Here is a 144179-nt window from a genome sequence, read left to right on the forward strand (position 1 = left end):
CCAACAGGCTAAAAAAGGAATAACAGTGTTAGGAGGGGTGATAGATCCAGATTACCATGGGGAAATTGGATTACCTCTTCACAATGGTGGTAAGCAAGATTATGTCTGGAGTGCAGGAGATCCCTTAGGGCGTCTCTTAGTACTACCATGTCCTGTGATTAAAGTCAATGGGAAACTACAACAGCCTAATCCAAGCAGGATGACAAAGGACGCAGACCCATCAGGAATGAAGGTATGGGTCAATCCTCCAGGAAAAGAGCCAAGACCTGCTGAGGTGCTGGCTGAAGGTGAAGGAAATACAGAATGGGTAGTAGAGGAAGGTAGTTATAAATACCAATTAAGGCCACGTAACCAGTTGCAGAAACGAGGATTATAAAGTAATATGAATGCCCATTGTAAATTTACTAATGCGTTTGCGATTGTACGAGGGATAGTTATATCATGTTAGGCGTATTTACAACCTTGTTATTGTTTCATGTGAACATGAGATATTATTTGTGTCAAGTTGACAAGGGGTGGATTGTAGTGGCTATTCCTGGTTGTCAACTTGACAATATTTGGAATGAACTACAATTCGGAATTGGAAGGCTCACCAGTGACCCTTATCTGGAGGCTTGGAGATCCTTATCTGGATCTTGGTTTGAAGATCTTGAGCCATAGTGGCTATGGATTCCAGAAGATTGAATCTCCGAGTTAAGGAACACACCTTTAATCTGGGCTATGCCTTTCATCTGGGATTAAAGGTGTGGTGGAACACACCTTTAATCTGGGCTACACCTTTTGCTGGAGACAATATAAGGACATTGGAAGAAGGGAGTCTAGCTCTTGCTCTTGCTCCTGCTCCTTCGCCTGCTTGCTGCGTGAGACTGAGTAACTGCTAGATCCTTGGACTTCCATTCACAGCTGTGACTGAACGATTGTTGGGAATTGAGCTGCCGACTGTAAGTCATCAATAAATTCCTTTATTATCTAGAGACTATCCATAAGTTCTGTGACTCTAGAGAACCCTGACTAATACATCACATTAGTAACTTCATATCAGCCCTATATAACCATAAAGTTAAGCCTACTCTACAGATCACATCTCTGTGGTCCCTCCCATCCTAGAATACATTGTTAACATTTCCCACCATCTCCCTGTGTGTTGGTCAGCTTTTCATTGTTATGATACAATACCTGCAGAGGGAAAGGGGAGAAGATTTGTGTGAACCCCTGAGTTCATGGATTTTAGTCGAAGAGGCTGGACCCATTTCCTTTGGGCCTCAGCTAGGCTAAATAATCTGGCAGCAGGAACATGCCTTGTGGAAGCTGTTCACTTCAAAGCAGCCAGGAAGTGGACAGAGAGCCAAACAGAGGCTGCTGACAAGATATAAGGACAGTCCCAGTGGCTCCCTTCCTCCAATCATGTTCTACTTCCCACACTTGCACCCTCTTATCAATATCCACTCGACTGTGACTCCATCAGTGGATCGATTGATTGACTGGATCGGAGCTCTGATGACTGATGACTTGACCTCTCCTGGCCGCAATTCCCCAGATTGCACTGGGTTTCAAGCCTTCAACAATGAGCTTCACACTCAAGCCCTCAACCCTGGATGCTCACTTGTTTGTATTTTTGAGATGAGAAAGTGAAGAAGCCTTGCCTACCTGAAAACAATTTCTTATGCAGGTGGCTGCGAGGAAGTTTGTGTGATAATCATAACTTGAAGGTTGATAAACTTGAATGAGAAGGAAGACACAACTGCTCCTACCTACTGTTGGGGGAGGTTTTACTGCGGATGTGAGGGGGAAAACAGCCAGAGGCGACTGGAAGAATCCAGACTGAATCCATGTTCTTTCGGGAAGCCATCAGAGAAGAGTGAGAGGGGAAGAGCAAGAAAGGAAGAGGAGAGAAAAAGCCGGGCGGTGGTGGCGCACGCCTTTAATCCCAGCACTAGGGAGGCAGAGGCAGGGAGATTTCTGAGTTTGAGGCCAGCCTGGTCTACAAAGTGAGTTCCAGGACAGCCAGGGCTATACAGAGAAACCCTGTCTCGAAAAAACAAAAACAAAAAAAGAGGAGAGAGAGAAGGCAAGGGACTCAAGAATAAGCCAGCCAAGGAGCCAAGAAGAACCAAGAGAGTAGGTGGCTGAAATGGCTGAGATATAAAGGGACGAGGCGCTGGGGGAAGGGAAGCAGAAGCCCAGACACAAAGCTCTTCAGGATGGGCTCCAAAGTGGCCTAGGAATCTATAATTTGTAAAAAGCCTTGAAATTAAAGGCTAAAATAAAAAAAAATTATGTATTTCATGAGATCAACAAAATTTTACTTTGGAAATGATGTGGGTCTAGGAGAGCTTTGAAGGTTAATGTGGTTGGATTGCTTGCATATGGGCGACAGGGAGTAAATGATATTATATATGTGGGTTCATGGGCACGTGGGGTGTGTGCTGAGTGATGGTGGTGGATGGTGAGTGTACGAAACCAATGCAATACTAAAGAAGTATTTATTTATGTAATACACAATATATATTACTTTATGTGTATAGACTATATATGCAATAGTTATTTACAGTACATTCTATAAACTGTATATCATATCAATGTACTTTCTATACATATGCATTTAGAATGTAGATATAATATAGCTACAAACTTACAGTGATTCCTACCTCAGTCCTAATGAGTCGTGGCTCATGCTAGCTTTACAGTATGGTGGTAGCCTTTCACCACATTAAAGAATCTTTGCAACATATAATCTACTTGGAGACAGTAGAGACACACATGGGAACAGCACTACCAAGACCACAATGAGGCAATCATAAGGGAGACAAACGTGCTTGAGGCAAGAAGAGAGCGAAAATGAGCGCTTTGCCTAGACCGAATGTCTATAGCATGCCGCACTATTTTTATGTTTAGGAGCATGGGTTCAGTAACCCACAGTGAATTCATTTTAATCCGATTCTTGAAGCAGGAGATCTGGCAAAGATTTAAATTGGTTCTCATAGTTTCATTTCCCAGGTGTTAGAATCCCCATTGCTCTCATTTACATATGGCATTTCTATATCAAATCAGGGACCGCGCCTAAAGGGGCTTGTTAAGAAATAACTAAGAAGCTTGGGAAATTTAACATACTTCCCAGCCCATAGCTTCCTGTCCTCTGCTCCTTTGTTCCCCATGCACTGGGTGTGACTGAGTCTCCTCACTGGGAGCTGATGTGGCACGCCAAAGCTCTCAGAACAGAACAAGGGAGGCGAAAGCAGCCTTCTAAACACAAAATCACAACCTTTTCTTAAGACGTTGGCTTTGATGGGTGGCTCTGAGTTCTCAGGGGGAAAAAGAGCAAAGGTCCGTAACCTCTTCTTCCACACAGACCGCAGGAGGTGAAGGACCTGCTTTTGACATTTGGTGACCTTCATTTAGTCTACTAAGAGCCTATTGGTTTTGAGGAAGAAAAATGGCTAGATCATTCTCTTGCTCATATACATATGATACATTCGTATGAGTTAAAATATGTTCTGGGTCAACCCCCTCTCAGTACCTCTCTGGTTGTGCTTCCTGCCTACTATTGTCCATCTGCTTCCCATGAGTCCTCTTACTGGCTGCCCTTCGTTGTCTAATCTCACCACAGCAGCCGGCGAGTAGTTTTCAATGCAACTCAGTATAAAGCTACTCAGATAATATCAAGTCGTCCCCCCACCCCCACCCCACTTCACTTCCCTTTACTTGCCCCATTTGTGAGATGGACTGAGAAAAGTACATACTCATTGGGAATATATAAAAGAATTAAGGAATACGCATCAAGTGTTTCATAGGTGTCTGCATACAGTTGGCGACTAATTAATGTGTAGGCTTAGCATTGCTATTATTTTTTGGCAGATGATAGGTTAAGAGTTGCTTTATACTTGTCTCTCCCTTTAATTGCTCATGGTGGTATTACCTGTATTGTTAGGGAGAGTCACCGCTGTTCCCCAACAGAGATGTCCCTGTGACCACTGTATGTTTTTGAGCAATGTAGCAAGTTCCCTTGTGAAGAGCAGCCTCGTCTGCAAATGGTTGCCCATGCTCTTTTCTTTATAGTTTAAGCTGATATGTCTTTGTTTTCTCTTGCTGGAACACCTCAGAGTGACAGCACATTTCTCCCCATTTGGAGTCACCCTCCTTGGATACAATGTGGCTGCTTTAGAAAATAAGTGGATCTCTCTGTAAGGTGTCCCTCAGGAAGTCCTACTGTGGAATCCAAGGTTGCCATGGTTGCCTAAGCACTCTCCAATTTTTGAAATATAACTAATAATTGTTACAAAATATGCTAAATCATTGCACAACAGAAACCTGTATAAATCTAGGCATACATTTGAGACTCTGTGTACATGTGCACTCATGAATATGTATATGTACAGTATGTGTATGTATAATATCTGTATAGTATATGTACATGCACATATATACATTGCATATGTACATGCATATTGCATATACATATACCTGCATCTGCATCTGTATATGTACATATCACATCAAGCAAAAATAACGGAGGAGCCAGGCAGTGGTGGTGCACACCTTTAATCCCAGCACTTGGGAGGCAGAGGCAGTCAGATTTCTGAGTTTGAGGCCAGCCTGGTCTACAGAGTGAGTTCCAGGATAGCCAAGGCTCTACAGAGAAACACTGTCTTGAAAAAACTGAACTAAAACTAAACTAAGCTAAACTAAAAATAGAGGAGGAATAAAAGTGTAAGAATCAGGGTTCTACCAGAGTGGATGACTAAAGTGCATGTCATAGGGTCCATGGACTATCTGAAAGTAGGCTGCAGAGTTGGCTGCAAGATTCCTTGGCTATCAGCATGTGCTCCTAAGTAGATGTAGCAGTCAAGGGATTAAAACAAACCAGCTAGCCAGAAGAAACGTGATTGTTTTAGGTATCATCACTTGAAAGCTTTGTTCTTCAGGTTCTTAAGATGAGGATGTGACACCATGCAGTCAATGTCACCAACACAAACATGCCTACAGCTGATGTGATGGGACGGAATGACCCCTGCATTCCCAGCTGATGGAGCGGAGACCAGCCTGAACTACACACAAGCTCCTGTCTCAAACCAAACCAAACAGAAGCTTCCCACCATCCGTCCTAGCCCTAGTGAGTTTCCTAGACTGTTTCCTCTGATCCTCTGGCAGCTACCACCCAGGGGCACAGAGTGATACAGCACATCTAGTCAAGGAGTGCTCACTGGGCAACAGAGAGACACAAGCCACACGGGCGACACAGGAGATAATGTCAGACTCAATGACACTGGAAACAGAAGGACAACCGTTTTTCTCTTAAAGAAAATCCTCCACAGTGATATTTCTCCACTAAGGGTTTTTATTTTTCCCTTTTTTGGTATGTTTAACATGACAAAGCAGTTTGTAGTAATAGGCTCAGACACTTCTCTTGATACCTAATGGTATACCCATTAATTTGATAGGCACTATATATTTTTTTAAATCAGAGTTTAGTTTAATTAAGACATGTTAGGATGGCTACTATCTAATTTCAACAATGCAACTTCCTACTAAATCGTCAAGCACACAGTAGTTGAAAAGGACACTTAGGGCCACAAGCAATGTAAAGTTGAAGACTGTTTGCTAAAAGTAATTATTGGGCTGGCCAGATGGCTTAGTGGGTAAAGGTGTTTGCCACCAACCCTAAAGATCTGAGTTCGATCCCTGGGACCCACATGGTGGAAGGAGAGAAATGAGTGGTGCAAATTGTCCTCTGATTCACAGAGAAAGAGAGGGAGAGGGAGAGGGGAGGGAGAAGGAGAGGGAGAGAAATAAACTGGCTAGTAGTTATACTATTGGCTAGCTTTGGGTTCAGTTGAGTGATGCTGTTTCAAAGAACAATGTAAAAAAAAAAAAAAATAATAGTATGGAAGACTCCAGACATCAGCCTCAGACTACACACACCTGCATACATACATGTACCCACATAGATGTGAATATGTGTATGTGCATGCACACATATATACATGTGAAAAAGAAAACTAGAAAAAAAAACAAAATAATTATTAATGATCGAATACAAATGTGGTTGAAAAGTTTGAATATATAATTAAATCATTACTCTACAAAGAATAGTTCTTTGGCTGAGAGAACTTGTAATTCTTTCAGATTCGTTGGTTTTGGATTTGAGACAGAGTGTTGCTGTGTAGCCTTGCTGGCCTGGAACTCCTTATGTAAATCAGGCTAATCCTGACGCAAAAGAGATCTGCCTGCCTCTGTTTCTTTAGTGCTAGGATTAAAGGCTTATGATATCAAGCCCTGGAAGACATTACACTCAGAGTAGGAATTAAAACTTTCCTAACTATAGATCATAGTAAGTCTCTGGAGTTCTTTTTTGTGGGGGAGGGATAGACACTTGCTGAACATTTTCTTTTAACGCTTACACTTCTCTCTTCATCCTGTCCTTTGCCCTGGTTCTTCTATGTGCAATCTTCTAGCTACTCAAATTTAGCTTCATATAAATCACTAATTTAGCTGGGCTAGGGCAGGAGTTGGGCTGGGAGTGGGAAGGTGGTACCCGCCTATGATATACTATTGCTCTGGAGTTGAATGCAAGAGGAGCAGGAGTTCAAGGTCAACCTCTGCCACATGGAGACCTTGAGGCAAATCTAGATTATACAAGACACTGTTTCAGAACAAAACATTACTCATTAGAAGACCTCTTGTTTTCCTTTCTTTTTTTCCTTTCCTGCTTTGCATAGGCAAGTTCAGCCTGTAGACTTCACTGTAATCTGACAGTGCACCCCAGAGTTTCCTCATTTATCTTTCCTACCCATTAAGAAAAATTGTGTCAGTATGTCAACATTAGAGTCAGTCACATATGCATGCAAATCCTAGCTCTGCCATGAGATTTATTCTATTTTTACATGTATGTATTTGTGTGTGTGTGTGTGTGTGTGTGTGTGTGTGTGTGTGTATGTGTGTGTATGTAGGTGTGTTGAGAGCTTTTGGTGCTGCTTCTAGGAATTTGGCATTTGTCACTGGGCTCAGACAAGGAAGTAGGCTTAGATAAGAAGATCAGAAACATCGACCATGAGGCTTTGTTTTCTACTTTGCTGAGTCTCTACCTCATGTGATCTCTTCGCTTACTACTTGACTTAATTATTATCTTGTGTGATCTCCGCATTGACTACTTCGCTTGATGACTTTGTCTTTGATCTAAGAACTGACCATGCTTCTTGGATGGACCTGGAATGATATAAAAGCAGGCCGGACAGACATAAAGCAGCCCCAGCCTCAGCACTGGCTGGAGTCATGGGGTCATCTTGTCTAGTTGTTTTTCTTTGTTTTCAGTCCTCACTCCCTCCCTTGAGACCCTGTTGACTGCCTGGACTGCTTGATCACAGGTTCCCATGGAGGCCAGCAGAGGACATCAGGTATATCAGATACCCTGGTGCTGGAATTACAGGTGGCTGTGGGCTACCCAACATGGTCTCTGGCAACTGAACTCAAGTCCATTTTGAGAGCATTCTTCAACACTGAGCTGTTTCTTCAGGTCTACCTGTGAATCTTCTCTTCTATAGGAAGGGAAAACGATACCTATGAACCAGAACAGATATTATTGGGAAAATGGTGGGTATTATTTGGTAGTTTTTAGTTTTATCCCATACTGTTTATGACTGTACAAAGTCTCTAGATAATTATCAATAAATTATTCTAAGAACCTGTTGGGGCAGTAGAGCTTTATTAGCAACTATGGTTAGACTCTGTCCCCTTTAAAACACTTAAGCTCTTTCATCTGACTTGAGGTTTATGTTAGGTAGAATAATGCCACACCCCCAAAGTCTACACCTTAGTCCCTAGAAACTGTGACTATATGTCTCACAAAGTAAATGAAACTTTGTATTAAAATGAACCCAAAAGCTCTGGAGAGATGGCTCTGTGGTTAAGAGCACATACTTCTCTTACAGAGGACCCAAGTTCAGTTCCCAGAACTTAGACTGGGCAGCTTTCAACCACCTGTAATACCAGCTCCAGGGGATCTAATACCCTTCTTCGTCCCACAAGCAACTGTGTTTACATGCACCTATTATATAGACACACATACATACATATAAATAAAAAGAAAAATAAGGGTCATTTATAAAAAAGGATCATTCTGGTGAGCTCAGCATGATGACAATCATCTCTCCAGATGAGGGAGTCAGGAGAAGTGATAATGGATGCAGAATTTGGAGTGCTGTGGTACCAGCTTTCAACACAGAAGCAAGGGATGCTGGAAGCCTCTAGAAGCTGGAAACTGCAAGCAAATAAATTCTTCCCTGCAGCCTCCATGAAGAAGCATAACCCTGTTAAATGTCAGAATTTTAGATGAATGAGTACCATTTGGGCACGTCTAACCTCAAAGCCTATGAAATACTAAATTTGCCTCCTTCGAGGCCACTAGGTTTGGAGTACCTTGCAGCTATAGAAAAGTAATACAGTGCAATAGTATATTTGGAATCTGCAGTACGGGGCTTGCCTCTCAGTATTTTCAGTGAACCAACTACAAAACACATGTGAGATCATGATAGTTCCACTTCCAATTCACATCTAGTTGTCAAATTTAGTCTTCATTTCTATGCAATTTGTAGACAAATGTATACACCAAATCTGGCTTTATATGTTTGAACTAGAACTGGGAATCATGTCTCCCCTATCAGTACAGTTTGCTACATGAAACATCACAGGGAAGGAAAGATATAAAATCCTGTATCATCAAAGAAGAAATACTGACTGATGCACTAGTTTAAAGTGAACATCTCTGTGCTAGCTAATTTTTGTCAACTTGACCTAAATTAGTGTCATCTGTAATGACTTCCTTGACTTTGCACTTGACTTGGTAAGTTTTAGAATGTTGTGAATGCTTCTCCACTATTGTGTAGTCTGACTAGAACTTTCCATGAAAAATGAAGGCGGTATTATCTGTCCCCACAAGTATGAACTCCAAGGTGATAGATGGCTATAGGTGAATTAAATGAAATCCCAAATAATTCAAAAGAATATTCCTAAAAGTACTTAGTATAATTAAGAAGGATATAAATAATCTTGAAAATGAATTATCAGAGACTACAAAGAAGCAACTGAGTAAAAACAGAAGTCAACATAAGGACTTGAAACAGGAATTCAACAAAGAGAAATCTCTACTGAAAAAAAAATCAAATTGAAGTTTGGAAATAAAAATCTCAGTTAATCAAGTAAACTCAGCCGAGGACTCACCACCATGATGGATCAGGTGGAGGTTAGAAGGTCAGGGAAGGGAGAGGAAAGGAGATGAATTAGGATAGTCAACACTGACCAAAAGTAAGATAAAAGAAAGTATGGCCATGTGAAATCTATAATATAGCATTAAAAGACTGAGTCTATAAATCATGGGGATAGAAGGAGGAGAGGAATTTAAGGCCAAACACAGAAACAGTCAGTGAAATTATAGCAGAAGTCCCAAATTTAGCAAGATTATAGTCCAGACTCATGATGCTTTTTGATCATCAGACAAGGCTAGAAAGAAACCTCCCTAGATCATATTATAACGCTAAAAACATTACACTCTAAACCTAGAGGGAAAAAAAAGAGATTGAAAGCTATGAGAGAGAAGCACTCAGTCACAGAGAGACAAAGCCTTCCCAACCAACAGCACATTTCTCAACAGAAACCCTAAAACCTAGGAGTGTATGGTGCAATGTATCCCAAGCATAAAAATACAATGATTGCTTGCCTATATTATTACATCCAGCAACATGGTCTGTCATTCCTGAAGAAAGGAGAACTTTCCACAACAGAAAAAAAACTAAAGGAATTCATGATCAGTATACTACAGAAGATATTGGATGGGAACCCTTAAGATGGAAGAGAGAAATAAACACATCCAGAAGGCTATGGGAAAGACTAGAGTAATCTCAAGGAGTAGGAAGCAAACGAAGAATAGGAAGACATCAAACATGATGACATTAGCAAAATGACAGGAATTAGCACACATCATTCAAAGATAACTTTAAATATTGATGGGCTACATTCCCCAATCAAAAGATTAGCAGATTAGATTAGAAATCAGGACCCATCTATTGGTTGCCTCTAAACATGTACCTCACCATCAAAGACAAATGTAAGCTCTGGGTGAAGGGATCAGAAAAGGCGTTCCAAGGAAATGGAACTAGAAAACATGTAAAGGTTGGAATGCCTAAGAGAATAGACTTCAAACCAAAATTAGGCAGAAGAGGTGAAGGGCACTAGATTCTGAGGCTACTGAGAGTGTACACACGTTGGACGTTTGTGGACCCAGTTTTATAAAAGAAGCAGTACTGCATGTAAAGGCGCAGATTAACCCAATGAACTAACTAATAATGGGTGACTTCCAATACGGCCTTCTTACCAACAGATAATCTTGACAAGAAATAATCAGAGCAACATCCGGGTTAAATGACATCATAGATCAAATGAACCTGACAGGTCACTGTATCCCAACACTACAGAACATACCCCCTTCTCAGCAGTCTGTACACATTCCTCCAAAACACATCACGTAACCGGATGCAGAATGAATCTTAACAAACAGTGAAAAATTGAAATAATTTCTTGTATCCTGTCTCACTGCACTGGAATGAAGGTAGAAATCAATAGCACGAGACAGTACAGAGTAGACACAAGTTCATGGAAATTGAGTAGCACAGCTCTGAAAAGTAAGTGAATACTGAAGAAATAGGGAAGGAAATTAGTTTTTCTAGGACCAAAGATGAAAATACATCATACCAAAGCCTGTTCAGTACAGTGAAGTAGAATTAAGAGATAAGTTCAATTACAAGTGCTCACAAAAAAAAAAAAAAAAAAAAATCAGAGAAAGCCAGGCTTAGGTGTTGGCAATCCGAAGGCTGAGAGGCTCAGGAGATCAAGAATTCAAGGTGTTAGCCTGAATTTCTTGAGGCAAATGATCTACTAAAATTAAATCAAGACGTGATAAATAAATAAGTGGTTCTCCACCTGTGGGTCTTGACTCCTTTAGGGGTGAATGACCCTTTCATAGGGTCTGCCTAAGACCTTTGAAAAACACAGATATTTACATTGTGATTCATAACAGTAGCAAAACTACAATTATGAAGTACCAATGAAAATAATTTTACGGATGATGGTCACCACAACATGAGAAACTGTATTAAGAGCCTCAGGAAGGTTGAGAACTGCTGACTTAAATAAAGCTAGAACAAGGAAGGAAATAGAAAAAAAATAATTTTTTTTTCAAGCTAAGAATTTTCAGGCCCAGATGAATCAACTGCTGGATTATATCAGACATTTAAAGAACCAACACCAATGTTTCTTGAACGAGTCCCTAAAATAAAAAGGGAAGGGGTGCTACTAAATGCTTTTCTATGGAACCAGTGTCACCCCGACATAACAACCTGATCATGAGAGAACAATAAAAAGAAAATTATAAGCCAATCTCCCTGATGACAATAGAGGCAAATATTGTCTCTCTGATACTTGCAAACTGAATTTAAGAACACTCCAAAAAGGTTATTCACCACAATGAAATTGGTTTTATTCCAGAGATACTGGGATGGTTCCACATATGCAAATCAGTAAATGTTATAAATCACACAAATGGATTCATGGATGATATCATATGATCACCTCAGTATATGTAGTCAAGTTTTTTGATAAAATCCACCATCCTTTTGTATAGCAGTTTTGAAGATACTAAGAACACAAAGAACATATCTCAGTGTAAAAAAAAAAAAAGCAATCTGTGACAAGCCTATAGTTAACACTTGGGGAGGACACCTCAAAGCATTTCTTCTGAAATTAGGAACAAGACAAAGGTGTCCACTTACTACATTCTTATTCAATATGGTGCTGGAGGTCTTAGCTGTATCAATAAGACAAAAGAAGGAAACAGATACAAACAGCAAAGGAAGAAGTCGAAGTATCCTCACTAAAAAATGATATGATTTTATACATGATACCGTAAAGACTTCACCAGAAAACAGATTTGATGATCAATTTCAACAAAATAGAATATAAATTTTGAATGTAAAGATTAGCAGCCTTCCTATATATTAGTATCAAGTATAGTGAGAAAAAAAGAAGAAGAAAAACAATCCCCATTCATAACTCCCAACAAAACAAAAACCAAAGTACCTCAGAATTAATGTAACCAATTCTGTAAAAGACTACTATGATGAAAACTTTAAAACACTGAAAAAAGCAGTAGAAGGTGGAAAGATCGTCCAAGCTCATGAACTGGAAAAGTACTATTACAAACATGTCTGTACAAAAAAAAAAAAAAAGTACCTATAGATTCAATGCAATCCACATCAAATTGCCAATGTCATTATTCACAGATAAAAGGTATCTTCAAAAAAGCACAGAAGACCCCAGACAGCCTAAGTGATCTAACCAAAAGAACAATTGCAGTTATCACCATGTCTGATTTCAAACTGTAATACAGAGCCACGGGAGCAAAACTACCATGTTCCTGGCACAAAAACAATCTTGTAGAACGATGGAAGGGAACCTGGTATATACCCCACAGGTATAGCCGCCTAATTTTTTCAAAGATGTCAAAAATACAGATTGGAGGAAAGACATCCTCCTCTTTAACAAATAGTTCAGGGAAAAGTGAATGCCCACATATAGAGGAATGAAACTACATCCTTAGCTCTTATCCTGTGCAGGAAATCAACTTCAGATGGAGCAAAACTTTAAAGTAAGACCTGAAATTTGGAAAATGTTGGAGAAAAAAAAAGTATGAAAACATCTTTAAATATTTGCATATACAAAGACTTTCTTTTTTTTTTTTTAAAGGACAAGTTTTATCCAGATTTAACTTTATGTATTTTATTTATATGAACACACAGTAGCTGTCTTCAGACACACCAGAAGAGGGCATCAGATACTGTTACAGATGGTTGTGAGCCCCCATGTGGTTGCTGGGAATTGAACTCAGGACCTCTGGAAGAGCAGTCAGTGCTCTTACCCACTGAGCCATCTCTCCAGCCCAAGACTTTCTTAATAAGACTCTAGTTACACAATGCCAACAATTGACAGATATGCTGATATAAAATTAAAAGGCTTCTGCACAGAAAGGAAAAAATCAATATAGAGACAACCTATAGAAATGAAGAAAAATCTTTGCTGCTATACCTCTGACAGAGCATTAATACCCAGTGTATGTAAAGAACTGGAAAAAAAAACCCACAAACATCAAAAAAATCATATGACCCAGACAATAAGTGGCCCAATTAAATGAACAGAAATTCTCAACAGATACAGTTCAAATGGCCAATAAACACACAGTCTCACCAGCCAATAGAGAAATGAAAAACAAAACAAGACTGAGATTGCATCTAACCCGAGTCAGAGTGCCAGCCATTCAGAAAACAAATAGTAATGAATGCTTCATGTAAATGACAAAGGAGAATATATGGCTGGTGGGACTATTCCCAAAACGTAGCCACTATGGAAATCTGTGAATCTGTCTCTCTAAAATCCAAAAAACAGAAATACTGTATGACCCAGCTATACCAAGCCTGGCTAGTCTCCTAAAGGAGTATAAGTGAACATAGTCCAGATTTGCACATCAATGTTTTTACAGCGCTATTCAGAATAGCTCAACTCTGCAACCAACCTACACATCCATGAATGGATAAGGGTAATGTGGTATATTCATAATGGAATTATTTTCAGCTATAAAGGAGAAAGAAGTTTCATGATGTTAGCAGGAAAATAGATGCAAAGGGAGACAATTATAAAGTGAGTTAAACTAGTCTCAGGTAGACATTTATGTCTTCTTTATGTCATGTGGATAGATACAATGTATGTGTGACATGAAAGTAGAAGCGAAATTGCCAAGGGGAACAAGGGGATTATGGGGGACTGAAGGTGTTGGCGGTTATTCTAAAGCCATGTTTTTATTATAACCTTGACCATGATTTGTAGAGTACCCTACTCACACCACTGATAAGACTTCCTGTGAAAAACTAATGTACAATCAAAAGACACACAGAAGGAAGTCCTGGACTGAATCTTCTGTTTGTAGCACAAATACTCTACAGCTGGATTCTCTTAAATATTCCCTAACAAGAACTGGTCTTATAAGGGAACTGGCAAAAACCAAATCCAAACAAAGCACCAATTTGCTACCCCATCACTATGTGCTCAGATAGCAATAAGAAATTTACAACACAGAACTCAGTCCATTGCAAAGAGACCAACTTGATTTTTTTAAAGATTTGTTTTCTATTATGTTTGTGTGTGTGTGTGATGTGTATATATGCATGTAGATGCTTGAGGAGCCAAGAGGAGAGTGTTTGATCCCTTGAAGCTGGAGTTGTAGGAGCCCATGAAACACTTGATAAGGTGCCGGGATCCCAACTCGGGGTTTGTGCAAGAGAAGTATATGCTCTTAACTGATAAGGTTTACTCTTCAGCCCCAGCTGATATTTCTTGATCAGCTAGATCATAAGCTAGAACAGAAGACCATCAGAAACATAGGGAATGGGATGTTGGACTTTACTGACTTTCATTATTATAAACAATTGAACAAATATACATGTCATGGTTTGAATATGCTTGGCCCAGGGAGTGGTACTATTTGGGGGTGTGACCTTGTTGGAATAGGTGTGTCATTGTGGGTGTGAGCTTTCTGACGCTCATCCTAGCTGCCTGGAAGTCAGGCTTCCACTAGCAGTCTTCAGATGAAGATGTAGAACTCTCAGCCCCGCCTGTACCACACCTGCCTAGATGTTGCTATGTTCCACCTTGATAATGGACAGAACCTCTGAAATTGTAAGTCAGCCCTAATTAAATGTTGTCCTTAATAAGACTTGTCTTGGTCATGGTATCTGTTCCCAGCACGAATACCCTAACTAAGACAATACACTAATATATATTTGAAAGTAACTGTTCTAGAAAGCAGCAGGTGTTGGCAGTTGGGTTGAAATGTGTTGTCTGTTAGATCAAGTTACTCAAGCTGGCAGAACACACAGGTTTTAAGTCACAGTCCAAAGGGTTAGGCTCATAACTGGCAAGGGTTCAGTAAGAAGCTGGGTTAGATCTGCCTAGTGACAGAATGCAGCTGTACTGGAGCACAAAGCTTTGGCAGGGTGTGATCAGCTCTGCCAATCCATGGAACATAGGCCAGAGTCCAGAGAACATCCGGGGGGGGGGGTGGCGATTAAAGCAAGGCTGAATTCAAAAGTTCCGAGGGCAAAGAATCAGTAGGCAAAGGGAAGCCAATGTATGTTCCTCTTTCCTAACCCCTCCCCTACCTTATGACAGTCCTACAGGAGGCAGGGCCCTCACCGTTGAGCAAAGAGAAATGGAGAAAAAAAATTGTCCAATGGAAATCAGAGTGCTTTAAATAAATGATATACAGATGGGGCTCAGAAAATATCATAAATGTTCAAGTGTGTGTTTGTGAAAACTAAGAGTAGAGCCTAAAGCAAGTTTTTTTTTTTTAAAGGTTTATTTATTATTATATGTAAGTCAGACACTCCAGAAGAGGGAGTCAGATCTCGTTACGGATGGTTGTGAGCCACCATGTGGTTCCTGGGATTTGAACTCTGGACCTTCGGAAGAGCAGTCGGGTGCTCTTACCCACTGAGCCATCTCACCAGCCCCTAAAGCAAGCTTAAATGGTGTTCTACCATTGTTTCCAATGATTTAAGACGATACATCCAACTCTTAGAATTTTACAGTAGGGAATATCTTTGGACTTAATATTTTCAACTTCTAATTACTATTTATGTTGGATTGGAATAGAGATTCCTTGGGGTCTTATGGTATCTAATAACAGCCACTTATTTAGTGCTTACTGTATGCCAGATAATATGGTAAATATATTACAGATATATCGCTGCATTTAATTTTTCTGGTGTATTACTGGTACTACTGGCCCACTTCACATATTAACTAAGGACAAATCTACATAAGTAGGTTGTGCCAAGAAGGAGTGTAGAAGTATGTAACTCTAACTATAGTCACAGAAAGTAGATGGAAGTAAGGGTTCTAAGTACCTTCTTGCATCAATTTTAACTTTTGTTGAACTTATATTTTGTTCAGTCAGATATGAAAACCATACCCTGAGAGAAGTAGGTGAGAGGAAAAAGAAGAATGAAGTAGGAAAGTGTTGGCAGGGGGCAGGGATGAAGAAGCTAACATGGAGAATATTCAAGTATGACAGAGATTAGCTAAACAGAATTAGACAAAGAGGCTGACTTCCTTGTTTACTGTCCAAAGGGCACACGTAGTTCACCCTGCCTTTGGCACCAGCGTAGTCCTCCCTGGCAGAGTGGTTTAGCAGCAGGGCATGATGATTCACTGAGTAGCCTGAAGCAGCCTTAGCCAGTGAAGTATGCTCATGTTAACCTGGAGCTAGAGAAAAAAAAATTCCATAAAAAGGAACCATTCCTACTGTGTGCTGGTTGGGAGTTTAGGATAGGTCACTGTTTTATTTAGGAAAGGAAGCTGCAGCAGTCCACTGTCACACACACAGCAGGCACTGGGCAGATGGATAACTGGCAGAGCTCAAAGTCTACTGTCCTCATGGCTCAGTCCAGAGGCATCAGACAGAGCACAGCCTGATTCTTACTGACTAATGAGACACCCCAGTCTCGCTCACATTTTGGCTCAGGAGCTGTTCCGGACTTCTGAGATGAATGTAGGAGATGTGATTCCGGAATCATAGAAGATTTGGGAGACAGGGGGTGGAATAGAGATAAATTATTAAGAGCATCTAGAGAAGTTAGGACTCATGTATTACCCAGAATTCAACCTATCCTGGAAACCATTAAGGGGGAAAAAAAACCCAAACAAACAGCTTTAGCTAACTCTTCCATTTATCACAAAGCAACATTCTCTGAAGAGACACTCTGCCTTAAAAGCTGCCAAAATTCAGGTCTCCTAATGGAAACAAAAATATTAAATTGCCCAGTAGGAGACTTAGCCACTCTTTTGTCAAGACTTTTTCTTTTACACTTTTGCTGTGTTCCAGATTTTCTATATTGAAGTTCTCTAGAGCACATCCTCTTTTCCTTGAGGTTTTGACACGGTTGTCTAATGTTACCGTTTCTTATTTACAATGTGTCTGTCCTTTAGCTTCTCTTACATTGATAGATGAACTCTTCCAACATGAAATGCATTATTTTGAGGAGTGCTTGGGACTGAATTTTGTCTTTCCAAAATTTACGTGCTCCAACTTTGAATCCTAACATGATGGTATTTGAAGGTGGAGCGTTTGGGAGGTTTTCAAGTTCAGTCCAAGTTAGGGCACGGGGTGGGGGTGGGGGTGCTTCAAGATGGGATTAAGATGAGGATGGGAGGGGCCTCTCTGTCCCTGTATACACATGGTGGTGAGCATATTTGAAGACACAGAACATGAAAATAATCCCAAAGCCTAGACAAAAAGCTTTCTCCAGAACTTTATCTTCCTGACAGTTTGTTGTTGAATTTCCCGCTTCCAAAAATGTGAGGAAATAAATTCATACTTTTTAAACATTCAACCTGTTATATTTTGTTGTGACAGCCTGCCTTAGTCCATTTCTCATTGACTAACAGCACAAAGTTTGAGTCATTTATAAAGAAAAGAGATTTATATGGTGTCTTAGTCAGGGTTACTATTGCTGTGATTAAACACCATAACCAAAGACAACGTTGGGAGGAAAGGATATTTTTCACTCACAGTTTTCTCTAAGAGTTCAGCATTCACAGCAGCAGAGGGCAGGAACTCAGCAGGGCAGGAAGCTGGAGGCAGGAGCTGATGGGGAGGTCATGGAAGGGGTGCTGCTTACTTGCTTGCTCCCCATGACTTGCTCTGCCTGCTTTCTCATAGAACCCAGGACAACCAGCCAGGGACGGTTCCAGCCACAATGGGCTGAGCCTTTTCCCACTGATCACTAATCAATAAAATGCCTTACAGCTGGATCCTATGGAAGCATTTTCTTAATTGAGGCTCCCTTCTCTCTGATCACTCTAGCTTGTGCCAAGTTGACATAAAACTACCCAGTACATTTGGGGGTCACAGTTCTGGAGGCTGGGAAGTCCAAGATCAGGTGTCTGAATGACAGAGGGTGGAGGGGCCAAGGGGTACGGAAAAGACAGCCCAAGGAATAGACTTGCTTTCAAAGTAACTCATGCAGTCCTGTGAGAGGATTCGGTCATGCACAGAGGCATTAAACTACCTTTGAGAGAACTTAGATGCCTCCCACCAGGCTCCACTTCCAATGCTATTACAGAGAGGAATTATAAGTTCCAATCCTTGGCCTTTTGAGAGAGCCATCTAAACCATGGCTCCAATTGAGAAGCCCTAAAACTGGGACTTTATTAAGCATTTCTGAAGATCATTGTTATAAGCTATAATAGAGGCTCGTGTAAGTTTGGTGATTGTTGTATATACATTTTCCACCTACAAAATATTTTAAAGATTTTACTAAGAGGGGTATAAACCAGCATGTTGTCTCTTTCTAGCAACAGTCATGTAACAGCTGGTGTTTTGTGAACCTTGGGGACAGTTGAAGCAATGTTTACTCACCCCAGACAGGCACTAGGACAGACGGAATGTTCTAACGTGTTGAACCGATTAGCTTATTGGACTTATCTTTTAGAGTATGGCTGACAGATTCCTTACAGGTGTGTGGGTAACTGCTCTTCAAACAGCTGCACTTCCAAAAGAGTCATACCCCAGCACAGATGATAATTTCTCCACAACCCCTCTCCCCCCTGCATTCAATTTACCACCCTCGATACATTCTGATGCCTTCTGATAACATGAGAGCATGCATTGCTTGGAGAGAATTACATACAGTTGGAAGGAGTGACTGGCATCTTAGTTGAATGTCTAATGACCTTCCCAACTCCTTTCTCATACGAGGGAACATCAGGGCTAGTTGCTTTAAAATGCTATTCTTTGAGAATTTGGTATGTGTACTTTGGTCATCTTCCTCACTGTTACTTACTCTCTCTTATCCCACCCCTATTCCTTCTCAAAAGTCCATTTTCTACTTCCTGTTCTCCACATGACCCACTGAATTTCTTTTGCAATGAGTGTGGCTGGGAGGGTACTTACTGGAACACGGGCAATTTATGCCCCTCAGTAGCCATTCACTCCAGATAACTCCTCTGTGGCCTCACGAGCCCCTCCTCCATCTGTAATGGAATGACCATAGGCCTGCTTATGGGCAGGTCCTGTACAAATAACGCAGCTGTTCTGGGTTCATTTGTATAATAAGTATGCTGTGTCCAGAACACAGTGCTTCATCTGCCAGGTCTTAAATTATGTATGCTCCTTCTGTGATATTTCCTAAGCCTTGGACATGGTATAGGGAGGTGTGTGTTTGTGTGTGTGTGTGTGTGTGTGTGATAATAGGTGTATTTAGGTCCAAACAGTTAACAATCACTAATCCTCAGCACTTTCTCCAGTTGAGTCTATATTACCCTGTACTTACTGAAAAAGAAGCTTTTCTGACTAAGACTGAAAGTAGCACATCTGTGGGTATAAACATAAATATTTAGAGGGCAGTTTGACACTGTTTCCATTTAGCAAAATAACAGTGGTAGGTAGCTTCCTCCTTAGAGCCTGTGAGGTCATTAGCCAATGGGCTTTGGAGTGGGTTTATAGTATCCTGCATGGATTCCCTCCTGCAGAAAAGGCCTTGAAACTAAAGCCAGTACTTACTACCTTTACAGTCAGGTCCTTACTGCATCAGTAGGCACAGATTGCCTGGGAGGTCAGTATCGGAGTGTGCAGGGTCTCCCACTGAGGATGACTGCTGCTGATTTTCTCTTCCAGCAGCCTGCCTAGCCCTGCCCAGCTCTGTGAAAGGTAACCCAGAAGGCAGGGAGCGTTCTGGTCAATACCAATGCTTCTCTATGTCCTGCATCCAAAGTATGTGATATCCTCAGCAATGTCATCTTTACGGTTCTGGTGGGCAAGCCAAAGCAATGAAAATAGGCTGTGTTGGTTTGTAGGGGGGTCTCTGGAACGTGCCAGATCAACACCCACAGAGAGGAAGCACGGGGACTGGCTCAGTCTTGTGGATTGCTTGCACATCATCACAGCTGCTTTGATGAAGATACTGAGGTCTCTTGTGGAGGGGACGCCATTCTACAATTGCAGAGAAAGTTTGCTACCTGCCTGGAGGTAGCTGCTGTATGTAACTGACATTCTCACGGAACCCTTCCTTTTGGACCTCTTGTTGATTGCAGGTTTCTCTCCCGTTGAAGCCACTAAAATGGGCTGCTCTGCTTCCAGCACTAACTCCCCGTAATGGCTATTCCTGGTAATCAACGTGACTCTTATCTGGAATGAGCTACGATCCGGAATCAGAGCCCTCTCCTGTGATCCAGATCTCGAGGCTGGAAGACACAAGTTTCTGACCTGGATCTTGGCATGGAGATCTCGAGGCTTAGTGGCCATGAAAAGCCTAGGCCCAGACAAGGTAATGCACACCTTTAATCCCAGGAGACTGAGGCAAGGAGATCTCGGGGTTCAAGGTCAGCCTGGGACAAAACAAATCCCAGATCCAGGCCTGGTGGCACACACCTTTAATCTGGCCCACACCTCATGCTGGCCCACACCTTTAATCTGGCCACACCTCACCTCCACTTCCTCATCAGGACGTGGGAAGAAGGAAGATTTGCTCTTCTTTGCCACTTGCATTTACGTGCCAGCACATCTGTTGGAATCTACTTCTGTAGAAGACCAGCTGAAACAGCTAGCCTCGTGGGCCTGAGCAACTTTCCCATTCACAGATGACCACTGTTGGGGAGTTGGACTACAGACTGTTAAGTTATTACAACAAATTCCCTCAATATAGAAAGACATTCCATAAGTTCTGTGACTCTAGAGAACCCTAATGCCCCCTCCCCCCATTGTTACAATGTCTTTTTTTCTCTATTTGACTAATTTGCCTTTCTAAAATTTCATCTCTGTCACAAGGTACACTGAAAAAGAAACATTTGACTTTAGTTTGGCAATACCTCAGGCTTTGCCCTAGGCCAACTAGCAAATCACCATAAGCAGGCTTACAATTACAGGTAAAAATACGTAAATGGAGAAAATGAATATGTTGTCTGTTTTGCTTTGAGAGGTTTTAATAAACATCTTAACTTTATATTTTCCTGCTTATAACGGACCGAGTTCCTTCTTTCTCTTGCTTGAAACTTCAATCCTGAGAGAGGAGGGAAAATGGCCAGCTTTACTCTTCAGTGTATACCATTCTCTTTCCCACCAAACAAAGACTTGGAAGGAAATGGGAGTTTTTCACAAAAGAGAACTTTGACAAATGCAAGGGTTTTTTTTTTGTGTGTGTGTGTGTGTGTGTGTGTGTGTGTGTGTTATAAAAACCCTGTGAGTACTTGAGCACAGAGATGCAGTGCAGGAGTAACAAAAGACGTGAGTGGAGATCACGTGCCCAAAGAATGGCAAGGTCAGCGTGAGTAGGGAAAGCAAACTGCATTTGTTTGCAATACGGCAGTAGACTGGAAAGCATCATGGACTGTCTGTTGCGATGACGCATTACACTCTGAAGAGCTTTGCTGGGATGGCTTTGGTTTGGCTTTTTCTCAGTTGATATAAACTATTCTCATATTGATTTTTTTCTTTCAACTTATTAGAAAAGGCTGATAATTTGATTTCTGGCTAGTTTCAATTCACGAGTTTCCAAATATCAATGAAAAATATTTACTCAAGGGCTAGAAATATAAACATTCTTACCCACATCTAATTAAAATATGTTTAATCCAGATATTTATATTTGTGGCTTAAAAGAGTTGGCATTATTTATTGAAACTTGGGTCTGGCCTGAAGGTGTTTGCCTGTAATTCCAACCACATAGGATGTTCAGGCAGGAGGAGTACAAATTCAATGTCTGCCTTGGCTACAGAGTGAGTGCAGTGCTAGCCTGGCAATTTAGTGACATTGTCTAAAAAAGAAAAAAAAAAAAAGAGGGCTGTTAAGGAAAATGTCTCTTCCTTTTATTAAGTTTAAGTTATTTCCTTTCTTGCGCTGTGTCCTTGGAAGATGAGCTTTTTAGACCAGACTTTGGGATATGTTGTTTGAGGAGGTATGTTATTACCTAAGACTGAGCATGGGTAAATCTTACCTGTCTCACACCACAACAGCCCCTGAACTGTGGACTGAATTTAAGAATCTTGAATGTGCCGGGCGTGGTGGCGCACGCCTTTAAACCCAGCACTCGGGAGACAGAGGCAGGCAGATTTCTGAGTTCGAGGCCAGCCTGGACTACAAAATGAGTTCCAGGACAGCCAGGGCTATACAGAGAAACCTGTTTCAAAAAACCAAAAAAAAAAAAAAAAAAAAAACCAAAAAAAAAAAAAAAAGAATCTTGAATGCTAGGTTAGTATTCTATTATTAAATTTCAAACCAGCCTTTGCTCACTTAAGTCCGACCTGCCATCTACTATCTCAGCCTCCACGATGGATAGCTGGATTTACAAGGCCTGTGCTGCGGCGCCTGGCTTGACCCGGTTTACACAAGGATGATGTTACCCATAAAGCCGTGCTTATGAAGAATATAGTCTTCTACTCATTCGAAGAGGCCTGGGAAGTGGATTCCTAAACCACTGGTTCCAGTTTGAGCTTCACAACTTAATGACTTGAGTCATGTTTAGTGTCCGAACTCCTAGAACTTCACTTGAAAAATTGCAATAGTATCTATGACACAGTATGAGCTCAGCTGATGAGGATCTGAGCTTACACATGTGAATCACAAGCCATTTTTTCTAAGCATCCTGGATCTGTGGTGGGGGTGGGGTGGGGTGGGTGGGGGATAGGGGATGTTTTTGAGCATTCTGGATCCGTGGTAGAGCATTGGGGAAGGGGGTGTTTCTAAGCATCCTGGATCCCTGGTATAGCACTCGGGGAAGGGGATAGGGTAGGGGGTGTCAGAATGAGGCGAAGAACATGTCAACCAGGTCGTGATTTGCTGGCACCTGAAGGGCCGTCCAGACGCTCATCAAGAACGCCTTGGCACCCTGGTTGAACAACGGTGGCCCGAGCGCTCCGTCCTCTCTCTCGACTCTCTGCAGCGTTTCTATAGCTCTCTCAGTCCTCTGCAGGGACTCGCTCTCAGCCTGCCTCCCACGGCCGCAGCCAGGAGCCACCGGGGACCTTACAACCGCTCCCCTCTCGCGGGCTGCTCGTGCGAAGGCGGGATGGGGCGAGACTTCGACTTTCTGGCTCCTCGCAGCCAATGAGCGCGTGGCCTGCTTTCCGGCCGGAGAGCCGACCAATCCGAATCGGCCGGTGTCATCTTCGGCTCCGCTCGGCTCTTTTCGCTGATGCGGGCTGCTTGGGAGCCTCCGCCGCCGGAGAGACTAGACGCTTTCCTTTCTTTTTATTATTATTTTTTTCTCTCCACCCCCTCTTTTCTTCCTTTCTTTTTTTTTTTTTTCCTCCTCTCATGTGTTCACTTCCGGGTCCGGTGCCGCTCCGGATGCTCGAGGCCGAAGGATGTTTGACCTCCGGATAAGCGAGGCGCCGCCGTGCATTCATTCCCGGTTGCCTCGGTGGCCACAGCCGCGGCCCGGACGGCGACTCGGTGCTCAGCGGCGGCAGTAGGAGGCGCCGGCGGCGGCGGTGGTGGCGGCGGCGGCGCGCGGAGCCAGTAGACGCGGGGGCCCCCGTCCTTCCCTCGCTCGCGCCTTCCTTCCCCGGCCTCGTTCATCTTCCGCGGCCGCCGGCGGCGGGGATGTGCCGGCGCTGACGGGCGGACGCGCGCGCCGGGCCGAACCCGCTGCCCGCGGCCGCGCCTTTGAGGTAAATTCCGGTCGGCGGAGGCCCGCGGGCTGGCGGGCGGGCCGAGGGGCGCGGGCGAGGCCGGCAGGGCGGCCCAGGGGCGCGGGGGCTGCGGCCCGGGGAGGGGCCCGGCGGCCGCGCGGCTGCCCGGAGCTCCGGGGCGGCGGGGGAGCAACTTCCCCGAGCCGGGGTGGCGGCGATGTGCCGGTGTGTTTGCCGAGCCTTCCGCCGACTGCGAACTTGGCCGAGCCGTGCGGGAAAGGCGGCGGCGGCCGCGGCGGCGTGCGGGCCGTGGGGCTCGGGGTCGGGCTGGCTGCTGTGTTTACCGGCTCGCGGGGGAGGTGGCAGCACATTGCTTGCGTGCAGGCTGGTGATGGAGATCCTGTGTGCTTCTGGGGTCGGGGGAGTTGGGCCTGTGCCGTCCACGATCACTCCTGCTCGCCCACCTCTTGTTTCAGGGCGGAAAGTTAAAGGGTGAGGGAGAAGTCTGAGTGGCCGCAAGCTACTGTTGCTACAGGCAGGGGATGAGTTTTTACTCTGTTGTGATGAGTACCCAGGCTTAGGTCTGGGCCCCCTTTGAGCATTGTGTTCACCATGCACTTACTACTAGAAGACCGAATGCCTTTACAAAATACATCCACGAAAAGAAACTATTGTTTGTTCCTGCAATTACTTCTTGTGATTATGCTTGACATTTGGTCACAGGTAGAGATACCGAACTATAAAAGCGGAATAAAATTAAAGAAAAATAAAAATACGTTTCTTTTGAATATTGGCTTTCTCTGTAAACACAACGTGGAAGAAAAAAATACAGAGTTGTATAAGGATCATTAAAATTAGACGTGAGACTGGTTTTAGAAAATATATTCTATGGCAAAATCAAATATTTTCCTACATTCTTATTTATTTTCGAGATGTACTTACTGTGTCTTATAATGGTTGCCTAACTTTGCTTCCACTGCGAATCTGACAACATAAACTGTTAATATTTTGTATTTTAGCCTTTTTAGCTGCACAAAGAACGATTATTATTATATTTATGGGCCCTGGGTGTTATCAAGTACACTGTGTGCCTTTCACATACATTCTTAATAGAATATATAGATAGCTTTACTTTAAGTGAGCTTGCATTTTTAGTTATATATGCCTCAGGTAGAAGGAATTCATATAGGGCTTGAGGACAGAAAGTTGTTTTTTCTGTTACTTGTTTGTTAACTTATTGGTTTTGGAATTTTGAGACAAGGTCTGACTACATAGCCTGGGTTGGACTTGAATCCTTTATCCTCCCTCTGCGGTCACTTGAGTTAGTTAGGATAGCTGACTAGTGTTCCACCTCGCTTTTAATATTGACATAGATGAGACTTTTTAAGGTTTTGGAGGATCTTGGGAAATGATAATTGATAACTTATTGTACTCTATGACCGCCTCTCCCTATTTGCCAGCTTAAAAATTAATGAATTATATAATTGTTGACATCTTCATGGTTGAATTTGCAAATGTTTATAATGTGTAACAGAAATCTGAACAGGAGAGTCATTTGTTACCGTTTTCAAAATAAAGGACTGGGACTAGAATCAAGGGCTTAATGAACTCATTGCTCTACCTCTTGATGTTACTAGAAAAAGAGGCAGAATTCTGAAGAGGAATGAGACTATGTAGCCACCTTCAAGGGAGAAGCAGGCATGCACACAAACAATTGCAACACAAGCTTCCTGGAGGTTTTATTAGAGGTGGGTGGAAGTATGGGGTGTAGGGGAAAGATACTAATTTGGAGGGAGTTATGAATGAGCGTGGAGCTGTGACACTGTGTTTGGGCCTTAAATATTTTCATAGGCACAGGGGGCTGGGGACAGTAGTTTTCTAAGTGAAGGGTGTGGGCTGGGCCCTGCCATTCGGCTGGGCCCTGCCATTCGGCTGGGCCATAGATAGAGCACCTGTTGAGCTGGGTGCAAAGCTGTGGAGGAAGAGGAAGCTGTGAGAGTAGGTGGAGAGCCGGCCATGAAGGTTCCCAATGCTTTGTATTTAATGAGTCAGTTTGAGGTGTGAGGGTTCAGATATATCTCTTCTGTGGTGACAAGAGGTGGGCAAATAAAAATGGCATGTTAAAGGAAACATAACTCAATAGTTTAACTGGCTATCATTTATTGCTACTGGGGGGGGGGCATGGATACAATGCAAAGCAGTTTGTACATGGCTTTATAATTTTTCTTTACTTACATTTGATTATGGGTGTGCCTGGCAATCTGGTAATTGGTTGTACATGAAATAAATCAGGATTGTAAAAATGACTCAGGGAGAAATGGGAAGCTCTCCAGTTGGTCCTCTTCCCCCTGACCCTTCCTGTAACCTTTTTTTCCTGCTGGGAACAGAACAGACCTTTACTATGGTATAGTTTTTGGTTCAGTTCCCCGCCCCCCCAGCCCCCCACACAAATAGAACATTCTTTGGTTTAGTTACAAAGGGCACCCCAAAACAGTATATACAGATAAATAAAGGGAGTGAGGAAATATTAAACAACACGACAAAATGCAGGCTATTGCATAATCTGTTACTGTGAATACATTTGAAGGTGAGATTCTCTATGGATAAAGTATAATGTGAAAAAATCTACACAGGAAGAAAATTAACTCTAATAGGAAGATGGTAAGACAAGAGTACCTAGTTATAGGTAAGCACATATGGGCTTTTTAGTCATCTTGAGTATCAGTCGACTGTAAAATAATTTAACCATCAATAAATCACTTTCAAAGTTGTGCTTAGAAAAATAGCACCTTCATACCAGTGAGCGCTTGGGAGACCACGATGGTGTTACAGGGGAGGTTTTTTCTTTCCTTAGAATTTCCCTCTTAATATTAAAAAAAAAAAAGACCTAGATTGTAACCAAATTTGTGTTATCTTGAAACCTCCCCCTAAAAACAAAGCTCACTACAATTTACCTTTATGTCTAGTTTGTGTAAAACCACTCTGAACTCTTCTGGGGGGTTCCAGTTAAATGATGGGACTTCCATTTTGAGAGCCAATCAGTCTTAAGTGATTTTAAGCAAGCTGTTGAAATATATCTTGGGAAGAACAATGTATATTTGAGTCTTTTTCCTGACAATGAAGTCACCAGTATTGGGTTTTTTTTTTTTTTTCCCTTCAACTTTCATATTCCTTTTGTCTTCACTCAAGCACTTGGCACTTAGCAGTATTATTTGATACTGGTAGTGTGTTCCAGTGTTGGCTCTTTAAGAAGCATGTTGGCACGTTCTTTGGACATGGCAGTTTGCGGATGTGTGTCTTTTTCCAGTTGCAAGGAATCTGTAGGCTCAGAAAACAGAGCTCCAGTGACAAGTGTTCCCTTTGTGTTGAACCACAGACAGAGTATTCCTTGGGATCCTGGTTTTGGAATTAACTGTGAACTATTTGTTAATGTGATATGACTTTGAATGGCCTGAGGATTTCTTCGAAAACATGTAATAAGGCCCAGGGTGGTAGCTCAGTGGTAGAGTTCTTGCCTAGAAAATAGTGAAGGAGAGAGGTGTGTGTGGAGACTATTTTTAGATACTCACTGTTAGATGTGTTTTCCTACGCCCTTCTCAAAGTTGAAATTTAGAAACTGTCTGAAGTTCCTTTTTATTATGGGGCCTGGGGTTAGCTCGCACTGATTATGTTCTTAGATTGTAAGTTATTATATTTTTTCCATCCATTTCCTGTTTATCACTTTTGCATTCTTAATGAAATATTAATGTATTTTTAGTAGAAAGAAATATTTTTGTCTGTTTTCTTTACTAATGATATATAACCTAGTTATAATTATGTTTAAAATCTTGTCTCCTTTTATTTTTATAACTTTCTGTGGTTTAAGGCAAAAATCCACATGAGTTAATGTCAATTATTTTCTTTCCTCTGGTAGAGTAAGGTTAGACTTGAAGCTTTTTAGATGCATTTAGCCAATTCTGCATTGCCTGGAAGTATTTCTTTAGCTTACAGCTACATTTGGTGTGCATGCATGTGTGTGCTGGTGTGTGTCATGGGGGAAGAGGAGAGGAGAGGACTGGGGGTTGAGGTTGCTCTGCATTATGCTCCTTGTCAAGATGCAGCAAATGGATGTAAGTGAGGAGGTTTGATGCCAGAGACATCCTCAGTCCACAAAGTGCTGATCCGTATCAGCTGTTAGGGCTGACTGGTGTGTAGAATAACCAGAGACTCTTGGGAAGACTCATTATAGCAGAATGCCTCTTAAGTGACCTCTGCTTAAACCCACTCATGAGCTGAAATGGTACTCTTTCTTTTCCCTGTAGAATTTACAGAGCCCGTGCTGCACGGGGTGGTAGAAAGCTACTCTCTACTTTCCTTTCTTCCAGTTGTCCCTACCAAGAGTCATTTGTGTTTATGCTCCACAAACCATCAGTGACAGTTACACTTGATTTTGTAATTATATATTGCAGTAAAACCTTGTTCAGCAAATTCTGAGGTCAGAAACATGTTTGTATGAGAGCCATTTTGCTGCTTTGGAAAGAAGAGTGTAGCAAAACCAATTACAGTTGAAATACGGGGACAATGAAATGATTTTAATCCTAGACAATAATATAAAGACCCCAGAGTAAGGCTGCTTAAGTGTTGTGGGGTGCCTTTTCACATGGAAGAAACAGAAGCTGGCAATGGCAGGTGATGTACCATGGGTGTGGCTTTTGCAAGAAAAATAATGTGGAACTCTCGCCAGTGAACTCCTGTATGAAGAAAGGAGCTTAGCTCTGCAGTGCAAGATTGCCCTGTAAATGGACCTTGTATTTTAGCTGCACTAAATTATTTAGGGTCTGTGGCGTCTTGTTGTTGTTCTGTAGATTAAAAAAAAAAAAAAAAAAAAAAACAAAAACCAAAACCAAAAAACCAAAAACTCTTTAAAGTGAACTTACAACTGTTGATAAATAAACTAAGAGGGATCTACTAAATCTAATCTCCCAGTTGTGCCTCCCTTGAGACTTACTTAATATTATCTCTTAATGACTGATTGATTTGGTTGGAGTTGATTTCACTCTGTAGTAAAGGTTAACCTGGAATTTACCATGTAGCTCAGGCTGATCTTGAACATTAAATCTGCCTGTCATCTTTCCAAGTGCTAGGATTATAGGCTTGAGCCACTCTGCCAGGCTGCATCTTCTTTTAAAAACAATAGGAACATTCTGGTATTCCTGACCCTACCAGAAGCTCTTTTCCCAGAGTAAGTTGTTTAAATATCTAGCCAAGTGATTGTTAGCCTCAGAGTTTGCACTGTAGCCCTTGAGCAGGCTTTCTGCGCCATTTCCCAGCTCTTATACAGCATTAGCATTGGAGTAGAGCCTTATTTCAGTAGCTCCTCAGGTTAAGTAGGGACTGCTGGGGTGAATTGGTAGGTGAGGCTGTTCTTAGAAAGTAAAAATACCACTCCCTTGATGTGTATCAGGAACACTTGAACATGGCGCAGAGTATGCTGGTCTGATAGCTAAAGATTGCTGTGCTGACCTGCCTAACTTAGCTCCAGCTGGAAAGGAGACCTTGCATTGAAAACATAACAAGGTCCAGGTCGGTAAAGGTGCAGGGATGCTATGCTACTTATGTGGGACCCACACTTGAGAAGGCTGAAGGGCAGTGTACTCCAGTGCAGCAGCTGAATGCAGGGCGGGCGCAAGGCTGCGTCCGGGGCAGCTGTTTGCTTTTCTGTGTGTTTGCTGGCTGTGCTTTCAGATCATCCTCAGACTGCTATCAGATCACAGGGTAGACATGGACTGGCTAGGAAGGAGTGGCGCTTGCTTGTCTGCCTTCCCTCCCAAACCAAATCTTAGCATTGGCCTCACAGCTTATTTTTTCTTCATATTTTCTTAATTAGACTTAGGTGGTGCACCTATTGTGTCCAGTTAGGAGAAGGGAACTATATAGAGTTAGGTTTGGTGTCTAGTCAGGGTATGTCCGTTGTCCTGAGGATACATAGTGGAGAGAGGATATTTTGAAAATCGTATGAGGAGGAGGAATGGGTGAGGTGAACATGAGAGATGTAATCAGTAGTGACCGTTCTGTCTACTTGTTTGAGAATGAGGTAAGAAGTGCATGCGTACATGCATTTTGGACCCCAAATTTTGGTCCAATGGATGAAAGGCTGGAAAGCCTCCTTCCATGCCGCTGTCTTTAAATATGCTCATCGGAAGATTCTCAACACTAAAAATATTGCTAGCTTTTAAATTGACTAACTTTGAGTCATTGAATAGGTTATCTAAGTAGTAAGATTATGTTTTTACATGACACTCTTGAAGCTATTCTAATTTTAAAGAAAAATGCATGAATAACTTCATTTAATTATTTACCAAATTGTTGCCCTCTGGTTCTTGTTCAGGATACTACCTACACCTTTGATCTCAGTGGATTGCTTTGTTCCTCACACCAACTAGGAGAGTAAGCGCCCTGAGGAAGTAAAACATTTGCCAGACAAACTCAGAATTGTAGTCTCAGTAACAGGAGGAAAGGATGGTTTCTCACTTGAACAGGAGAAACGGTGATGTGGTGGGGAGGCCTGGGAACCTGAGTAAATGCTGATGTCATGTACTTGATTAGTAGAACTCTCATATCCAAATTACTAGTATCATACCCCTCTGACTGACAGGTGGGAGGCCATAAAAGTGGCCTCGTCTACAATGCAGATTTGGGCTGTGACTGAACTGTAGATCAATTAGCCAAGCTTTTCTAGGCCAGGTACTGTGTTCTTAGTCTTTGGAGGCATGATTTTTTTTTTTATTGTAACATATTTTTCATTTTCCTGTAAATAGTAGCAGCAAGAAAATCCTGAAGTGCACACGTGTGTGTCGTACATTCACTGAATAATCTCAGGCTTCGCCTGCTCTTGCGCGCACCGGACTCGACCAGCAAGAACGACGCTGCAACAGGATCCTTCTGCACATGTTTATTGGGAGAGCTTGATTGCAGAGGCGAAAAGACTTCGAGCCCAGAACTGGTGCTGCTTTTATAGGCCTAGGAGGGGCGTGTCTCATACCCGGATTGGTTATGCACTAAGCCTCATTTGCATGTTCCTCATCTGATTGGCTACTCTCTCTCAGTACCTCACAGAGCCTCATTATCATATCTCATTTGCATGTCTCACATCCGATTGGCTACTCTCTTAGTACCTTACAGAACCTCATTATCATGCCTGGGCCAGGCAGTGTTTTTGCAAAAAACTTTCCTGCATATGTACACATTGGTTGTTTATCCAATCTTATGCGTGGTGGCTAGCAGTAGTCAGTGCCACTCAGCAACAGCACATGTGGCTTCCCACATCTCCCCCTGTTTGTTTTAATAAAATGAGGCTGGACTAGGCCTGTGCAATTATGCCCATCCGCCGTGGCTCCTGTTTTAGGTCGTTCCTCTAATGTCACAGCCTTACCCGTCATAGGGTAACCCTATCGCCACCGGGCCCCATGTCTTAGGTTGGACTGTGCACGAGGAAAGTTGCCCGTCTCTGGATACCGCAGTGCTGTGTGACAATAACTGCTAAATGACCTAGGGCGAACTCTGCAAAAGAGGCCAGCCAAAAACTGAATTAGTGGTGAAATCATGATCACTCTATCGCTTGCAATGAGGAAACCTCAGTGATGTGCAAGGGCTGATCAATGATCGTTGAGTCTCTCTCATCTCAGTGCCGTGGAGTGCAAGAGTAGAGAACTCAGATGCCAACTAATTCTTGAGCATGGATAACCAAATTTCAGGGGAGGAGCCGTTTTCAATAGCTAAAAGTGCCTGAGTTATAATCACCTTGTCACGTTTTTGTTGGGTTCTGAATTTGCATACCAACCAGAGCATGAACGCCAGTCCACAGCATATGGCAGCACCAAACAAAATCACTCCCACCCATTCCTTAAAGTAAGAAAAAGCAGAGGTAAACCAAGAGGTAAAGTCTCCGAGGGTCACTGGTTCCACTCTGGTCCCATTAAGGTTCAGGATCTGCATCTGCAGTCTCGCCTGCAACCTCTCCAGCTCCTGCGACCAGTTCCCTTTCAGGTAATTTGATAGGTCTGTACTTTTAATAAAAGAATTATTAATATACTTATTGGGAGTAATGCACACATGCGATGTGGATGCCACACAACTCATTTGTATGACATCCATCATCCGTTCCATATTATGTTGTAAGATATCCACTCTCTGATTCACTAACATTAACCCTGAGGCAATATGAGAATCCACCTTTTGCAGGGTAAGCAATGCTTCAGACGATTTTTCTGCTATCTGACTTATGGTGTCAGCAGTATTAATTTGATGGGCCATTGCAGTTCCTGCGGTAACTGCTGATGCCGTGGACACCACAATGGCTGTAACAATGGCAGCTGTGATTCCAAAACCTCTCTTTTGCCGAATAAGACTCGTTATTGGGAACTTCTCTGGATCTGCCTCAACAGGCACAGGGACAAAGATTGGTAGATGAACCACTAAGGCTAAGAATTTGGTTCCATTCCAGCATTGCGTCAAAAAACAAGTAACATTTGTACAATCTAACCATTCTGTATTATTTTGAAATTCAGCCAATATAAAGAAAAATGGAGGATTGACACAAACTTCTACTGGAGAAGTAGTCATATTTTTGATAATTCTATTAGTTGTCACATTATCTAAATGAGTAGAGGTATTGGAAAGAGTGGCAGAAACATTCAATATTTCATGAAAGGTTCCAGTCAGCAATGCAAAGGCTGACAGACTGGTACTAGCACCTGCCTCATTGCTTAAAATCCATTGGTAATATGGCCAAATATTTTCTTTCCCTGTAGCATCTCCTTTATCGTTCATTATAGCAAAATCTAGTGGGGGTGACAAAACAAAACCCTTTGCTATTTCTTTCCGAGGAAAAATTTTTGATTGACAAGGTGAAAAAACTATAGGAAATGCGAGGTCCGGATGACACCAAGGCATGCTGCGTATAGCAGTAGCATTGCCAACAGGCCATCGTGATCTTTTGGGAATGGTCACCTTTCCCTTTATCATAATAGTGGTGATGTTTATAGGTGAAGTTATATTATTTTCAACATCACCTGAGCCTGATTGCGCTCCTTGAGCAACTTGCATTAAAGCATTAAACAACACTCCAGAGCTCACCTTATTTTGGCTAATGGGATCTGCCCAATTAGAGATAATCTTTTTCTTTAAAAATATACAGGGTGTAAAAGGTTTATCCACATTATGCACAAAGCATAGTGTATAATTCAAATGAAAACTAGTACTATTATACACCCGTGGCTCTTGAGGAGTTTGTCGTGCACAAGGCGCATCCAAAAAACATTCCGTTGCAAAAAATAAAGGCAAGGTAGAAGAATTGGAATGTACTGGTAAAGGTACTGGCCATGATCTTACTATGGCCCACAAAGGTATACTTATCCCGGTCTCAATCATCAGGAGCAGGAGAATCATCTTGGGGTTCATCTTGCTCTTTCACGGTCCTTGTCAGTCGTGTCGGGACCCAAAGTGGATTTTCTTCACCCTGTGGAAAAACACAAATAGCTCCCCGGGATCTGATTAAGATAGGATCCGGGCCATACCATTTATTATCAAGGACATTTTTCCATTTGACCATTTCATTGGGTGATTGAGGCCATTGTCCGTGCCTTTCAGCTGGTGATCTTCCAGCATCATCCAATTTTAAAAAATTAAGAGTAAATATTGTAAGGGATAGAGCCATCTTTGGCGTCATAGCCTCTATTCCCCCTTTCTGTTTTTGCAAATATTGTTTCAGAGTGCGATGGGCTCTCTCAATTATGCCTTGGCCCTGTGGATTATAGGGCAATCCAGTAATATGTTTTACTTGCATTTGTTTGCAAAATTGGCTAAATTTAGAAGAAGTATATGCAGGACCATTATCTGTCTTTAACACTAGGGGCTTGCCCCATGCAGCCCAAGCCTCTAAGCAGTGAGATATGACATGAACTGCTTTTTCCCCTGTCAAGGGAGAGGCATGTAGGACACCAGAACTGGTATCGATGGATACATGTACATATTGTAATTTCCCAAAAGATGGGATATGCGTGACGTCCATTTGCCAAACATCTAGGGGTCGCAATCCACGAGGATTAACACCCACGGAAGGTGCATTAACAAATTCTACACATTTACCACACTGTAAGACAATATTTCGGGCTTCTTTTCGTGTGAGCTTAAACTTTTGTCGTAATGTAGAAGCAGGGACATGATAAAGTTGATGAAAATTTTTTGCACTTTCTATAGAACTTTGTAATAGAAAAACCATGTCTCTTGTGGCTGAGTCAGCAATTGCATTTCCCTTAACCATAGGTCCAGGTAATGATGTATGTGCTCTAATATGTTGAATATAAAAGGGATGCTCACGCATCAAAATACAATTTTGTATTTTCATCAAAATTTCAGATACAGGACTGGACTGTTTAAAATTTCCGGCAGTCTCTAATGCTAGAACCGCATTAACTACATAAACAGAATCAGAGATAATATTTATGGACATAGGAAATCTTTTAAAGACTTCTAAAACCACCAAACATTCTACCAATTGAGGGGCTCCTGGTGTAAATTGCAACCTTACAGCCTTTTCATTGATTACATAACTTCCAACTCCTGTTTTGGATCCATCTGTATAAATAACGATGGCTCCCTTTAAAGGGGTATTAGCCGTTACCTTTGGAAATATTACTGGATGTAATAACATAAAATGTAATAACGGATGTTTAGGATAATGATTATCAATTAAACCAGAATAACTGCATCTAAGAATGGCCCATTCATCTATAGTAGCACACAATATTTGCATTTGTGTGACAGCATAAGGGACAATTATGCTATCAGGCATTTTTCCAAAGTGAGTGATTGAAGTTTTTATCCCTTTGTGGGCCATATTTACTACCATGGTGGGATAATGCTCTATAGTCTTATTAGGGGATATATGTGGATGTATCCATACTAAAGGACTATTTTGCCATAACACAGCAGTTGGCAGATTGATGGTGCGTAATATGCATAGGCACAAAGGTTCTTGCTCATTTATACGAGTTAACTGTGCTGTTTGGATCGCCTTTTCCACTTTCCTAAGAACATCAGAAGCCTCAGGTGTTAATTGTCTCAATGAGGTAATATGTGAGTCTCCTTCTAGAATTTGAAATAAAGGTTTTAACTCCGAAGTAGGGGTCCTTAAATAAGGTCTAATCCAATTTATATCTCCTAATAATTTTTGAAAATCATTTAGTGTCTTTAGATGATCTTTTCTAATACTAATCTTTTGTGGGGTGACACATTGTAAAGTAATAGTGGCTCCTAGAAAATGACTAACATTAGACTGCTGCACCTTTTCTGGTGCAATACTCAAACCATTATTTTTTAAAGTTTCATTAAGCAAGCCATAAGCTTGCTGTATACTTTCTTCTTCAGGTCCACAAATTACAATGTCGTCCATATAGTGACAAATTTTTAAGGAGGGGAAACCATCCCTAACCGGTTGTAAAGCTTTTCCTACATATAACTGACATATGGTAGGGCTATTTGCCATTCCTTGGGGTAAAACCCGCCATTGGTACCTTTTATCAGGTTCCATATGATTAATAGAAGGCAAGGTGAATGCAAATCTAGGTTTATCTTTCTTATTTAATGGAATTGAAAAGAAACAATCCTTAATATCTACTACTATAATTCTCCAATCCTTAGGTAGAGCTGAGAATAGGGGGAGTCCTTTTTGTACAGGACCCATAACTTTCATTTGTGCATTAATGGCTCTTAGGTCATGTAACAATCTCCATTTACCTGACTTTTTCTTTACAACAAAAATGGGGGTATTCCAGGGTTATTGAGTGGGTTCCACATGTCCCAGGTCTAATTGTTCTTGTACTAATTCTTTAGCTGCTTTTAACTTCTCAGAGGGTAAAGGCCATTGAGGCACCTACACCATGTCCTCCGTATGCTACGGGATGGGCACAGGCTCTTCAGTGGCCCCTAGAAAAAACCCAGCCCTTTCTTGTCTGCCTTTACAGTGGCTTTAACTGGTGAAATTCTACCTTGCAAAATTTTTCCAAGACCTAGTCCAGGTATATATCCCATTCCTTTCATCATTTCCTTGCTTTTCTGAGAGTAATCATTAGTCAATATAAAGTTCATAGCTGATAACACATCTCTCCCCCACAAGTTTACAGGCAAAGGGAGTACATATGGTTGAAAAAGCCCTGTCCTTCCTTCTTTATCTTTCCATTGTAAGGATTTTGCACTTATAGTTGGGGTAGCCTCATATCCTAATCCTTGTAAGCTATGTGACGATTGATTAACAGGCCAAGAAGCAGGCCACCACTTACTAGATATAATGCTTTTATCTGCTCCTGTATCCATTATACCTTGAAAGGGTTTTCCTTCTATTTGTAAAGATATGTACTTTATTTTCAAACATACTCTTTCTACCCTTTGTACACTGCTTTTGCATATTACCTGTTTTCTTATGTTGTTTAGAATAACTCCAACCTTGGGTTTCCAATTTTAAGCTAACTTTCTGTTACAATCAAAAGGCTGCCTGCCCCTTTAAAAGCTCCATTTGCAATCAGCCTTCAGCAGGGCTTTTTCAGCTGTACTTGACTCCCAGCCACTGTGCAGCTAACTTGTCAATTTTTGCTGTGCAGACTGAGACTGCTTTTTTATTTTTCAACATGAAACACAGAACAACAATCATTCAATCATCCAAGCAAAAACAAACACGAGTTGACAGACATATAGACAATTTGGTGCACCAAAAAACAGAAAATAGAACACAGATATCCTATTTGAAGCTAAGAATATTTCCATAGGAGCCAGAGAGGAAGCAGGACGTCTCCCGTTTTCCGTCTGTCCCTAGGAGGGCTCTGAAATAGCTTATTTTCATTTTTTTTCCTTCTTCTAGGAATTCTGCACAGTGGCTGCTTCTAATAGTTACTCCTCTTTCCCTGAGAGCTATCTTTAAGCCTTTGATGAAGGCTGCCTCTTTAGTCAAAGTCCTCGAGAGGAGGGTAAATTGACTTAATTTTTTGTTCTTCATTTTTTATATTATCCTTTATATCTTTATATTATCCTTTGTATCTTTATATTTTATATTATCCTTTGTATCTTTATATTTTAGCTTCCTTTCTTTTTCTCTTTTTATATTTCTTAAGTTACTTATTTTTCTGCGCGCGTCTTCTTTTTTCTTTCTCTCTGTTTCTGATATGCCTTCCTGGTACTCCTACAAAGTCGCTGCCCTTCCTTAACAGCTGGTCCCACACAAACCCAGCAACAACTACCAGACCCACTGCGTAAGAAAGCATACCTCTCAGAGACTTACCTTAATTTCTTTATACTTACCGGTACCACCGTTCCTCAGCTGAAGAGTTCTGAATCCACGCAGTTGAATCCTTCTCAGCAGTCTGTTTTGCAGGAACCTTTATTAACACCGCTCCCCAGCTGAAGAGTTCTGAATCCACGCCGGATCCTTCTCAGCAGTCTGTTTTACGGGAACCTTTATTAACCGCTCCTTCCCCGCGATGCAGTTCTGAATCCTCCCTGTAGCAGGGGGTCTTCGCTCGTGCCTGAAGATGTTTCTTGTCCCGGGTTTCAGCACCACTTCTTGCGCGCACCGGACTCGACCAGCAAGAACGACGCTGCAACAGGATCCTTCTGCACATGTTTATTGGGAGAGCTTGATTGCAGAGGCGAAAAGACTTCGAGCCCAGAACTGGTGCTGCTTTTATAGGCCTAGGAGGGGCGTGTCTCATACCCGGATTGGTTATGCACTAAGCCTCATTTGCATGTTCCTCATCTGATTGGCTACTCTCAGTACCTCACAGAGCCTCATTATCATATCTCATTTGCATGTCTCACATCCGATTGGCTACTCTCTTAGTACCTTACAGAACCTCATTATCATGCCTGGGCCAGGCAGTGTTTTTGCAAAAAACTTTCCTGCATATGTACACATTGGTTGTTTATCCAATCTTATGCGTGGTGGCTAGCAGTAGTCAGTGCCACTCAGCAACAGCACATGTGGCTTCCCACAGCCTGCTTCAGGGAAAATGCAAAGCAGAAAAGTATATAGTCACATGTTTTCATTTTGAAGAAAGTTAGAGTAGACGTTTCCTACCTTCATTATATGTAAAGGAAAGACATAGAAATGTACAATGTACATAAATACGTTTGTGTTATTCATCTCCCAAGATAATGTGTTAATGAGTTGTTTGACATTATTTAGAATTATTTTTACTTTTCTATTTTTACTATTTTTCTGTATTTGAATTTTCAATTATATCTGTGCGTTACCTCATGAGAAAAAATGTTTTTTTTTTTAAATTTTATTTTATCTATCTCTCTATTTTTTATTTATTTCTGAGTAAAAAGAATAGATTTCTAGTGAGGAATGTTTTCTGCCAGTATAGGTTTTCTTACACTTTGTTGTTTTCATGGTGTAATACCTTGATATAAATGTTAAATGTATTGGTACACACACACACACACACACACACATATATATATATATTTTAATTTCTAAAATTGAATATATTGAGTTTATCTAAAAGTTTTGAGTTGGTTGTGAGAGAGAGAGAGAGAGAGAGAGAGAGAGAGAATTTGTATGTATGTTTTCAGTTGTGTCTGTGTGTGTGAGTTCAACTTCAGGTATCTTCCTCGCTCTTCACCATATTTTTTGAGGTAATCTCTCTCAGTGGACCTGGTGCTTGCTATTTTCCCTAGCCTGACTGGCAAGAAGCCCCTGGGATCTGCCTATCTATGTCATGTTTCCATCACCCTCACCCTGTGCTGGGGTTATAGGCATGTGCTGCTGCCGTGCCCAGCAGTTTCATGACTGCTGAGTGTCTGAGCTCAGGTCTTCAACATTACACAATAAGGACTTTACTCAATGAGCCCTCTCAGACCTCTCAAGTTTTGAGTTAATTTGCCTTTTGGTACAGATGTATTTTGTAGAAGTAATAGGTTTTTCAGTATTTTGAAATGATGGTGTTTTTTTTTTTTATAGCTTTGTTTTTGCAAGAGTACTAGACAGTGTATTAGAATGTGATATATTTAGAGTTAAAATTATGTTCAGAATTTCCTTTGTGAAAAGGGAAGTGAAAATGCTTTTTTTTTCCTTTACACCCAGTTTGTGTCATGTTTATTTTTTTTATGTCTGTGAAGTCCTTACTCTAGCAGTGAATACTGTATTTTCATATGGCAGGCAAGTATGTTTGGTAATGTACTGTGGAAGAGAGGCTATTCACCCTGACCCACTAGTCCCATGTATCACATGTATGTCTTCTGCCTTGCAAACGTGACCATGAGTCGTTATAACGAAATTGTAGTCAGGATCACCTAGCACTGATTTTCAGGTGTAACTGCTAGGAATTAGTTGTTGGGTAGTGACACTTGTTGGTGCAAAGTTTTATAAAGCATTATTTTATATTGATTTTTTGGGATCTGAAAGCAATATTCCTGGAATACTTTATAAATTTTTAAGACATGGAATCTTGTGCTACTAATTTTCATCCAAGCAGATTGTAGATCTTTTTCTGAGTTCTTTTCTAACATGTGAATGTCAAGGTATATTGTGGCTAAAATATCTTTATATAATTAAGATTTTGTAAATGCTTTTTGTTAATAAGATATTAAAATGACACCAATTTAAAAAGTCATTCTTTTGTTTCTGATCTGTTGAAAATTAGTTGATCAAATATAATTGTATTGTATGCTCTGTTAATTATCTTCACACTGTATTTATGAAAGTTAAATTTTTGAAGACTGGAAAATAATTTATGATTATTTGGGATGAGAGAAATCAAATACATGAAAGTAAACTTTATTCTATATGCTTGTTAACAAACTTTGAGCAAAAATTATTCTAATAATCTCCCCTGTGGTAGAAGATAGAAGAAGTGTGTATAAGATTGTCCTTGTAGACTTTGTAAATAGATAAGAAGAGAGACGGGATCCTAGATAAGATTGCCTACCATTGACTCTTAGCTCAAATCCATGGTCACATTTTCTTCGGATGTTAACCAACTAATTTATATTGAAGTGGTGGTTGGTCTAGGCCACTGGTATGTTTTAGATTTCTAAAGGCTATTCCAATTGGCTTCAAGGTAGAAAGTCTAATCTCCTCCTTTCTTGGTATACACCATTTACCATTAAAATACAATGCCTTCATGCTGTCATTTTAATTGGGGATGAGGTATGAAAATGATGGAAGAAATGCATGGGAAAGGCATGGTGGTTCATGAATCTATCTACAGTCCCAGTACTCAGGAGGCCGAGACAGGTTTGTGGCCAGAGTGGTCCACAGAATAGGACCAAAATAAACAAACACACACATATACCCAGCTATACTCTAGGGAACCAGGTTAAGAAAGTGACTTCTCATACTGTTGGGCTGAGCTTCTTTGGTGAGGAGGCCATTTTCATTTCACATTCTTTTTTTTTTTTGTTTTTCAAGACAGAGTTTCTCTGTATAGCCCTGGCTGTCCTGGAACTCACTTTGTAGACCAGGCTGGCCTCAGAAATCCACCTGCCTCTGCCTCCCAAGTGCTGGGAATAAAGGCGTGTGCCACCACGCTCAGCTCTCATTTAACATTCTTAACTTTTGGTAAGCATCAAAGCCAGAGCATTTAAGATATCTTGTAAAGCTTGTTACTGGGAAACTTCTCAAGAAGAAATTACAGTATCAACTAGGGAATAACAAAAACAAAGTCATCTCTGAAGTTACCTTTAAAGAAGGCTTGCTAATTAAAAGCTACTCATTCTATGTTACATTGTTCATATTTACAAAGTCATCATTGAGTTGTTTTTTTTTTTTTTCTTTTGGTTTTTGAGACAGGATATTAGTGCATAATCCAGACTGACCTAAAAAGTTTGAATTTTCTCTCTTATCTGCTAAGTGCAAAAATGACAGGAGTGTCCTCTGGGACAGAAGAGGAGACTTTAGCAGTCATGTAGTAGACTGCACTTCTGACAAGTACCTCAGCTTTTTTTCTCAGTAGAAATAGTTTTATCTCAGTAATGGTATAGTCATAATATATTGTCTATATGGAGTTAGGAAATGTATATGCATTAATACACTATAATAATAATAGGTGTGAATAGGATTTTTATTTTTCTTTTGTAACTGATTACTGCTTGAGGTCCTTTTTTTGTATCTCACTTGCTAATTTTTGACTCCGGAGTAGCCTCAATGCCTACAGCACTTTTGGTCTGACAGAATGGGAGCAAGCCATTTTATAATGAGCTCAATTCAATTCCAACACACACACACACACACACACACACACACACACACACAGAGTGCATAGTGGTAAGATTTTGGCATTATTCTGTAGATTGTAAGGTTTAGATTTCTAAAAACTACCCTGATATTTGAGAATTTGTGGTAGAGAGCTTTAACATTGCATACATAGGCTTTGGAGAACGTGTTATTTGTGAACGTTACAAATGACTTTCAGGGATTATTTTTAGTTCAGCAAAATACCCCAGTACCATAGTAAAGTCAACACGCAGTAGAGTAATGAGCATGGTTTCACAGCACTGGACTGTGCTACTAATACTCTCTCACCTTATAAAATGTTCTAAAATACCAATTTTTTTACTTTTGGCATGGATTGACTTTTAAAAATACAAAATCTTTTCTGAGATGTATTTTTTAACTGTGTTTGTATATGTTGTGTGTGCATGCATGCACTTTGGCGTGCATGTGTGTATTCATGGTATGTGTGCATGTGCTAAGGCATGTGTGTGGAGGTCAGAGGACACTCTGGACTTCTCCTTTCAGATTCTGTGTGGGATCTGGAGATTGAATTTCAGTTGCCATTCCTATGTGACAAGGTCTGTTACATGCTGAGCCCTTTAGCTGGCCCTTTAGCTGGTCTTCCCCCCCCCCCCCCCCGCCCCGGTGTTGGGGCATCCACACAGGGTCTTTCTTGTGCATGCTCAGCAAGCAATCTGCCAGCTGAGATATATCCCTAGTTCCTAAACTCTTTAATGTCTTTGTAGGCTTCGTTATAGATTGGGCAAATGCTGTCTGAGGCATCTGTGCACCATCCTACTCCTTGCTAGGCTGTATACAGACTCCATACCAGCTGTCAAAAGTCTTGAGACTTTCGGAAAACTAAAAAGGGACTGAGGAACTCTGGAAGCTGTGTGGAGTTGGATGGGTTTGCAGAGACTGCTTACCAGGGACATTTGTATATTCCCTGGAGAGTTTCAGTAGATGCTAGTTAATATTTTTTGCTTTCCTTCTTGAAAGTTTATGCACATCAAGAGGATTGTGTTTTAATCTGCAGTAGTTTTTTTTTTTTTTGTTTTGTTTTTTTTTAGCAGTTACTGAAAGTAAAGTGTCTCCCTTCATTACATGTCCACTTTACTCCTGCTTTCTATGTTTTTTTTTCTCTGAGTAGCTCACCCTGCCTGCATCTTGGGCCTGACTGAGGTCCAGGAGTGTAGTGTAGTTAGGGTGCTCATGGGGCTTGGGTGAGTATTCAGGTGCTCTCTTCTGAATCAAGGATGACTTCAAGGCCATTTTACATGATAATTTGGTGTCAGAGCACCTCCAGGCTGCCCTCTTTTGTACTTTTGATTCTGTCCCAGCCCCCCTTAATGACAGAGTCAAGGGTGTGGTTGCAATGTTCTGGTTTAGTTTCCTTGAACTTCCTTAATTTGTTTTTAATACTTCACTGTAAATACCTTTATATCTACTTTGGCCTCTTTCCCTCCCCTTCCTTAATCCTTATCCTCTGTTGGCTTGCCTTTCTCTCCTTTTCTTTGTATTCTCCTTATTCCCCCATAAAAGGTTCCCCACGAAACTTAAAATTATGCCATTCTGTATCAGATTTTTTTTCCTTTTGGCCTGGTATAAAGGTAGCAGAAACAAATTGCATTTAATAACCAAGTCGGGACTTGCTGTAGGGGAGTGACACTGGTCTGGTTGGTGAGGTACAGTGTCCTGTGTCTATGTTCTTGCTCGCTTGTCATCCCGAAGGGTATGGATCAGTGAACACTGCTATCACGTGCTCTCTTAGCTGTGCCACAATCCCAGACACTTGAAGGTACACATCCTAGATTAAGCCAACTCCTTTTCTTAAATGACAAGACCTAGAACTTACGGTGCAGTTCTGTGCACTTGGCCTGAGTTCAGGAAGCACTGTACTTTGGTTGTAGTACATAGTATACTTTATATTACTATCTGGTTAAACATATCATGACAAGGACTGTGCCTTGTTTTCCTACTGGCTTATTTAAACAATAAAAGGTTTTAAATGTTACTTTCTTTTAAATAATTCTAATAAAGCTTACTCTAGAAATAAAAAATGGTTCACCAGGTAAAAGTGCTTGCTGCACAAGCATGAAGACCCGAGTTTGAATCCTCAATACCCACATAAAAAAGCTGGTGTGACTTCATGTGCCTGTAACCGTATCAGTGCTGTGGGAGGAGGCATAGTCAGGAGAGTTCAGGTTCAGAGAAACCTTGCCTTAAGGGAATGATACAGAGAGTGATAGGACCCACTCACCCATGTGAGTGTAGCTGTGTGTGTATGTGCGCACACACATAATTTAAAAAAGGCAAATCTTTCAAATAAACAGATGAAACAACCCATTCATCCAAAGATGCACAGCCACATGTAAGCAAGTGCTTATTCCTTGCCCTCTCTTTGCTTGTATTTTGAGGCACCCTAATGCTCACTAAGCTAACCAGGTATTCTTGAACTGGTAACTTTCTTACTTACCTTCTCACATTGCAGGGATTTATAGGCCCAGATTCTAGACCCAGCTGAAGTTTTTTTTCCTTCTTTTTCCTTTTGGATTGTAGTATTTTGGAGAGTCAAAATTATGGTGTAAATGACCTTTGATCTGTGAGGTCCTATTTCACTTCTTGTGGTGTGTCTTGGAACTCTAAATGTCCTTACAACTTTAAGATCAGCATACTGTCCCTTTATTCAGAAAGAAACTGCCTTATAAATCAATATCACCAAATTTTAATGATATTTTCATTGATCTTTTAAATAGTTTTTAATCGGAAGAAATACTGGATAGCAAGACTTGTGCCTTTGAGGACGTCAGACTAACAGATTGTAGCATCTCAATACTAAATGAAAGCAGAGAGCACTGTTCCCTATGCTGCCTTAGCATTGGCAGCGAAATGCAGAGGTTCAGTTGGACTCAGTTTCAGATGTTTTGCTTCCATTGGAAAGATTTGAACATTCTTATGATATTACCGATCATTCCTCAGCCTTGTTTGGTATCATTATAATCGCCAGGAGTTACATATTGCTGATGCTTAGTTCCCATTCCTTATTCATTTATAGATGAAATTGTGAGTGTGTGTGTGTGTGTGTGTGTGTGAGTGTGTGTGTGGTGCTTGCACACCAGAGATTGATGTCTTTGTTAATTGCTCTCACTCTTTGTTTTTTTTTGAGATAGTACCTCTCATTGAACCTGGGGCTCAGGATTTGGCTAGCACAGACGACCAGCAAGCCCTGGGGGATCTTCCTGTCTCTTCCTCCCTAGTGCTGGGGTTACAGGTGCATGGATAATTCCTGGTGAGAGGTCAGAGAGTAATGGGGCTTACATTTGGCATAGCAAGCACTTTACCCCCGAGCCCTCTCCAGCCCTGGAATACATTGTTTTCTTTGTTTAAAGCCAACATTTCTCTCACTGTGTTGCCCAGGCTGGTCTCCAATCTAAAATCCTCCTGCCTTAGTCTGGGGTTACAGATGCCTGCTGCAGTGTTTAGCTTTTTATTTGTGTGCTGGAGGTATGAACTCAATCCTCCCTGTTTGTGTGCCTGACCCATCTGCCTAGCATGAGCTGTAGTACTCTCAGTGAGAAAATTGTCATCAATTAGAGGGGAGTTTTACTATTTGTGGATTAAATATTTGCAAAATTTCCTGCTTTTGCTAACATTTATTTGTAACCTCAAAATTAATACTCCTGTGCTGTTCCAGAGAGCCAGAGACAGGAGCATACAAAACAATAGAGAAAAGTTAGCTTTAGTGAGTGTGTGTTCCCAGGTGAGATTCCATAAAGTGACTCAGTCTATTGCCTTTCCTTTTTCCTTTCATGATTTTGTTTAAAATGACCCAGACCTACTGCTAACGTGCTCAGTGATGCTCCTAGGGATACGAGAACTGGGGTTGTGGAGAAAGTACATCTAGGTGAGTTTAGTTGAGGTTCATGTATAATACTGTGAAGTGTTTTAAAATAAGCCTGCATATTGATTGGTTGATTAAGCTTTTGTGACAAAAAAAAGTCTGGGCAGGACCCTAAGTGTATTTTTCCTTGGAGAGGTGGTTTAGAGTTCTATTATTCTGTATTGTACTGACTTGATAAAATGTAACTATCATGATCAGATGTTTTTGACTTTATAGTTTTTAATGACTAGAAGGTGGGCCGTGCAAGTATAGAGCGTATTCACCCCAACCCTTTTCATGTCCAAAAACCTCAATTTGTGCTGCCCATATATATTTTTATGGGTTGCGGCTATCTGCTGGAGTGTGGTCCACCTACCAGCTGCCACACCCTTAAGAAAACACACTCTCCTTACCCTAGCAGCATAGTAGCTCCTCCTTAGAAGTGGAGTTATGCTAATATGCTGACTGCCTTGATCTTACGGTGTCACTCAGACAACCACAGCTGCTGTAAGTGCATAGTGCAGTGGTCTCAGTCATGTTCCAAAGACACTTTCACTCTAACCTCCTCAACCTCTGCTTACAATCACGCTCCCCAGTCTTTCTTCCTTGATGGTCCCGATGCCTCTGGGGCTTGAGCAGGAGTGTGAGACACATTTCTCATTTGTGGCTCAATACTCTACTGACACTTATTCTTTATACTGGGATCAGTTGTGAGCTTTGTGTCGACTGCACAAAGAAACCTCTCTGAGGTTTGACATATGGGCAGAAAGATGAATTCAGGAGCCAGTTTGATATGTGTCTGTTAGCAGGATAATAGCAATAAATTCACCACAGGAGCCTGTGAGCACTGCAGCCAGGGGTTCATAGCCAGATTTATGGTACCAGGCATGCGTTCTCTCTTCTGGAGCAGGCCTTAAGACTAATCAGAAAGCAACTGGTTACTCCCATAACATTGTTGCTGCTGTTGCATCCCTGGACATACCTTGCCAGCCTAGTTGTAATTCAGAGGGTTCTGTGGTTGAAGAGGTTTATTCGAGTGTTTGCCATGTCAGTTCTAGAACTGGAGAATTAACTGATGGAGTGACAAAATATTCTTGCTCCATTTCCAAACTATAATCAGCCAGTGATTCTGACAGCTTCTAGCTCATTGGCTGGCCTAGAAAGGTCATTCTTAGGTATGAGTCTGACCTGCAGTTTTCTGTATGTACATATAATAAATGATTAGGAGACTGGATATTTTACAGTTCTTTTAACTGTTCAGAAATGTGGACTTCAGTAAGGTGTGTTAATAAGGAGTATTCGTATTCACATATTCCTTTATGGAGAGATGGCTCAGTCATTGAGTTAGGAGCACTTGTTGCTTTTTCAGAGAACCCACATTTGCTTCCCAGGACCTATGTTAGGCAGTTCACAAGCTGCCTGTAACTCCAGTTCCAGGAAATCTAACACCCTCTTCAGGCTTCTGCAGACATATGCACATATGCGACATACACATATAAACATCCATGTGAATAAATATAAAAAACAAATTCATCCATGACACTGTGACACACACACATCCTAGTCTATTGTTCTGTTTCCTCTTAGTGTTCTGAAAACCCAAAGTTGGGTGCTTTTATAGAGAAAAGTCGGTGCTAATTAAACGGCAAAATTGGCAAAGTGCCCGCTGTGCAACCATAAGAACATGAGTTCATAGTCCTCAAATCCTTGGAAAAGAGCCGACTGTGCTTGTTGCATGCATCCCTAACTAGTCCTGGAACAGCAGAGGCTGCTGCATTTCTGGAACTTGCTGGCCAGCTGGTCTAGTCAGTCACACTAGTTTCAAAGAGAGAACCTATCTCAAAAAGATAAGGTGGAAATCAATTGAGGAAGACGGCGGCAACCTCTGCCTCCCACACACAACAGATGCATAAATATGCTCATCCCAACACTTTGTGTACACATTTATACTTTATTCCTACCCCCAATAAAAGAAGTTGATTAGGTCATAGTTCTAGAGATTCAAGGGCATGCTGATGACATTGGCTTGGTTCTGGCAAGAAATTCATTTTGAGTGTCCTTATGGTTGTAGATGGAGAAGTCACGTGGTGAGACAGGAAACCAGAGGGCAGGAGAAACTCTTCTATAATTTTGAGAACTAAATCACTTCAAGGGTTCTTCCCAGTGGCCTAATGATTTTCTTCTAGGACTTCTTAAAAATCAGATTTTTTTTTTAATATCACACTGGGCACCCAATTTTCAACATGTGATCCTTTGGGGATATATTTGAACCATATGCATCATGGCATCTATTTACTTAAGAATCGTCAGACCTGGTTGACTAGAAAATTCATTTAATTAGAAATTTTCTTCTGTTCATGAATTTAATAAAGTTTCTCATTTAAAAATTGCCTTAATTGTACCTGATTATAATATACTATGATTTGGTATTCCTGTTATTATGTAGTAGCTTTAACTCTAGAAATATTTTGACCATAACCTATAAAAATATATTTTATTCTTAGAATCAGTATTTTACACACACACACACACACACACACACACACACACACACATACACACACACCATTCATTTATGGAACTGAAGGTCTCATTAAGCAGTTTATTTATTTATTTTATTTTTTTGACCAGGCATGGTGGCACAAGCCTTTAATCCCAGATTTTGGGATGAAGAGACTAGTAGGTAAGTTTGAGGCTAGCATGGTCTACACAGTGAGTTCCTGGATAGTCAGGCCTATGTAGACAAAACAAAACAAACAAACAAACAACAAAGAACAGTATGATTTTTTTCCCCTATTTCATATGTGGACTCGGCTGTCTTCTCTGTTGGACAGTGTTATCTTACATAGCTGCTGTTTAACAGGAACCATTAAGTTAGTTTCATGAGGGACTAGAGGGGCCTGATCCAGTTTAGAGAATATAAAAATTAGTTAGTAATCTCTTTTTCTTTTATATTTCTTCCTTCCGTCTCTCCTCCTCTTCTTCCTCTTCTTCCTGCCCTCCTCCCCCTCCCCTCTTCCCTCCTTCTCCTTTTGTTTGTTTCGTTTGTTTTGTTTGTTTTCCCTTCTTTGAGGTGATAAGTTTGGAAGGGTAGAAGTTCCTGGGGTTTCTTCACAGACCGAACAGGGACATCATTGAAATCAAGTTTCAGAAATATTAAGTAATTTTAGATGATGGGTTCTAAATCTTTTGAGACAAAATGTTTTTTTTTGTGGTATGTAATTAAAGAAATTGATGTCCATATTTTTGACATTATGGTTAATGATTTAGCTTTAAAAATAAGTGCTTGTTTTTCCTTAGACAACTGTTGTTGGAGTAATGCCAGCAACCAGTAACTGGGACACTTGGTGCTAACAAAAGCATGTGATGTAGTGGCTAGCCATCACATCGCAAATGTCTCCACTCATTTCAATTTCAGACAGGCTTGAAGACACATTCTAATACATTTTTTTGGTAGAGGTTGAATAAAACATTTAATACCGCAAATGAGCCTTTTTGTAGAAAATACATAGTTTTAATTTTCTATTTTTTTGAGAATTTCATACATGAATACTTTGTATCAGTTCCACTCTTCTCTTACATGTCCTCTTTATTCCCTTTCAAATTCAAGGGCTCTTATTTATTATTGTTATAGTCATACAAACATAAACACACACATACACACACGCACGTTCACACATGTTCACACACAAAACCTACTGTTGTAATAAAACAAATAATAAGCAAATATATTTTTATTTCCTGTAACAAACCTGTTGGGAAATACTTGTGTCACAAATAAGATTTGAATATACATACAATTTGATATTAACTTTATATGCTATAATTTTGTACTTATAAAGAATTGTATTTGTAGAGATGTGTGAAATAATTCCTTTTCTCACTACAACAGTATTTTGAGAGTTTAGTATAATAATAAATTATTTTTAAAATCTAAAGTTGATTGGTGTTGTGGTTGGCATATGAAGCAGAACACAACTGCATGGACAACGTGCTCAGACGTCTCTGTTTTATCTAGTGTGTTCCTAAAGAGATCAGCCCTCGTGGAAGGTCTTAAATTATTAAACCATGATGATTGTTTTGAAGATTTATCAATGATTGTCAGATTAGAGTATACTAGTCCCTGTCTGTCTAGTCAGACCTTGCCAATCACTGTATCAGAATTGAAGATGTTTATGAGAATAAGGCAATTGATTATTCATATTTGCTCCTCCTCAGAGACAATTTTAAAAAGCATCCTCTTGGCCTATTCCCTGTCTTTTAACATATATCTTTTAGCCTCTTATATACTTATAGATGTCTATGTTTATTATTTCTACTTAGTAGGATGATTAAAATTAGTTAAGGAGAAAGCTATAAAAATTGCAACATCCTCAAGCATTATAAATATTCTGTGCTATGAAAAATTGTGAAGGTATATCTCTGTGATTCCCCTAGTAGTTACCATGCCTACTCTTTCAGATCTCCTCGTTACTTGTCTTTCTTGTGTCCTTTGACGTGACTGTTCCTCTGAACATATTGCTCACCCTTGATTGCATCTGCATGCACAGTGCTACAGTACCACAGTTCTTTTCTTAGCTGGTTTCTTTTTAAGCAACTGGAATGTAATTAGACACACTGAATCACATCTCGTCATATTTGTGCTTTTTGTTTGACTACTAGAAAGTACAGAAATAAATTCATTTTGTGTGGGTGCTGGACTGAATAGTATGTAACATTCTTTGTCATTTTCTTAAATATTTTTAGGACCTTTATTGTGTGTCTGTTGAGATGTTCTAGACCTTTTAAAAACATAGGTAGATTTTTAAACCACAGATGTTACTTAGTGTTCAGCATAGATTGTTTCGAGGTTTATTTATTTATTTTCAGGTGCTAAGTCTGGCCACAGGGCCTTGGCTTGTGCTCAGCAAGGACTGTGTGAAAGACCTACTTTCCCATTGAAAGTATACCCGTTAGTTCTTCTTTACTTGTTAAAGATCACATCAGCTTTTGAAAGCCATGGATTCTTTTGTCAGAAAAATGCTGGAAGGAGGGGTTGTGCATTTCAGATTAAGAAGTCTTCAGCTCTTTCCACTCTCAGATCTTATGCTGTCTTTGAATTATCCACTAAGAGTATGAGGTTTCAGTAGTCTATTCTGGCTTCCTACTACTCTGTAGACTTTACTTCATCCTCATCGATTTCTTTCCCTGATACTTTAAATAGTAACTTTATCGCTGTTTCTTCTCCTGGTAAACTTTTACCTTACCCTTTCACTTAAGACTATGCAAGAAACAGAAATTCTAATTCTTATCCATATGCCTTTTCCGCCCCTTTTTTCTTTGTTTTTGTTTTTTCCAGACAGGGTTTCTCTGTGTAGCCCTGGCTGTCCTGGAACTCACTCTGTAGACCAGGCTGGCCTCGAACTCAGAGATCCGCCTGCCTTTGCCTTCCAAGTGCTGGGATGAAAGGCGTGCGCCACCACTGCCCGGCTCCTGTGCTTTCTTTTATTTGTGTCTTATTAATAACCAAACTTCTAGTAATTTTGTCATAACTTTAACACTGTTAGGGTCCATACATTATTTTATTTTATTTTATTTTATTTTATTTTATTGTGAAATTAATTCTGAAGGTTGAAAGTCCGTGACCTTGGCTTGTGTTCTTTAAGATTAACTTTGTACCTATGTAGTTTACTAGGTTTACCTTTCTTTCCCCTAGTAAGCATTTCTTTGATGCTTCCCTCCCCTCCCCTCCCTTCCTCTCCCCTCCCCTCCCCTCCCCTGCCCCCTTCCTCCTCATTTCCCTCTCTGCCCTCTTTCCCTGCAGCTTTCTTCCCTCCCTCCCTTTGTTGTTCTTCTCCTTCCCCTTCCTCCTTTCTTTTTCTCTCTCTCTTCCTTTCTTTCTTCCTTCCTTTTCCTTTTTTCTTTTCTCTTTCTTTTCTTTTCTTTTCTTTTCTTTTCTTTTCTTTTCTTTTCTTTTCTTTTCTTTTCTTTTCTTTTCTTCCTTCCTTCCCCCGTCTCTCTCTCTCTCTCTCTCTCTCTCTCTCTCTCCCTTTTGTTTCTCGCAGTTTGTAATCTGGATTGTTTCTCAACCTATGGGTCTTGACCTCTTTTCTTTTGGTAAACTTCTATCCAAAAAGTATTTACGCCGGGCGTGGTGGCGCACGCCTTTAATCCCAGCACTTGGGAGGCAGAGGCAGGCGGATTTCTGAGTTCGAGGCCAGCCTGGTCTACAGAGCGAGTTCCAGGACAGCCAGGGATACACAGAGAAACCCTGTCTCAAAAATACAAAAAAAAAAAAAAAAAAAAAAAAAAAAAAACCAACCAACCAAACAAACAAACAAAAAACAAAAAGTATTTACACTAAAATCCATAATAGTAGCAAAAGTACAGTTCTAAAGTATCAATGAAAATAATTTTATGTTTGGGGGTCACCACACCATAAGGGACTGTAGTAAAGGGTCATAGCATTAGGAAGGCTGAGAACAGTCTGGGCTTAAACTCAGGTTAAACTCAAGGGTAACTCCTATGTCTCAGTTTCCTGAGTACTGAAGTTATAGTTGTGAGACATCCCATCCAGTGTTTATTTCTTTTTCTTTGTTCTCTCTGCCCTTCCTATTTGTAGCCATTGTTAGCTGGAGGCTGGAGACATTGGACTTTGTTACTGTTGCTTTTGTATTTGCTTTTTATTCTTTTGAAAAAAAACTGTAGGTTTGCTTTAAATAGTAGGAATGTTCCCTCCTTTGTTTTTTGAAATTTTATTTATGCTAGTATCACTTTGATTCTCTATGTATTACTATATCTTCTAGAGGCTCCAAAGGAGAAAATTGTTTTTAATTTTGTTGATTTTAAAGTTCTTTTTTGTTGATAAATAACTTACTAACCAGGAGTTTGCCCGCCTCCTTTGGTAGGGAGAGCATTTTTTCATGTTAGATTTCCTTAGATATCTGGTGATCCTTGATGGTCAGTTTATATTTGTGAAAGAGAGGATTAGGGTATATATTTAGGTTTTTCTTATAAAGCTCTTAAAGAGTTCTGTATACAAATAAAACTTATCAACTAGAAGTATTATAAAAGCTTCATCTATCTATCTATCTATCTATCTATCTATCTATCTATCTATAAATCTATCTATCATAACCGACCTATCTCTGAGCATGATGTTGAAAGTTCAGAGATCATAAAAAGTTACACAGAAGAAACCGTGTTATCAAATCCCAGAAGAAGCCTAGAACAGGGAAGATGGAGCAGGATGGAGGACCCAGAACAAGGCCCATGCCTGAAAATGGGCATCAGTAGTCAAGTAGGAAGCAGTGACTTAGCTGAAAATAGAGCCTAGAAAATGAGCAGGCTTTTCTAACAGCTGAAAATGAGTCCATTCTGAACACTGGACTTTGTGATAGATACAAAGGAAGCCCGTAAGTTTCATGGGTGCGCTCAGAGAGACGTTCTGCCACTGTATAGGTCTGGCCTAGAACGTTGCAATCTTTCCTAGTCTCCTGAGTGTTAGGATTACAGGCCTGTGCCATCTCATGCAGATCTCCAGGGTTGTACTGGAGATTGTGTGTGTGTGTGTGTGTGTGTGTGTGTGTGTGTGTGTGTATGATGTTTTCAGCGTGTGGCTGCGGTGTCTGTAGAGGTTCACCTTCCTGTGCAGACCCCTTGCCATTCCACTTTGTTCAAGACAGGGTCTCCTTACCTTGGCGTAAGCGAGGCTAGTTCTGGAGCTTCTGGAGCTGCCTGCCTGGGCCTCCCTCTTGTCTGTAAGGCTCTGTGCCAGGCTAACAGACAGCACAGGGTCTGCCTTTACATCGGTTCTGTGGGATCCAAACCTCAGGATATAAAGCTGTGGACACGTGCTTTTATTCACTGAGCTGTCTTTCCTGTTCTATACCTGAGAATCTTAGTTTTAAACTATTTTATCTTCTAAAAAAACAGTTTTAAAAGTAAGAATTCTATATTACAAGTTTATGAATAGTTTCTTGAATGTTCTGAACTGAATGAGGTAAAATAGGACGTGCCTTAGTTTCTTAGTGATCGTTGTTGTCATATGCACTTGACTTGTCTCCCTTGCCTGCCATGAATGATCTGCTAGTCAGTTTCCATTGCTTCCTTTTTATCTATCACAAAGTCCAGTGTTAAGAATGGACTCATTTTCAGCTGTTAAAAAAGCCTGCTCATTTTCTAGGCTCTATTTTCAGCTAAGTCACTGCTTCCTACTTGACTACTGATTCCCAGTTTCAGGCATGGGCCTTGTTCTGGGTCCTCCATCCTGCTCCATCTTCATTCTAGGCTTCTTCTGGGATGGAAGGCAGGGAGACCCTCTTAAACTGACCGATACACTTTGACTTTCTGTTTCTGATGTGGAAATGTGTGCTCTTGGAAGACTTCCTATGTACCTGTTACACAGACAGACCAGTCTCCAGGTATTTCTGTACACAAATATGCATCCACAGGCTTTACCAAAAAGAAGCACACTCAGGAACCAGAGTGGTTGTCGCCTCTGGGAAGGGCAGATGCTGAGGAGTGAGAAGTGTATGAACAGCTGTGGAACATTCTTACCTCATTTGTGGATCCTTACATTTAGAATATGGTTTTGGTTAGTCCACAAATTTCAAGTAAGTGAAAAGCTACATATTGAAAATACAAAAATTTACCAAAAGAAAATAGAAAAAAGCAGAGGAGGAAGTTTTTAAATGTTTAAAAATATTGCTATGTTCATTAATTATTTAAAACAGCTGCACTTTAAAGTAAGCTTTTTGCAAAAATATGGAGGATATGTAATACTTTGAGATATACTAAATTATTACGAGGGTGATCATTGTTTTTAATGTTTTTTATTTTAAAGATTTTATTTATGTATATGAGTATACTACACTGTAGCTGTACAGATGGTTGTGAGCCACCATATTGTTTCTGAGATTTGAACTCAGGACCTTTGAAGAACAGTCAGTGCTCTTAACCACTGAGCCGTCTCTCCAGCCCTTAATGTTTTTTTAAAAATTATATATATTCTTATGTACACACATGTGCGTTTGTGCATGTGTAGAGGTCAGAGGATAGTTTGTGGGAGCTTGGAGCACAGTGCCTTTATCCTCTCAGCTAGCCTGTCAGCGTGGCTATTATTTTAAAAGTTGCATTCTGAGGTACAAGGTACACTATAACACAATGTACAGGTTTTTTGTTTGTTTATTACAATTGTTTATTGTAAATTTATGCATTGGCAAATATATAGCTAGCTGCCGGAAACTCCTGGTAATAAAGTACAGGACCCAGGCGTCCACCAGACTTCTCTGCACTGTTGTCCAGCGAACCACTTTCTGTCTCAGCAAAGCGCTGCTCTGATGTCGGTTTCCATGGCTTAGTTCTGCTGCTTCTAGGATTTCAATAACCAGAACTCAGTTGTGCCTGATGTGTTTCCACCTACTCCGGAGTCACATAGTATCCTGTTATATACCAATTTGTTTATCCTTCTGCTGAGAATACTTTGATTGTATCCAGATTTGGTTATTATAAATAAGGCTACAATGAAAATGGGTGACAAATCTTTCTAAATATATTGTTTTATTGATAGGTCAGAATAAATACACATTTTACTTCATAAGAAAATGTCAAGTTTGGTTCCATTGTCATACTATTTTATATGTACACCAGCAATTAATGACAAGTCTACTTGTTGGTAATTTCTGTTAGCATTACTATGGGTAGACTTCTAATCTTTTAAGTTTTGCTTTATTTATGAGATGAAATGATACTTTTATGGTTTTAATTTGTATTCCCATGGTAAGTATTTTTAATTGTAGTATATTAATGTATATTCATAAGTATGTGAAATAATTTCCCTTAATACTTGGTGTTTCTGTTCAGTTCTAATTTTTAAGTTTTTTTTTAAGCTTACGAACCTTTTTAAATTTTTTTTTTATGATTCTAATATTTGTGTTTAGACTTATGGTTTATTACATATCATTCTTTCATGGGTTGAAGTAGGGTTCACTCTCTTTCTCACATTGGTGTACAGTTGTTACCCACATCACTGTTGAATTCACTTGGTGTCTTAGTAGAGAATCAGCGGTCCATTGGTGTGGTCCTGTTTTAGACTCTGCTGTTTCATTTACCTGTTCTGTAGTAGTTCCTTATTGTCTTGATTACTGTAGCTTTCTAGTAAGCCTTGAAATTAGGTGCTGTTTATTTAATTTTGTTTTTGTGGCTTGAGATTGTTTATTGTAAATTGTGCATTTTCATACCAGCCCTAGGGCCAGTTTGTCTAGAAAACAAAGTCACTGACCTGCCACTTGGCATTATGTTGGCTCTACAGACCTTTACAAAAGGCACATTTTGAGGTGTTCCGATCGTCCATGTTTCTGTGTGTAGCCCAGTCAGGGCATTGACACACGTGTCACCACAACCTAGCTTGAAACTGTTGCTGAGAAGAGTGGGCTGTTTAGATGAAAGTAGGTGTTCATGTAGTAACAGCTGACAGACTAGCCCCAGAACACACATATTCAATAGCTGAGATTTCTAAAGGAAGTGTGTCATTTACTCTTTTCAAAGTCTACTTTCTTTTTAGTGCTTTTAGTTTTCATCTGTATATTACAATATATTCAACACATGTATATTCATGTGGCATGGTGGTACATAACTGTAATCTCACAATTTGGGAGTCTGAGTCAGGAAGATTCCAAGTTTGAGACTAGGCTATGATACATAATAAGACCCTATCTCTAAAAGAAACTTTAATACCTATCTTCTCCAACATTTCTTAGCTTTGTGAATTCACTATTTTTAAAGACAGTATGAGTGTAACATAAAACATTTTTTTCCTTGAGACATAGGGATGTTGTGTTCTTATATTACCAGTTCTGTGACTCCTTCCTATAAAGAATAATAAATATTTGAGTAAATGAAGACAAAAGGCAAACATTCATTTGAAAAGTCAGTGTGTATTGTTTTATGAATACTTTACATTATTCTCCTTTGTTATTTTAAAACAAAATTCCTGATTTTGAGGTTTTGTGTTTGTGGTGGATATGGAGATGCCTCAGGTGACAAGGCCCCTCCTGCACAGGCGGGAGGACCTGTGTGCGGATCCCCAGCATGTCAAAAGCTGGGCATGACATGTGCCTCTGTAGGGGCACTGGCAAGGGGGTCCTTGGAGCTTGTCGGCCTGCCAGTCTAGCTAATCTGTGAGTACTGGGTTATTAAGAGACACCGAGGAAGAAACCTCTGTGGTGGTTTAAATAAGAACATACCCCATAGGCACATATGTTTGAACTCTTGGTTCCCAGATCCCCAAGTGCTGGTACTGTTTGGGGAGGTTACAGAAGCTTTTGGAGGTGGTCTTGGTAGAGGAGTAGAGTTTATAGTTTTACCCTGCTTACACTTTGCATTACAGAGAAATGTTTGTTTGTGGTTAAAATACAATCTCTCTGGTGGCTTGATGACGCAGCATAGGGGAATGCTAGGGTGGTGAGTTGGGGGTGAGTGGGTGGGGGAGCACCCTCATATAAACAAGGGGCAGGAGGAATGGGATAGGGGGATATATATGATATATATAGAGAGAGCTGTATATATATATATATATATATATATGCGTGCACATTTGTGCACCCACATTTTCATAGTCATATAAACATCTACACATTGTACCACACATGTATACACAAATATGCACAAATATGTTCTTTTAAAGTTAAATTTTGCTTTTGTAATGTTTGGTATTAAAGTACAGACATAAGAAGTAATGGTTGATGTAAGAGTCTACTGTGTTTTAATTTCACTGGCCTCAACAAATAACTTAAGCTTTTGTCATTTACTTTCCTAAATAGGTATGTCACCTTTGTTGACAATTTTCTCTTCTTAATGTTACAGCTCTCTATCAACAGCAGCTTACATCACTGAGAAGATAATTTTGAAGACATACTTTGCTGAGAAGACAACTGAGAAGCTGTACGAATGGGATGAACAGGCGTCACTTGACTGACTATCCGCTGACGTTTGAGTGCTAGCGTTGCTCATAGGGTACTGCTACCTAGTGATGCACCTGCTCTTACAGTACCCCATTTCATCGTGCTTGTCTTGATTAAAGAATTCAAAGTGGAGTACCGCAAACTTGATATGGATAATAAAAAGAAAGACAAGGACAAATCAGATGATAGAATGGCACGGCCCAGTGGTCGGTCAGGGCACAGCACTCGAGGAACTGGGTCTTCTTCATCTGGAGTTTTAATGGTTGGACCTAACTTTAGAGTTGGGAAAAAAATCGGATGTGGCAATTTTGGAGAATTACGATTAGGTAAGATTGTTTTGTTTATTCCATTGTGTGAAGAACAGTTTAAAAATGAATACACTTGTAAAAGGGTATTCTTGCTTTAGTTATAAGTTCTTTAAGTATGTAGTTAGGGGCTTTAGTTGATCACTATTTCCCAAAATGCAGGTATTGAATACAGGAATTGAAACTTTCTTATTTGTGCTTTCATTTGGAAGGAACTCCCAAGTGTCCGAATGTCTGTCTGTTTGAGAGTAACCATTTTCAACTAGGATTGTTTCTTTAACTGGCATCTCAGAGCATCTACTCATGCTATGGTTTGGGAAGTGCTGGGCTTACTGCAGCTCTTACTGTCTGCTTCAGGAACCTAAAGGAAGACTTGCCAGATGCCACAGAGCAGCTCAGTGACATATTTAGATGTGAGATGTCAATCTTATTCCCAGTGCAGTAGAACAGCTGTCTCCATTGAAAAGAAACAAGGAACGTGGCATGCTAACACAGGAATCAGTACTTAGGTAATTAAATACATTAAGGGCTCTCCTCATTGGACCACCAAGACTGAACTTGAGGTTAAAAAAAAATGGCTTTACAGTTTTCATTGAGTCTCACTTGCTGTTGAAAATAAAACAATTCATATGTTTCTACTGAGCTATCTTATCTTATTATCTTGTAAAACACATTAATTTGTAGTGTCTCTTCTATTTCATTTGCTTTGTGTTGCTAATGTACATTAAATATGAATGAATGAAGAAGCAAACTAATAAAAGCTAGTGACATTCTTTGTACATAGCTATAAATATGATGTAGTTGGCAGATTCTTTTGCATTTAGTAAAGACTAAAATATTTGAAAGGGCACATATTTTATGGGTTATTTTTGAAAGATTGTGAATTAATTTGAATTTTCTAAGTTGTTTTTTACTTGGGAGTTAGAGAAATTAGATTATTTACTTTTTGTTAAACTTTGAGATCATCCATCCATTTCTTAACATTGGCCATATACTGAAACATGTTTATGGATTATTTTTCTAGGCTATTGTAAATAACAAATTTATGAGTGTAATAGAAAAGATTAACAATATATGTATAGGTCTTGGTTATTTTTATTATAGTTCTCTACATAATTTAGAAATAACTATTTTTATAATATACAGTCTGTGTGTGTGTGTGTTCACACAGAACAATTCTAGTGGGCCAACTTTACCAGAACAATATACTAAAATTACACTATGTGTTATGGAGCATTCCTTTCTTTGTTTGTGAATGAACAAAAATAAAACCAATGTGCCTGCTTAGTGTCTCTAATTTTATCCGATGAAATGATTATGTGTAGAATCTAATTGTGTTGTATATATGTGCTTGATACTTACATATTTATTTAAATATATAATCTATATGTATACATTGAAGAGTCAAGTTAATATACTGTAATAACACGTGAGACGTTTCCTGCAAAGATTTGTACGAAATTGGTTGTACCAAAATTGAGCTTGAGTTTATTGTAGTTAATTTCAGCAGTCTAGGTGTGAGGCTACTCAAAGGCAGCTCTGCATTACTGAAGATCCCACCATACCAGGAAGAGCTGCATTTCTGGAGATCTCTGCCCGACTTATAGACAACCTGAGTGGTCAGGGTAGTGTCCTCCTCATTCCCCTGTGGATGGGAGAGTCTCTTCCCTAAGTAGCTGTTTATTGCTTCCATAAACGTAACCATGCGAGAGGGCCTGGGAGTTTGGAAGTTTCAGCCCTGTAGGGTCTAGCCGAGCGTTTGCTTCCTGAGCTTCAGGCTTCGTTCCCCTCTCCAGGAGGGCGTGTTTCCATAGACAGCAAATACATGTATCCTCTCTACTACAAATGTCACTGGTTTATGGATATTTAAGTATTTCACATGGATATATATATATATATATATATATATATCCATAAACATATAGAGCTAAATTAGTCATTTTAAGTTTTCTTATTCATGGACCACTAAGAGGGCAATTTATTACTATCTTTTCAAAGTCCTCTATGGTTTCTTTGTTTAGAAAAAAGCTATTATAAGCATTTTTTTTTGGGGGGGGGTTGGCTCTAGCAATATAGTTGTTGCCATCCATGTAGGGGAGGGTTAGATGAGAGTCAGATGTCTCTAAATTGTCCAAGGTTGTCTGCAGTCTCAGTGTCTGGTTAGGGTCTTCTCTCTTGCAGGAAAAGAGCTCATTGTTCATTATCTTGGCTTTTATCTCACCAAGGTTTAGTGAGAGGCTTCTCCCCCCCCCCCCCGCCCCTTTATTTTGTGTGGTAGTTTTGCCTGTGTGGATGTCCTCGCATCGTGTCTGTGCAGTGCTCTGGAGGCCAGAAGAAGGTGTTAGCTCCTCTGGACTGGAGTTACCCATGGTTGTGAGCTGCCATTTGGTTCCTGGAAATTTAACTCAGGCCCTCTGGAATACCCTGAAGTCTACTTTGGATATCTTTGTTTTTGAAAAACCATTTTGTTTCGGGAGAGCCAGTTCCTAGAAAAAGAGCAATGACTAGAGACTTAGGTAGGACCGTGCCTTGGGTGTGAATTATCCAGTCCCCAGTGTCTTAGTTAGGGTTTCTATTCCTGCACAAACATCATGACCAAGAATCACTTGGGGAGGAAAGGGTTTATTCAGCTTACACTTCCACATTGCTGTTCATCACCAAAGGAAGTCAGGACTGGAGCTCAAGCAGGTCAGGAAGCAGGAGCTGATGCAGAGGCCATGGTGGGATGTTCTTTACTGGCTTGATTCCCCTGGCTTGCTCAGCCTGCTCTCTTATAGAACTAAGACTAGCAGCCCAGAGATGGTCCCACCCACAAGGGGCCTTTCCCCCTTGATCACTAATTGAGAAGATGCTTTACAGTTGGATCTCATGGAGGCATTTCCTCAACTGAAGCTCCTTTCTCTCTGATAACTCCAGCTTGTGTCAGGTTGACACAAAATTAGCCAGTACACCCAGCTTTATGTCTTTATGTCTCACTGTCTTTATCCTCCTATGTACCCAGGAATAATATTCTGTGCAGTGCTATTAGAGTCTAGCCCTCTACCCAAAGGTCAGTGGAACTGTGGAGCCACAATAGTCCTAATGTGTTTATTTTGCGATGCCCCTCTTTCCTTGCGCTCTTGTCTTCTGCCTCCTAACCCAAACAGGATGCTTTACAACCCTCTATGGCAGTGGTTCTCAACCTTCCTAATGCTGAGACCTTTTAATACAGTTCTTCATGTTGTGTGACTCCAACCATAAAATTATTTTCATTGCAACTCCATAACTCTTAATTTTGTTACTGTTCTGAATCATACTGTAAATAAAAAAAATCATAATGCAAACATTAAGTGATCCCTGTGAAAGGGTGGCTCTACATCCAAAGTGGTCATGACTCACAGGTTGGGAGCCACTGCTCTAAGACACTCTATGCAACTCCTTCAGACTTGTGAAAATAGCAAACTTTATTTCTCGGAGTTTCACTTCTGTTTTCTTGTGGCTGTGCCTGATTGACATTACATTGAAAACAAAACAAACCCTCGAACTCAGAACAAGGGTAATAATTCATATTACTTTATGAATTAGTATATTTAAAATAAGAAGCTGTGCCTTTTGACATAATTGAGTTTACCATAGGAGTTTCTATAGCTTTTCTTTATGAGTCTTCTATCTGCATGTACACCTGAGCACCAGGAGAGAGCATCCCACCCCATGATAGATGGTCGTGAGCCACCATGTGGGTGCTGGGAATTGAACTCAGGGCCTCTGGAAGAGCAGCCAGTGCTCTTAGCCTCTGAGCCATCTCTCCAGCCCCTCTATAGCTTTCCTTACTCGTTTTCTCCTCTGTTCTTGTTCCTCACAATTCTTTATTTGGATGCCTGTGAGTGAAAATTATGATGTTGAAATTCCATATGCTTTATAGCTCCATGACATAAAGGTTTGAGTAAATTTATCATTTTTATGTTTATTGATTTTTTTTCTTCAGAAACATTTGAAAATGTAAAAAATGCTTGAAAATGTAAACCTAAAGAGTAGATAGTGGGGGTGGTGAGATGGCTTAGTGCACAAGGACAGTTGTTGCTAAGTATGACAAGTTTAATCCTTGCTACCTCATGATGACAAATGAGACTGATTCTACAAGTTATCCTCTGTCTGTACATGTACTCCACAGCACATCCATGCCATGCCAACCCCCCCCCTTCCCCAGTAAATAAGTAAATGAATGAATGAATGAATAAATGAATGTAAGGAATTTAGAAATTGTATCCCCAAATACAGTAATTTTAATCAATTTCATTTTCTTCCACATAACACAGACCAGAGGGAGAAAGCTCAAGATCTGTTTGTATCTTCATTGTGTGGGCTCTGGTGTCTGCAGGGTGATCTCACTAGCTGTTACTCCTTTCCAGTTAGCCAAATAAAAGGAAGAAGAATCAAGGACATATTCTATTCCTGGAAGTTGGAAGTGTCATACTTAATGGTCATTGGTGTGAAGTTAGTCACACGGCTACCTTAAGCTGAAAATGCCTGGAAAATATAGTTTATAGCTGGACAACTTTTTTTAAATGCAGAGTTAATATTGATGGACAGCTACCTAGTTCCTTCCTGCTTGACACATAATGTTACATTGGAAGGTCATAGTTTTCTCTAATAAATCCTATTCCACAATGTTGTTAAAAAACTCTTCAGGTTCAATACATAGAAAACTGGATTAGAAATCCGCTTGAGATAAAGATATCAGCAAACTAACCCCAGTCCACTTGGAGCCTTAATGGATCTGGGTATCCCCTCCATCTCCCTCCTATCAGACAGACAGACCGACTGTACACCATTCACTTTTGTGTTTAACACATGTTGATTAAACTCTAGCCATAGGACTGTGGCTAGAGTTACACAGGGACAAGACTATATTATATATTCTTTGTTCATGTTTATGACTGTAATCCTCACAGTTCAACCTGACATTTAATATTAATAAAGATGATGCTTTTTAGAATTCAACTTCTTTTTATTTCTTTTCTTTTTTTTTGCTGTTACATAAAAGATTTGAGTATGAAAGCCAACAAAAATGTTGCTGTGTTTGGGTTCTGTAGGATATGTATTTAACTACTTTTGTTTTTTTAATTTTTCCTGCACATAGTTCAGAATAAAAATTATATAAAGATAGTTGTGAAGGGATTATAATGCTTTGAGGAAATACATATTTTTCTGTCTTTAAACTCAGCTGTAAATTAGATACCAGTCCCTTAAAGTCAGGTTCCTCATTGTTAGTAACCCTCTTCCCTTAGATTTCCTGGAAGACACCTACAGTCTCATACATGATGAGTTTAAAAACGTGCATGAAAACGTTTCTAGATTCTAAATCAATTGCTTAAAAATACAAAATATTCTCTAAAGTTCGAAAACTATGAATGTTTGTTTAATGAGTTTCAGAATAGAACTTGACTTGTAACACTTAGTGTTTCTGGTTTGTTAAATCCTTCAAATATGCCAGGTTCATAGCTCTATGCTACTCGGCATTAATGTGAATGACTCCCACTTTTACATACGTGTAGGCAATAAGGGCAATATTTAGACTATTGATATGAATATTATGAATATCTATAAAGATGGCGGTACATCTGAGGCTGAAGTTAGGAACTGCATGAAAGGCTAAAGGGTGCTGTGCAGGAAAATGCCATGCATGAAAATTGGTAAACTGCCTGGTTTATTTTTAGTAGATTTTGTAACCAGAGCCACATTTTTGTTTTAAAAACAAACAAACAAAGTAATTCTGTTTCGAGTACAATAGTCATTTTTTGCTAATTAAAAATTATTGGAAATTGAGAAACAAGATGTGCTACTTTTATTTCATTCTTTTTGATGCATTTATAAAGACACACTCTCTGATTTATTTATAGCGATAGATGCTGATTCATATTTCACATTGTCCTTCCGTCCTTATTAGCTCTTGCTCTCCACAGTATTCTCCTGGGGCTGCAGGTTCTGACCACTGGAATTTTCTTGGCTTAAGGCCAACACAAAGATAATTAGTTTATTTTAAATTCTTTTCATATTAGTGATGTTAACCTGTGTTCTGATTTGTCTTTTACATGCTTTTGTATCTAACATAATTTTCAGTCTTTAGAAGTTTAAAGTATTTCATGTAACCAAATATCTATAAAACCTTGTTTTCTTATCCCCAGAAATGTCTCTATGTATTGAGATCATTAGTATTTTTTTTGTTTTATTTTTTATATTTAACTCTAAATAGTTGGAATTAGTTTGATTGTAAGTTTTCTCAAAACAGTTAATGAATTGTTTTTATTTTATTTTATTTATTTATTTTTTGAGACAGGTTTCCTCGTGTAGCCTTGGCTATCCTAGAAGTAGTTCTGTAGACCAGGCTGGCCTCAAAAGCAGAGATCCACCTGGCTCTGCCTCCCATGTGCTGGGATTAAAGGTGTGCACCACCACTGCCCAGCTTGAGCAGTTTTCTTATTTAACTATCAGAGTTTTTATATATCTGATATATATCAGATTAAATGTGTGGCCTGATAAGATAATATTCTATAATGGTTTAAAAGGAAATGGATGGATGAGTTTTATATTCTTACTTTATATAGGTGTTCTGGCTTCAAATGTATTCACAACTTAACTTGAATATTGATTTCTAAGTTGAATGCAGTATTATAACAAAGTCAGAATATTTTTCTTATAATTGAATAACATGTTTATTAGTACTACTTTCTACTTGGAATCAAAGCAAAACATTGAATGCAATTATTGAGTTGATAGCAAATTTAGCAATTTTCTTGTCATAAGAGGTGGAAGTAAAGGGTTTTGCTTTATTTAATGTCTTACATACTTTTTGATTTTAAACAGAGTACAGATCGTAAAAGTTATGTAAGTTAAATTTAAAAGTATTATCAGAATCTGACATATTTCTTCCTTTTTCAAGGGAAAAATTTATACACAAATGAATATGTGGCGATTAAACTGGTAAGTTCATACTGATTGTTATTCTACAATTATTTCTTTTAATTATTGGCTTATTAATTTTTCATCTTTAGATTTATAATTTGGATGTTCATTCACAAGGAAAAGTGTTTGCACGAGTGGGCTTTGTACCCCTGGCCCTGACGTCAAGCTGCAGCTTGAGACGTGTAGGTGTCAGTGCTTTCTCTGTGAGGAAAACTCTGTCTTTACTTTGGCAGCATCATGGAATGAAATATTGTAGTTGGGCAGTATTTTTAATTTAGGAAGGTTTTTTCAAGTGGATAAAAGCAAAATTTTTCTTTCTGATTAGACAAGGTAAACATGCCTTTAGCATTCAGGATCGTATTTGAACACACACTTGGGTGTCAATTATCCTCTGAAGTTTTTTTTCTACGGGTGTTTTATAAATCCAGTAAAGCTGGTTGCTGCTAGACTTTCAGGGATTTAAAAATCTGTGAGTGTGGGTAGTAGCAAGAAGAGCTGACTGTCTCGGGAGTATTCCCAAGTTTATGTGCTCAGAGCAACAGGCACAAATCAGATCTCTTTGGAAGTATTTGTACCCTGGAACTATTTTTATTTATTTGCCCATTCATTCATTCACTGAGACAGAGCCTATTTAGAACTGAGTGTTCTAGAATTCACTTTGTAGACCAGGCTGCCCTGGAACTCAGTGATCCACCCGCTTCTCTCAAGTGCTGGGATTAAAGGCATCTGCCCCTACGTGGTGCTAGGAGCCATTTTTATAAGGCATATTTTCTTATTCTGGTTGTTGGTCCAGTTCCCCTCGGATCCAGATTGACTTGGTGCTCTCATTCTCCTCGCCCTGTCTCCCTTGTCCGTGGCCTGTGCTATTAGGGTGGTATGAGTCAGACGGCTAGAGGAAGAGGCAGTGGGAGGAAATTAAAAAAAAAAAAAAAAGAAAGAAAGAAAGCAAGCTTTTGAACTGCAGTGGAAAGTCCCTGCTGCTCGATGTGTGCTGTTTCCCGTCTTTTCATCGAAATGAAGATAGGCAGGCAGTTTGTGGCATCACTGAGACACATGGGACTGACGCTGGGCTTATGCAAGTGAATTCTTACTGGTTTCAGGGTCTAGTCTCTGACTTTATAATATAACTTTATAACTTTACAACGTCTGTCTGGGTTATGACAAGATAACCACTGTTGTTTTAAATTGGATTTATGGTAATCAGTCATGAGAGTCAGTTAATATAACAAAGCTCTTAGAGATGTCAAAATTGAGAAAATAGTTTTTACTTTTTGATAACATTTTTAATATTAAGGTTCCACATGCCCAAATTATTAGAAATATTGTTTTGTTTTTAAAAATACTAGTTTGTTCTTTATCAGTGTTATAAATGTAGACAGTGTATCTTGACGTTATCCATTTTCTCCCTCCCCTCTGTCCCCTTCTACCTCATGTCTATTTAAAAACAACAAAGCAAAGCTCACCGAGTCCAGTTAGTGCTGCTTATGCTCTTGTGTAGTGGTGTTGGCCTCTCCACTGGAGCATGGTCAACCTGTCATATACACACCCCCTCCCCCAGTTCACTTCCCCTTCTCCAGCTGCCACCAACTGCCAGCAGCTCATCAGCTAGGGAGAGTGCTTTCTGCATCCCTCCCTTCCTCCGTGCTGGAATGTTGATGGGCTAGGGCTTGTGCAGGCAGCCTTAGCTGTCCTGAGTTCATGAGGGCAGTGGCCATATCATGTCCAGAAGACAGCATTTTCCAGTACCCCTTCCCTCCTCTGACTGCAGTTCTCTCTGTCCCTTCTTCAGGAAGGGTATATTCCTTGAGGTTGCAGGAATGAAGGGGATATGGGGAATTGATGGCCATGTCCTATTTACAGCTGAACACTCAATCATATTTATTCTCAAGACTTTGACCAGTTATGAATCACTGCATTAAATAATTTTTAAAGGCTAAATGGAAAGCCAATTTAAGCAGATGAGGCAAGTTAGTATATAGGACTCATAGAAGAGAGACTCAGCATACAGGAATTGTACAATATTTGAATGGGCATTTTGATTTTGTTTGGAATTGTTCTTTTTTTCCATGTTCTAGCCCCTTGAATGGCATTGGAGTTGGATGCCAGGATAGAAATGTGTGGTGTTCTGTACTAGTGATGTAGTGGCCTTAATGAACAGATCTATGTGTAGACAGTATATCCTGTGTGAGACAGCAGCCACTGCTAGGTTAATTGCTCCCTGTCTAGTTAATTCACCAGGTAGAACCCTTACGTCCTGTTATTTTCAGATTTAGAACTTGTTTGTTCTGTGCCTATCACTGGTGACTTAGTAAGTAAAACAAATCATGTCATCGTCCAGCCTCTCTCTATGGACTGCATATAGGACGCCCCCCCCCCCCCCCCTCCTTTAATCTGACTGCCTTTTTAGGCAGGGTTTCTTATAGCCCAGGCTGGCCTTGACTTTGCTATGCAGCTTGAAATGGATCTTCTTGCTGCCACTTTGCAAGTGCTAGGAGTACAGGCGTGCACCTCCACACCCAGCCTTTTCTTTTTACGTGCTGTGATCAGCATTACATACACACAGTTTTCTCATGATTTAGGGTAATTGGCAACGTTTTTACTTTTCTATTTTGAGGTAGGATTTATAGCCATATTCTCTCTATATTTATTGGAAGGTCAGAAAATGTTTTACATTTTGGTCCTTGGTTTACTGATTTCCATGTGTGTGGTTTGATGTTTTATTATATCTCAGTGCAATAGGTAAGGTGTAATTTTGTTTACAACCAACTATAAAGATAGTCACTTGAAAATGTTATGTCTATATATTTTAGACATACCTCATTTCTGTATTTTGGTGAGGTAAAGGCACTCTTTGATATTTTGAAAGCAGGTCTTAGTGACTAGTTTAGTTCTGTATATTGAGAAGGAGGAACCATAAAGAATTTTAACCCTAAATTACAGATGAGGAACTGCAGTATACAGAAAGCTTAGCTAACTGTCCAAATGTCTCATAGCTAGTGAAGTGGGAAATCAAGGGTTCAAACAAAGTATAATTTGGTTTCAATCTCTGTGCTTTTAACTATTGCTCTGTATTGCTAAGCTTACTGCTTTCTAGAAGTAATCCTTTTATACTAAGTTTCCAGTAAGTTTCATTCATATATGTATGTAATATGTGTGTATATATGTGTGTGTGTGTGTGTGTGTGTATAAGTGTATGTGTATATATGTGTGTGTGTGTATACATACATACATACACACACATATTCATTCATTCTTGGGCTTCTCATTCTTGAGTCTGGGTGTTGCTTGTGATCACCACTGCCCTCTTCCCATCCAGTGCCTTCTCACTATGTTGTCAGATATCTAATAACGTATCATTCCTACTCTCCCCTCACAATGCATCTTCATAGTTTTCCTGCTAACCTTTTACTTCCCTTAGTCTCTTGTTTTTGTTGTTGTTGTGTTTATCTTTTGTTGCAGAAAACTGTTTCTAATTTAATTACTTTTTTAAAAATTCTGTTGGTTCTTTTGATAGTATTCTGGCAAAATACCTATTCTACATATGTTTGTAGATGGTATAAATTTATTGAACATTGAGCATCACAATGTTAATTTTATATGGATCTTAAGATATAGAGATAACTAGTAAAATATGAGAGTGTATATATGTTTAAACATTTGGAATTATAACCTAGTAGTTTTCTTTTAACTGAAGTGCGTTTTGTTTATTGAATTGTTTGCCTAGGAGCCCATGAAATCCAGAGCACCACAGCTGCATTTGGAATACAGATTCTATAAGCAGTTAGGATCTGGAGGTAGGTTATATGAATTTTAAAAATTGTAATAACACAAATTGTTATAATAATTCTTTAGTTTCAAGATATAATATTTTAAATTTGATTACAGAATCATTTCTTTATTTTTTTTTTAAATTGGGGCTGAAGGTATGTTTCAGTAGTTGAGTGCTTCCTGCTCTTTCAGAAGACAGGAGCTCCTGGCACATGTGTCAGGAGGCGAGCATCCGCCTGCAACTGCAGCTCCAGGTGATGTGCATGGTGCTGCACATGTGGAGGGTGGGGTCTTGTTGCAGTCGGTTCTCTCTCTCCACCTGTGTGTCCTGGGATCTAAACTCAGGTTGTTAGGCATGGTGGAAAATGCCTTTACTGCTGAACTACCTCCTTAGCCCAGGAGGAGTCATTGTTATAACTGCCAAAGGATGCTGTTTTACTTAATAGTCCTTAAAAAAAAAATGAATGTGATGGTCATAGAGAACATTGTGACAAAATTAATTTAATCTTGCAAATTTTATCCATAGTGTTAGCCTTTTCAGCAGTATTTACTGGTGTTATGATGGGTATAAAATGGATCTATAAATATATGCACATGGTAATTCCTGGAGCCCAAATTCACATATGGCAGATGTATGAATTTGCAGGATTATCCTGGATGCTATCTGGGCAAGCTCTAAATGCAAAATGCAAGTGTCCTTATTAGAAAGGCAGAGACGTTTGACATATACAGAAAAGAGTGTGCTCATGGAGTGATGTGAATGAACCCAGGAATGCCTGCAGCTCTGAGATCGGGAGGGAGGCCCCTGGGTTCTCCCTAGAGTCTGTAAAGGAAGTCTGGCCCTACCTTGATACAGCCTCATGAAACTGGTTTGGAACACTGGCCTCTAAGGTGTAATGCAATCAGTTTTAAGCCATCAGATTTGTAGTAACTTCTTAAGAGCAGGTAATACAAGTAAAATACTCATACTTTTATATGAAGTTCTTGAATTTCAGGGGGAATAGAGATTTTTGCCATTGGCAAAATATTTATGGTAAAACATTCTACTTATATGTCACATAACACACAATAATTGTCTTCATATTGAAGGTTTTCAGAGTGCTACTTTTATGTATTTCATTTCTTCTAATTGTAATGATTTTACTTGAATGACTTTTCTGTAGTAGGATATATTGTTCCCCAGATTTAATAGAATTTATTTATTTATTTATTTATTGATTTATTGATTGATTGATTGATTGATTGAATGCACTATAGCTGTCTTCAGACGCACCAGAAGAGGGCATCGGATTCCATTACAGATGGTTTTGAGCCATGATGTGGTTGCTGTGAATTGAACTCAGGACCTCTGGAAGAGCAGTCAGTGCTCTTAGCCGCTGAGCCATCTCTCCAGCCCCCAGAATAGAATTTCTTGATGTGTATAGGTATAGGTATAGGTATAGGTATTTACATTCAAGTTGGTAGGGCTGTTCATTTCTTATAATGCGGTTTGCATTTCTTCCATTGAGAACATACACAAATGAGTATTCCTTGTAATGTTAGTAAACTTGAAAATTTGTATTATTGAATATATTGCATATTTTTATATATTATCCTTCCCCATTTTTTCTGAGTACTTTTGCTTTTAAGTCTATTTATCAGATATTATGGTAGCTGTATCTGTTTGTTTCTTTGATCCTTTTGTTTAGAATGTTCTCTTTTTCTATCCTTTTACCCTGAGATAATGTCTGCCCTTGATGTTAAGATATGTTTCTTGGAGGCAGCAGAAGTTAGTTAGACTACGTTTTCCTTGGAGATTTCAGAGTTAATTATTAATTTGTAGCATTTATTCTTGTTATTTTGTTGTGGTAGTATGGGCTTTTCTACCCCTCTTGATTAACTGTTCTAGAATTATTTATTCTTGTGCCCTCTTGGGTGTAGTTAACCTTTTCAGACTGAAGTGCCTTCTGTACAGATGGCTTGGTACAGGGCAGAATTGTTTAAATTTGTTTTAATTGTGAAATGTTTTCCTTTTTCTGTTGATTGTGATCGCTTTGCTGAGTATAGTAGTCTGGGCTGGTGTTGGGGTCTTTCAGAGCTTATAGAACATCAATTCAGGCTCATTTGGCTTTCAAAGTCTGCATTGAAAAGCTAGTTGTCATTTTCATGAGCCTGCCTATGACTTGACCTCTTTCTCTTGAAATCTTTAATTGCTTTATTTATTCTGTACATTATTGTTTGGATTATTAGGTTTATAGGGAGTTTTGCTTCTGGTCAGGTTTATTTGGTATTCTGTATACTTCTTGTACTCTTGATAAGTATCCCTTTTTTTAGGTTGGGGGAATTTTTTTCTACAATTTTATTAAAGATATTTTCTGTGCCTTTGACCTGGTTTTGTTTCCTCTGCCTCTATATCTAGTATTTACAGGTTTTGTTTTTTCATTGTGTCACAAATTTCCTGGCTGTTCTGTGCCTGGGTCTCTTTTTTAGATTTACCACTTTCTTATTTCCTCTGGCTGAGCTATCCATTTTTTCTATCTGTCTTCAGGATCTGAAATGTCGCTATGTTGAGGCTTTCTTCTGTGTGGTTTTTTGTTGTTGTTGTTTGTTTGTTTTGTTTTGTTTTTTAAACTTCCTGAGTTTTTCATTTCCAGTTCTTTAGTGATTTGATTCTCTGGTCAGTTCTACTGCTCTGTCTTGAATTGTTTTCATTATTCCATTATTCCATGTGTGCTATGCTTGTCGTTACGGCATTTATTCATATTCTGTTTAATGTTACTGAGCATAGTCTTTCTCTTTCTACTGGCTGCTTTCTAGTTGTTTTAAGCTTACCATTGCTGTTACTTAAGAAGGCTATTATTTTTACATCTGTATTCTTTTTTTAATAGGTTATTTTATTTATTTACATTTCATATGTTGTTCCCCCTTCCCTGTCTCCCCTCTGCAAACCCCCATCCCATCCCTCCATCCGTTTGTCTCTATGAGGGTGCTTCTCCACCCACCCACCCACTCCTGCCTCACAGCTTCACTGAGGCATCAAGCCTCCACTGGACCAAGGGCCTCCCCGCGCACTGATGTCAGATAAGGCCATCCTCCGCAACTGGAGCCATGGATCCCTCCGTGTATACTTTGGTTAATGGTTTAGTCACTGGGGGGTGGGGTTGGGGGTGGGGGTGGGGGATCTGGTTAGTTGATATTGTTCTTGCAATCCCCTTCAGATCCTTCAGTTCTTCTCCTAGCTCTTCCATTGGGATCCCCAGGCTCAGTCTGATGGTTGATTGTGAGCATCTGCATCTGTATTGGTCAGGTGCTGGCAGAGCTTCTCAGGGGACAGCTATACCAGGCTTCATTCAGCAAGCGCTTCTTGGCATTAGCAATAGTGTCTAGGTTTGGTGTCTGTACCTGGGATCGATCCCTAGGTGGGGTGGCCTCTGGATGGCCTTTCCTTCAGTGTCTGTTATTTTTGTCCCTGTATTTCCTTTAGACAGGAACAATTAAAAATTGGTTAAACATTTTGAGATGGTTGGGTGGCCTCATCCCTCAACTGGGATTGTGCCTATCTACTGGAGGTGATCTCTATAGATTCTCTCTCCCCTTTGCTGTTGGGTATTTTGATCAATGTCATCCCTGTTGGGTCCTGGGAACCTCTCCCTTCCTTGGCGTCTGGGACTTTCTTGTGGTTACCCCCAGTTCCATCCTCCCCCAACCCCCTCTATTGCCCGCCATAATGCTACATATATCTATTAGTTTTTCTGACCCTCTGGATTTCTCTTTTATATCTTTTCATACCTGATCCTGTACCTCCCCATTTTTTCCCTCTTCCTCCCCTCTTGATCCCAGGTCCCTCCCTCCTACCTCTGATTATTTTGTACCACCCTCCCCCCCTTTTTTGTTTTTAAGATTTATTTATTATTATACATAAGTACACTGTAGCTGTCTTCAGATACACCAGAGGAGGGTGTCATATCTCATTATGGACGGTTATGAGCCACCATGTGGTTGCTGGGAATTGAACTCAGGACCTTTGGAAGAGCAGTCAGTGTTCTTAGCTGCTGAGCCATCTCTCCAGCCGCCTTGTACCCCCTTTTAAATAGGACTGAAACATCCATACTTTGGTTTTACTTCTTGTTAAGCTTCATATGGTCTGTGAGTTATATCGTGGGTGTTCTGAACTTTTGGGCTAATATCCACTTACCAGTGTGTACATACCATGTATGTCGTTTTGTGTCTGGATTACCTCACTGAGGATGATATTTTCTAGTTCCATCCATTTGCCTGAAGATTTCATGATTGGGGAAAGATCTTTACCAACCCTGCATCCAATAGAGGGCTGATTTCCAAAATATACAAAGAACTCAAGAAGTTAGACTCCAGAGAACCAAATAACCCTATTCAAAATGGGGTACAGAGCTAAACAGAATTCTCAACTGAGGGATCTCGAATGGCACAGAAGCACCTAAAGAATTATTCAACATCCTTAGTCATCAGGGAAATACAAATCAAAGCGACCCTGAGATTTCACCTCACACCAATCAAAATGGCTAAGATACAAAACTCACTCACTCAAGTGACAGCAGATGCTGGCGAGGATGTGGAGAAAGAGGAACACACCTTCATTGCTTGTGGAATTGCAAGCTGGTACAACTACTCTGGAAATCAGTCTGGCAGTTTCTCAGAAAATTGGAAATAGTTCTACCTGAAAACTCAGCTATACCACTCCTGGGCATATACCCAGAAGATGCTCTACCACGTAATAAGGACACGTGCTCCACTATATTCATAGCAGCCTTATCTATAATAGCCAGAAGCTGTAAACAACCCAGATGTCCCTCAGCAGAAGAATGGATACAGAAAATGTTGTACATCTACACAATGGAGTACTACTCAGCTATTAAAAACAATGACTTCATGAAATTCACATCTGTATTCTTGTAATGGAATGTTCTCTTTCCCAGTGAGTGCCTAGTGGCACTCCAGTTTAATGTCCCTGCTTTGCAGGGAATTTCCTGCCACCAGTTGGCTCCACTTTAAAGAGAGACTTCTATAGTCTACCACATTATTAATCTATAACTTTCAATATTTTCAATATTCATATGGGAAACATTGTTTCCTATATGTGAATAACTTGGCTTTTTGAGGTTCTTTGAATTATGTAGATCTAAACAATACTTTGGTGATAGCAACAGTGGCTGCTACTAAAATTAAAACTTCATAGTATTGTCTTCTAAGAAATTAGAAAACCCTCCCTCCTCCTTCCTGCTGCCCCTCTGCCTTCTTAATCCTGTCCTGTGAAAAGTCAGGGCCTTTATTCTTTCCCTGTTTCCATCTGCTTAGCCACACTGTCTTACATTATTTAGCTCTGTTTGCTGTGAAGTGAATGGGAGGATTCTGTAATGTATGGGATTTTAAAATTATACTTTTTGAAAAGAATTTTGATTATGTTGTAAGTCCTGTAAATGCCATTGATATCTAAAATTCATCTTTTTCATGGTTTCCTGATCATGCTTTTCATAATCATTGATTAACAAACAAATTACTCGGGCATATTAACCATGTCTATGATCCTGTCACTCAGAAGTGTGAGGCAGGAGAATCACGAGTTTGAACTCATCCTGGACAGCATATGAGACCTGCTCCTAAAACAAGAAGAAGAAATTTAAGAAAGCCTCCTGTCTCTCCCTCTACAGTTGCTGGGATGAGAGGGCTTACAGTACCAAGTCTCTTTAGGTGGCACATCTCAGACATTTCCTGCTGAGGGTCATTTATGCCTTTAAGATTTTTTTTAGAATCTCAAGAACCTTTTGTTTTGGATTGGATCAACAAGAAATTCAAGTAAATACTAAATAGTAAAAAGTTTCCAAATTGTCATTTACAGTAATAGTCGAAACATTTAAAAAATCAAACTAAACTTTCCTTTTCAATATAGATAAATGAGAATGTTGTCATTGCTTCACATGTTTTGCAAATATCTTAAATATCCAGTTTAATAGAAAGCAGCCAGCTTCTCATATCTTCAGTTCATTGTGATAGCATGTGTCCAGGAAAACTTACTGTTTTCCAAAGGTCCTAAGTTCAAATCCCAGCAGCCACATGGTGGCTCACAACCACCCGTAATGAGATCTGATGCCCTCTTCTGGTGTGTCTGAAGTCAGCTACAGTGAACTTACATATAATAATAAATAAATCTTAAAAAAAAAAAGCAACAACTTACTATTAACTTGTTAGAAAATCAGAGTGAAAAAGGTAAATAACACCCTCGTGACTTTATTAAATAATTTTAATAGTGGTTGTTTCCAGAAATGGTCTCACAGAGCAATGTTGTTTACAGGCCACTGTTGTTTTCAGACCTCATATTGAAACAGCTTTGATGAGTTATTTGGCTTTTAAACGATGGATACCCTTTTGATAGTGTATTAGTTATTTTTCTCATTGCAGAAGAAACAGACCAGAAAGTAATATAGCCCTAAAACCTGACCCCAGTCTTCTCCATCCCACTGTGAATTCCAAAGTCCCTCCCCCTTCAGGAAGAAAGCTCCTAGAGCAGCAGCCCTGACTAGGAGCCAAGCGTTCAGATACAGACGCTCGGGGTGAATATGGGGGAGGACATTTTACACTCGAACCAGGCACCATACCAACCATGAAAATGGTAGTTCCTTAGAGTTTAGTTGCAATGTAAAGTTTGAAGCTTTCACCCTGAGGATGTGTGTTAAAATTCACTTCACCAGCTGTGATTTTGCATCTCCTAATCTTTCGGAAGACGCTGTTTTATTAACATGAATGTATTTCACCTATTGACCTGTTTCACTGTCCATACTGCACCATAATAGTATCACCAGAACTTTGTCAGAATAATCTTTTAAGTATTATAAAATTATTAAAGGCATCTTAGTAGATACAATTTTTATAAAATTGTAATTACCCCTTGCTTAAATTTTTTTATTGTTTTTGGGTGGAGGGAGTCCTCCTTGGAAACACTTTTGTCAGTTTTTCTTGAAGAGTTTCTCTGTGCATTCACTCATTCTCAAGGATGCTTTGTTTGTTGTACTTGTCAAAGGATAGGGCTTCAACAGTTTACAGATTTTACTTGGCTTTATTTTTTCCTTTTTGTTTATTTCTTGACACAGGTCTTATAGCTCATGTCGGCCTCAAAACCCTGTGTATTGGAGGAAGACCTTGAATGGCAGACCCTCCTGCTTGTTCTTCCTCAGTGCTGGGCTTACAGGTGGCACGCAAGTCACTGTCTAGCTTAGAACTGACCGTTTTAACCCATGTTAGAGATTAAGACCAGGACCTTATGAATACTCAGCAAAATTCCATCTAAGCCCAGCTTTCTCCTCATGTATGGTGGCGCATCAGTGCGCCTTGGATTCCAACACTGAGGAGGCAGAGGCAGGTGGATCTCTGAGTTGGAGGCCAGCCTGCGTAAGGAATTCCAGGATAGCCAGGGCTATATATATAATGAGAACCTGTCTTGAAAACCAACCTGAAACAAAAGATTACATTAGTGTCTTACTGTAAATAGACTTGTGGTTTTCCTGCCTCAGCTTTGTAGAATGCCAGGATTACAGATCTGAAACACTTATTTCCATAAAATAGAATTAAGTATTTTGGTGTACTAAGCAGAAAAGAGTGGTTTTATACACAGAGAAAAGCAAAAACAAACAGATAAACAGACATATAAACAAACGATCCCCTCCCCCCAGGAACAAGGAACATGAAACAGACAGGCATTTCCGAGTTACTTCCCTCATAAGGTAATAGAGGGGAGTCAAAACAGTAGACACATGGCTGATCCATAATGCCAAATTATGTTACATCATTTTGAGTAAGGATTAAAGCAGAAGGCACTTAAATATCATGCTGATTGAAAGTAGCCCAGTTTAGAGAATTTTCCTGGTATCTTGACAGGTCAGATAAAGAAGTCTATTATTTGGTAACATGGGACTTTAGCGTGGGGGAGTTCATTTTTATTCTTTGTTCTGCTAAAGCATGGTTGAATTGAAGAGTTTAGAGTGGACATTAGTCTTTCACCATTAAGTATGGTGCTGGCTTACAGCTGATCATAGCTTTGCTTTATTGGACTTAAACAGCTTATGTTTCAAATTATGCTGAGAGTTGTGTTAGAGTTTTTTTTTTTTGCATTATAAAATGACCCCCCCCCCCCATCCTGTTATTGTAGTGAGTTACATTGGTGGATATTTTAATGTTAACCCCCAACTTTGCATTTATGGCCAAACTCTTTAGTTATGGTGTCTTATTTGCTTTTATATGCATAATACCTAAGTCAGTCCTATTAAGATCTCATCAATGCTCAACAATTGTTTAATGAGTAAGGAGTGATGTTCCATAAGCGTTTTCCCATCTTGGGTAGCATTTGAAAACATTGAAAAATTGACAGCAAAATGCTGTCGTGCAGTGACCCAGAATTTTTGATACTTGTTCAGAGTCCAGTTCTCTACAGCATTAAGTCTGAGAATGTGGTTTTGAATCGGGAAGAAGTAGAGAAGCCCACTTGTATGTCGTCTGGCATTAAGGAACTTCGCAGTCGCTTCATTTTTATGTCGTAGATCTGACAAATTCTGATGCTCTAGAGGAACAAACTAGAGTGAAATGTTTTCCTAGAGATTGTTAAATTGGGAACATAGAGATTAGCAACTTTCAGTGCTGTGGAGGAGAAAATACTATTGTAGGAAGAACTTTCAAAACTGTGTAGCTGAGAGCTATTGAAAACCCCAGTAGCAGTTCTGGGTCTTGACTGTACCTCTAAACTCTTACTGTAAATGATTGATTTTAGTCAAAACAGAACTTTAGTTGGAGTGAGCTTTAGTAAGTCTTAACACACATGATGGTGACTGTGGTAGAGTTGCTGACACTAGGCAGCGTGTGCAGTGCGGGCTGGCTCTGGAGAGCATGTGCACGTGTACGTGTTTCTGTCCCCGTGCCTGCCGCAGTTGTCTCATTCCATTCCTTCTGGCATGCTGTGCCATTCATCTTGACACTTGGAAAATGCTGCTCTTGAGAGTCACAGGAGGCCGAGTGGCAGGCACCCGGCCACCCAGGCACCCAGCAGCACTGATGAACTTCAGGGCAGAGGAGAAGGGGATGTGCTGCCTTCTACTTCAGCGTTCTTTTTTCTGCCCCGACAGTAATTGGTGCTCAGGTTTATAGGGTTAGCAAGAATTAACCACTTCCCAAAGTCTTCATTAAAGAGAATGGAAAGGATTTTGTTTTAAACCGTGTATGAAAAGACAAAAGGCAAAAAAAAAAAAAAAAAAAAAAAAAAAGAAAGGAAGGAAAACAAGTATTTGTGGTTAAAAAAAAAATCTTCATTTCTCCCATTAAACATTTATACATGTGGCATTAAGGTAAATAGGTCATTTAGTACATAGGTATCCATTGGAAATTTGTTATTTTTTTAAAATATGAATGTCAGACTTTCAGTTTTTGTTATTTTATATAACTTTATAATGAATTGTTAGTGTGTTAAAACATGAAGCATCATTATTTCATAGTTCAGCTCAGAGAACTCAGCTGCTGTTGAGAGTAGCAGTGCTAAAATCAGGGTGTGCGTCTGGGCTGTGAATGTAGTATACACCGAAGCATTATATCCTCGTCTCCTCCTGCCCTGCCCGCCGCCCCCGCCCCCCAGGTCTTTTTCTAATAAGTATAGAATTGAGGCCTTCAGCTCTTAGAGGCTTTCCACATGGCCTGTGGATCTCTTCATAACATGGGGCTTGTTTCTTTAAGGCTACCTGGACAAGCTCTGACTTTTGTTCTCTTGAGCTGCTTTTTAAAGGTGATGAGGTAAGGTTAGACTCATCTAGACATACAGTCTGCCTTTTGATTAACCTAAGATCTGCTGATGGAGACTGTACATACATTATACATGTGTGTGCGGGGTGTGTGTGTGTGTGTATGTATGCATGCATGCATTATATGACCCACACACCTTCCTCTAACTATAAGGGTGAATGAAATCTTATGAATTTCCCCACACCTAAGGAAGATATTTGTGTTGATTTTGCAGAATGCCAATCATGGAGTTCATAAAGACACAGTGACTGCCTTGTTCAGTAAAAATAGGATCTTTTCTGTTGTCTATAGAAATGTAAGGCTAAAGCTCAGTGACACGGCTTCTGCACAGGTGCAGCTGGCCTACCATGTGACCATCAAGGACTGGGTTTAGAGAAGGAGCTTGCATCAGAAATGTTTAGTGTATTTCTGGGAAATTTAATTTACTGTTAAGGTGCTTAAAAGTAGAAAATTTTAAATCCTTGTTTACTGGTTTTCTGGGGAAAAGGCTTAGTCCTTAAAATGATGAAATTATTAAATAGCTTTTTCTTTTTTCCTAGATGGTATACCTCAAGTTTACTATTTTGGCCCTTGTGGTAAATACAACGCGATGGTGCTGGAACTGCTGGGACCGAGTTTGGAGGATTTGTTTGACCTCTGTGATAGAACATTTTCTCTTAAAACAGTTCTCATGATAGCTATACAGCTGGTAAGTGGAGCAGGGGCAGTTGTTTGGACAACTGCTTAGTTCTTTGGTTACAGTCTCCTCCCACTCCTTCACTCTCTTGCTCCAGTCCTCAGTCTGCCTGCCTGCCTCCCTTCCTCCCTTCCTCCCTCCCTCCCTTCCTCCCTTCCTCCCTCCATCCCTCCATCCCTCCCTTCCTCCCTCCCCATGTAACCAGGGTTGGTCTCTTAACTCCCTATGTAGTATAACCTGGTTTTAAACTACTGATCCTCCTGCCTCTGCCTCCTGGTATTAAATATGTTGTCACCTGTAACATTTGTAAAAGTGTTCATACATTTAAGTTAAAAGTTCCATTAAAGATTTTTTGACTTTTTCATGTAGACCATATGATAGAAATTATTTTTTCTTTTTACAGTGTCTTTCTAGTCTGCATAGAATGTAAAAATTAATATTTTAATTGCTTTAAGGACAGAATGCTCATTTCTAGGTTAAGGTTTTTCTAATACTCTTTTCTTGCATAAGATGAAAACTTCGAAACCTCAGAAACAGAGTTCTTAATCTTGGAAGTTGACATTAATGACCTAATAAAGGAAGAAACAAGCAGATGAGAGATATACTTCAGTATTTAAATATCAGGGAACCTATGAGAAAACAGTTGAGATAATTTTTAAACAGTTTGATGTAAATGCTAATATAAGTGTACTGCAGATGTTTGAAATTGTTTTCATTCACTTCATTATTAATTCCACTTCTACAGATTTATATTGAAAATAACTTAGATTACTTATAATATTATATACACTAATAGATAAAATTGTAAAATAATGAGAAATACCCTATGGTGTAGAACTAACAGGATGAATGGGATAAATTATGAATAGTTATAAAGTAACACACAACTATTAAAAACTGCATTAAAATTTTTTGTGACCTTGATGTCTTGGGACTGTGAGCCACAGTTTGTTAATAAACAGACTAGAATAACCAATGTACTGTATGCTGATATGGCATTGTTAATCAGACTTGTCACCAATGGAAGAGTTACCTTATATCTAATGTTCTGTTTAGCTATTTTGTATGGTAAACATTTGAGAATCTGACAAATGGTTAATATAATTGTATTTTGTTACTATAGTTGGAATTCAAAAATTTCCATTTTCAAGATTTTAAAGTGTTTAATATTGTGGGCGGTGGGGAGGGGGGCAGAATCCATTTTGAAAAAAAATACTAAATGATGTTAATTTTTTCGTGCTAATTTTTTTTAAAGATAAAATTACATTCTTGAGTTTTTATTATAAAAATTGCCTGATTGTTGAACTGAGGAAGAATAAACTTAACTTTATGAGTGTGTCTTTAGTTTCAAATTTGAGATCTTTATTTTTAGGCCTTAAAGTTTTTCATCTTTGTAGTCTAGCATCCTCTGAAAATGGTGATTAAGTTTGATTTACTGATAGGAAATGCATTCCTAAAATTCAGACACTTTCATTTATCTGTGTCTGTAACAGCAAAGACTAAAGTCATAAATGGGTGTGTGTTCATTGAGGAACTAAAGACTCACACCATGTTAACTTTAAAGGCTTAAAACAATTTTTAATTGTTTATTATTATTCGTATTGTGAAAGTTCTGTCTTGGTTTTATCATGATTTTGTATGTTAGTGAACATCTAAAATAAAAATGCTTTTCTCTTTTCCCACTAAGATTTCTCGTATGGAGTATGTCCACTCAAAGAACTTGATATACAGAGATGTGAAGCCTGAGAACTTCTTAATAGGACGGCCAGGAAACAAAGCCCAGCAAGTCATTCATATCATAGATTTTGGTTTGGCAAAGGAATATATTGATCCAGAGACAAAGAAACATATACCATACAGAGAACACAAAAGCCTTACCGGAACCGCCAGATACATGAGCATAAACACACATCTAGGAAAAGGTATGTGAACATGCCCTAAGTGTGGGAGTTTGGGTCCATAGCCATGGCAGCAGTGTGAGTTGGTTTGCTACCGTGAGTCAGTGTTTGCAAATTAAAATAGCATGTATTGTAATTTTCACTCACCATATACCTATGGTTTTCTTTCACTTATAGTTAGATAATACTATGAGAATAAGGTCTGGTCCAGGGGAAATGTTTTCTATGGTAACTTGGAATGTCCAACCTTTTATAGAACTGAGGGATCCATTTAAGTATTCCTATTAAATAATATGAGGCAATGCCAATTTTAACTGAATTCAGTGCATGTGAATATTTTTATTGAGATTGTAAAGGCAGGCAGAGCTGGCTTCTAGATAGAGTATTTTTTCCTAGCAGTTATGACTTTGGACAAGTTATTAACTTTAAAAATATATTTTCTATGTGTATAAAGAATAAAATATCAACTATAGAGTATGTTTTATGTCTTTTTTTTTTTTTATTATTCAGGATCTAATTGGGACAATTCATTACATAGGTTTCGTCTCTATTAAAAACCAGGAATACTTCTTCTCCTTTAGGTCTTAATCTTAATAATTTTTTAGGAGCAAAAGTAATTTTTACAAATATTCTCAGTTTGGGTCATCTATTTTTTTATGATTAGATATTGGAATGCATGTTTAACTCACATCTATGGAGAAGCTTGTGTTCTTGTATTCTGTCAGGAGTCAGTTAGTGTAATTGGTCCCAGTTGGATCTAGTCACTTAATTAGGTGATGTCTGTTGGGTTTCTCCAGGAAAGTGAATGTTCCCTTGGTAACTAAAAAGTATGTTATAGGTAGATATTTGAAATTATGCAAACATTTTATTTAAGTTGTTGTTGTTGTTTCTCTTTTTGAGATAGGGTGTAGCTTCATAGCTTAGACTACCCTACAGCTTGAAGTCTTCTTTGTTTGGCCTCTCACATTCCAGGATTGCAGGCATGTGCCACCTGAAAGGCTCTTTAATAGATTTTTACCTAGTAGATTTACCACGTATTGATTTTTCTCTGTCTGTTGTTCCTTGCACATTTAGTAGCTGATAAGCTGACATCACAAACTTGACTTTTTACCCAGCTCCTGACTTGTATCTGTGCAGACTCTGGCTCTCTTAGTTTGAATTATTTAGTAAATCCATGGCCGCCATTGTTTACTTTGCTGCTCAGAGGCTCTCCCATTTGGCCACTGGTTGCTCATTCAAAGCAGGCTCCTCCTGACAATGTTCAGAGCATTCTTGGAGCACTTGCTGGTTTTGTAGTTTCTCTATTCCAGGTCTATAGGCGTCATGCCAATAAGATGTTCTGGTCTCTTAAATGATAGTATTAAATGGGTGTCTTCTTGCTATGTTTTGGTATTACCTCTAGGGTCTGGGAAATGTATATGTATCTGTACACAGAGAAAAATAGCCTATAAGCATACAAATGCACACACTAATTACATTTCTAGCAAAGGCTCAAGATTGTTCTGGTACTTGTGAGTTTTGGGTCTGTTTACTATAAAGTAGTATACCCTACCGCTATTTGTTTCCCTTCTTAGTTTCTTTGGCTAATATTGAGAAGTCTGCTCATCACTACTTTCTTATGTAGTGTTTGAAAGCCAGGCTACTCAGAAAATAGCTTCAGAATTGCTAAATGACACTTTGGTGAAGCAAGCCTACTACATAGAATATTTAATTAATTTTCAGTGTTCTTTACAAGACAGAAACAAAATTTATGTTAGATAAGGCAAAAATATTTAGGTATATAATGTATCAGCAAATATCTACACTGCATAACCTGCAGCTCATTCTCTTAGGAGCCTTGTGCTTTTGGTTTCTTATATCTGTGACTTATCTAGATTTAGGGGTTTTTTTTTTTTTTTTTTTGGTATAAGGTGAGATCTTGGTTGAGGTTTTATTCATGGTACGTTTGTTCACACTGAGTTGTGTTTGTATTTCTCTTAAAATCATTCTTACATTGTATTTACAGTAAGTTTTTCTGAAATCATTCTGTGTGCTTATATCAGCGGAAGCACAGACTTGGTTTTCTGCTTTTAGATTCTGTTCCTATTGTCGTAATCAGAAGGACTAGCCAGGAATGTGCAACAATGTTTTGTAGGTCGTCATTGCTTAAAGTACACAATAAGATGTGGGCAGGACCACAAAAGCTGTCTAATCCAACTTCCAGCTCTCCTCAGACTTCCTTATTACAGACTGGGTGTCTCTGCTCTGCTACTCAGTTCTGAGTTCATTAGTCTTGGGCATTGTTGCTGACAGCCTGCCTGATGCTAGGCTTATGGTACACATTCGAAATGTGTGAAAAAATGTGAAACATAAGATGATAAAAGACAACTTTTATTCAGGTAATATTTTTGGTAAATCTTTACAATAGCAAACTATCGTGACAGATTTAAAACACAATTGGGTAGCCTCTTAAAAATGAGGTCACACCCATATTTGCATGTGCATTGTCTATGAGAAATTTTCCTTTCACGGGAGTTGTTACAGACTATTTCAAAATAACTAACAACACCTCACAACTATTTTATTGTAAGACATGAGGTCACAACTTCCCTATAGGCTAATGTTTTTTCTGTGAACAATGGTATATGTAGCAGGTTTCTATTTGTAGAACAACGGGCAAAGTGAGTTATTAATCATTGTTGGGAAAGACCTTCAGAGGTTGGCGAAGTGGCATTTAACTGTTGTAGGAATCTATAAACAACACAAACTATCAAGATTTAGTTTACAAAGATCTACTTAGTCTAATGTAGATGGGTAATATTGATAGAGGAAGTGTTTGTTTGCCAGATCACATAAATTCCTAATATGAACTAATAAGAGTTCAGTGATGTTTGAGTGCGTTCTGTATATTCTATGAGTTGGTGACGTTTGTGACATGAGTATCTCATATTTGTTGAATTTGAAATATGGGATTTGGCGAAGAGGAAGGAACCAAGAAAGAAAGAAAAAGAAAAGAAGGAAGGAAGGGTGAACAGAGAAAACGTAATTTTAATTTTTGTGTCTAACTGAAGCCTTCACAGTTTTACCTAGTTTTTAACAATCCCCCTTCCTTCCTCATCCTGTCTCCTTTCTTTCCTTTCCATCCTGTTCTTTCCTTCCTTCCTCCCCTTCCCTCCCCCCTCCCCTCCTCCCCTCCTCCCTCCCCTCCTCCCTCCCCTCCCCTTCTCTTCCCCTCTCCTCCCTCTTCCTCTCCCTCTTCCCCTCACCTCCCTCTCCACCTCCCCTCCCTCTCCCCTCCCTCCCCTCCCCCTCCCTCTCCCCTCCTCTCCCCTCCCCCTGCTCTCCTTTGTTTTTCAAATGTTGGAGGGTCAAACTCAGGGCCTTGAATCTGCTAGGCAAGCATTGAACTATATACCTAGACCTTTGGTGATTACTGTTGAGGCATCAGATTTAGTCAGGATTTAGTCAGAAAGAGATGTTTCCAGCATATTATAGATGGATAGTGTAAAAATCACATTGCATATAGTCTTTCATTTTTAGTCTCCTAATATCTGTTGATCTTAACATGACATGAGGTTATTTATGCTCAGACGACAAATGCAGTGGTTAGCTTATATCTTTGCTCACGTCACTGTCCAAAGTGACATCTTCAGAAAGCTGTGCGACAGATAGGGATTCCATTGCCCACTAAATGAAACCACTGCCTGCTGCTGCTGCTGCTTCATGGTATTTTGAAGATGAGTTGTTTTATGTTAGCTCTAGTCAGATGTCTACTTTTGAATAGTTTTTAAAAATTGTTGTCAGTGGCTTTGAGGCTCATTTTTTTCTTTTCTTTATTGGATATTTTTCTTTATTTATATTTCAATGTTTTCCCCTTTCCAGGTCTCCCCTTTGGAAACCCCCTATCCAATCCCCCTTCCCCTACCTCTATGAGGGTTCTCTCCCACCATCTACCCACTCCTGTCTCCTGTCCTGGCATTCCCCTACACTGGGGCTTTGAACCCCCTCAGGTCCAAAGTTGAGGCTCATTTTTTATTTCTTGGATCACTTTTCTCCCTTTTTAAAAATCTTACTGAAGTATTCATCCTCCCCCCCCCCCCCACACACACACAAATAAGCTTAGAATATATTTAATTCTAGTTTTGGGAGGTTTTTTATTTTAGTCTATCAGTTTAGTCTCACTTTCCATCTTACATGTATGTAGTTCCTAGCTATAGCACCTGGCTTTTCCCTTAATTTGATTTTTTTTTTTCCTATTAACTTAGAAGCCAGGCTTACTGAATTACATCTAAATTGAGAGAAATTCCAGAAAGAACTTGAATTAAGTGACTCTGCACTGGATTCTTTCTTCTCAGAGAGAAATCTCCATGTTATAGATGTTTGTGATGGTGTTGGGCTGTGTGTCTGGATGAGAGATGAGGGCTGAGGGAAGTGGAACTGCACACTGTGCTCATGATTGTTTTGTTTCTTTTACGTTGAGGTGGGTCTTTCTGTCTACCAGTGTGGTGTGGAACCCACCTTCCCGGGAGCCCAGGGTGACTTGGAACTCAGTTGTGTTTATCAGGCTGGGCGTGAATTAAGCACTCTCCTGCCTTAGCCTTCTGAATGCTGGGATTACAGGCATGTAATCTCATGCCCTGCCCTTGTATTGTCATTGCAAAAATACCAAATCTCATTTTTATTTTGTAATTTGAAAGAGTGTGAGCTCAGTGAATGTTGTGGCAAATGTATTTCTGGGTATTGTGGATTTGAGAAAACTACTAAAACATTTTATAAGGAAATATTAAATAAAGCCATCTAAAACAGATTTTCTTTTCTTTTTAAAATATGTGTATGTATATGTGTTTGCATAGGAGTTCCTACATACAAGGAAGTTGTTTGTGGGGCCAGAAGAAGGTCCCGGAGCTGAAATGACAGGTGGTTGTAAGTTTCCCAGTCTGGTGCTAGGAATCGAACTCAGGTTTTTTAGGAGAACAACAAGTTCTCTTAACCATTGATCCAGCTTTCCAGCCCCTATATACAACCTCTACTTATAAATAGATTTTTTTTTCTATTTACAAAGAATATATTCTCTTGAGGTGTTTTTATTCTCGAAGTTCTCTTATCAGTATGCCTTTGTTGTGTTTTAGTAAGAAATGCAGTAATTCTATTTTTGATAATATATACATATATAATAGATTCCTACTTTTAAATGTGGTCTTTAGCGTATTCTGTGTTGAAATAGATAAATTTGAGTTCATGAAAAAAAGTCTTTCTAGTTAAAATTAAATTTTAATTGATATGGACAATTACAGATAATTGAATAGTACTATCATATCTAAATGGAGCAATGTAATATTGAATTTTTAATAAAAAAGCATTGCAGAAGGTTTGCAGCCAACTTGATTTCATTGTTAGGTTTTTCCAAGTGAACAAATTGATGAATGTATGTAGATCCCTGTCCTGTTAAGTTCTGGTAGTTATTTAACCTTTCTGAGCGCACGCTCCAGATAGGAGGTAATAGTTTCTGCTTTCAGTGAAGTTATAACTTTGAAACATCTGATATATGGCACATGGATGTATATGAGGCTCAGAAAATAGGTTATGCATATGTAACACATAATATTTCTAATGAGTAAGAGTTTAATTATATAGCTTAAATTTCTTTGAATTCATTTAAAAGAAATTTAACTGTACTTAAATCTCTGCTTTTAATCCTTTAAAAATTACATAATCATGACTTTGAGGGAAATACCGATTTTTAAACAGGCCTATTCAGTTAAATGCTTTAGAAAAATGCGAACAGGATTTAATAAGCACTTGATAACCTGTGAGGGATCTTTTTCATGTAATAGAACTCTTACAGACTTGGTGTGTGCCTTAGTTACTCTATTTCAAAGAGAAAGCTTTCTTGTAAGTTGTATTACTTCCCACTTGGTGACATTTATTTCCAGGTGTCAGTTGGTAAAAGAACACAAAGAAAGCAATTATGAAGGTAGAAGAGGTTTTGGATTGAATTTTAGTAGTGGGCTTACTTTACTAGCCTCTGCTTATGGCTTGAATTTATAATGCTTTGTAGATTATGAATCCAATACTGTCCTTTGATGGAGTGATGCAGGCGAGATAACTTTATGATCATTTTTGTTGACACTATGGTAACTAAAGTACTCCGATGGAATAGAAATGGCTTTTTGTGGTGTTTCTTTAACAAAGAACCCTATTCTGAGGCTAAGATTATATATATTAGTATGTGTGTATGTGTCCCACCCATTTATTTTGCATATGTGTGTGGGAGGCTGTTGGGGTGCTCATGTTACTGCCTGCATTTGGAAGGCCAGAGGACAACTCAAGGGAATCGGTTCTTTCAAGTCTTTGTAATTATATGCTATTTTACTTAAATGTGCGAGCGCACATGCACACACACACTCATATACTCTCTTATATGTTGGTGAATTTGACCTTTTTTTTTTTTTCTGGGTTTTGGAAAGAATAAAAGAAACAGCTCTTTAAATTTACGTAGGCCAGGCCTCGTGGCTCCAGGAGTAGAATCCAAGGCACAGTGGGTCTGAGACAGTGAGGTCACAAAGTCAAGGCCTGTCTTCAAGGCCATTTTGGCAGAGTTCATGAGAACTGGTCTCAAGTGAGAAACAAACAAGAAGGGAAACACTGGAGACAGTGCCCTGCCTGGGAGCTTAGCCCAGGTCTGGAATGCCCATCAGGTGCCCCCCAGGCCTGGGGGGAATCCTAAGAACCACAGAAGAGAAAGTGAATGAAAAAAACAAAGACAAAAGAATGTTCAGATTTTCATAGTATTTTTTCCTTAGGATAAAGAAATTCCTATAATTCACTTTGTTGAGTTTTTATTTAAAATAATATTGTGTGGTGCTGAGGGTCAAGCTTTTGTGCCTTGTGCAACCTAGGAAACGTTCAGTCACTAAGACATCCCCCCAGCGCTTGCTGAGAATTTTTATGATGAATGTATACTAGATTTTTCAAATACTTTTAATATTTCTGATAATTGAACAATTTATATCTTATAAATTTTAGTTAGGGGTGTGTGTGTGTGTGTGTATGTGTGTGTGTGTGCCAGCCAGTCAGTGTGAATTGTATATGAATGCAAGTATTAAGGAAACATGGAGGCCAGAGCATGACATCAGGGCTTGCTTTATTGCCTCAAAAGTTCTCATGGGATTGGCCACTTGCCTTTTTACTTTTTAGCACACAAGGTCTTGGGAACTGCTAGTTTCTGCCTCCAAGTCCTGGGGTTACAGGCAGTGGCCTCCATTTCTAACTTCTTATGTACTTGTTGGGAATACATACAGACTCTGCCTCTTGCTTACAGAGCAACCCTCTTACCCACTGAGCTATCTCCCCAGTTCCCATAGATCTACCTTTGAAAGTTAAATCAACCTTATTTTCTAAGGGTAATAATTACTTTGTCAAGGAACATTAGCTTCTTAAGGATTTTATGCTTGTTTATGAGGGATACCCTATGAAGTGCAGTGACTTTATGCAGTCACATCCTGACAACAGGTTGATATGAGTTGAGAACTTTTTTTTAAGTTTTGTTGATCTGATACCTTTGCATTTAGTAGAATATACTAGGCATGCCTCATATTTAGATAAGGTTTAAAATGTATTAAAATGTTTTAATTAGTTTAAAAAACTTTTGTGTGTGTATTGTGTGTGTGTGTGTGTTTTGTATGTGTGTGAGCATGTATGTATATACATGCATGTATATACAAGATATACCAGGGCACAGATTATTTAAACACTTATACATGTATGCTCATCCCAGAAAGCAAACATACAAAAGATTAAAGTTAACAGTTGCACTGAAGTCCACTGTGGTGAACCAGTGAGCTGTTGTTGGTGCTACTAACAGGAGTATGTGTGAGAAATTAGTGTCAGAAGCAGGATGACTCAAAAGCACCTGTATGATCAAAAAGCCCACTCCAGTACAGGCGATGACTCATGAAGCAGTATCCCTGGAGCTTTCTGCATAGCTTCAAGGCTGAGAAACAGGTTTGAGAGACTTCTATGACTTAGCTGACCAGTGTCTTCTCCAGTGGTTGTTTACTGATTCTATCACTCTGGTGGAACTCTGGAGACTCTTGCAAATGTCAGCTTTCCTAGACAAATGACAAAGTTTTTTTAACTCTCAATTGTCGTGAAGTCCTTTCTCGTCTCATGGAAGGAAGGTGTCAGAGGAAACTGCTACCCAACAGTACATGGTGGCCCCACATGTATGTGAAGGTCAGAGCATAGACAAACTTTCATGCTTGAGACAGGGTTTCTAGTTGTCCATTGTTGCATAGGTCAACTTAGTTGGCCTGGAAACTTCAAGGATTCTTCTCAGGTCATTCCATCTCACCATTGGCAAGCTGGGATTACAGATTCATGGTACAACATCCAGCTTTATGTGGCTCCTGGGGCTCTGAACTCTGGTCCTTATACTTGCATGGCAAGTACTTTATCCACTGAACCATCTTTTCAGTTCATGGTTTAAAGTTTAAGTTTCTTTTATTGGCCTAGAACTCTTATTTTGTCTTGAGGCAGTTCAGTAAATCTTGCAAAGTATTTGTCTCTTTCATCTCAGTTGAGTTGGCGTGATGTTTTCTTTTTATGATTTTTAAGAAGGAGTTTCTCTTTATAGCTCTGGCTGTCCTCAGGAACTCATGTGGATCTTCCTGTCTCTGCATTCCAAGTGTTGCAATTAAAGGTGTGTGCTCCCACCACCCAGCTAAGTTCAGATTTTTTTTTAAAAAATCAGTTTATTCAAGATCTGTAAGATCTAGTCTAATGCCCCTCTGTTGTTTCCATTACTATTAATTTGTGCTTTTTATTTTTTTAAGTCTAGTAAGAGGATTAATTATTTTATTGAAGCTTTTAAGTGATCAATTTTTCTTTTGTTAGTTTTTCCTGTTGAATTTCTGTTTTCTGGTCATTGGCCTCTTCAAATATCAACCTCTCCCCTCCACCCCCCGCCGATGCCCTACTTATTTTGTGTAGTATTGATCTAAAGAAGGATAAGGGGTTGGAATATAAAGTCCAGAATTTGAACATAGATAGTCATTTGAACATAGATGGTCAGCTGAGTTTTGAGAATAATGCAGAAACAGTTTTGGTGACAGGGAAAGTCTTATCAAAAAGTAGTATAGCCAGATGTCATTATTAACAAACAAAAAAAAATGGAACTATTATTTTATTCCATACCTAAAGCAAAAATAATTTATTTCAAGTGTATAATAGATTTTAATATAAGAACCCAAACTATAAAATCTATAGTTAGAAAAATAGGAGAAAAATCTGTGGTCTCAAGTGTAGTCAGAGATTTTTTTGAATTACAAATAAGTCAGTGTGAATAATAACGGAAAAAAAATGGTAACAAATTAGACTTGATGAAAACACAGCACACACATGTGCAGTTCATGAATGAAGAAGTCCAAGACCATCAGTCTTCAGTAAGATACTGTCCCTCCACTGTAAGCTTACATGTCATAAATACCTACCTGGGTAAGACATAAAAGAGTGACAGTATTACATTCTGAAATAACCGGCCATCTAATATTGCTGGTGGAGATCTGAAATGGCATACAACCTTTCTCAGTATACTTCAGAAGTGTCTTACAAAGCTGAGTACACACGCCATATGATGTTGTGATAGACCTTAGGATTTCCTCAGGGTGACTGAAAACCAGTGGTCACTCAGAGATTCAGGATGTACATCATTCTCTCCTTCCCTCGGCAGGGAGGCCTCAGACTGCAGCCTACTAAGGTGAATTAGGTGGCTGTCCTCATGAAAAATAGTGATCTCTTGATGCAGGGAGCATTACGGGCGAACCATGAAAATATGCTGAGGGAAAGAATCCAGATATGAATCTGTACTGTATAATCTATACTGTATGAAAATGAAATCTAATCTATAATGACAAGGAGTTAAGTGGGGTCCTGAGGCTAGAGGTTGGCAGAGGAAAGGGACATTGATAGCTGAGCTATTTGGAGTCTCTGGGAAACGTCTTGATTGTGGTGACAGTTATGCAGGTATGGTGTCAAGGGTATATTTTATTACAGCAAGCAGAGCTTTTCCTTCCAGGAATTATCAAACCTGACTATACTTCAGTGCCACCTAGTAAGCGTTTAAAGTGCACATAACTTCTGCTCCACTGTGTAAGAGGAGTCAGCTATCAACAGGAGGCTGGCTTCTTTGAGCTTTTAAAAGTTTCCAAAATGCTTTTAGTTCCCTTGTGGAGTTTGTAGATAATGCTTTCGTTATATTACTGTCCCTTTACGACTCCCAGAACCTGAGCATCCAGGGTGTGCTCTCTGCTGGCCTTTCCTGGCCTGTGAGCCAGTGAGCTAGCTCCTCTGACATGTCGTCTAGGTGACAGACAGGTACTGAGGACAGTGTAAGTACACGGTCTTTGTAAACCGAAGCAAATGCTGTGGGAACACAGGGTAGAAATTCATCCGTTTCATCTTACTGTGGGTCAGTACTCAGAAAGTTTGCTTTTCTAAAACCATTGAGCATTATTTAGAATAACAGAAAGTAACGTGGCTAATTTGGGAAACATAGCTTGTGTGCTTCACTTTTTAAAAGCATTTCTTGTTTGTTAGCATCTTTGTATTATTTTAAAAATCAAGAAATCTCAATTTAATATCAGTGACAGCATACTAAAATATTTATGTGCTTCCAGATTCTTAGTTTGTTAGTGTCAGTCATTTATATGCTATGTATTTTGTGTTTATCTATGTTTAGGAAATTCAGGCTTTCAGAGAATTATACACTTTAAACTGTATTGTTTCTCAGAACCATTAGCATGTTGTATTATTACTCTTGAGATGGGGTTATAAGATACAGAGAGACTCAGTTTGACCATTAAACCTCTTTTCTATTGGCCTCTATTTCCGTGAATAGATATTATATGGCATACTTTAAAGATGACAATCTGTAAAAGGAGTTTACATATGATTTCATTGTTTATATATAGCAAACACATATTTTACACTCACATAGTAAACTTAGAAGTAGTTATTCTCCATTTGTATATCTTACTGGTAGATGAGAGTGAAATGTCACATTCCTCCTCTTGTGTTTCAGAGCAGAGTAGAAGAGATGATTTAGAAGCCTTAGGCCACATGTTCATGTACTTCCTGAGAGGCAGTCTTCCTTGGCAAGGCTTAAAGGTAATTGGGTTTCTTGTATTTCTTTATTGGAGCTCACAACATCTTAATGTGTATTTAGGCCCTTTGCTATAACTACATAGTTGTTAAAACACCACATTGTTGTACTCTTCTTTCCTCCTTCAGGCTGACACATTAAAAGAGAGGTATCAGAAAATTGGAGACACAAAACGAGCCACACCAATAGAAGTGTTGTGTGAGAACTTCCCAGGTAATGGACAGGGATTGCGTTCATAAAGTAAACCATCCATGTGCTTATGCAGCAAAAAAGGTTCATTTTTATTGCTTACGTTTATAAAGACTTTTCTGTGTGCTTTGAAGAACATGAATCTGATAAAAATAATTAAAAAGTTGTCAACAATTACTGTGTAGACCACAGGAACAGTTTGTATATTTGCTTTACAAGATGGCATTATATGAAGAAAATTCCATCTTTTAATTATGTTAAGACCAATTTATCATGTTTCCTTTAACAATTCATTTTTTATTAAGTTGAAATACCATTTAGTTTACTGTTTTTAGAGTCTCAATCAGGCTTAACAGAAGTTATTAAAATATTAATTTTATTTTTAGAGTACTATAAAACCTTATTTACTAACTTTAGGGAAATATTATGTTAAAGAACTGTATACATTTGAAAATAATTCTCCTTAAGCACTTATGGCAGCTCACAATTAAAATTTACTTAAATAAGGTTCCTAATCCTAAATTAAGAAATGGTAATGAATTGTTAACTAAAATGTGTGGTTGAGATAGAAGCTTATTAATTGCCCAGCCTGTCTGGGCCTTGCTCTGTACCCAGATTGGCCTGGGAATTGCTGTCTTCCTGCTTCAACCTCTTGCGTGGCCTGTGTCACCAGTCATAGCTGTTGATAGTTACTAAACATCATTTGTGGCTTGCACAGTAACATCATTTGTGGCTGCAAAGAAGACTGACATCCTTCAAGATTGAGGTCTTATGTCACTTTGTAGTCACTGATTTGTCTCTGTAATGGACGTACAGTAACAGTAGAATCAGTGCTTAGAAATGGCATGTATTTCCTTATTCACTGCTAGTAAACTTTATTTTCTTTCTTGCTATAATTTCTATAAATGGAAGATTAAGCAATATTGGTTTCAGTCCTAGAAGTTTAGGTTAGGCAGAATGTGTGGCTGCATTAGTAAGGTTATACACAATTCTCCAAGGAAAATGGAGGTGCCGAGGCAATTAGTCCTGTAATTAGACCGGAAGTAAAACAGAGAGAAAGTCTCTCTGTGAGGAATGCTACCGGGTACTACTTTGCCTTGTGAATGAATGGGAGCACAGGGGCAGAAGTTCCCCACGTCTAGATTCCAGCATTGGTAACCTACCATTTCTTTCCACACACCCTACATTCTGACGGTGGAATACTCTTTTAACAGGTTGATGACTTTACCAATTAGATTTTTTTCCCCTTTCTTTTAGAAAGAAAACTTAAAAAAAAAAGTGATATGTAGAAATTTATATATTACCAAGTAATTATTTGACTAGAAATTAAAAGAAGGCTTCTATTGTCTTTCTGTGTCAGATTTTTGAGTTGATTTCCATTATTTTGCCAGCCCAGTTAATTAAAATACTGCTTATGGTGAAGATTGGAAATGTTGTTCCACGTTGGGAATTTAGTGTATGTTGCTGATGCTAAAGGAAACAGTAAACTAGTGCAAATGTTCTCACACGAACCGGCTCCAGCAGGGTTTGAAATATATTGTAAAATATGCAGGAAGTATGCTTTGTGATTAACAGTCATGTATCATGAGCCACTAATTCAACCTCTAGTAAAATTCAAGGAATCTATTCAAATACCATAAAAAAAGTTTTAGCCTTTGGTAATAAGTGTTGCAAACATGATGGTTAAACTAAAGTCTTTACATCTTTTCTTCTTGTTTCCATTCCCTCTTTCTTCCTTCCTGTTTTTCAGTTTTGCTATAATTGAAATTTTTTAATTGAAATAGAATTTGGTTAATTTTTTATTTAGTATTCTAGAGCTATATAGTCAGAATAATTTTTATTTCCTTTCTAGAAGAAATGGCAACGTATCTCCGTTACGTACGAAGGCTGGATTTTTTTGAAAAGCCAGACTATGATTACCTAAGAAAGCTTTTTACTGACTTGTTTGATCGAAAAGGGTATATGTTTGATTATGAATATGACTGGATTGGTAAACAGTTGGTGAGTACTTTATGCTCTTATCATAGAAGATTATTTACAGGATTTTCAATAGTACAGAATTTCTGCTCATTGCAGATTGATGGCAGTTTGTAAGGAGTCCCTTTTACTTACTGTTTGGGGACATTTCTTCAGGGCACCATACTTGGGATTTTGTATAAGTTCTATTACTGGATTTCCTGCTTTTTATAAAAGGTTGTTGAGTTATTTGAGGTTATTTTTTTCCTTAATTTGCCTCTTGGTATCAAATATATTTTTATATAGTGTTCTTATGATATTATACTATTTATATTTCTCTGCAGTAACTTACTATATTCTGCTTTGATCAAAGTTAAGAATTTTAACAGTTTCTCTGAGTCAAGATATTAAGTCTATAATTTTGTTATTTAATAAATATTTCTTTGGTTTTGTAAACATGTATTTTATCTAATAATTTTGGGTATAAGATTTATAAATACAGTTTTATTTTTAATATGAGAAAATAACTTAAAATTAATAACATTAAGAGACCCTTTAACCAGTGGTTCTCATCCTGTGCGTCACTTTGGGGTTGAACAACCCTTTCACAGGGTCAAATGACCCTATCACAGGGGTTGCATATCAAATATCCTGCATATCAGATATTTGCATTAGGATTCATAACAGTAGCAGCATTACAGTGAGACTTGTACATAGATAAAAATTTAAGGAAGGAAAAGGCTGAAATATATTAATACTGATGTTAGAGATGCATAAAGATATATAAAGTATATACATCTAAAAAACTGAAGTAACAGCAAAAATAATTTTATGGTTAGGGTCATTACAATCTGAGGAATTGTACTAACAAGGGTCGTAGTATTAGGAAGGTTGAGAGCCACAACTTTATTCACATAAAAGTCAATATACTAAAAAGTATTTAAATGTCTTTAAAATACTTGAAAATGTAGCACTGTTCCTTTTGTGTTACTCGGGTAGTTTTATCAGTGTGCTTGAGGATCATGGTGCTTCCTGAAGACTTAATAACTTAGCAGTATCACTTATTGATTCATTGATTCCTTTAAACAGTTACTGAAAGTTTGAGATGGGAATTCTGAAGCAGCTGTTCCAGCACTAATTGTTGTTTTTGTTTAGCCTACTCCAGTAGGTGCAGTTCAGCAAGACCCTGCTCTGTCATCAAACAGAGAAGCACACCAACACAGAGATAAGATACAGCAGTCTAAAAACCAGGTTTGGTGCCTTTATGGATATGAAATATTTCAGTTACTTTCCTTATTGACATGTGCATTTCTGTTCAGTGGGTAACACACACACACACACACACACACACACACACACACACACACACACACACGCAAGCATTGAAAGGACTCATGTTTTCAGGAAAACTTCAGTTCTCACCATTAGTTTCAGATAATCCTCAGTTGTTAATTCATGGTAAGAATAGTCAAAACCGAGCCATATTTGGTTTTTAAGAATGAAGTGTTAGAATTATAACACTGTTTGCTCTCTCTAGTTAATTTAGTCCGTTATTTATTACATTTCTGCTGTTTAAAGTGATTTTTATATGTGTATTTAGAAAGGCAGAAGCAAAGGATACAGTGTAAGATGTGATTTAAAATGGGTTGACTAGGTGGAGTGTTCAGAACTCACTCACCCCTGGAAGCAGACATATATGGATGTAGTTTCCTTTCACCTTGTTTAAATTAATTTCTCAAGGCCGGTTTTCTCACCTATAAAATAGTGATGATGCATGTCAACTTTTTAGAATATAATATGTTTTCAGTAATCCTAAACTCATGGATGCTGTTGCTGTCTCATAATTTTTACAGTAAACGCACAAATAACTACATTTTGAAGTAAACTGTACCACTTGACATATATTAATTAATTAAATGCCATACACATTTGCATATTTAATACAGAAAAAGCTGTTTGTTTATTTGTTTGTTTATTTTTGAAGTGACCCTGCAGAGTAAATGCACTTCTTTTAGACAAATAATGGAATAAAGGCATTTTAAGAGTAGTGAGCAGGAGACAGAGGAAAGGCAGAGGAGGGAAGAGCATAAAAGTTGGACAGGGGCAAGCAACAGAAAAGCAGAAGCTAAAAATCATAAGACATTTGTTTGTGGACTGCCAGTCAAATAGTGTGCTTGCCACAGCGTGTAAGAAGATAAGCAGTGATACTGAGGGAGAGGGGGAGCTCTTGTTTCCTGGGGAGGGGAGGGGTAGCTCGCCAGTCCTTCAGCAGTGTTCTCCTGTCCTTTTTTTGTAAGAGGATTTTCAGTTTGCTTAAGAATCTTACCGTCTTCTAGAATCTGAGAGTGTCTAGAAATCCCTTGGTTTAGCCTGCTTCGATTCTGTCCTGCTTTTTATTCTGACTTCTCTTTGCCTGTTAAAGTTCAAGTGATGGTTTAAACAAAATAAAAACTGAAGAACAGTACCATTTATTAATAATACTTCACTACATTAAATATTACTACACTTATTTAATAGTATTACTATAGCCAATTTAGAAAGATTTGTTTTTAAAGTGTAATAGCTTGAATGATCTGACAAGATCACTGTGTAAGTCGAGGGCTTAGAAGTTGAGATTTGGTATTTGTGTCTTCTAAACTAAAGTTCATTTCTTTGGTGTTCCTGAAGATTGGCTCTCTCTAAATTTCCCTGTTGAAGCTATTGCGTATTGTAGTAAGGGAAGCCCTCTCATAACTTAAAGACTTTTAGACTTCTAACTTCTTATTTCAGAGTTCTGTGTTTTATTTATAGTTCTTTTTGCGTTAAAGCAGGGAAGATTATGTATGTGTGTATAATGTTTCAGTGGATCCTTGGAATAGGGCTATGTATAGGACCTGAATGCACAGTCTTCTCATTAAAGAAAAGTTGTGTGCATAGAAAAAGTTCTTAAATATCTATGCATAAGTGAACAGTGTTTTATGACAGATCCTATGGTTCGCAGTCTAAAAGAGGAAACATGAATTTTTTTAAAAGCTCTGAACACTGTAGTGACTGCAGACAGGACAGTCAGTGGTTGAAGTTCAGGTAGCTACAGTTACATGTAAAACGTTAAATCCATATTAGTGTTTATACAGAAGGAGAGCATATAGCTTTTATTACTTTCTTACAGAGCTCTGTCATCAGTTGCCAGTTGCCACAGATGTCTGTCTTAACTTTATAATTTATTTCACTGTCCACTAAATCCACTAATCTGGCTATGCAGTTAGAGAGTGATGAAAAGACAGAACTCTCATAGTGGTTTTGATGGCAAACTTCATGCCATGAGCTATGTAATGTTTTTAACCGTACAGCTTAATTTAGGAAGCTCACTCCCAGAGTGTTTCCCCCCATGTCCTTCTAGTTACATTTCACATCTCTTTCACAAAGGTTACTCTGGCTTCTGGTTTACTTAGGCTCCCTTTAGCCCAGCATGGTTGGTACTTGTGGCAAGATTTTGTGGAATTTTGTTGAAAAAGAAAAAAGAGCACAGGAGACTTTAGCATGTTCGCGGTTAGTGTCAGAGGCTTGGTAGCATTACTGAAGGAAGCTGGCTCTGGTTCGAATCCTCCTTATGCTCTTCACTAGGTCTGTGGTCCCAGGAGTGTCAGTGTCTTTAGCCATGAAACGAGGATGAGTCTGTCTAAAGTTACTCATTCAGAACTGTGCTTTAAGAAGTCTTCCTTCCGGCAGTGCTTTCTGCATGTTCCTAAAATAGACACATTGGCTGTTCTCATTTCTAGTAGAATGCTAGTAGCCTGTGCTAATTACTATACAGATTTTCCAAGGGATCTAAAAACATCCACCATTTTCATTTGGCTTCATAAAAGAAGGTTCTTTAATTAGAACCAAATTGAAAAAAAAAAAAAAACAACTAAAGCAGCAGAGATTCATAATTGTGGGATTGTCTCTTTTAAAACTGTTTGTTAATTCTCACAGTATCAGGCATAGTGCTCTCACTTTTCAGAGACCCTTGCCGTTTTTTGTTTTTGTTTTTTCCTGTTACACTTACAGTAGAAACAGAATACAATGAGACACAGTTCTTAGGATCTCAACATTTTAAGGATTATCTTTTTTTCACATTGCTAAAAATAGCTCCTCATGGAAGAACTCCTGAGGAATTTGTAAGAAAACCCAGTGGCAGCCTTTGCTGCACTCTCATCAGCTTTCCTTCCCTGGTTCTTGGTGGATTTCATTCATGAACAGTGGGGAATATTCCACCAAATTACAAGGAGCACCAGAGACTTTAGGCTGTTTGTAGTTAGCGTCTGTGGAATCTGGGATGGAGTCTATGACTTCCCAAATCCTTTTACTTGTAAAACATTATGCCTCTTACTTGCTTTTATGGCTGATCAAGACTCAGTTCAACAATAGAAACTTCATCTTCAGAGAGAAATAACTGTATGTATTCTAACTATTCCGAATAGTAAGGTTATTTTAATTTTCCTTTTATACATATGTTTTGTAAATTATAAGGATGAGATGTTTAACATATTGGGTTTTTCTCCTTCCATGCATGCCATATGCATTAAATAAATGGCAGTCGGCAGACCACAGGGCAGCTTGGGACTCCCAGCAGGCAAATCCCCATCATTTGAGAGCTCACCTTGCAGCAGACAGACATGGTGGCTCGGTACAGGTATTTTCTGATTTTTGCATGAGTGATTATTTCCCAGATTTATACAACTAACCTTTTTTTGAGCTCATGGCATGATACTCTATCCTTATGAAAGCTTGTGGCCGAATTCTATCCATAATTCTCTCCCTTCGTTATTTAACCAAAAACCAAAGTTAACATGATCCAGAAAGACTACCAGGGATACTACACTTTTGTCTTGGCTTAATTTTGCAAGTACATGCAAAGGTATTAAAGTCACATTTGTGGCAAGTTAGCACAAGTGAACTGTAGTATGAGCGGAGCTTGATTGTCAAATAATAAGCTAATGTCCTTATTCATTCTCTAAATACTAGACCGTTTACAAACCTTTTCCCCTCTCCTGACTTTGCTTCCTTCAAGCTTCATTCCTAGCTATCTAAGCTTTTTCATCTGTACTACTTGGAAATATGCCTGTGTCTGAACTTACAGTAATGGCCGCTATGCTGTCCATTTGTAAATACTGAGTAAGCTGTGGTCTCGCCACAGTTTTTTTTTTTTACTTCTTTCTGTCACTTCCTCTCTGAACAGCTGGTAGCTGCTCTGCACTGTCCCAGCCTCTGTGCGTAACTGTGTAGGTGTGATTGTAGAGACAGGAAGGCTGCAGCCTTGCAGGTATCTCTTTAAGGCAGTCATCTAAACGCTAGTGTAAAGTAACCGACAAACATTACCTCAGCCTGTCTCAGTTTGACATCCGTTGGTTTTGATTTTGTTGCTCAGTGTATTTCCACTTGAATAATTTTCTGTTTTATCAATTTTTCATTCTTTTTAAATATATTATTAATCAACTGAATCTGTATTTTACTTCTAAAAATAAGTTCAAACTTAAGTCTTTAAGTCAGCTCTCTTGTTTTTCTTACCATTTCATTTTAGAGATAAATTCTATAACTACCATTTTTACATATAAAAGGCTATGGATTTTTAGGAATATGTAGTAGAAATGTTTGAATAGTTATAAATTCTGGAGTGGCAGACTTAGGGGCAAGAGCGCCGGGATTCCTGTTATTGGGAAAGCTAAGAGAGGAAAGCATATTGAATTTGCATGAATGCCCGGGTGTGGTTTTACTGGTTTCTGAGTTCTCTTGGTAGGGTTGTGTTATGTGCTTAGCTAGTGCCCAGGGCGACCTGCAGCAGCCACGGCGCTGATAGAATCTGTTCTCTTAGCACCATTTCCAATCTGGTTTCCTGTCCTCTTAATCATCTCATGTGTTTCCCAGGATTAATTAATTTGATTTTTTAAATCACTTTAGTAATTTGTGCTTGCTTTATTTATTTTTCCCACAGAGTACTTGTCCTTTTTTTCTTTCTCCAAAACTTTTCTGTCGAGACTCCACCCAGCTTCATCTGATATTCAGTATATGATCCACTTACCCAGTAGAATTCTAGTACTAGGATGAATACATAGGTAAAATAAGAAGTTATGCTCATTCTGCTGATTTCATGAAAGTGTTTTCAGCCTTAAACCAACTTAATACAGTGAACATTTTTAAAAGTGTAATGGGTAACTTACTGATACCTCAAGAGTGGCCGTGTCAAAATCTTACCCCATTGCAAAATAAAGACTGACTTTATTTACCAAATTTGAAAATCATCCCATGCACACTCCAAATTACTTGATTGTTATGATTATACTTAGATTAAGGAGAGGGTAAGTTAAAACTAATAATAATGAAAAAAAGTACCTAAAAGCTAACTCCTGTGATTATTATGTTGATCCTAAATAAAGGTAGAAAGGGAAGTAACATGTTACGTTTTTCCATGGCTTTATGAAGGGAAGTTGTATAGAATTTTTGAAAGTTTGTTTTTGTTTTGTCCTTTCTTAGGGTTTAAATTGTGTGTGTGTGTGTGTGTGTGTGTGTGTGTGTGTAAGCGTGTAAGCTCTAATGTGAAGCTGCACTCCCAGTTTTAACACTTATCTTCTATAGGCTTTCGCTAGTCACTCTTACACTCCCACCTCCCTGACTCCCAATCACTGTGTTTTTTCTGTGGAACAGTAAAATGCTGTTAAACATAATAGGCCATTTAGAGTTGATGGAATTTCTTGGAGTTTTTGACTTAAAGGCACATCGTAAGATAGCTCTTATTTCTGGTATGCTGTGCATGTGGTCAGTGTACATGTTCAAGAGTGTATGCACATGTACATATATGTGGAAGCAGGAGGCCTATGACAGATATCTTCTTCACTTGCTTCTCACTTTTTTTGAAACAGGGTCTTTCCCCAAAACCTGTGGCTTAATGATTGGCTAGGATGGCCGGCCACGGAGCTCTAGGGGTCCGCTTGGCTGTATGTCACTGATGCTGCAGTCACGGATGTTTACTGTCTGTCCATGAGTATTAGGAAATCCATTCATGGATCCTCATGCGTGCATTCATTGTAGCTATTTTACTGAGTCAGCCATGTCCTTACCCCTCTGATGAGCTTTTTTTTTTTTTTTTAATTTATGTGCATTGCTATTTTGCTTACATGTATGTCTGTGTAAAGGTGTCAGATATTGGAGTTACCGACAGTTGTGAGCTGCCATGTAGATGCTGAGAATTGAACGTGGATCCTCTGGAAGAGCAGTCCAATACTCTTAATTGCTGAGCCATCTCTCTAACCCCCTGATATGCTTTTAATAAAAGCTTGAAGGTTGAAACTTGAACTCTGCCTCTTGTGCACACTGATAACCTAATAGACCAGATATACATGCTACCAAATTGATGTTATGGTTAAGAGAACAGTAGATTAGGTTCATATTTTGTGTCCTGGATTACTTATCTGTAAAAGGAGGATATTAATGATATTTTTACCTCTTGGTTTTGCTTTGAAAATATTTTGCATAAAGACTGACGTTTTTGAAGGACTAGCTAAGTAGAATCAAGTACTTTTGTAAATCAGTGAGCAGCTGTATTTTCATTTCCTGAAAGTGAAATATGAAGACATAACCAAGAGAAAAACATTGTCAAATTTGATTTTTCCCCCTTTTTATATTTCTTTAGTGAAATAATAGAAATATGTAGCTATACATTTGATAAACTCTAATAGAAAATTGAAGATCAGATTAGTATATCCAAAGATGTTATTTTGAGTCTTTTCTTACCTGTGTATGTTTCGGAGAGCCCCTGATGAATTTAGTCTACACATCTCTGTTAGCCCATAGAATCATTTTAATGAATATGGATGGGAAAGAGACCTACCCATTCATAGTTTTATCTATTCATTATTCAGAAATATCTAAGTGATTCTTAGGAGCTAGGCCTTGTTCTGAGCTCTTAAAAGAAAAAGAAAATGGAGAGACAGGATAAACTAGACCAATGCTAGGAGAACATGTAGGAAAACGTACCTAAAAATGGCTGGACTAATGGCTCAAATTTGCATGCCAAAAGTGCTATGAATACCAAAGAATCAGTGGCAGTTATTAGTCAAAGAATAATAGGGGAAACAGAAGTGCCCTGTGCATAAAGCTGTTGAAGAGAGAGATGCCCTGAGGAATTGAATTCAGTCCATCTGGGTGTGTGAGAAATGAAACCAAGAAGTATGTAGGTTGTAATCTGTCCTTCTTGTTAAGTTTGAATTTTATTTTGAAGATACTGGGGAAACAGAAAGAGCATTATGGATTAGAGGACTAGTCATGGTGGTGCATGCTTGTAACCCCAGCACCCAGAGGCAGAAATGGGATCCCCAGGAAAGCTGACCAGCTAGACTAGCTTGAATCAGTGAGCTCTGGATTCATCAAGAGAACCCGTTTTCAACAAAGAAATTGGAGAGCAATAAAAAATCGATACCTGATGTTAACTTCTAGCCTTCATACATATGCAAAACCTCATACACAGTTAAGCACTCTACGCACGCTCGCGAGCACACACACACACACACACACACACACACACACACACACACACACATGTCTATTGTCTTTCTCATTTTCCTTGTTTGTTCATGTTGATGTGCGTTTGTGATAGTTCCATATGTGGCTGCTATGAGTACTTTGCTAGGCATGGATGCTCAGGTGTGTGTAGTATCCTGGCCTAGGTGTTTTGGGAAGACTCTTAGGAGTAGTACAGTTGGATGATATGGTAATTATGCTTTTTAATTTTGAAGTTCATCTTGATTTCCACAGTGATTACACTACTTTACTGGCCCACTAGAAGGGCATAGGGCTCCTCCTTCCCACGCCCATCCTTACTAGCAATTGCTGTTGAGTTTTTGTTTTCTTTTTCTTTAAGACAGGGTCTTACGGTGTAGACACAGGCTGTCAGCCTCAAACTCCTAGACATCTGCCTGCTTTTGCTTCCCTGAGTGGGGGTGAAAGGAGTGTGCGTGCCCCTAGGCCAGGGCTTGTGGTCTTGCTTATTTATTTGATGCTAGCTGGTCAGATTCAAGTCGTGTTGAAATGTTGTCCCTTTCTTTCCTTGTGCAGCTTTAGGGCTTCAGATTTAGAGCTTTAGTCCATTTTAATCCGGTGTTTTGCAGTCGGGCTGATAGAGATCTTGTCTTATTCTTCTACATGTAGATACCCAGTCTCTAAGCACCGTTTGTTGGACAGGCTGTCTTTACTCCAGTGTATGTTGTGGTTATAACTGCACCAAGTTTGTGTCTGGACTTTTCTATTCCATTGGTTTGTGTATCCGTTTTTGTACCAATACACTGCTTGTTTTATTATTAAGGTTTTATAGTACAGTTTGGCATCTGTACGTCCACCATTGCTCTTAATGCTTGTGATTACTGTGGCCATTTGAGGCCTTTGTGCTTCTAAGTGACTTTTAAGGTTGTGTAGAATGTCATTTAAATTTTGGTATGGATTATATTGAACTTGTATATATTTGGTCAGATAGCTAGTTTCATAATATTGTTTCTGTGAATTTATGATTATGGGAATTCTTTCTATTTGTATCTTCTTAAATCTCTATTTTTTATTGTCTTTCATTTATTGTTTAGTTTTATTGTGAGGTACTTGTGCTTTGAAGCTGCTGTGAATGAGGTTTCCTTCTGATCTCTTTTTCAGCAAGTGTGGTAGTGGTCTAAGAGCTACCACACTTTGAGTGTGGGTTATATACCAGCTACTTTGCTGAGGTTGTTTCATAGATGTAAAAGCTTTCTACTGGAATTCTTCAGGTCTTTTGAAGCACAGAACTATCTTGTCAGCAAATGGGGATAGTTTCTTCCTTTCCTGTTTGTATTCCTTTTATTTCTTTCTAATGCATATTGATCTAGCCAAAACTTTTAAGTACTGCACTGAATAGAAGTAGAGTGGACAGGCATCTGTATATGTTTATGTCGTTTGTGATTCCAACTCAGTACAACGTTGTTTAGAGCTTTTATTATGTTGAGGCATGCTCCTTCTATTCCTTTTTTTGCCCAGAGCTTTTGTTATGAAGAGATGCAGAACTTTGTTAAAAGTACTTTATACATCTAGTGAGATATTCATATGATTTCCCCCCAAGAATATTTACATATAGCATTACATTTATTTATATGTATATAGTAAATTTCTTGTGCAGTTCTCTGTAATGAAGTATGTTTAATCATGGAGTATGATTCATTTTAGTGGTTTTAAATTCAGCTTGAGAATCTTTTGCATCCATGTCCATCAGGGAACGTTGGCTGATGCATTGCTCTTCCTGTTGTTTCCATGTCTTTTTGCATGGGATGGTAACTAGAGTACATGGGGACTTGAGTTTCAGTTGTTTTTCTTCTTTACCCATTTCCTTCCCTTAATTTTACAGAAGGTTATATTATTTTGGCCTTCTACAGTCACAGGTAGTGCATTTGTGAGCTCTAACTGACCTTAAGTGCATTTTTATATCATGTATGTTTTTTAATTTCCTCTGTTACATTAGCAGCGTGTTTTGTTCTTCCCAAATGGTTCTGGGGTTGAGTTCAAAATAGGCTGTTCATTAAAAACAAGCTGAAATGCTCTCATGTAAGAGCTAACCAGCAGTCACAAAACTCACAAGACAGAAACATGAAAAGGCATGGTATATCCAGGAGAGCATGAGCTAGTGCAACAGTTGAAATGTCAGGCAAAGAATCCAGAAGTCTACTTCTGAAGACAGCCAGTGATTCCTAGATGGCCACGTCCACAGTAAGAAAATTCATTCAGGGTACAGAACCACAACTCAGCAATGTAGAAGAGAAAGTGAACCCCAAAGGTTATGTTTATACACTCTGGGATGTCTAATGTTCTAACCAGAGATGTCTCCATAGTGTATTCCAAGTTGGAGAAGCAAGCCCCGCATTCAGACCTGTACAGCCAGACCAGTCTTGTGTGGTTTGTTTTCTTTTCGAGACATGGTCTCTTTATGTGCCCCTAGCTTCCTGGACCTGCTATATTAACTAGTCTGTCCCTCCAACCTACAGAGAATCAGCCTGCCACTGCCCCTGTGTGCTGCAATAAAAAGCATGCACCACCACGCCTGCCAGTTTTTACACCTTTAAAACCTGCGCAACCTTGAATATGCTGGAGGCTGCAGATGTCAAGCAGTCCAGTGGCACGTGAGAGTTCTCAATCCTGTGACAGTGAACCTTGTGGCAGATACCTGGTTTCAGAGGCTGGCTTGTCAGCTGATGACTGGTTTGGACTTTATGGAATTCACAATGATTCTTAAGTGATAGGTCAAACTCTTAGTGATTAAGGTGGGTTACTAACTACCGTACCCTGTGCTGCTCAGGCTGAGGCTGCTGACTCTCTCTTTATGACTGCCTGCTATAATTATCTCTCACTTAACGCTTCGTGGGGTTGGTTCCAGGCTCTTGGACCTGTGATTGCTCCTCATTATCAGGCTCTCAGGGTAATTTAGTGTTAAACACTAGGCTCCGTCTTAAGTAGCTACCTTCACAGCACTTGGAGGCATGGGGAGTGGACCTCTTCCACACTGATGACTGGTTCCAGCAGAGGAGTCACTATCTAACCACAACTATGAACTATCTTCAGAGTTTCTCTAAACTGTGTGCTGGTTCTTTGGGTAGGATTGCTGATTTCTTTTCATCAAGGACTCCTTGCTTAACTTTAGATGGTGCTTCTGTGCGTGCAGAAGCTGTGTCGTCCTTCCCTGGACTATGCAGGAGCTTTATTAATAATAATAATGATTATTATTATTTTATTTTTCATTTTTAATTACATTCGTGTTTTTCCACTGTGTCTCTTTGGAATGGAATCTACACTTTGTTTTCTTGACTCTCCTTCAGGGTGTTATAGAGAAGCAGTTTCAGTCTGTCATTTTACCCTGGAAGCTTAAAGATTACTTTGATAAAGGCTTGATTAAGGGGAGAGGAGTACGAGTCAGAGTCTATAAAAAGTCTGTGCCTGAAGCTGGGTGTGTTAGCTTGTGCCTGTAATCACAACACATAGGAGGCAACGGGAGGATTGCTTCCAACTTCAAGGCTCTTAGTCTGAGTTACGAGTGTCTTTAAAAAACATTACGTAACTGAGTTGCATCGATGAGTACTAGAGATGAGAGGAAGTAAGTTTGACTGGATCTGGGGGCCGGAAAGGGAAGAGCGCTGTTGCTACCCCGTCTGCTGTGCTTGTCCTTGGTGGATCAGCTCTCTGGAACTTGGAATGTAGCCGCCTTAACAGGGAATCGTGACCCAATCCCACTGTAGCTGTACTTTCATCGCTATGGCTTCATTCAGTTCACCACCATTAAAAATAGAGTCTATGATAGTTGGCAACTGTAAGCAAAAGGAAGAAGAAAAATGTTAAAGAAACCAGTGTGCCGAATAACCACTTTGCAGTTGGAAAGTTTTTTATTTGAACCTTAGGAATGATGTTGTTTTGAGAACCTGAGCCAAGACAGTCATAAAATCATAAATCATGCAAAAGACAAGTGCAGCCAGGTACTATTAAGGAAAATGAAAAGAATAATATAAACTGCCATAATGAGTTGTTTGATTTATTCGCATGTATAGTATCATATTCGAATATAGATAATACTGACACAAAAAATGATGTAAACAGAAGTATCTTGCAGTGTCAGCGAATATACATGGTTCAGTGTGAGAAGAGTAATTTTCACTTTGCTGAGAGTTTTCCATTGTGCTACTTGTATATAGGACTTTACTAAAAACAAAACAAATCTCAGTTTTCTGTATCAAATCTTTATTAATGCACAGTTAATAATGAAGAACAAAATTGAGTGACTATTATAACTTCATCTTCTCCACATAGTTTTCTGGGGTGCTGACATCTTCAAAAGAGCATTTGTAGAAGGATGTAGTAATTGTTTCTATTATGTAAATAATTCTACACTAGTATAGGAAGTTTCCTGGTGAGTCTCACTGATATGAATCAGTGTGATTCATTTATTGTAATCTCCTGTTTTAATAACAAATTTTCAATAACTTCTCAAAAGATTTGAATGCTGAGAAAATATGATACAATTAATGACTCTATTAGTGAAAGTTAAGTTGAAAATCTTCCTTATCTTGGTTGAAAGACAGTGAAAACTAGTTATGGCAAACTATACCTCTAGTCCACAGACTGCCATTTTACTGTGGGTTATCTTTTAGCATAAAAACTATGAATTATGCTCTAGTTATAGTTTTTAAAGTATATAGTAATTCATCATTTACTGGCTCAAGTTCTATAAACTGTAAAAAATATTATTTTAACTGTGTCTCATGGATCAGTGTAGTCTTTAATGAGTGTTCTAGAGAAAGATTTTACAGATGTTTGTGAGCAGGTTTTAGGATTTCTGTATTTATCGGTTAGATGTCTATCTGATACTGTGAACCTGTGATGTTGTAAGTAGCTTTATAATTTTTTTTAATATTTGGAAAGTATGAATTTGTTTTTGAAAACCATTGCCTATGAGCTGGGCATAGAGATGCCAGCTCTTGGGAGGCAGAGAGAGCCTGGACTATGTGGCAGCCTCTTTTTCCTACCTTCCCCACAGACACTTCTGACCAAGGCGCTGCTGCTTTGGGACCCCATCTGTCTTATCTGACTGTGGGCGGCTTGTTGTGGAAGTTGCTTGTGGGCTCTCTCCTCTTGCTGTCCATTTTAAACTTTGTAGAAAAATATAGTCAGTTTAATTCCTTAAAATACTATGATAGGGTTTTGATTTTTGTCCCAAAGTTAGAATGTCAAAGCAAATGTCTTTAAACATAATAACAGTAGACTATAAGACATCTGATAATATTCTGAAATGCCAAACCTCACATTATCTGTCATTTTATAAACTTTGCTGAAAAGAAGTCAGTCTGAAGAACCATGCTATTCCAGTCCCAGCTCAGTTATTCTAGAATGCCAGCTGAGTAGACCCAATCTTTAGAATTTGACTTGTGAAATTAAAAAAAAATGCATTTGCTTAGTTGATTGCCTTCATTTGTGCCCTGTAAAGCACCTCTGCAAGAGGCTGGCTGAGAGTGGCGATGGCCCCCATGTCTTCATCTGTGGCTCTGTGCACCGAGCTCCATTTCGGCCTGGTAGTTGAATAGACAATACCCTTTTCCATTCCATAGGCCAGGACACCGAGATTTAGCACGATCAGGTGTCTCTCACGTGCTCGCACAGTTCTCAGTGCTGTAGCTAGCTTTTGGTATGGACCCATCTTAATATAGAGTGATCAGCTGGTGCCAACAGAGACAGAAGTTATGTAGGAAAATCGGGAATGAGGTAAGCCTACAGAATATAGGGTGGGTTTTTTTTTTCAGATTTATCAAGGAAATTCTCAGATTTAAATAAACAGAAGATGGAATTTTGATGATTAAATGAATGGAAGAAGCTTAGGGCTAAGGAGGGGGTGGGATGTATCTTTTCAAGTTTAGAATGACAAGGAAAGAAGAAATAAAGGTGATTAAATGAATTTATACGACCTTCGATAATTTAGGAATTTTGTTATTTTTTTTATCTTAAAAGTCTTAACTTTTCATTTGTTAATGGCAATATTTATTTACTCTGACAAATAAGTAGCTGTTCTGTGTCAGGCATATCAAAGAGCAAGAGATGAGATTCCTGCTCTTATGAAACAGTTTTATTGGAGGCAAAATATTAAGTACACAGTAGATAAATCAGGAAGTAAAAACATCAAGACAAAAACAAAAATGCACCAAGGAGTAAGTAGTAGTCATTGTATGCCTTTAGTCCAGCACTTAGGAAAGAGGCAGGCAGATACCTGTGAGGTCAAGTTCCAGGAAAGCCAGGGCCACACAGGGCTACCATGTCTCAAAAATAAAAACAAACAAATAAATAAAAGTCAACACAAATAACTTATACAGAGAATCAAAAATAAAGTACAATATAAAGACTTTTTCTGCATGGAAGTTTTAGATGAATGGTAGATAAAGCCTGTCAGAGATGCTCTCTAGGACTCTAAGAAGACAGTCCATAAGTGAAAGAGCAGTCCTAGCCAGGGGCAGTGGATAATGCCTAGGCCTGAAGCTTGGTCTGTTAGAAGCTGGTGAGCTAAGGGGATGATAATAAGAGATCAGTGAGCCAGGCAGGCAGTAAGTTATGTGGGACGTTAGCGTGGTATGAGGAATATAGCTTTTTATTCTAAGTTAGGTGAGAAGCCAGGAGTTGGACTTTTCAGAATTATCACAGCCAGGTTTATACCTCGAAAGGAGCACTCTGGTTGCTGTGTGGATAATATATTTACTTGCAATGCAAGTCAAAGCTAATACTAGTTGACAGGTTTTTGCTCTTAAGAGAGGTCATGCTGTTTTGTACTGGAGTCGGAGTAGTAATAGATAGTAAGAATTGATTAGATCGGGGATGTATTTGGGGGAATATCTCATAGGACTTCCTTATAGATTGAATGTGGAGTCTAAGCAGCTAGCTGAATGGATGGTACTGTTGTTCCTCAAAGTGGACGGTGTGAGGTAGAAGTTTCAGCACTTATAGATTGGAGGAGGGAAGTAAGTCATGTGTAAAGAGAAACTGATGGAAACCTTGAGGTAGGAGTTACTTTTAGAAAGCAACAGAAAATAGAAGTTATAAGATGGAAAGGAAGACAAGCACATGTCGAATGGCTTTGACCTACTAATTGTTTTATGTTCCTCATATTAACTTTATAATTTAAATGTCTCAATCTTTACTAAGTATATGTGATTATGTATGTATATATGTGATATATAAATATTCTTTCCCTTTACTAACCAGGTTGTAAGTTCTACAAATGGAGAGCTGAACACGGATGACCCCACGGCAGGACGGTCGAATGCACCCATTACAGCTCCTACAGAAGTGGAAGTGATGGACGAGACAAAGTATGCTGTCGGGTTGCTTATTCTGGGGATTTTTTTGGTTCATAACTTTGCACGTTTCAACTTTATAGTTCCATACAATTTTTCCCCCTGTAGGGAATAGAGCACACAAAAGAAGTGATATAATTATCTTAATGACTATTTAAAGTAGTGCTACTTTAGTAAATGCATTCTTAATACAAAAATAGTTATTTAGAAACTGTGCTCAAATTTTCATTTAAAATTAATAGGATACTTTCAGCTTTTGATATTTCGGGACATTCCATAGCTACCACTGCCGTACTGTTACTTTTCTGTAAGTGTAAGTGCTTGGGATCGTAGGCTGCTGCATGTTTAACGTTACTGTAAGATTACTGGTAGGATATGGACTGTAGCAGCGCTGCTGGGAAAGCAGTGCGTGAACAAGAGTGTGATCCTCTAACTGTGGGCTGTTTGTGATGATTTCTCTCTCCCTCTCTCCCATGTCCTTTTCTTTTTGTTTTTCTGTGTATAGCTGCCAGAAAGTATTGAATATGTGGTGAGTTCTCAAGTGTCGGCAGGCAGAAATAGCTCCATTGACTATAATTTCAAGATTTAACACCATTTAATACAAACAAAAAAAAATCTTTACTTAGAAATTACAATTGGTAAAATAATATTATTTGATAACAATAACATTAGCCCTTGAAAAGCAAGAAATAATTGTTGAGGAGCTGTTTTGCCTGCTGCAGCTTTTTTGCTCTAAGTGACATAGTTTTGGGGCTCTCCTTAACTGCATAGATGGTATGCCAACCTGCTCTTGCCTGCATAGATGGTATGCCAACCTGCTCTTGCCTGCGCATTTGTTCTGGAGCATGGAAGTTCTTATTTGTTACTTCTTAAACAGAAAGCTGAGTTTTTGAGTTAAACTTTATATTTTTCTGTTTTCTACCTTTGGATACATATTCTTTCCCCCTACAGCATCACTACAATCTTATTTCATTTACTAACCAGTACATTAAAAGTCCTCTAATAGTTCTTAGTAATATTCTTCCTGGGAGAAATGATACTAAATTTTATTTATTTTCTGGTCTTTGCCTTCAGGTGGAATTCTGTGTTTAGATTTCTCTCTCAGTTTCCAGACAGATTTTGAGTGAGTTCTGCAGTGAACTGAAGCCTTAGAGGAGTCAGTTTTAAAGCCCGCCATGCATCTTATTACATCCTTAAACTCTCATCCACCAGCTGAAAACGGGGAAACTGCTGTGGATAGTTTTCTTACCAAGCAGTGACCCATTTCAGTTTCATTTTAGAATTGATTGGTGGTGTGACCAAATTTAGTATATTTCAAGACATAATTAGTCAGCTATTTACTTGTTATTAAATAAAAACTTGAACTACAGTGACTTATGATTGTGAGTGCTAAGACAGTTAATTATCTCAGGTAGCAGCACGGCAAGTCTGATGCACATGCCGTTGCGGTGAGTGTTCGCTGTGCCCTTCTGCTCCTCTGTGGGCTACTTTGTTAGGCTTGTTTCTTTTCCTAAAATGCTGCGAATAATGCCCGTGTCATAGGGCAGTGAGAGAGGGAGTGACTGGTAAGGCTCAGGTTTGTCTGTCACGTGCACGGACTCTAGCTATTACCACGCCTCTGTGTGCTTCATCACTGGCTGCCATTTGTGCTCTTCACAGGAGAAGGCTTCTTCCTGCACTGTTCCACGGCATTGTTAAACCTGGGACTGGGTTCACATCCTCCTAGACACAGACTTTTGATCCAGTCTATCCGTTCTTTATATGTCCAGTAGTTAACACTGCAGAGATTTCAGAATAGCGGATTTCACAAACTAGCAGGAGAGGCTGCAGTTGCATTAGTAGATTTTAGTACATGGTGAAGCTTTCACCTGGTAAAGAAAAGGGCCACTTCCTGACTGAGTAATCAGAGAGAGAATGCTTCACAGAGTGGCTTTCAAGGATGACTTAGTTGTGATGTCTCTGGGTGTGTGCTCAGATAGCCTGGCCTTTCTCTCCAGAGCCTTGGAGGACAAGAATGAAGAATGCAATGGAGGATTATGTCGCCTCCTTTTCCTTCCCAACCCATTTGAAACCTGACACTATATGTTACTGCTGTCTTGTTAATCTGCCTGTCAGTTTCTTTACACAACTCTTGCCTAGCTGAGATATGGAGAGATAAGAAATTTCACATGAGGTATTAATTTTAAGGTAAGATACTTATTTGTCAGGATAAAGTATTAGTTGTCATAATAGGCATTTTTCTACGTGCTCATGAAGCCAAGGCTGGAGAGACTGAGAAACTAGCTTCTGAAGTCCTTCGTGGGTGGCGCAGGCTGGATGCAGGCATAGTCTTCAGCAAAGGCGGGGCTGGAGGATCACTGCAGAAGGGTAGGGAAGAGCTTCAGAGCCAGTCAGGAGAACATGCTTCAGTGTGAGTCAGAGAAGTCAGGGTTTAACACAGGTCCAGGAAAACAACGCGAAAGCGCTTCCTCGGTGGCAGGGCAGTGGGCAAGGTGAATGGGACGTGTGATGTGAACAGCTGAGCCGCGTTCACTGTGATCTTAAGATGGGTTCCCACGGCACAGGCCGTTCGTTTCCATTTGTTCACACAGGTGCACTATTCACACCGCCCCACTCTCTGGTTCTCAATGTCTCACTTTTAGTTCTGAAAGCTAAATTCTTCCCATTTATTAAATAGCTATCTTTTCTAACTTAAGTATTGTTGGATACAAAAACTATACCGACTATCTTAATCTTGATATACAGACTCAGCATTTAATGAATGCCTTCCAGCTCAATTTTCTCCAGAAAGGCCTCGTAGTAGTACTGAAATAGTCACTTTGTAGCCTCTGGTAGAGTTTGTGCCTCGTGGTAAGGACTCCAGATTTAGAATACACATATACTTTTAACTAGAACCTACTGTAGCATTTAGTTGTGTGAAGGAGGTAAATCCTTCAGTGTATACTAAACAAGTGACAGCGCTGTGCCCTTTGATGAGCCAGTTCGTGTGCTAGCCACTGCACAGCTTAGTTCTAGAGTGAGGGAGGCACTAAGGCAAACAAAATCATTTAAAAATAATAGGAAGTGCACAAAAAAGACGGTGTCATGAGAGAGGCACTACCAGATTGGGTACTGAGAGACAAGTTAAGAAGGTGACAATTTCTTAATCATCAAGACCATGAATCAGCTGGTTTTGAAGTGACTTTGATCTTTAAAACTAGCATTTCAGTTTACTCTTTGCTGGTGGGCAAAGAAGATGCATCAATGCTGCCCTCTGGTGGTAGTTGCCTTAATAGTATGCCATCCTATTATTCTAAAAGTTACATGGTTTACATTGTTTTTTAACTTAAAGGACTTGTCCTCTTAGAATTCATCTTAAATCTGTATTTAGTTTCAAATAAATGCTTGGATATAGGTCCCTTATTCAAGAAATGTTATTTAACCAATGTGAAGAACTTCACTTTCATAAATGAAAGCAAAACCAAAGAATGGAGTGTGAATACACAACAGCATAGGCAAGCTGGCAACTCACAGCCAGCTTATGGCAAGACCTGTGCTGATTGCATTTGCCATTGGAAAGGCTTACATCGTTTAAAATAGCTCTTTAGTAGAGAGGTTTTGAAGGAATGTACTTAGGGCTTGAAGTGACAAATGATAATAGATAGGAACATTTAATACTTCGAGCAGGAGCTTTATATTAGACAACACTAAAGTTTCCCTGTAATATCACTAGATTTTTAAACTTAATATTATACAAATTTGGTCTATTTCCTTTAAGTAACTTTTTTTTTTTCATTTTAGCTTTTACCCTGTGGGTGTTGTCTAGTAATTGAAAGATTTACTTGAATAATTTTTTTATCCCCCTCCAGTTGAGACAGGGTGTCATGTATTCGAGGCTGAACTTAAACTCTACATTAGAGGGTGGCCTTGAACCTCCTTATTTTTCTGTCTGTCTCCTGACCAGCTGCAGTGGCCCTGAAGACTGAGTCGGGCTCCGCTCTGCCCACCAAGCAAGATTCTTTTTGCCTTTCTCGTTTTGAAATCTTATATATCTCAAATTTGAGAAAGGATTAGGTTCATGTAATTTAAAGTAAATGCGGCTGTTTTGTTTTGTTTTTAACTCCTGAAACAATGTATTATTCTTAGTCCTTGTTGGATGGCAGTAGCTCTGCTTTAGGCCTGTGAATGTTTCATCATACACACAGGTACATATACTCTCCCACCCATTGCAGTTACCTCAGAAAGATAAAGTTGTATATAGATGGTTTTAACCTACGAAAAAAGACAAGGAGTAAATATATAGTGTTTGAATTTTTTTTAAAACTATATATTTAAAAATAAGCCTTGAAAACATAGTTTTTTAGTTATAACATGGACATGTTGGCTCTGTGATTTTAAATGTTAAGTATAAAATTAGTTTGATCAAAATTAAATAACTTACAGTAGCCTTTGACTCTTAAAATGATAAAGAAAAAAATAAACGTGAAGGCAAATGGGTCAAGAGTTTATATGATCCTCAGCTACATAGTGAGCCTGAGGCCGCCTGCACCATTAGAGTCTGTCCCCCCAAAAAAAACGGAAAGAAAGTTCCAGTCTTTGTCCTGTACTAAATCTACGTTCTCTTTCTGCTTCGGAAATATGGTAGGATATTTGATTGATACTGGTTGAGGTTGATTGATGCTGGTTTTTTGTTTTGTTTTAGGATCTAAACTGATTTGTACTAAAACAAGACCCCTAGTAATAAGGTCATTATTGCTTCTGTAACAGTGGTTTCAGGAATCAAAACTCTCAGAAAGAAAGGGAGCAACTATACAGATGAGCTTTATAAAAGCAGCCCCCCCCCACCCCCCAACTCTCCAGTGTCCCGAGTCAAATGAGTCAGAGCATTGTAGTGTTTTCAATTTTTAGAGCAGTCTTTGAATGTCCTGCTGTACACAGAAGGCATGCTGATAGGACACAGTCATAACTGCCGTAGGCTCACTAATACCATGCTTGGCTGACATGTTTTCTCTCATCTGTCTTGCACGAGCCTGTTGCTTTCTCTGCCCTTCTCAATTACTGTGATAAGTTCAACCTGGAGTAGCTTTAGTGTTTTTATAATAATGGGGTGTTGTTTTTATCTACAGGTGCTGCTGTTTTTTCAAACGAAGGAAAAGGAAAACCATACAACGTCACAAATGACTGGACACAGACAGATCCTGGGGAGTTACTTACATGTTCATATGCTGTCTCGTGATTAAAATCATCTCTGTAGTGACCACATATATTTTCAAGGACTCACTCTTGAAACAAAAATGTCATACTTTCATATTTCATTTTGTGATTGTCTTACATTCATTCCCCCCACCCTTAATTTAACTTTATGGAAGCTTTAAGATTTTGTCAAAACACGAGTGCTTTGCCCATCATTGAATTGAATGGACCAATGAAGTGGTATTGATGAACACAGTTCCATAGGACATTTTTCAGAGGCTCTTCTGTTCTAGAAAACAATACAGGTGTCCAAATATCAATTAATTGTACCTAATTTGATTTCTTTATGTTTTCTATAAAAGCATAATCAAACAGGAATTTTCTTCCCACTGGATAGTGCAGCAGAGAAAACAGTTGCCCAAATATTAAAAACAACTTTCTTGAACAGTTCCTGTTTTGTGGCATCTGCATTGATTTCAGTATGACTGATGGTACTGTTATTCGTGAATCATATTGACATTCTCTCTGTGAAATCATGGTACAGTCACTGCCCAGAGGTACTGAGGAAAATGTACTATGGGATTGGCAAACGGTGGCGGTAAATAATCAGCAGTTGTTGGCAATGCGAGCTCGGCTTCTGTGGCGCCACTGTGTGAAGTGCAGCTGCAGAAGAAGCAGGAGCGCCAGGAACGTTTGTTTAATGTCACTCTCTGCTTCCAGATGATAATATATACTAGATGGCAAGAAATGAGTCCTGGAGAAGTAATGTATGGGAGAGTTTAAAAAACACACTAAGGAAAGGATGACAATGTGAAACTTGTTTCAGTGTGTAAGGCTGGAGCCCCTTAAGAGCCTACTGCCCCGTGGCCACATTTCTCTCAGAAGCAGAAACCCGAGGACGTGCCATAGAGTGGTGGCTGCCTGTGATGCCTCTCTTCAGATGCAGAAAAGAGTCCTACTCCCAGCAATAAGCACCGGGTCACTCTGTTGCCCTCTGTGCACACTAGTCTCGTGTGTTCAGCTTTGCTAGTTCTCTGACATTTCCTGTCTTGAGCATAATAATGTGGCTGATTGGAGAATGTTCTGGAGAGGGTGGGCTGGGTGCGTTGCCTCCATAGCTTTCACAGTGCCTGCATATGCACAGCGTAACAGTTCTGTTATGCGCCAAGTCCATCCCACTTTGCAAGTGTGCTCTGTTTTACGCCATGAGGACACAGGCATAGTTTGTGTCTCATCCTGTCAGCCGGGTGGTCGAGAGTTAAAAAGGCTGGCCAGACAGATGCTGTTGATCATATCACACATTCGTCTTCTACTTAGAAACCCGTCGCTCCTCCTCCCTGCGCTCTCCTCTCTGTCTTAAGTGTGAGCCTTCAGGTATGCTTATTTATTTTTTTTGTCTCAAGGTAACATTTAAAATATGTATTAAAGGAAATGAATCCACATTTTTTTACTTCCTTATTGAATTTACAGGTATTTAATTGTATTTTGTAATTTATTTTTCTTATTAGCCAAAAGTTCAATGTGTTGTTTTTGATAAATTGGGCGCCCACATGAACATCCCAGGTCAGGACATCGTTTATCTTTATTTTTGATTTTAAAGACCTACACTCAACTGAGAAAATATTTGCTGTATAATTTGATCAACAGTTTCCATTCTCTTTGTATACTGTCATGATATCTAAACTGCAGGAGTTAAATACTGAGTTTTTTATTTTGTTTGCTCTGAGCAAGGTAGATGGATATTTTGGCCATTTATAATGTGAAACCACTTCTTTACAGTATTTGACCAAATTTGTGTGTCTATGATATTTGTAAATACATGCGATATCTGTATTTCTTATCATAAACCTATTTAGTTTTATTCTCAGTAGGGTTTTTGGACTGTACAGTGTTTATATGATCTGAACTCCTTATACATAAGAAGGTGTGTATATTAATCCAATTATGGACTTAAATATTTTAAAAGTATGAATACCCTTATTTGCTGCAAAGGCCAGTGTGTAGACATTTGCTTTTTAGCAATATTTTTAAGTGCTCCGTTTTCGTGCTGGAGAAGAAGTCTTTGGCACACAGACTGGTCAGTAATAGGTGATGCAGGTATGTCCAGGTTAAGCCAACAATGTTTTGCATTTCTATGCTTCTTTTCTGTCAACACTAATGAAATCAACATTGCCTGAATGTCTGAATACTGAAACACAGCCCTGTTTAAAAGTATGTAACTGAAAAAAAAAAAAAAAGAAATAAATAAAGGTAGTTTTTTTAAACTCGCTCTTTCCCCTTTCCTCTAACCATGAGTGAACTAATGTTTTTCATTGCTGCACAGAGCTTTAAAAATGAACTTCTGTTCGTTTACTACTTACTCTAAGAGGCAGGGCAGAAGGAAGCTGCTTTTGTCATTTTGTGTCTGTCTCTGTTCGATGGGAGCACAGTTGTTAGGAGCACATCACAGGAAGGATCTAAGCTTGCTTTGTTTTCATTTTTAAATCTTTGGAGTTACTTAATAGAGCAATTGGTTAAAGCTGTCCTCTAACAACTTAATAAAAAGTGATTTTATTTCTGTTTTGAAAACAAAGTCATGCTATTTTTGAAAGTTCAGTTAATTAATTTTAAGTGAATAAAGTCATTTCAGATGAGGAACATAAATATATTTGCACCAGTAATTTGACTTCTCGTTATGATAGGTCCTTTAAGCATTTTACCAAACAGTGTTAATGGAGCCTTGTTTACTGAAGGATACTGTAGGCAAGATAAGGCAAGCAGAACCATTTAGTCTGTGGCTAGTATGTGCACTGAGCACCAGAGACTTCGAAACGGCATGGAAGAATGGACTAGGGAGAAGACTAAGCAGGTAAGAGCGTCTTCTATACAAGTGTGAGGGCGTAAGTTCAAATCCCAGGAACCTCTGTAAAAAGCCAGTGTAATTATGCGTGCACCTTTTACCACAGCATTGCCCTGCGGTAGCTGGAGGATCACTCGGGGCATGCTGGCTGCCAGTCAGGCTCCAGGTTCAGTGGAGATCTTGCCTCAGATGGGTATGGAAAGTGATAAATGTCCTTCTCTGGGTTCTGTGGAGATCTTAAGGTTTCTATTGCTGCAACGAAATTCAGCAACTTGTGGAAGATAAACAATATGGTTTATTTGGCTTCATACTTCCACAACATTGTCCTTCATAGAAGAAAGTCACAGATAGAAACTCAAACAGGGTATCAACCTAGAGGTAGGAGCTGAGGCAGAGGCCGTGGAGAAGTGTTGCTTATTGGCTCCCCGTGGTTTGTTCAGCCTGCTTTCTTACAAAACCCAGGATCACCATCCCAGGGATGTTCTACCTATAGGGCCCAGGACCACAGTGGGCAGGGCCTTCGTCCACCACTCACTAAGAAGAAGCCTCACAGGCTTGTCTACAACAGATCTTACGGTGGCATTTTCTTAATTGTCCCCCCGCCCGCTCAGAAGACTTGTGCCAAGTTAACATGAGACTCTCCAGCACAGTGTGTGTATGATGACACACAACACAAAACAAACACACAGGGCCAGGACAATGATCTGATGACGACACGTAATCAGCAGGCTATATCTAGAGAAAGCAGTGTGATTTTAGAGTGAGTTCTAGTCCCGACTGTATTTGCATTAATCAGAAACTTCTCAACAGCAAATGGTAACCCAAAGGAAGCAACAAGAAGCAGTATTTCACTTTAAAAGCATAAAGCCCAGTGGCAAACCAGCTTCTGGCCAGCAGCCTTGGTGGTAAAGCCAGCATCTGCCTTTCTCTCGTGTCATTGCATGGTTCTACTTTGCTCTTCCCGATTTCACTTTCAGTGTGAGGGTCAAGTGGCTGTTCAGCAACATGAGACTTTGATGGTGCGTTCTTGGTAACCAAGTAAGCAATCTCTCAGCAGGTCCAGCAAGTTTCCGTTTTTGTTTTTGTTTTTGTTTTGTTTTGTTTTGTTTTGTTTTGTTTTTTTGTGGAATGGAGCAAAAAACTGTCCAAAAAGCTGCTGTGCTCATGGTTGGGTCTGAGTCATGGGCCCATGTTTAAAGAACACTGGAGAAATGGCACATAAAAGGACATTAAAATATTTAACAATGGTTCTAATGCTTGTTTAAGAAAAAACCAATCCAAAACCAACAGCAACAAAACGTACTACCACCGTGTGTGTGAGTGCTTACAGGTAGGTTCAAAGGGAAATGCTGATGATTTGGACTAGGGTGCTCACCAGCAGAAAAAGATACCTTTTTTTTTTTTTTTCTGATCAGGATTTTATTTGTTAAACTTCAAAAAGCAGAATTCAGAAATGGCCACCCACTAATAGGACATTGAAAAGAACGATACTTAGCAAATAGTTTCATTATTTAAATTTCAGCATACAGACGTGAAAGTGTAAAAATCACATGTAATTAGCCTCAAGTATCTCACTTGGACAATTTGAAAGGTAGTGACATATTTTGTTTAGACATGAACATCAGAGAGGAAAAGATGAGAAAGTCCCCAAGTTTGGTACAGGATATGGTAAATTAGAGGTTTATTTAATATATTCACTGAAATGCATAGTAAAAAGTACAGGATGTGAGTCTAAAACTCAGATATAATGTAAAAGTTATTTGCATGGAGATGGTTATTGAAGGCATGATATAATGAGATCACCTGATTAAGAAGAAAAAGCAAGCAAGGTTAGGGTCTCCTATAAAACATAGCCCAGTAAATAATGTAACATTGAACACTTTAAGCATTCTTAGTCTTCAGGTGATATTTTGGACAGGACTCAGGTGGCTTGCAAATGTATCTCTTGTCATGTTTAGACAAGACATTTGGAATTGGAAAATGTTTGTTAGGTTTTGAGAGGGAGTAACTGGAGAACAGTGTAGTTTGGGGAAGAGTATGATAAGCTGCGGGCTTGTTCGTGTTTAACCTTCCAGTCAGCCTCCAGGACCCAGTGTTTGCTTTATGTTGTTTTGGCTTGAGTTTGTTAATTTATACTTTGAGTTTTGGTTATGGTGTGTCAGTAGTTTGTCAAAAACACTAACCTTTTTTGTAATAACTTATTTTACTTAGTAACACATTACTTTGAAACATATCATTGAATTCTTTAGTATTTTGCTAGAAATTTTGTACCTCAGTGATGAAACTGTAGTGCCTCTATACCAGGGACATGGCACATTTCCTAGCCTGCTCTCATTAGATGTGAAAAAAACTCATGGGTTAAACATGGAGAGGAAAGATACTGTAGCCATTAGGAAAGTTAGTAACTAGCAAGTGGTGAAATACAGATGTCCACCTGCAACCTGAGAAAAAAATACAACATAAAAGCACAAACAGTTTTTCAACAGCATTATTTTCAGAATTTTACATATGCAACTTCATCTGTTGCTAACATAGTGCATGATTGTATTTGAAAAAATGTTTGCTTTCAGGTAAAAAGGAAGTCTTCAGTACCTTATCTAGTGCGCTCTTGTTCCACCTTTCAGGACTTTGGCAATGAGTTAGAGGAGTTAAAAGCTGATTTTCCTAAGTACAAGTGAGAGTGATTATAGAGTTCCGTTAGTGTTGAAAATAGATACCAGTTTGTCTCTGCCTAGCTTTTTATCAGATCCACAAGTTAATAAATTATCTTCTTTATAAGAATATATAGATCATAACCAAAGAAAAGGACCTAAAATACCATTAGGATGTGAAAACATTTTTTTTCCTTTTTGTTTTGAGCCATGTTCTCAGGGTATGGCCTAAGCTGGCCTTGAACTCACGATCTCCCCTCTGCCCCCTGAGTACTGGAATTGTAGGACTATGTGATCATGTCAGGCATGAAATACTTTTGTTAGAACAATGGCTGAGAGGGTAGTTGTTAGGCTGGAGTTTTTCTTAATTGGAAATTATTCGATCTTTTTCTGGACTAGGGATTGGCAAACTTTTGGGTGGAAGATAAAGTTAAGGCTTCGTGTGCTGAGAGCGAGATTTGTGGCTTTTATATACTTGTGCAATTGTTAAAGACACATATTTTGTTGATGACATGTAAACTATATTAATACTTAGGTACAGTTTTGTGTGTAATGCAGGTCTGCAAATGTCTAGAATTTGGTTATTTTTGATAACCGATTTCTATTGGTTGAGGAGATGCTACCTCCCTTAGTTGGAGTTTAAACTTGATCATAAATATTTACTATTCATTGATGGTCTAAAGGTGTCTTCACAAACACATGCTATCAAATACTCCCATCAGTCTTTGTGGCCATGGAAAGAGTTTGTAGAATTCTAGCAGATTTTCTCTTGCTATTTGCTTTTAAATACTCACTATCTGTAGATGGACCACTTCCTAACATAACCCGTTAGATGTGTCCCTCTTGATTGTACGGCCACGTTGGTTTGGATTTATGGAGTGTGCCTCTCTGTACTTACATTGAAATTCGGACAGCTGCTTCTGGTTGAGTTTGGGAACTGCAAATACGGCCATCAAATGGCGGGGTAGGTGGGAAAGTCACCGTACTCAGTTTTACTTCTTGGCAGAACGTACAGAGCTAGTAATAATTAAGTCTTTACTAGTTAAAAACAAGTGCTTCCATGCTATACCTGCTGAGTATAAAGTCATTGTAGACTAAACAGCCAACATTCTTGAGCTTTGCCAAGCTGTCCAGTAGTTTTTCTACCCCTCCCATATTTCTGCATTGTCCACTGGAACACCTCAGTGTACACTTCACGTTGTACTGACTGGAACACCTCAGTGTACACTTCACGTTGTACTGATTGGAACACCTCAGTGTACACTTCACGTTGTACTGACTGGAACACCTCAGTGTACACTTCACGTTGTACTGATTGGAACACCTCAGTGTACACTTCACGTTGTACTGATTGGAACACCTCAGTGTACACTTCACGTTGTACTGACTGGAACACCTCAGTGTACACTTCACGTTGTACTGACTGGAACACCTCAGTGTACACTTCACGTTGTACTGACTGGAACACCTCAGTGTACACGTTGTACTGATTGGAACACCTCAGTGTACACTTCACGTTGTACTGATTGGAACACCTCAGTGTACACTTCACGTTGTACTGACTGGAACACCTCAGTGTACACTTCACGTTGTACTGACTGGAACACCTCAGTGTACACTTCACGTTGTACTGATTGGAACACCTCAGTGTACACTTCACGTTGTACTGACTGGAACACCTCAGTGTACACTTCACGTTGTACTGATTGGAACACCTCAGTGTACACTTCACGTTGTACTGATTGGAACACCTCAGTGTACACTTCACGTTGTACTGACTGGAACACCTCAGTGTACACTTCACGTTGTACTGACTGGAACACCTCAGTGTACACTTCACGTTGTACTGACTGGAACACCTCAGTGTACACGTTGTACTGATTGGAACACCTCAGTGTACACTTCACGTTGTACTGATTGGAACACCTCAGTGTACACTTCACGTTGTACTGACTGGAACACCTCAGTGTACACTTCACGTTGTACTGACTGGAACACCTCAGTGTACACGATGTACTGATTGGAACACCTCAGTGTACACTTCACGTTGTACTGATTGGAACACCTCAGTGTACACTTCACGTTGTACTGACTGGAACACCTCAGTGTACACGTTGTACTGATTGGTGTTTTCTCAACTTGAGTGAAAACACTCTGTCCTGGTTCATCGCACTCACAAAAGCAGAACGTTGAGACGCTTCTATCTCAGAGTCAGCTTCTTAGGTTTAAAAAACTGGGCAATATTGGTAACACCTCTTGTCTTACAGGACGCCGAGGAAAACTACTCACTATCAGTTTACCTTGTTTTTAAATCAATTATTGGTGGCCATAGTTGTCTTCACAATTTACTCTTGCAAAGCGAAGTGGGTCCACACAGGTCCCTTCCCTTTGCCTGTTGCAGTCAAATGCAGCGAACTCTATCCCATAGCTAGTGAGTGGTAGCTTTAATGTGTGTGTGTGTGTGTGTGTGTCTGTCTGTCTGTCTGTCTGTCTTTCGCACACAGACGTGCTTGGTGCCAACTTGCATGGGTGAATCAGTTCTGCTGTAATGAAATACTCTGCTCTAGTTTTCTAATTGTCCTGATCATTTCTTTCCCTGAAAATATTGTAATGAGAAGTTACTCTGGTAATATGGAAATACATTCTTTTAGTATAGCTAAAGGGTCATTTCATAATGAACACAATGCTTTGCCATGTAACTGTAGGACAATGCTACATTCCACTGTGCCTTAAATGTACAATACTTAGAGATTACCTTTTTTTTAAATCATATGATGAATATGCACTGGTAATAAAAACTGTCTGCCTGACAATATGTGTGTGACACTTGAAGTGCTTTGAATTATAGTCATTACTGAGATTTATGATGTTTTGCACAGCAGTGAGAAGCAATGAGAGTGCTACATATGGTCCCTGTCACAACTCTTCAGTTCTGCTTTTGTGGCAGGAAAGCAGCCATATACGATATGTAAATGAATGGGCATGGCTGTGTTCCAATAAAATTTTATTTATGGACACTGCAATTTGAATTTCATATGATTTTTATGTGTTGTGAGACATTTGTGTGATGTTTTCAGCCATTTAAAAATGTAAATACCATTCTTAGCTCATGAGCTAGCCGAACACAGGAAGTGGGCTAACTGGCCTGGCAGACCACTTTGAAAGGATTTGGATGTTTGAGGAAAATTGTGTTTTATCTAATTGAAAGACATTACTTACCCAAAAGTAAAGGACATTTTGATGTGGTACCAAGAATTACAATATAAAGAACAGCTCATGGAGGAGCTAGGAACAAAGTAGACAAGACAAGCCAGACTCCAGAATCAATATAGATGAAGAGGCATATGTGATTTTTAAAAAAAGTGAATTCATTTAGACACACACACGAGAGAGAGGGAGGGAGAGAGAGAGAGAGAGAGAGAGAGAGAGAGAGAGAGAGAGAGAGAGATTGAGATTAAAGCTACCACTCACTGTGGGATGGAGTTCATTGCACTTGAGGGCAACAGCCAAAGAAAAGGAACCTGTTTGTGTCCACTAAGCTTTGCAAGAGTAAATTGTGACTTGCATTAGACAACTGCAATTCATGACATTAGAAATGAAGCAGATGGCCTCTCCTTTGTTAGGTGAATGCCTCTAAGCCTCATTCCCAGCCGCAGATAAATGATAACTGTAATTTGGATTCAAATTCCTTTTTTCAGTTTTTGAAAACTTGACAGTTAATTTTTTTTCCCCCTTGGCGCTGGTTTTCTCAGCTTAGGCTGGAGATGACAGCTTTCTAGCTCAGTTCTGAGGCTCGTCCACGCTTACTGTTATGTTCTTACTGTTGAGCACGCAGCGCTGTTGGCTCTTTGGGAGCAAGAATAAGGTTTGGTACTTGTTCAGTGTTATCTTGGATTAAAGTTATCGTGCCTATCTGCTTATTCTATTGCTCATTGGCATATCACACTTCTCATTTAGTGACCCTTAAAATTATTAATTTTCTGTCTTGTTTAAATGGCAAACAGAAAGGCTCAGGGCACAGCCCTTGTCAGGTAACAGCAATCTTACGGTAAAGACACTATTTATCCACTAAACCACTAACACCATGTGTTCATTTGAAATGGTGGTGACCCTTCACACCTTGATCACCAGTATGTGCTGCAATCCCGGCTATCGAGTGGTTTCTTTGTCTTACTGTTCTCTTTATCCCATCAGGTAAAAAAATAGGACAATTCCTGTGCCACCTTTATTCCTAAAGATTACCGTGTCTATTTCTGACTGATCCCCCACAGACTGATTTGTCAGCCTGGCTCTACAAGTTTGTTTCCGTTCTAAAGAGAGAGTTATATTTCCTGTCTCTCAGCTTTTTCTTGTGTTCCGGTTGCCATCTGAAGGTCTCTCGCTGTCGCTTCCTATTCTGACCAGCAGAAAAGAGGGACAACACTACGTTCTTCTCAAAACAGCTTATTCAGGAACCTTTCAACATCACGCATCAATCTCTCTCCAGAAATCAATCTCTCCAGGAAAAAACAACAACCAACCCGCCCCCAATCGCAATCCTTTATATATCCTCTCAACCACGCCCCTTCAGCCCAGTCCATGTCACAGCAGTCCATTGGCCAGAATCATCACTCGTCATATGGTCCGATCTTGCATCATGGTGCACCTGCACAGCTCTCACGATGGATGCGGCTTATTTTCAGGTGTATGAGGAAGTCAGGTGCAAGTCATAAGACTTGGCTGCAGTCCCGGGCGCCATCTTGGGACTGCTGCCACACCCGCTCCTCACATCTGGTGAATTTGTTGAGGTGGGCCTGGAGAATTCATTGTCTTCTGAAGTTTGACTCCTATGAAAAGTCTTTTCTTCTTATCCCATGCCCCCTCTCCCCCTCACCCCTTTGGTGGAATATTGTTCATGATTTAAATAAAAGTCATCAGGAGAAAACAAAAAGCAAGTGTTAACCTCAGCCTTTTCTTTACATCTGGTTCTATGCAGTTTATAAAATCCTTGTAGTAAATCCCCAGCTAACTGAGAAACTGAAAAAATCATATCACCTTCTCATTAATTTGCCATATAGACCTATTTTTCATTTTTTTTGTTTATATCTTAGCATCTGAACTTGGAGGGAAGGAGCATGTCTCTTTTTGCATACTTACTCTTCGTTTCCCTCGTAGGATCATCCTCTAATGGTAAGATTGGCCTCACTTGAGCTTTTCACTTAGAATCACAGATGTTAAGATGAGGGGCTTACACTGTCCCAGACTAACACTCCTATTAGGCAGTTCTTCTTACTGTGGACATGGAGACAGAGACAGAGACAGAAAGATTCTGGGAAATTAAAGGTCGGAGATGTCTGGGTCATTATGGTTTTCTTTCACTAACACATTTGGTAATTTCTGGGACTTTTTTTGGTGTTTTTTTTTGTTTTGTTTTGTTTTGTTTTGTTTTTTGCTTTGCCTGAGACAATGGCTTGTACATTTTTGATTTGCTGGGCTGGTTCTGGGATTTTGGGATTATATCTTCATAATCCCGACCCAGTTTGCAGTCCTTTCCTGAGATGCGGAGTGTGTCCTGCCTTGAATGTCCTGCACACCTTTTGGGGAATCTATGCTCCTTGCTGGCGCTTCCTCCTCCGTGTGCCTTTCAATCAAAAGCTTCAGTCTGCCCGGTGTCACCAACTCTGACCCCATGTGTCCTGAGCCACCTCATCTCTGTGTTCACAATGGTTTTGCACTACTGTGAGGACTTGTCTGTCACACTTTCTTGCTTAGTTTACTTGGCTGAAACCCTTGGTCCTCACAAGCACAGCAGTGTCATAGCACCTCTTGTGGTACTGTTAACTAATGTTCTTACTTCCATTCGCATTTGCTGTAGATCACTTTAAATGTCCAGCACACTCTTGCCGAGACATCATGAGACTCCATGCATTTTAGCTATCTGACCTTAGAGCTATATGCTGGCCTGTCTAGGCTCTGCTTTTTGTGGAGACACTTTCATATTAATACATAATATTTCCTCCCCCTCCCCCTGCCACTAGTGTTCACACCTATATTTCAAGTTTGGAAATACGCACTTCCAAGCAGCCATACAAAAGGATTCATGAATGCATAATTTCTGAAAATTATGAAAACATTCCTATTCCTAACATATTTGTTATTTCTGTGTAGCTAGAGAAGTTAAGTTTTTTTTTTTTTTCAAAACAGATAGAATCAAGTCTTTAGGTGTGAATGTTTTGGGACCCTTAGGCATGCAAATGCTTTAAAAAGGAGGGGCCCAACAAAACCAGTGTTGTATCATGGCCATCCATCCAGTTCGGCCAGAGCTAGGAATGCCTCTGGGTCAAGAGCAGAAGCCCTTGACTTATCAGTCCTGCTGCCATGGTTTGGACATCTAGTAAGTCCTCCATGTGTCATGTTTTTTAAAGGAAATGTGATATGCTGGAATTTGTTCTCATGTTTTTCAGCATCTTTTATATTAAACAAACAAACAAACAAACAAACAAACCCTAAGTGAATGAAAAGGGAGCCTAGCAGCCTGAGCTCTTATTCCTTTGTAAAACCTTGGCACAGAGAAGACCCATGGGCCAAGGGTCAAGGTAGATTCTTTGTTTTTAAGATCAGTGGAGCCAGCTGTGTGTGAGCTGTGTGTTATTGATGGGAGGATCTGTGAGCATAAGCAAGCGATGTGGAAAAAAGGAGGCCAGGGGTCAGGGTAGGCGGCAGGGGAAAGCACAGAGGAGAAAAGTTGCTTGGCTCTTGTGTGTGAAGGGGGAGGGGAGTGGGGGTGGCATGTGGTGTGTGTGTGTGTATCCTGTTTTAGTGTCTGCCTATTGTGCCTGAGGATTGAAATATAAGCAAACCCTAGGGAAGGCTGCCACAATGTTACCTGGGATGGGGAACCATCAGGAACATGGGGTTTGGGCTTTAAAATATCAAGGCACACATAAAATTACTTCAGATGGTTTTGTTTTAATATTTGCCATTTTAGCCTTTATTTCCCCCTTAGGCAGTATGTAAAGTTACCAACAAAAAGATGATTGGATTGTAAACTTGTGTGTACAGGAAAGAAATCTTTCTCCTTCTGTTCTGAGAATCTACTTATAAAATATCTTTTTATATGAGAAATGTTTCATAAGCCAATTATCTTTTGGAGGGCCCTCAGCATTACAAGATGCATTATGCATCTAGCTGGTAGTCCGTGATGTTCCATATTAATCATCCTGTGTTTTTCCAGAACCAGTGTGGCGATGTGATCGCCCAAGTTCAGTGCTAATGCAACTGTATGCCACTTCCAACAAGCAGCCTGCAGATCTACCTCCCTCTCTCCCTCTTCCCCTACCCCTGTGCGTGTGCGCGTGCGCGCGTGTGTGCTTGTGCTGCCGTACGCACGTGGAGGTCAGAGGACAAGTTGTGGGTTCTTTCTACCTATCATGTGGATTTAGGGACTGAAGTCAGATTTCAAGACATGATGTAAGTACCTTCATCCACCCTGCCGCCTCACTGGCCCAACTGTTGTAGGTTTTGTTTTATTTTTATGGAAAAATTAATAACAAACAAACAGAATAAGAAAATGATTCAAATTCTTGTGGATCTGTCATGGCTTAAATATATGAATTTAAAATTCGATGTCGTAGTAAATTAAAAGTTAAGTCTAGCCCGCTAATGGCCGATCATATTTGCTTGTTTAGACACAGATGAAAAGTTAATGTGTGTGTGTTTCTCTGTGGTAATACCCACAGGGAAACTTCTCTCAGAGGGAGTTCAGTTTTATGTATTGTTTTCTTTCTGTTACCAGAGTATGTTTCTAGTGAATTAAATACTTGATATTAAATAGAAATTATAGTTTAAGGCCAAAAAGAAAGTGAGGGCAGATCAGTAACATCTATTGCTGATCTCTGTCTGAAGACAGACTGTCTCCCTTCAGACATTAAGGACAATGAGAATAAGAACATACAGGTTTCCTTACCTTTGAACAAATTACATTGCTGAGTGCCTTGTTATTTAGAGCTCTTTGTGACAGTTAAAGTTAGTAGTGATTACCAACTCAAAGTGATCTATAATCTCCCAGAAGACAGGTATCTGGGCACACCTCAGGGCATACCTTTGAGGGATTACCTTGATTGTGTTAACTGAGGTTGAATACTTAACTGTGGGTAGTGCTATATCCTTGGTGAGGATCCTGGCCTGAATAAAAATGTGGGGATGACTAAGCACTGCCATTCACTGCCCTTCGCTTCCTGGTTGTGAAGCAACATGGCCAGCTGCTTTGGTCTTGATTTCCTTGCTACGATGGACTACAGCTTCAAAATGTGAATCAAATAAGCCTTCTATCTTTAAGCTGTTTTGGTCAGGGATTTGGTCAGGTGTATGTTTGTTTGTTTTGTTTTTATCACAACAATGAGAAAAGTCACTAAGGCTCTTGAGATCACAATCATCTAACAGATACCTATTTATTTATTTTATTTTTGATTTTTCCAGATGGGATTTTTCTGTGTAGCCCTGGCTGTCTTAGAACTTGCTATATAGACTAAGCTGGCCTTGAACTCAGAGATCTGCCTGCCTCTGCCTCCTGAGTGCTGGAATTAAAGGCACGCGCCACCACTGCCTGGCTCAGGTATTTGTCTTTTAAACTATTTTAAATTGTCCATCTCAATGGCACTAAATGCATTTAAGGTGTTGTACTATTAACACTACTGTTTAATTCTAGAACATTTTAATCAACCCACACCCCCAAATAAACTATGCAAACAGTGCTTCCCATATTTAACCCCTTGATCCCCACTCCTGGCAGCCATATTTCAGTCTCAATTATTTGCTTCTTCTGGACATTTCTTATATACATGCCCATATAACATATGACTGATAGGCCTCCCCTGTTACAATTAGAATGTATTCAAGGTTCATTCATGGGAAATGTGATTCCCTTTTATGCCCCCAAAACCATTCTGATTTATAAATATACCACAGTTTGCTTATCCGATATATCGATTGGAATGGACATGCTTTGGTTCCTTCTCTTGGCTTTTCTCCATGGTAATGCTGCTAATATATGTGAGCCATTTTTACTCAGCATATATTTTTAATTCTCAGAAAGGTGACTTACTGAGATATTTGATCCTTATTTTTGACAGTTATTGGAACTTTCAACATTTTACATAGCAGTAACAACTATTTTATTCCCAAGAACAAAGTTCCAATTAGCCTGTGTTTTTCTTTAATTTAATTTACATATCAATTTAAAAGTGTTTTCAGACATGGTTACAACCTATAGCACAGGCTGGCCTGATACTTATTTAATAACTCAGGCTAGCCTTGAACTAATGGAAGCCTTTCTGTCTTAGCCTTCTAAGTGCTGGAATTATGAGCTACCTGCTTGGTTTAAAGACTGTACTATTATTATTTTATTAATATTATTGATACCTTTATGTATATGAAGTGCCATCTCACTTTAGCCTTAGTTTGTATTTGTATAATGACTGGTGAGGTTAAATATCTTTTCATCTGTTCATTGGTGATTTGTCTATATTTTTATAGAAATATCTATTTGAGTTCTTGAATGCTTTGAAACTGAGTTGTTGGTCTCTGTTATTAAATTGTATTGAGTTTTTAATTGGTGATTTTAGACCCTTCTGCATCATATGATTTGTCAGTCTTTTTCTCATAGGGGGTTTTCTTTTCTTGTTTATAGTTTTATTTTATTTTAAATTATTTTAAATTATTTATATGTATATGTGCACCAGGGTGCAGGCACCCACAGAGGCCAGAAGAGGGCGTTGAATCTCCTGGTGCTGGAGTTACCAGGTAGCTCTGAGCTACCTAAGATAGGTGCTGGGAACTGAGTATTCTGAAACTTTGCTGAGCATTTCAATTGCTCTAGTAGTGTGTGCATTCTTTAGGATTATTCTCTCTATATATTATTAGGGTGAAGAAGGAATAGTTTTGCTTCTTTACAATTGAATTTAATTTCTCTTTAATTTTTTGCTGCTGTTGTTTGTTTTTGCCAATCTGTCTTCATGAGAATGCCCAGGATAATGCTGAATAATACTGAGAGCCTACAACTTAGTCTTGTTTTATATCTCAGTGGGAAGAACTCAGCTCAGTTTCTCTGCAAAAAGTATGTCAGTTGTGAAAGTGTCCTTGTGTTTGTAGTTGGTTATGTGTGTGTTTTATTTTAATTATGAGTGCTAGTTTTGTTAAATGCCTTATTTTAAGATCATTACATAGTTTTTCTTTATCTGTTAAAATAGTCTATTCCATTGATTTCGTATTGTACCCATCTTGACGCAGAATCTTTTAAATCTGTTGTTGGGAGTTAGATTGAAAGTGTTTTGTTGATGTACTTGTATTCATAAAAGATATTAATTTCTGTTTTACTTGTGGCCTTTTCATCTGGCTTTGTTATCAGAATAACACTGACCTCAAAATGAGTTAGTAAGCATGATTTGTTTTTAAATAATTTGAGGAAGTTGGTATTAAACCTTTTTGAGACACTTGTAGAATCTGGCCATGAAACTGTGTGGTCCAGGGTTTTTTGGTTTGGGCAGGGGGGAGGGGGTTGTTTTGTTTTGCTGGGGTCTGTGTAAGATATGTGTTTTCTGTTTGCTAATGATGTCCCCCGTTTTACTTATAGGTTTGTCACTCCATTGAAGAAAGATAATTTTGTTTCCCCATTTCAGAAGCTATCAATTAAAAATAGATTGTTGCCTAGGGCGGGAATTTCCACCCACTTCTCTGTGGTTCGACCTTGTGAAGGTCTTGTGCATGCTGTCACAATCGCTGTAGTTCTTATGTACTTAGCCATGTGTCTTGAGAACACTATTCCCTTGAAGCCGTCCATCACTTCTGGCTCTTACAATGTTTCTACTGCCTCTTTTGCATGAGCCCTGAGGGGGGGGAGTGTAATAGACATCCCATTTAGGAATGCGAGCTCCAAAGTCTCGTGCTTGGCACACTGTTCTGTTCATAATTTCATTTTTTCCTAACAGCTGAATAATAACCCCATCATAGAAATGTACCACATTTTCGTTATCCATTCAACAGTTGATGGACGCCTGGACTATTGATAATTTTTGGCTAAGATGAGTCTTGTAATAGGTCTACTTTCACCATTTTGAGGAATCTTCACTCTGATTTCTTTTTTTTTTTTTTAGATTTATTTATTTATTTAATGTATGTGAGTACACTGTAACTGTACAGATGGTTGTGAGCCTTCATGTGTGCCGCGGACCGACCTCAGTCGGGCCCCCCTCAATCCGATGGAGAACTCAGGGTCCCTGACAGGTGGGCAAAGAGTTGGCGAGAAAGGGGTGACAGACAGACGCAGACACAAGGGAGTGTGCTGTATCTGAATGTAATTTGTCAAATTGAGCATCAAACTTTTCATGCAGAAGAAAATAGGGAAGTTAGGTGACACATTGGCAAGGTACAATGAGGTTACCGGATGCTAATGACTCTTACACAGAACAGAGGAATGCAAACATAAAGACTGGCAGGAACTGGGCAATAAAACAACTGAGACAAAGTCAGCTCTATCTAAGGTCAGCTATAGTCTTAGAAGCCAGGTGTGAGGTCTTTACACTCCTGAGGCAAGGGCTTTCACGCCCAAGTCCTGGTTCTAATTAGGTAGTTCCACTCTAGCTAACCGTCTCATGAATAATGCAATACTCTTAAAACCACAGCCTGATCTACTTCCTAAACCATTGCAAATTCCTGTATATGGGAGCGACTTGGTTTTAATTCTAAGTGATTGTGTGTGGGGACTTTCTACTAATAAGTAATATAGTCTGCCATACATAACTGTAATAAGAATTCTAAACTTACTTTGCTAAGCTTGCCCTGAGATTTCTAACTCTATGTAGTAGACAGTAATGCCTGATTTCTTTCACTATCTCTCTTACAGTACTAGAGGCAATTCTGAATGTCACTGAATAGGCAATATTCTTACTGAATTCCAAGTCCAGGGTCGGCTCAAGGACTACCTAGGGCATTGGTGAAGGCCAGGAAACAAAGTTCAATTTTGCTTAGGTATTTGGCAGGTCATTGCTTGGAGGCACCTATAACAAAACAATACTGAAAGGAAGCACACAGATCCATTCACAAGGACAAGATTGAAGCAGGATGCTACCGTTCCAGGAGACTAAGTTTCCGTGAACTTTTCGCTTCAAGACTGCGTCCAGTTTTCTAGTCCTGCCACACGTGTCACTACTGGAGTGGATGTAGCACATGTGGTTGTTGGGAATTGAATTTTAGCACCTGCTTGCTCTGGTCGGCCCTGCTTCCTCCAGCCCAAAGATTTATTTATCATTACATAAGTACACTGTAGCTGTCTTCAGACACCAGAAGAGGGCATCGGATCCCATTACAGATGGTTGTGAGCCACCATGTGGTTTCTGGGATTTGAACTCAGGACCTTCTGAAGAGCAGTCAGTGCTCTTACCTGCCGAGCCATCTCGCCAGCCCCATCACACTGATTTCTATAGTGAGTACACCATGCACCAGGTTGCACTCCTACTAGCAGTGAATGAGTACCTCCCTACTCCTGCATCTTTGCCAGGATGTACTTCTATTTGTTTTATTGATCTTAGCCATCCCAACTAGTGTAAGATGAATCTTGGAATTATTCTAATCTACATCTCCTTGATAGCTAAGGACGTTGAACATTTTAAAAGTGTTTCTCAGCCATTTGTGTTTCATATTTTGAGAACTTATATACCCCACTTTTAAACAGGGTTATTTATTTTCCTGATGTCCAGGCTTTTTTGTTCATTGTTTAGTTCTTTGTATATTCTAGATACTCTCTGTCAAATATGTAATTTGGAACACCCCCCCCCATTTTATAGGCAGCATTTTTATCTGAATGATTGTCTTTTGTCATATAGAAGCATTCCAGTTTCATGTGGTCCCACTTATTAATTGCTGATCTTAGTGTACTAAGAACTATTGGTGTTCTGTTCAGAAAGTCTTCCGTGCCAATGAGTTCAAGATGACTTCCAACTCTCTCTTCTATCATATTTAGGCATCTTCCTTATGTTGAGATCCTTGATCCATTTGAAGTTTAGTTTTGTGCAGGGATTTATGAATGTATTTATATTCTTCCACACACAGCCACCCAATTTGACCAGCACCAGTTTGATCTTCAACAGACTTTTCTCCAGTGTGTATTTTGGCTTCTTTGTCAAAAATAATGAGTTCATAGGTATTTGGAATTATGTTTGGGTCTTCAGTTGTATTTCATTGACAGGCATGCCTGCTTTTATGCCAATAATGTGTGAGGTTTATTACTATAGCTCTGTGGTATAATCTGAAATCTGGGATGATGATATCTCCATCAGTTCTTCTATTATTCAAGATTGATCTAACTCTCCTGGGATTTTTTTTGTGTTTCCATATGAAGGTTAAGATTACTTGTTCAATTTCTTTTTTTTAAAGATTTATTTATATATTTTATATATGTTAGTACACTGTAGCTGTAAAGATGGTTGTGGGCCCTCATGTGGTTACTGAGAATTGAATTTTTAGGACCTCTGCTTGCTCCGGTCAACCCTGTTGGCTCCCGTAGACCCTGCTCACTCTGGTCAACTTCGCTTACTCAGTCCCTGCTTGCTCCAGCCCAAAGATCTACTTATTATTATACAGAAGTACACTGTAGCTGACTTCAGACACACCAGAAGAGGGCATCAGATCTCCTTACGGGTGGTTGTGAGCCACTATGTGGTTTCTGTGATTTGAACTCAGGACCTTTGGAAGAACAGTCAGTGCTCTTACCCACTGAGCCATCTCGCCAGACCACTTTTTCAATTTCTATGAGGAATTTTTGTTGCAATTTTGATAGAAGATAATAATCTATAGATTACTTTTGACAGGATGGCCATTTTTACAATATTAACCCTACTGATCTGTGAGCATGATTGATTCTTTCTATCTGCTGATGTCTTCTTCCATATCTTCAAACTCTTAACGCTTATATGGCTAGAGTTATCCCAAGATATTTTTGAATGATATTGTGAAAAGTGTTTTTTCCTGATTTCTTAGAGTATGTTTGTCATTTGTATATAAGAAAGCTAATGATTTTGTGTGTGTGTGTGTGTGTGTGTGTGTGTATTAATTTTATATCCTGCTACTTTACTGAAAGTATCAGTTGTACAAGTTGCCTGGTAGACCCTTTAAGGTCTCTGATATATAAAAATCATATCATCTGCAAGTGACGATACTTTGAATTTTTTGTTTTCTATTCTTATCTCTTGATCTCCTTCAGTTGTCTTATTGCTCTAGGTAAGACTTTAAACACTATATTGAACAGGGATAGAGAGAACAGACATCCTTGTCTTGTTTCTGATTTTAGTAGAAATGCCTTGGGTTTCTTTCCACTTAAAATAATATTGTCTGCAGGTCTGCTGCAGATAGCCTGTTTTTATCTTGAGATATGTTCCTTATATCTCTAGCCTTTCCAGGAAAGGCTTTATAATAAAGAAATGTTGTATTTTGTCAAAGGTTTTTTTATGCATCTAATGAGATGATCACGTGTGTGCTCTTTCATCTGTGTATGTAGTTGATTATGTTTATTGATTTATATATGTAGAACCATTTCTGCACCTCTGGAATCAGTATTGGTAAATGGTGGATGATCTTGATATGCTCTTGAATTTAGTTTACAAGTATTTTATTGAGAATTGTGAGTGTGTGTGTGTGTGTGTGTGTGTGTGTGTGAGTGAGTGTGTATTCATAAAGGATATTGATCTATGTGTTTATTTATTTGGTTAGCCTTTGTGTAGCTTTGGTATCAGAGTAATTGGGATTTTGTAAAAAGAATTTGAAATGTTCTTATACATTCATTTGCATAAATAGTGACTTTTAAAAGTCTTTATTGAGGGCTGGAAAGATATCTCAGTGGATAATGCGCTTGTTAAGGAAGTGTGAACACTTAAGTTCAGATCCCCAGCACCAAAGTAAATGCCAGGCCTGGCATCTGTCTATAATCCTGGTACACAGAAGGAGGAGACAGGGCATCTCTGAGGTGTGCTTGTTAGCTACGGCAGGTAAAATGGAAACTCTGGGTCCAATGGAGAGACCCTGACTCAAAATATAAGGTAGAGAGCCATTGAGGAAGACACCCAATGTCAGCCAACCCCTGGTCTCCCTATGTACACGTGAGCATGTAAACTCCCCTACACATGCAAACACTAATACACACACACACACACACACACACACAGAGAGAGAGAGAGAGAGACAGAGACAGAGACAGAGAGAGGCAGAGAGAGGCAGAAACAAACAGAGAGAGACTTTTAAAGTTTGATAGGCTCTTTGAAATGTAACAAAAATATAACATTCATTTTATTCTTAAAATGTATTTAAATAATGTTTCTAATAAAATTATATGGCAGCAAGATGTGACACTTTTTACTTTGGTTGTTAGGGGGTGGTCATAAGGCAAATGAGCTTTGTGAAGTTATGAAAGGAAATCATTGTAACTACCACTTAATTTAAGTTGTTCTATTTGAAAGTGGAATCCCTGAGTTCTGCTTTTGATATGGCCAAATAAACCCTAGCAGTGAAGTGTAGACAAACACCGAGACATTACAAGGTTGCCACATTTTGGATCAACGTTTACTGAAAAATTTTCAGTAAAATGTCAGTGCTTTTATTTTTTTTCTGATGGCTGTTGCAGCAAGAATCTTCCAGCAAGAGTCTGAAATGCTTAGAAAGACTCAATGAACAGGCAGAGAGGGAGTTTCTCTAGTGTTTTCCCATCATAGGCCTTTGAGAGATTCAGACTGTCTGGGGCCACAGCCTCATAAGCTGTAGGGCCAGCAACTGTCTCCCTGTGACCTGGTGAGGAAGCGTCAGAAGAAAAGTAAGAAAGCAATCATAGGAAGAACTTGAGAAATCCCAAAAGGGAGAGATAAGACAACTGATAAGTGCAGAGAAACAGAAAGACAAGCCACCAAACAAACAAACAAGCAAACAACCCAACAAGCAAGCAAGCAAGCAAGCAAGCAAGCAAGCAAGCAAGCAAGCAAGCAAGCAAGCAAGCAAACAGAACAAATATAGCTAAATAAGGACAGAAGCCTCAAACAAATGGAAAGACAGGTTGCCATGGTGACAAGAGATTGGAGCCCGACACACAGGACAAGACCACACCTCTCATAAGCTTCAGCAATTGTGCATATGCAAATAAATAAGTGCTTCAGGATGGGAGAGAACCCAAACAATCAGTAACTATTTTTTATTCTTTGAAACTTACACACACACACACACACACACACACACACACACTTCATATATAATATAGGTGGATCACATTTACTCTCTAATTATTTGTTTGACAAATAGGCTAATAAACTGAGTAGACAGTTCTCAGAGGAAAATCTTTAACCATCTGGAAAAAGTAGATCCAAAGTGCTTTGAGAGACTTGGGAGATGGCTCAGCCTTAAGAGAACTGGATGCTCTTCTTGACAGCCCAGGTTCCACTTCTGGCACCCACATATTGGCACACAACAGTTACTCTAGTCTAAAAGATCTGATGTGTACCAGGTGTGGTACACAAGCATACATTCAGGCAAAACAGCCATACATATAATATTTAAAATACCTTAGACCAATTAATTGATTTGAGAAATCATCTCATTCAGAACAGATGGCATCAAGAAAACCAATGACAAATCTGGAGAGACAGCTCAGTAGTTAAGAGTACCTGCTGTTCTTGCAAATGACCTGAGTTCACTTCCTAGCCCCCATATCCAAAGTCTCTCCAACTACCCATGACTCTAGTTTCAGGGAGACCTGATGCCTCTGGCCTCCACAGGCACCTGCCCTCACATGCAGATACCCACACGGATGCGCATAATTAAAAATAAGTCATAAAGATGAAAACATGCTGGCTAGGATATGCGGGAAGAGGAATCCATAGGCATTGCCATTGGAATGTAAACTCTTGCATCTCCTATGGAAGTCAGTGTAGAAGTTCATCAAAACACAAAAACAAAAAGACCACAGACACACCAGAAAATACAGCTACCACGTGCTATCAAGCCAATCCTGGATACACACCCAAGAAGCTCTAAGTCCTGATGGCATGGAGTCACTTGCACATCCATACTTACTGCTTCATTGTTCACTAAAGCTAAGGAAAAGAACCAGCAGAGATATACATCAGCAGATGAATGGATAAAAAATATGAAATAAATGCAAAATGTATACACAATGGAGTTTTATTCCGTTGTAAAGAAAAATGAAATTACGTTTGTAGGAAAATGGATGAGACTTGAGTTAATTAAATAAAACAAGCCAGATTCATAAAGGCAAACGTAAACTGTTTTTGTATATGTGAAGCGCTCTCTCCCCGCCCCCAGAGAGATACTAGGAAAGAGTTTTTAAGAGAGGATGGAATGATGAAAGGTATAAGGAAGAGAGAGAAAAGACAAATGTCATAATTAAAGGCATTTTTATGTGTGCTACCAAAATTTAACAGTAAAACAAGTCCCCAAAAATACACTTGTAACTCAGAGCTGAGTATAGGGCTGCTGAGCTCAATAAACTAGTATTTGTTGACTTGTTTTATTGTAGAAGGCTAAAGAAAATGAATGTTTTTAGTATATATTGGGATCAGATAGAATTTGACTTTGTGATGAAAAGGAAAAGATTGATTGCTAGGAGCCTGTTAAGCTGGAGACATGATTTTGCATCACTACTGAGGGAGAGAGCCCAGAAGGAAGTGGGTGTTGTTAGACTTGAATACATAGCAAATCTGGCACCACTTATTGAAACACGTGCAGATTTTCTATTGATTTCCCACCATCTATGACTGGAATCACGTCTGAAGCCTGCAGCTGCTGTTTTTGTTTTCAGAAGATCATAAGGAAGTAATAGGTTCTTAACCTTTGAGATTTTATATATATATATATCATATCTGAATTGCAAAGATATCCAGAACTTCTTTCTTTATATTTTGCTACATGCAACAAACCATCTTCATCTGCCCTAAAAATGTTCTGTTGTCTTTTGTTATAAAATGCCTCCAGACTCCATAATATCTGTCTCACCAACACATGACTGAATGACCATGTCATTCTCATGTGGACTATACTGTGACCTATACTGTTTTTTGGCTTAAATTAAACATATGAAATTATAACTTAGGGTTCATTTTTGTAATGCTGAAACTTAAAGGCTTAACAAGGTATATACAAAGAAAGTTTTTTTTTTTATAAGTTGGACACCCATTTCAATACAATATGAATACAGTGGATGGGAAATTTCTTTTATATTTAAAAATTTGACCACCAAAGAATTATCTTGATTATGAACTCCCATATTTAGGGTCTCAGGCAACACTATTTTCCATTGTTTTAATTGTGTTCTCAAGTAAAGGGGACCAAAATTGCTAATGTTCTATAGTTTTTCTGAGACATATCATCTATTTTTAAATGTAAGTAAGGAAGATAATGCTTCTATACTCACAACCCAATATGCACATTGTTAGGTCAGTAATTACAAGCGACCTATGAATAGATGCTATATGGCTGCAGTGACTAACACTGGGATCACGCACTTTCACGACTGAGGTTTGACTTAACCAAATAGTTTATGTGTTGTTTTCAGACAGAGTCTTAGTCATGTAGCTCTGATGGCCTGGAATTGATGGCATGGACCTGCTGGCTTCAGACGTCAGAGATCTGCCTGACTCTGCCTCCTGAGTGCTGAGATTAAAGGTGTGTGCCACCATTTCTGGACCAATCAAATATTTTATAACTTGCATCAAGATTGCTTGTAATAGCCAAGCAGTAGTGGCTCGTAGCTTTAACTCCAGCACTCGGGAGGCAAAGCTCTGTAAGTTTAAGACCAGCTTGGTTTACAGATCGAGTGGCAGGACAGCCAAATCTACACGGAGAAACCCTGTCTTGAACCCCCAACCCCACTAAAAAATAAAAAACCTACTGTAATCCCAGGGACCCAGAAAGTACAATTCAGTGCCTATTTCCTTCAGCCATTATGACTGGGTCTCCCAGGTGTCTTTGTATTAGTTAAAAGAGCAATAAATGCCAACAAAAGAAATCTAAGTAGTATACACAACTGTGCAATGAGATGGGTTTTGTTGGTTTTGTGATGTCGGATATGCAGTTATATAATAGTTCTTCCTCACTGGAGGTAACCTTTAATTGGCTTCTCCCTAGAAATGTACTATGGCGTGTAAAATGTATTGTTTTTTTTTTGAAAGGGTAGATTTTTATTTTGCAGAACCACATAGGTAACTAGAGAAGACAAAGTTTGAATCTGCCTAGCCTGTCATAAAACTTTAAAGTATTACCTGCTTTACTAGATAGTGGGGTGATATAAAATATGTGGGCAGGGCATTTGTTGCAATTTTTTTCTTCCACTATTTCTTCTTGACAGTGCTTCAGTTAGGTACAGTTTTTCTTTCTTTTTTTTTTCTTTCTTCAAACCATTTTTTTTATTTATTATTAGGTATTTTCCTTGTTTACATTTTCAATGCTATCCCAAAGGTCCCCCATACCCACCCCCCCAATCCCCTACCCACCCACTCCCCCTTTTTGGCCCTGGCGTTCCCCTGTACTGGGGCATATAAAGTTTGTGTGTCCAATGGGCCTCTCTTTGCAGTGATGGCCGACTAGGCCATCTTTTGATACATATGCAGCTAGAGTCAAGAGCTCCGGGGTACTGGTTAGTTCATAATGTTGTTCCACCTATAGGGTTGCAGATCCCTTTAGCTCCTTGAGTACTTTCTCTAGCTCCTCCATTGGGAGCCCTGTGATCCATCCAATAGCTGACTGTGAGCATCCACTTCTGTGTTTGCTAGGCCACGGCATAGTCTCACAAGAGAGAGCTATATCTTGGTCCTTTCAGCAAAATCTTGTTAGTGTATGCAATGGTGTCAGCATTTGGAAGCTGATTGTGGGATGGATCCCTGCATATGGCAATCACTAGATGGTCCATCCTTTCGTCACAGCTCCAAATTTGTCTCTGTAACTCCTTCCATGGGTGTTTTGTTCCCATTTCTAAGAAAGGGTAAAGTGTCCACACTTTGGTCTTCGTTCTTCTTGAATTTCATGCGTTTGGCAAGTTGTATCTTATATCTTGGGTATTAAAATGTATTGTTATACACGCATCTTATAGCCTTGTGTCCCCACACAAGTGCAAATATATTGGATATTCTGTTAGCTACTTTGCCTTCTAATTAAAACAGTCTGTATATTGTTCTGTACTAACATATATCACTAGCAAGCATATCAATTGAGAAAAGTTTTTAAAATTAGAACAGCTGGATTAAAGAAAATATGTATTTACAGCTTTCTAAAACTATCGCTCTGTTTAGGATTAATTTTGCTAAGCCTGAGGTCAGAATCCAAGCTGATCCCTTCCCATCCAGATGGCACCTCGTTTCCTCAGAAGTTCATCTTGAGTAAAGCAGCTCTGTGCACTGCTTCAAAACATGTTTTTATCACATCTCTCTCTCTCTCTCTCTCTCTCTCTCTCTCTCTCTCTCTCTCTCTCTCTCTTTCACACACACACACACACACACACACACACACACACACACACACACACACACACACATATATATGAGACTTACCACACAAATTATAACCAGTCTTGGTGCAAGTTATAAAATATTTGATTGGTCCAGGAATGTTAGCCTGACCATTCCAGGACTCAGGTGACATAATGAGGCAGATCTCTGAGTTTGAGGACAGCCTGATCTACATCATGAGTTCCAGGTGAACAGAGCTACATGGTTAAGACTCTGTCTCAATATATATATATCTGGGTCTATATGTGTGTGTGTGTGTTTAACTGAAACTTCATTGTTATTATATATATATATATATATATATATATATATATATATATACACATACATACTGGATTTCATTGTGTTTATAAAATTTACTTATTCAGCATATTTAATGAGCTTTAGAATATGTTTTGATATTCAGTTAGTCCACTCAGGTTTGTGAGGTTGTTTCCTTGGTTTCGCTTTTTGAGACAGGGTCTTGCTGTGTAACCCTGGCTGGCCTGGAATTTGAATATTCTTCAGTCGTTTGTTTGTTTTGCTTGTTTGTTTGTTTGTTGCCTCCTGAGTGCTGGGATTACAAGTATGAATCACATCTCTTTTTGACGCAATTCTTACAAGTCAATTTTGTTTTGAGTTTAGCCAACATGATTTTCCTGTGATCACGTTGGATGGAATGAGTTATGTGGAAATTAATATCATTATAATCATATAGTCTCATGTAATAATTTTAACTTACGTGCTTGTGTTATTGTGCTTTTACTGTTAAGGTTTGAGGTAGATACTGACAGCTCATGTTTTGGGGCCTTGGTTATGAGACTTGTGGGAAGCAAGAGTATATTGAGGGAACTGGACATAATGAATAGACCAATCCTTTAATTTTTTTAAAATAATGTGATGGCGTTGTCGGGAGGTGATGGGGGCTAGGAGGTAAGTGCTAGCTGGGGATCACTTGGGATGTGCCTGGAAAGTCTCTTTGCCCCAGGGCCTTTCTCTCTGTTTCCCAGCTGCCTTTGAGATGGGCAACTTTGCTGCAGCTTGCCCTGCTGCAGGGTTTTCCTCTCTGTAGACCCCAAGACAAGCTTCCAAATTCCCAGTGTTGATGTAAGTGGTGCTCTCAGGGCCCCACCTCTCAATGAGGACTCTTTGGCACTTGATAGCTGCTTGGGGAAAGAGAATTATTGTGATATTTTGTTTGTTTGTTTTGTTTCTATCAATGTTCTTAATAGTAAATCTAATGTGCTCCAGCCGCTGGCCCACACCTATACACAGAGGGGCAGTACTAACTGGACTTGGAATTCTCAAGAAAGCTCAATAGAAGTTCAATGAACAACCCTCATCTGATGTCTCAAAACAAGTTATCTCATAAGAGATTAATTTCCTGGTTAAAGAAGCATACATAACCTCTGTTGTTATTGTCGATGTTGTTGTTATTGTTGTTTGAAGACGGGTTGTGCATTTAGCCCTGGCTGTCCTGGAACTCATTCTGTAGACCAGGTTGGCCTCAAACTCACAGAGAATCACCTGCCTCTGCCTCTTGTGTGCTGGGATTTAAAGGCATGCACCACCACAGCCTGGCATAACCACTTTATGAATGTGACCTTCTTACTGGTTTTAGAAAGACTACTTTTGAGTTAAAATTTAAGTGGCTGTACATGTTACAAAATTCTGTAGGCTGTAGAACAGGGGAAATAATGCTACTTAGTTAAAAAGGCACGGGTGAGAGGGTAGGAAGGGCAAGCTGAAAACAGCAAAGTGACACTCGGAGGGAGGTGCCGACACCAGCAGCTGGGAGCACGTTTACATGACGTGGGTGGGCTCAAGATACACAACATCTCATTTCTCTGCATGAAACTGCTCTGACCTTCGCAGTTGTGACATACTAGAACATGTTATTGCCTGGCTAACACTACTGCATCTCTCTGACTAGCAGTTAACCCAGTACTCTGCATGCATAAATACAGTTAGAAATTGTTAGGGAAGATCCCCAGGAAGAGTTTATGTTAAGCAGTAACACCAAGGTAAGCGCTTAGGGTAAAATGGAATTCTTAAGGAAAAGGTTGACTTTCAGCTAGGCTATTAGGTTGAGAAACCAATTCTCGTTTCATCTCACTAGTTAGGGACGCACGGTAGCTGAGGTGGCGGGCTTTGGTTGAGTGCAACATGCAGCGTTATTTCATGCTTGATTCAGCAGAAATGTGGAGGACTTCTGTAGGACTGTGATAAATGGCTGAATTCCTCTTTCCTGAAGCTGAAATGAATGACTAAAACCATCACCAACAAGATAGGTTGTCAAAAAATATATATATACACACACACATATATATATAATGTATTTCTTAGCAATGGTATGTTTTTCCTTAAACTCCGAGGATATTATGAGATGCTTAGGTTAACTTAAAATAGAAAACAAACAAAAGCTTATTACTTTATAAATCCGTCACCAGATACTTCAAATTGATTTCACAGAAGGCATTTTTCTTGTTGCAGAACATGGAAGAAGCTTTTAGGAGGACCTACAGTTTCAGGAGGGAAACTTGCCCAACTCCAGGCCTGTGTATAATTTTGCAAAAGATTAGGAAACTATTACTTGTTCTTTAGGCTCATAAAAAGAGTTTGACTGGGTCATGTGTGTAAGTTCTTGGAACATGATATGTGCACCATGCTTTTACTGAGGTTATTCACAGCGTTTCTTTTTATTTGTTGTTTTGAAGGTCCAGAAATTTTGGGAATAAAAATTTCCCACTCATCAGGAAACTTACTGGGCTCCTCAGAGAGAGTCACTGACAATGGGGCTTTAGTCAGTGACAACCCTGACATAAGTCTGGAGTTGACTCTACTCCTGGGACACCTAGCCAGAGGAGTTAACAAGGCCATAAAATCCTCCATCTAAAGAATAGCCTTATATGGTCTGATAATCTCATCCTGTGGCTAACCTTCCTGTGACACAGGAGTGCAGCCCACTGACCACCTGGGCACCAGCTAATCAGAAATGACCCATGTAACATCCCCAGCACCCACCAATGAAGTTGTAGATTACCTAACCCTAGCTAAAATTTCCTAGTTCCCTATAAAAAAGGCCTGCATATCTTTGTCTGGGGTCGCCATGTCAATGAATGGTTGACCCTGGCATGTTGGTAATTTCCGCAGAACAAACGCACTTTGCCCTTTGCTTTGGGGTCTTCCTTCAGTAATTCTTGGACCCTAACAGTTTATCCTTTTTCTGGCCTAGAAGATTTAGATTCTGAAAATCTGAGAAGGAAGGTAAAGGTAAGCAAATGTTAGACAAGTTTAATTCTCTGGCTAGATGTAAAAACAAACCAAAGCCAACCAACCAACCAACCAACCAAACAACCAACCAAACAAACAAACAACCAACCAACCAACCAAAAAAGCCTAATGATATTAGCAAGCATTCTGGATAAGAAGAGATATGTTGTAGATTTTCAGTAATTGTTGCATGTTGCTGCTCTAACAGTTGTAAGACTTATAGCCAATGTCATGGATTTATTGTTCCTGATTACTATGGGTCAGAAGTCTGAAATGAGTTTCAAGTCTACAGTCCTTGAGGTTGGGGGCTGGTTTCTATTGTAGGAGGTTTGGGGGAGAATGTGTCCCTTCCTTTCTTCAGCATCTGGAAGACCGTGACTTTTTGGAGTGTGTCACTCCATTATGGCTAGCATGCCTCTGATCATGTTAGCCTTTCCT

General features: G+C 39.3%; 1 protein-coding gene and 1 long non-coding RNA gene across 10 annotated transcripts; both read left to right on the forward strand.

The window, feature by feature from the left end:
* Window positions 1–14656: 14656 nt before the first annotated feature.
* Gm41728 lies at window positions 14657–20262 on the forward strand. Its single transcript, XR_877409.1, has 2 exons — window positions 14657–14772; window positions 20188–20262. It is a non-coding gene; the product is annotated as a predicted gene, 41728 (long non-coding RNA).
* A 2979-nt stretch (window positions 20263–23241) lies between these two features.
* On the forward strand, window positions 23242–116844 carry Csnk1g3 (casein kinase 1, gamma 3). Of its 9 annotated transcripts, none has more exons than XM_006526230.2 (14): window positions 23242–23760; window positions 56691–57114; window positions 64013–64053; window positions 67760–67829; window positions 78135–78283; window positions 79959–80193; window positions 91229–91314; window positions 91438–91522; window positions 93351–93499; window positions 94610–94705; window positions 98013–98108; window positions 109208–109314; window positions 109805–109828; window positions 114405–116738. In XM_006526230.2, exons 2-14 carry the CDS (start codon window positions 56937–56939, stop codon window positions 114457–114459), a joined length of 1371 nt encoding a protein of 456 aa, XP_006526293.1. In that variant the 5' UTR covers window positions 23242–23760; window positions 56691–56936; the 3' UTR covers window positions 114460–116738. The 9 variants fall into 9 exon arrangements, with proteins under 9 accessions (XP_006526293.1, XP_006526295.1, XP_006526294.1 ...); XM_006526232.2 differs by having other exon boundaries at window positions 98013–98102; XM_006526231.2 differs by having other exon boundaries at window positions 93354–93499.
* Window positions 116845–144179: the final 27335 nt, after the last annotated feature.

Source organism: Mus musculus, chromosome 18 (genome assembly GCF_000001635.26).
Source record: "Mus musculus strain C57BL/6J chromosome 18, GRCm38.p6 C57BL/6J".
Taxonomy (NCBI): Eukaryota; Metazoa; Chordata; class Mammalia; order Rodentia; family Muridae; genus Mus; species Mus musculus.

Bases quoted from the DNA above. Each gene is read 5' to 3' on its own strand.
- Csnk1g3 (XM_006526230.2), top strand. From the start codon at position 56,937: ATGGATAATAAAAAGAAAGACAAGGACAAATCAGATGATAGAATGGCA. The intron at 78,284-79,958 runs GTAAGTGGAGCA...TTTCCCACTAAG, and splicing joins TCATGATAGCTATACAGCTG to ATTTCTCGTATGGAGTATGT. The intron at 109,315-109,804 runs GTATGCTGTCGG...TTCTGTGTATAG, and splicing joins GAAGTGATGGACGAGACAAA to CTGCCAGAAAGTATTGAATA.